Raw genomic sequence first — 144,179 nt, 5'->3', positions numbered from 1 at the left:
TTACCATATTTTCTAGGTCAGAATTCCAGATGCGTGACAAATACAGTTGTGCTAATGGCAATCAGGAACAGCATGTTGTGAAGCCCTGGAAAATTCTAGAGTATGCAGTTGCCACAGTAAGAGTACATCATTTAAGAGACTGATTCCACAAATACTTATTTGGCACCTACTAGATGCCAGACACCATTTTAAGCACTGCTGGCATATAGTAGTGATCAAAGAATGGTGTTTATTAATGGGAATGGACACTCATTTGGGGCAATGCACTGGATTTGGGATCTGGTCCAGTAAGTTAAAGATATCCAAAAAGAACATTGTTATAGGGCAGGGAGAGGGGCAGCCCAAGCCCCGCAAACCTGCCTATTCTAAATGGATTCTGCCATCCGCCGCATCAGCACAAAACATATAAGACTTTAATGGGAAGGAACTTTAATAAAACTAGGAAACAATACAGGTAAGGCAAAGAGTCTAGTTTCTAAATGAAGCACCCAAAGTTACCCGTCCCCTCGTGGGTAAAAGTCCATCCAAATGGGATTGGCCCAGAGCAAAGCCCCAAAGCCTGCCACAAGTCTAAAGCATCTTCCAGTGGGGACCCACAGCAAAGGGTCAGAAATAACCAGACAAGCCCGGAAGGAAAAGAGCAAAATCAACATCAAGATAAAAACTGCCATTGTCACCTCCCCTCCCTGCCTGACTTATCAGCGATGTAGTCTCTAGCCCCACATGGGAAATCATCTCTTCCTTCTCTGAGCTCTGATCATCTGAGGGCCATGGATCCATTCTTTAAGTGTTGCGATTATTGATGTATTTGACTTAGTAGCTTTTGTAGATGCCTTCAAAGCAGATTGCTTTTACTTATCCCTCCAGATCCCTCTGCTCACACTGTCCTCATTCCCCTCTGTTGTGTAACCATCCCAGGCCAGGTAGGTTCGTTGTCATTTCTCACAGACGAAAAGAGAATTTTGGAGTCTTTAGTGGATTTTGCAGTCCTTTAATGCTGAGACAGGGAACCACACACACAGGCAGGCAGGCAGACAGAGCAGGGGCCACCCCAACACTGAGAGAGGCAGAACAGCAATCCTCCTGCTTAGCCACACAACTGATATATTATTGCAAGTGCAAGGCCTTTCTGTTGTTTGCTAGATGTCCAAATGGTTGAAAACATAGCTTTTCAAGGTATGGACTGTCCGTTGTATGGAAGGCAAAAAATAGCCTGATTTTAACTCATTTTCCTTACACCCTCCTTCTCTCCCCCATTCACCACAGAATTCTTTGCTCCTGTGTATGTGCCAGGCTCCTCAGTTCTATGCCTTTGCACAGAGTTCCTGCAGATGGAACACCCTTCCCCTTCTTTGTTTGGAGAAGTATGACTATTTAGGGAAGAATCAGTTCAGAAGCTATTTCCACATTTAAGCCCTCCATGACTTTTCTGGTTACTGACTGGTCACGCCCTCCAGCTCTCAGAGCACCCTAAGCATATTGGTGAGCTCACTTAATCAGGCTCCCATCCTCCACCCTCCACTGTTAGTTCACTGGCTCTAGGTACTCCTTTAATCTATTTAGATGCTGGGAACTTGTACCTCTGCCTGGAAGAGGCTTTCAAAAGTGAAAGTATGTTGAAAAATTTACTTGCCTTCTGAATTATCAGGGTGACAGCAACATGACTCCAAGTCCCTCCTGTCTCTAAAAAAAAAAAAAACAAACCTTATTTGTCCTTGCTATAAATATCCCCCAGTGCTCACTCCTTGGCACGGGGACTTCTGCTGGAATGCAAATGTTATGTAGTGGATAGAGCACTGCACAAACAATCTAGAGACTTATAATACAGTGTTCTAGTTCTGGCTTACCCTGCAATTAGTTCTGTGATCTTGGACAAAATCATATCCTCTCTTCAAGTCTGGATTCTTCATTTATAAGGTGAAACTTTAACTCTATCCAGAATATATATGTGAAAACATGTTATATATATGTAAATATATATATATATATATATATATAACTTTTTTTTTTCTCCTGGGATAATTTCAGTTGAATGGTAGTAGCTTCCCAGGGAGCATTGTTGGAGATTGTGAAGCTTAGTCAAGAAGATACCCAGATGACCATGTAGTGCAGAAGTGGGAAGCAGGAAGTCTTTCTGACATTCAACTGGGTAGGTCTTTGCATTCCTTTTAGCTTAAACATTTCATATTTCATTATCCTTGCAAGATTACATGTAAAGTCATGTTTGACATGTGTCAAACATCTGCTATATTATATGTATTATAATATATGTACTATAATACATATAATAATATAATATGGTAATATAATAATAATTATATGGTAATATAATAATAATTATATGCTATATTATATGTACTATATTATATGAGCAGTGTGAGATAAAAAGAATTAATGCATGATTCCAGCTTGGAAGGGACGCTGAGTTGTTTAGTAGAGTTAGGTGATAAGTATTATCTCCACTTAGCAGGTCATAGAAACTGAGTCTCCACCAATGAATGGAGGAATTTGGTCTCAGGCTAACTTGATTCTAAGAGCTTTATCCTTTCCCACCATAGCGCATTATTCATTTAAAACAGAAAGGGAAAGGAGATAATGAACTGAAAGTCCAAGTGTTTCCCCCTCTGGTGTGTCATAGCAGAGGCCCAGAATAATCTGGGGACCATGTTAGAAACTTGGGGAAGGGAGTAAAAAGTGAACAGAAGAATCCAGAAAACAAATTTCAGCCATTGCATGAGGACTGGTCTTGTCTTCCTTGGCAGGAAGCTTTCATGGGGCAACATTGACAGGCGAGCACATTTCCCTGTGTCACATGTATCTCAATTCAGAGTTTCCGTCCACTTTATAATGATGGCAGTGGGAAGAGACGATGACCCATCTGCAAGGAAACAGTGCATGAGGATGGTTTAAAAACACTGTTAACACATCAGTCCCTAACCTTGTAACATTATGCCACACTCACCAGACACCTCCTGAGGGTATGGTGCTATGAGGTCTGGAGGAGGGCTTTTATATCCATTTGGTTTGAAAATGCCATGATTTCTCACATAGTAAGTTTTCTAAGTAAGGGCAGGGAGCTGTTTGCTGGGCTTATCATGAAAGTGCACCTTGATGATGAAGGAGTGGCCATAAGCCCAGACTGTGTTCCCTAGAAACTACACATTCAGATTTTTAAAAATATATATATTTATATATATTTTATAGCATTGTTCATTTTTGTACGATGTTTGCTTTCCTTTCTCAGGTGTAGTCCTGGGAATCTTCCCAAAGGACACAAAAACATTAATTCAAAAGGACACCTGCATCCCTATGTTTATGGCAACATTCAGATTCTTTTTTTTTTTTAAAGGTTTATTTATTTATACAAGCACTGGGTACAGTCAGAAGCATGGGAGGGTGAGAGAATTCACCAGAGCCAGAGCTGGGAACAGAACAGACAGACTGACAAAGTACACTGCTGAGGGGAGCAGCGGGCGGCAGGAGAGGTCTGCGCGCCATGTGGGACCCTCTCCTGGAGGCCGGGGATCGAATCGGCGCTGCAGAGGCTGCAGGCAGCTTCACAACCCAGCGCTCAACCATTGTGCCACCAGGGAGGCCCCCCATTCAGATTCTTTATAGTGACCTGACCTGGGAAAAAGTACATGTCACTAGATCTGCACAAGCCAGGCAAACATGAAGAAAGTTGATTTTTAATATGTTTTCATACTACATGCAATACATGCACCATATACACTAAAATATCCCCCAGTAGGGTTATCTAGTGAGGGCATCCCCTGCATGATACTGAAAACCTGGGGAGCCAACTAGTAGTTAGAAGGTCACTAAGGGAGAACTCAAAGTTGGAGACAAGAAGAGTCAATGAATTGAACATGACATTTATTTCTGGCTACACTCACCTTAATATAGAGAATGTTTGTTACCTTAGATAACTCTCATTAGAAACTGAGGCACCCAGAGAGGAACTGACTTGCCCAAGCCCACACCACCAATAACCCCTTTCATCTTACAAATACTTACAGAGTTACCTGTGTCATCTAAGAAAAGTGGAGTCTTTCATAAGGTCAAAAGTCTTGGAAGATGGACAGGAATAGAAATCACTCATACAGTGTGACCAGTGCTTGAAGACAGGGCTTGTGAATGATTTTCTGTTAAGCCTACAAGAACAGGTGGCCAGATGAATTTAGCCTACAAGTAGTGGTCTGCTGACCCTTAGATGTAAGGAGTTTCAAATGATTTTTCACTGCCCATGAAGGTGTGATCTAGTTGTTGGTCACATTTCCTCCCAAGAATAAAAGGGTACGGCATGCTAGTATCACTCAGGAAAGATAGGGTCATGGAGGTGAGTTCTTGTGAGGGGCAGGAAGGGCACAGGGCAGGTTTTCTATGATTCTAGCAGACGGGGTAAAGGAAGAGAGTCCTGGAGCCCTCGATAGCTTTTGCAGGATTTTATTGGGATTGACCATGTAGATGGCAGGCAGGCGGCTGGGAGGCGGGCAGGCCTCTAGACCCCAGCAAGTCTTCAGTCTTTCTGGGCTCTCTGGCATTCTCTCGTGGCCTTTGCTTCTCTTCTTATCTCTCCCTCCGGGTAGTTCTGTTCCACTGGTGTCCCCGTGATGCCGCCCCTAGAAGCCCAGTCTCTCAGCCCAGGTGTACCCACCTATGTATCATGCCCACACCCCACGCCAGGTGCCCGCCATCAGGCATGCATTCAGGACCACAGGGATCCGTCACCATCCTAATGGCGAGAGGGTAGAAAAGCCTGATGATTTTCACCTCACCCTACAGTGCCAATCATAAAGAATAGCAATGCCAGGGGAAGAAGAGACCATAGTTCATCCCCTCCCCACCACTATTTCCGAGTAACCAATGCTGCCATCATCTCGAGTAAACTTTAATTTATCTACTTTTAACAGGACAGAGCCTCAATTTTGTGCAGTTTAAAATCCAGATTCCTCTGCAGAAGAGCTAGCCTTTCTGCAGTTTCTACATAGCCACAGGCAGGGTAAGGCAAAAAGTATCAGGCTTTTCTGCCCTCCCACCATCAGGATAGATGATGGATCCTTGGGGTCCTGAATGCATGCCTGATGGCGGCACCTGGAGTAGGGTGTGGGCATAGGTAGATGGGATTCACCTGGGCTGAGACTGGGCTTTTAAGGGTGGCGTCACAGGGACGCCAGCAGAAGCAGAAAAGCGGAAGCAGAACCGAGAGAGCAGAGCAGCAGAGGCCACCAGAGAAGGCCAGAGAGGCCAGAAAAAGTGAAGACTTGCAGGCCTCCCAGCCCCCAGGCACCCCTGCCTGCCGTGTGCCTGGTGAATCCCAATAAAAGCCTGAAAACCCACCCAGGGCTCCAAGACTCTCTCCTCCTTTACCCGGGTTGCTGGATCATAGAAACCCTGCTCAGTGGCTGTCATGCCGCTACACCATCCCTACAACATTCAGCCAGGCTGCTTTATCTTTCTGGGCCTTATTTTCTTTATCTCAAAAGCCAGTAGGGTGAATTCAATGCCTCTAGGGCCCCTTTCAATTTTACCACCCTGGCCCTTTTCCATGCTGGGAAAGGAGGTTTGCACTGTATTGTGGGCAGTTGTGCATGCTACTGGAAGTGAAGGGAGGGGACGCAGAGGCCAGACATGGACAAAAACCCAAAAAAGAGGAGACTAGAAGGTCTTCGGGAGTAATCTAAGTGCCTTCCTCATCCCATCTCCAGGATAAACTGCTTTCTTGAAAAGAAAAATTGCCAAACATTCTTTGAAATGCATCTTAGTCTAGATTTGCTTTACAAGTGGAATGCTGAGTTTGAGAATCTCATCAACCTTTTTCTCCTTATCAGAATCAATCAGGGCTTGAAACTGTTGCAGAGATTTTCCATTCAGCAATTTTTAATAAGGGACTCACTGCCCAGATATTTCCACGTGGAATATACAGTTATATCATTTTTTTAAAAAGCTCTTTTGGGGAGTGCTTTCTTCAAGCAGACTTAAGTCGTCCCATAATGCTAGGATCCTGCACAGATTTTTCCTTCTCTCATTTTCTGCTTTCATAGAGAAATGTGTAAATCCATTTCCTCTCTGAGGAACATGACCTTGTTTTTAAGGAGCAAGTGTAGGATGGGAATGGGCAAGAGCTGGGCTAGCAAATGAAGGACAGGTGAGGCAAGTGGGGAGATTAGAGAAACCTGTTTCTCACCCTCCTCCACACTCCTGGCTTGAATTAAAGGAGGGTCAGTGGGGATCCAAACCCAGGGCCTATCTCATGACTAAAGGTTGTTTTCTACCAGGAATGGATCATGGTAGGGTTGTTGGGTATTCTAGACCTCTCTGGTCTCTAAGTTGGGCCTAGGCCTTTAACAAGATGCAAACTGGAAGCCCTTCTGAATTCACTTGTGACCTACATATTATTGGCCCACAGAGACAAATTTACAAAAGAATGTATAATACACATCATTTCCTGTAACTCTAGGGGCCCAAGAACCACTTTTCATGACATCTGCACATTCAGTTTGTATAATAAAACCTAGGAATGTCTCAACTAAATGTCTGCTTTAGCCTTAATTATCTCTGAAATGAATAGCTTATGGTCCTTTGGATATACCCCAGACTTTCCCATCCCCATGCATTTCTTCCAACTATTCACTCTATCTAAAAGAACTTTCCCTATCAAATATTCTTCTAACCAAAAGCACTGCTGGCCCAAATCCTGCAAAGGCTTGAGTATTATTTCAAGAACTGATTTGAGGCTTGTTATAGTTACTTTTTTATGAGTTTGTGTTTTGCCTCCTCAATGACAGTATATGTTTCTTAAGGATTCAAACTAGCCTTTGTATTTCCTATGTTCAAAATGATAGCTGCTCCGATCCTTTGACAAAGTAGGCTTTACAAAAATATGTTGATCACATATTTAATTAGAATACAAGATCTAAAAGCCTCATCTAGTCAGGTAATGTTTGCACTATTTAGAAGTCTGAACCACACAGAAATTGTTAACAAGGATTTCAACTCAAAACCACAAACTTCTAGATTTCCTGAATTCAGCATGTCCCAACTGTGTTTTGTACCTTCTGCATATTTATCTACGCAATTGAATGAATTTGAATTCATGTTCTGAATAATAAGCCTAAGGCATGGCAAGGTCTTCAATCATCAAGGAAGATTCAATTATAGTCAGAGTGTGTACTTCCAAAAGAGGAATATGACTAATATTTTGAAAAGGTCTTCAAAAGAGGAATTGAACTAAAATGTTTTCCTGGTTTTCTTATACAGAAAATAAAAAATTTTCTGTAAAAATTTCTGTAAAAATAAGCCACCACAAGTCTCATTCTCAACCTGATTCGATTCATGAGCTCTTTGCTGTAATAGTTTATCTTCCCAGATAATAAAGGGAGAGGGAGATGTGAAATGTGAAATAGAATGTGTTACAGACTGAATGTTTGTGTTTTCCACAAATGCATATGTTGAAATCTTAACCGTCAATCTATATTAGGAGGTGAGGTCTTTGAGCTGTAATCAGATAATGACGGTGGAGTCTTCACAAATGGGATTAGTTCTTCTAAGACCAGGTGAAGAGCTAGGAAGTCCCTTTTCTGCCATCTGTAAACAAGGAAGTGATTCCTCACCAAACACAGGACTGCTGGTCCCTTGATCTTGGACTTCTCAGCCTCCAGATCTGTGAGAAATAAATTTCTATTATTTTAGTCACCTGGTTATAAATATTCTGTTATAAAAGCTGAAATGGATGAAGGTAGAATTTCTGTACCTTCTATAGCCATGATGTTTTATTGACACAATCTTAATCTGATAAGCAACCCCACCAGGTGGGGATATATACCCCTCTTTTAAAGATGATGAAACTGAGACTGGAAAGGAGATTAAGTAACTGCTCCAAGCTCACAGAGCTGAGTACATCCAGATCCAAACCAAGCTCTTCTTGGTTTTAAACTTTATATGTTTGTCACTGCACTATATTGCCTTCTTGCAGTATTTCCATAGCAATTTTAACAGATGAGATAAATGGGTTGAAATGAAAAAATAAAAAAAATGTTTTAGTGGAAGTATGGTGTGGTGTAATGAAGCAAAGTGAAGCACCAGACCTGGTGATAGACGTGGTTTCACTTGACCACAGGCCATAAAAGTGGATTATAAATGCTGAAAGAAATGCCTCTTGAAAATCATTTATCTCTACCCAGTATTCTCCCTTTCCAGAAGAGAACTGATGGCCCAAATAAAGTCACCTGCCTATAGTCACGTGAGAGCAGAATTCAGGTTTATTAAACTTGTCTGGAGCTCCTACCACTGGGTCATGTTTCTCCTCTCTGGACTTGTCTCCTCATTTTTTAAAAATATATATTAATTTTTCATTTTTTACATCATTGTTAATTTTTAAACAATATTTGCTTCCCCCCACCCACTCAGGTGCAGTCCCCATAGAGTTTCCTTCCCCAAGGCACCCTTGCACCATCACCTCAGTCCCCTGTGCTCCTCCCTCCCTCCCTCCAATCCCTCTCCCTCCTCCTCCCCTGCAGGATGTCTCTGGTTTATAATTGTTCATTTTTGCTTTGTTGTGATTTGTACTGTTATTATTTTTTTACACTGATGTCTTATTTGGTTCCCCTATATTCCTGCTATAAGTGAAACCATCTGATATTTTTCTTTTTCCTCCTTGCTTATTTCACTGAGCATAATTCCTTCTAGCTCCATCCACTTTGCTGCGAATGGCATGAGTTTATCTTTTTTTGATTGCTGAATAGTATTCCATTGTGTATATGTGCCACATCTTCTTGATCCAGTCATCTATTTTTGGGCATTTGGGTTGTTTCCAGGTTTTACCTATTGTAACTAGTGCTGCAATAAACATAGGGGTACAGGTGCTCTTTTGAATCAATGTTTTTGTGTCCTTTGGGTAGATCCCTAGGAGTGGAATTGTCGGGTCATATGGTAGCTCCATTTTTAGTAGACTGAGGAGCCTCCAGATAGCCTTCCATAATGGTTGGATCAGTTTGCACTCCCACCAGCAATGCAGGAGAGTTCCTTTTCACCACGTTCTCACCAACATCTGTTGCTGTTGTCTCCTCATTAAAAAAAGGAAGCCTCTAAGATGTAACTGTGTGTCTTAATCAGGTTGGGCTGTTATAGCAGAATGTTATGAACCATGTAGTTTCATTTACATTTACTTCTTACTGTTTTGGAGGCTAAGAAGTATAAGATCAAGACCCCAGCAGATCTGGTGTCTAGCGAGAGCCCTCTTTCTAGTTTGTGAATGGCTCTTTTCTCTTTTATCCTCACATGGCTGAGAGAGTGGCAGAGACAGAGAGGCAGGGGTGGGGGAGTAGAAAGAGAGAGAGTGAAAAATGTATCCTAGAGAGAAGCCTGTCCTCTCTGAGCGAACTTCTGTTCCCTATAACAAAACAAATGCAAACTAACTAGAAAATAGAGAAAAAAATACCTTTATTTACATTAACTTTTTCCAAAGCATCAAACAATACTTTGATATAGTAGATATAGGTAGAAACGCCCAAATGCTAGTTTCCTAAAAAGGAGTTACATACTTCACAGTCTGGGCTTCCCTTCAGACTTTTAATCTCACACCTCTGCCAAAATAGCTATTATTAATGCAAAAATGCTAAAACTGCCAGCATGTGAGGTTTGGCTCAGTGAGCGTGGTAGAGTAGCCCTTCTTTCCTTCTTACTGCACTTGGCACATGTGACTTCCTGCAGACAGATTTGATTCATCAGGGCAGTATATTGTTTAGCAACCAATGGCTTTTACCGAAACACCTCTCTGCTTAGAGGCGGGAGGCTTGTTTATGTGACCTGAGATGCAAATATATCATGCCATGATGGAGCACTTCGGGGGTATAAACAGTATTTCCCAAAATGTTTCCCTTGGAACCCTAGCATTAAAATCTGTGAAACCCGTAAGATCTGTGAGACCCATGAGATCTGTGAGATCTGTGAGACCTGTGAGACCCATGAGATCTGTGAGACCCGTGAGATCTGTGAGACCCGTGAGATCTGTGAGGTCTGTGAGGTCTGTGAGACCTGTGAGAGGTCACCACTGTCTTCTTTCTGTTCCTTATTTTCCACATTAGCCCATCAGGAAACCCTGTTGTCTCTACTCAAATACATGCTGTGGTTCCACGTTTATTTCAATATTAGTTGCATTTCTTTGAAGAATGCCATTGAGATTTTCATTGGACTTGCATAAAGAAATGAAACAAAAGGTCAAGAAAAAAGTCAAAACCAGCAAGTGAACCACAGACCAAAGGCATACAGCCTGGCAGGGGGAAGGAGGGAGTCAACACAGGGGACGGAACAACACAGGGGAGCACGGTCATGGCTACAGGTGATGTGGTGGCAGGGAACTGTGGGAACTACAACAATGTAAAAATAATTAAGGAACTCAGCTATTGTTTATGTGAAAAACACAAACAAAAAACCCCAAGTATATGCTGAAGCCCCGTCCCCTTCCCTGTCCCCACTCCACAGGCAGGTCCAGAGGCTGTTTAGTCTTTCATGCTATCTCTAAGGTCTCTCACTTTTTACAGCTAATGCACTAAAATAATTATCAAAAATTTCTCCATATCTACATACCACAGTCTAAGTGGATACACTTGCTATGGACTGAATGTTTGTGTCACTGTAAACTTCCTAAGTTGAAATCCTAACCCTCAATGTGTTGGCAGGAGGAGGTGGGCTCTGTGCAAGGTAACTAGGCCATGAAGGTGGAGTCATGATGAATGAATTAGTACCCTTAAGAGAAGAGGCCAAGAGCTAGCTGGTGCTTTGATCTGTCTATAGCTGAACTAGTAAGAGCATGCTACCTGGTTTTCCACATGTAATCTTAACCTCTCACTCCATTCTCTATAGCCAAGGATATTACTTTTCAAATTGTAGATTAAAATTAAAATCATGCCAACACTTAAAAATTTTCAAATCACTTTCCTTTGCACCAGCAAAAAATCTTACTCTTTCCCATGCCCTCTAAGCCTAGACCTCCTCAGATGCTTTTCCCTGCTAAGTTACTCAGCTCCAGTTCTTTCCTCTTCCTGCAATTTGCCAAGTTTTCTCCTGCTAGGTCTTTGAACTCCCTGTTTACTCTGATAGATTTCTCCACGTTCTGTTCCTCCCTAACATGTCACCCCTTAAGGTCTTTACCATTATTTTATATCTTGCTTGCTTGTTTACTTATTGGGTGATTCCCCACCTAGAAAGTGAATTCTGTAAGAGCAGGGCAGGGATCTTGACCATCCTGTCTACTCTTTACAAGGGACTTCTCAGTATCAGAGCAGCACCTGGTACATAACAGGGGCTCAAAAAATATTTTTTGACTGATGTGAGAAATTACGTAGTGAAGAAAATTGTGAAACTTAATTTAATCTAACATTTCTTAAACTGATTTAACCACAGAGACTTATCTGCCATTGTAAATAATATTCATTATCCCAGGAATCACTTTCTAGAATATATTTTTGGTTTATTCTCATTTAACATCAGTTTTGGGAAGAGCTAAAGTTTAAGACCCAGAAGAGCTTAAACATTCACTTGAAAAACTTGAAAATACCTTGCAAATAGGCATTTTGCAGGTCTTTGAGAGTTCAGGATATTTTTATTAGGAGAATGATAGTTTTAAAAGTAAGTTATTGGTTATTTTTTCATTGAAATGTGGGTTAAGAGGATCAAAATAGCAACTCAAGATTACAGGACACAGAGATAGATGAGGTGCTGGAGGTGGGAGAGAAGGCGTCCAGACAGGATGTAGCAAAATTGAGGGATATGCTGACGAGGGTAAAGGCTGTTGAGGCCCAGCAAAGCTCTCCTACTTCTGAAGAAATTTTTAGAACAGAAACCTTCAGTTGGAAACTTTTCTATTTTTATACTGTGTATGTTTTCTGTAATTATTTCTTTTCTGTTTTCCCTCATGTTTAGTAAAGCTGTTCTTGAAAATACCAGCCTGTCTCAGTTATGTCAAGGGAAAACATTTTTGTCCACACTGATATTTTTAAAGGGAACCATAAAGCTTCAGGTGAGGCATGAACAGGTGATGTGGATATAACGAATTTGAAAAACAGAAATCCAAGGTAAAGATGAAACTCAAGCCACAGAGTCAGAGGGAGTGGTTTAACCCCTTCAAAACTAGAGACTGATTTGATTCAGATCTGATCTGTTGAAACCTTGGAAGGTTTAGTGCTGAATCCTAATTTAACAAAGTGAATTCTTTACAAAGTCACACATATACAATATTAAGCTATAAAAGACAGTTAATAAAGGAATTGTCTAAAGATGAAATGAGGTGAGTGCTTGAGAAAGTTCTCAATGACTTAAAATGTATGCAAAGAATATGTAGGTTTTGTGCTCATAAGAGTGATCTGAGTTTGGTCTTCAGCTTTCTCAATTCTGATTGCACCAAGAATGGTGATTACTTTTTGCTTGGGGTACAAGCTTTTGCTTCATCTTGGAGGGACCAATGGAGAACTATTTTTAGTCATAAAGATGTCTGAAACCCAGGGGAATAACCTGTAGACAAAGACTTCAGAGAGTTGGATATTGTATTTAGTAAAAGGCTGACTCTGTAGCAGATAGATTGCAATCCTGAAGGGATAACTAGGTTGTTTGTGATTTTTTTTTAAACTAACAGTGAAGTGCCTCCCCGGTGGCACAGGGATTAAAGTCTCTAGTGCTATCAAGCTGTCACCAGCCAGTGCAGCATGATTTTGATCCCCTGTCAGGGAGCTAACACACATTTGACACAACAGACCTCTCGTGTCTTGCTGCTGCTCCCCACAGCAGTGTATTTCAGTAGATATGCCTGTTCTGCTCCCCACTCTGTCTCACCCCCTGCACCTCTGGCCTACACCCCCGTTCTTGGATGCATAAATAAATAAATTAAAAAAAAAAAACTAACAGTGACTATTTTTATCTTGAAATTCTGGCTTTATTAATGACATACTTTGCTGTCTTGATTTCCTACAATCCGAAGACAGTCCCATAACCAACCTCCTCTAATCCAACTGGCCAAATTCAAAGCAACACTCTTGGTGGGAGGTTATACCCACATTGAGTGATGTGCCTAGTAGAGTCTGCTCTTTTTTAAAAAAATTATTAATTATGAATGCTTTTTTTAAGCAGAGCTTTGTCTTATGGAGAGCATTAGTCAGGGTTCTCCAGAGGTGCTGTAGCACAGAGATGAATTGTTGTCCCAGTTTGAGGGTTATTAGGCAGGAGAATTCTCTCTTACTCAAGGGAGTGTTAACTTTGAATTCTATTCAGGCCTTCAACTGATTGGATGAAACTGAGCCACATTATAAAGCTCAATCTACTTTGCTTAATCTACTGATCTGAACATTAATCTCATCCCGAAACATCCTCCTGGAAACACAAAGAATATTTGACAAATATTTTACTACCTTGTGGTCCCATAAATTTGACACATAAAATTAGCCACAGGAAGCAAGAGGTTTGCATAATCGGATTTCCATCCGGTGTTGAGCTGGCTCCAGAAGCAGGTTAGACAGAAGGAGGAAGAGAATCAGCCCCTGTATCAGGCATGGTCAGCAGACTCCATGACAATGACAATAATGTGAGATTTAGTTTAAATTTTTCTTTTCAATACTACATTTCCCAAACATTATCTTTAAGCATTTGTGTCATGGCTTGATTTGTGTTCCTCTAAAAGAGACATGTTGGAGTCCTAACATCTAGTACTTGAAAATGTCATCATATTTGGATGTAAGGGCTTTACAGAGGTAATCAATTAAATGAGATCACTAGAATGGGCCATAATCCAAAGATTGGTGTTCATAAAAGAGGGGCCATTTGGACACAGAGACATGCATAAAGAGAAGACAACTTTAAGACACATGGGAAGACTACAGCCATTTACAAATCAAAGAGAAAGGTCTGGAACAGATCCTCACATATCCTAGAAGTAACTACCCTAGTTTCTAGTTTCCAAAACTTTGAGAAATAAATTTCTGTGTTTCAGCCTCTCAATTTGTGGTACTTTGTTATGAAAGTTCCAGGAAACTAATATACTTAGAATAGTCAATTTCACGTAGTTACCTAGGTTAGCTCTACCTGCAAGAATGGACAAAGGAGCTGCTGCAGATCTCTAGAATGAAGTTCCCTGGGTAGGGGAACAGCTGCGTGGAGACATGTCGGGAGATGGCAGAAGCAGTGGGAAAGAAGCCTACAGCAGTCTTTCCTAGGAGAGGGCAAATGAGGTATCGAGGATGATAGTACTTTGTGTTCCAAAAAGGACTATGAGTGAGGACAGATAGCATCGTGATGGTTGGCCATATCCCTGCAGGGTACTTGTTGGAAAAAGCACTGACACAATTAGTTCTTAATGTTCATCCCTGTGTCGATCAGGTGAAAAGCATTAATGGGTTTTACATTAACTTTTTAAATGTTAAAAATTAAAAGGTCTGTATTAACATTGACAATGGTGAAAAATAAAGGATATATATTAACTTCACTGCTGTTAAAAATTAAAGGGAAAATGATTACATCTGCATCAATAATTGAGACACATCTTGATAGAATATGCATGGCAGTTGCAACGACTATAACATCACACCTTGCACACACATCTCTGTCTGAATACTGCTACACCAACATTGTCTCCCAAGGACCCCTTGCACAGAAACAATCAGGAGCACCATAAAGACATAAGAATGTGAAAAAGAAGAGTGAGTAGAAAAAAAGAAAGGAAGACAGGACAAGAGAGGGAGAGATGGACCAAGAGAGGGATGCAGGACCTTTTCTTAACCCAGAGTTAAGTTCCAATCCATTTGCAATCATCAGATTTGGTGTCCGATAATACTGGATATTTCTAAGGTGGATTTTTTACAAACATTGCAATTAAATTATCAATATGGATAATGATGTTGTTTAATACTTAATCTGCAAAAAGTAATGTGTTTTTAGTGTGAAGTAAACATTTCATGGTTTATTTCTAAAAATTTTTAAACAGCATCTGATTTCAGAAAATGGAATGGAGGTTCTTTGGCATCTAGGACCTAGGTAGAGGGGAAAGACATTTTATATCAGTATCATGACATCTTTAATACTCAGTAATACTAATATGATAACAGCCATTCCTTTAGTCTCAAGATTTCCATTTTAAAGACTTACTGTTTATTTTCCTTGCCTAGCTCCTTGTTCATTTTAATTTTTCAGGGCTTTGTGCATGACTTGAATTCTATTAAGTACCAAATGATTTCCCACATATCTAAGTTTGGAATCAATGTTTTTTAATGGCCAGAAATTACTCTTCCCCAGAAAAGCGATATAGTAGCAAGGTCCACACAAATGAACTCCATTGTCTTTTTTCCTTGTTGATGACTAACTGTGGCTGCTCTTAGTCCCCAGGTACAACTAGGGGTGGGGGTTGGTGGAGGGATTATAATGCATGACTGGCAATAGCTTTCCTGTGTGCAGCTCAGAAAGTGGTAGTGGATTGAGTGTCCTGTCTTAAGGATCTGTCAGTATATGTGTGAGAGCACTACTTAATGTAGTTTCCAAAAAAATGTTTGATAGATTTTTCCTGGCTTGAGATGGTTGATATTTAGGATATATTTATTGTCTTTATGTCTCTAACTACTCTGCCAAACAGACTGTATTCACCGTACTCTGTGAAGTTACTTTGTAAAGAAGCTCCTAAATGAAATAAGTGAACTGGTCTGAACCAGTTCTGATGTAATGCCCCTTCCAAGAAGATTCTAGGACTTTGGGGGTGGTGATGGTGCTTGTTTCTGGTTCCATTGCAAAACATGACACACTTGGGTAGACTTAATACAAGTGGACATGATTATGCAGCTCTGTTCCACATCATTAGTGAGAGTAGATGCCTCTGCCAGAATTCTGCCAACACTGTTTCTAGCCAGACATCCATTAGTAAACACTGCACTCTTAAAATATTGGTTGGCTTCTGTGGCTGGCTTGTGTGTATAATAGAAATGAGGTCCAGATTTTTAAAAGTATCAGTCAACATGGATAAGCATAGAAGTGCTGTTTTCCAAGAGAGGTAGTTAAAAATTTGGGACATCCAGAACAGAAATTTGGCACAGGTCTGTTTAATTTCTTATATTAATTTGAAGTGTTCTTAATTAAAAATATACAAACATTTCTTTTTCTGTGTAATGATAATTAAGAAGCTAATTCCCTAGTTCTAACTCTGCCTTTTCCAGTAGTGCTCAATTTGCTTTCTTCATAGAGTTCAGCACAAATTGAAACATCTTACCTGAGTAGTTGATTTTTCCAAGTGGGTATTTCCACCAAATTGAGAGGACTAAGTTGAAATGCACAATATAAATAAGTGTAGTATTTCCCGTCTTCTTAAAAATAACAATTCTTTTAGTTAGTATACACTTCTCAGTTTTAGAAACATGCCACCTCGTGTTCTGTCTTTGATCCTAATGGCCCAATGAGGTAGAAAGGGAAGATGACATCTATTCTTTACAAGTGAGAAAGTAAGTTCAGGAATTAAGAACTTGGCCAAGGTCACAAATAAATTAGACTGCCTTTAAGAAGCAGTCTGAAAGTCTATGTTAGTATTTTCTTAGAATTCCTCGTAGATGCAAGAGAAACTGCCAGTTAGGTGGAAGGGTTCCAGACTCTGTAATCTGGACACAGGCTGTTTAATCTCAGCTGGCTCTGAGTTCTCCAGGCTTGTTGGACCTCAGTAGTGAGAGTTGCCTCTTCAACTTACGGAAGGAAAGGATTTTAACCTTAAAAGATTCACTTTTCCTTTGCAAGCAGTAAGAAATCACAAAGTCTTATCAGAAAGTCAATGAGATAAGAAATTGTTGAGACTATTTCATAAACCAGTTGTACTTGATGTGGTTGCAAAAGTAAAATGCATTGCCCTCTAAAATGAGGAACAAATACACAGGGTGGAAATTGCAGTGATCAGCTTAAGCAATGACACATTTGGCAGGCATTTGTAAATAATAAGATATAAAACTTGCTGAGTCTCTTTCCCTAGAAAACCCCCGTGAACCTCCCTATGTTTTTTTTTTTGTTTGTTTTGTTTTGTTTTGTTTGTGTTACAGTCATCACAACAGTCCAACTGAGCGCCTCAATAGGAATTATCAGACCATTTTACCTAGGGAAGTGCTGGGGATGCAGAGATCGCTGGGTGGTCCACTGTCACATCGAGAGCCATGAGAAGAGTCTAACTTCAGGACTAATTTCTCCTCAATGATTTGGTTGTCACGAGTAAGTGGCTTGCTTGAGGAAAGAAAAATATTCGGATAATGACAGTTATTTATGACATTCTTATCAAATATGCAGCTGTTGAAGACAAAGTGCTGGTCCAAACTTTATCCCTGACTCCACATGTCTCTGCATGTCTCTCCTCCAAGTCTCCTTCCCAGCAGTACCAGAGGGCAAGTCAGGCTGCAGAAGCAAGAGAGGTAGGTGTACCTGCCTTCCATGTTATATCGGGGATGCTTAACTCTGTCACTAGATCTCATTAGCTCCCCAGGTCAGGAAGTCTGGTTCATGGTATACGAAGGTGCTGCATGTATGTAGGGGCAGGGAAAATGGTGTCTGTTCAGTAGTCTGCAATGCTCATGCCCTTTTCACAAAAATGCCTGTACACATAAGTAGTCTGAGAGTTGTACAAGTTACTTAGACAGACTGGGCCTCAATATCCTTGGAGATATGAAACAGTTCAAGTAGATCAGTAGCTCAGGAGTTTTCTCTTTTTTGAAGGCAAGTCTTAATGTTTTAAACATGTTTTAGGTATATTTTAATGATTTAATTGATAAAGTTGGGCTGCATACAATCCCACCTCCTACTTGACTCTTCCTTACTGCCTGCTGGATTTCCCGGAAAAAGTCTAAAAAGTACAGTATTAGAAAATTTGAAAGCTCCTTCCCATTCAAGCAACTGCCTTTTTAATCTGCTATTTGCTCAAAACCCTTACACAACTTGGTGGTATAAAAGAGCCCCAGACTTAGAGTCAGAAGAGGCATGTGTGGATCCCTGCCCTACCCACCATCTATGTCACCTTCATCAAGTTCCTTCACTTCTCTCTGTCTCTATTTTCTCATCTGAAAAATGAAGCTAGTAACCTTTCCTGGATAAAAGTACTTTGTAAACTCAAAGTCATTGGATAAATGTACAGTGACATAGTACTATCTTTGGTGCACAATACCCTTCTGCAGGGAGATGTCTTTCTCCTCAAAATGATTGGCGTATCAGCACAGGACGAGTTGCTTGTTAACAAGTGTGTCAAGAGGTAGAGTATCTATCATATTTGGTCTTCATCTTTCTTGAGAGACAAAGGTCAAGTAAGTAGAGAAGTTGTGAGATCTCAGGAAAGCAAATATTTAAGCCAAGAAGGCCACCTTGTTGAGTTTAAAAGCAAGACATATCCCCACCATTTGACCTTATAATGACCCAGTCGTACTTCCCCCTCCACACAAATCCATGGCCCAATAATAATGTCATTCATCTAGTGTTTACTACGCTAGGTAGTATCTTTCCATGAGTAGCTCATTTAAATTTCACAAGAACATTTTGTAATGGTGTCATCTTTTTTTTTTTTTTAACGAGAACAAGTGTATAATAGGGTATAGTTCCTATTTTGTAGCTTAGAAAGACTAATTTTCTCAGGTTCATATAATTAGCAACTGGCAGAGACTAGACTCTGGATCTGTGGTGGAGGACTGTGGGTACCTCGGTGGGGGTTGTGTGACAGAGACTAACGTGAAGGGGAAGACCCCATACTTCCAGAATTCTAACAATGACGTAAATCAGTGGTCCTTCAATTTAAAAAAAGTATTAAAAAAAAAACCTCTTAACTGCATGGATTTGCATCTTCCAGTTGGAAAAATTTCTTTTTGTCACTCAACATAGGGGTCCAAAGAGCCCACTCCTCTCCTCTGCAGTGCTTGAATCAGCTCTATCTTTTCATTTTTTATCATTTTTTAACTTCTTCCTCCATTCAAACGTGCTTCATTCATCTTCACAAAACTCAGAGGTCAAAAGCACCTATGAGTCCTTGACGTCCCCCTTTGTCCTCTGTTACCTGTTTTTTGCTCGAGAGATAGCGATGGAGTCACCACTCTTACCTCAGGGAGTTGGTCCCATAACTAATTCATCTCTGTCAGGGAGATTTTTCTCTTACTCATCCTACCCTCCTCTTCAGTTTTGTGTCTTACCCACTTCTTTCTCTTGGTGTGGGCTGCACACTTGAGCTCCTCAGCTCACATTGCCTAGGCCTGCCTGGGGGGGGGGGCGGTCTTAGCAGTGATTTTGCTGATCTGCCCTTTGCCCTCTCACCACAACCAGAGTAACTTTATTATTGGCACCTGGGAGGTGTTTCCCCAGTGGACGCAGTGGTGAGCTTCAGGTGATGCTGAGAAAGCAATTGAGGAGGAGGAGGCGTGAGCATGAGGTATGGAACCTGCAGAGTTGGCAAACTTGCAGCCAGCTCAGTTTTGGACATTTCTTTTAGGTGACCCCTTCATGGGCAGAAGAATCATTTTGTCTAACTGGGCATAATGCCATGGGGTGCTACTCCAGGGCACTTAACTTGGGGTCGGGAATTGCAGGAATAAATGGAGCGCATCCTCACAAGGAAGACAGTGTGATGTATGGAAAGTGTATCAGCTCTGGAATTGGAAAAATCTAGTTTAAGTCATTGCTCCACTTTTTATACAGCTGTGTGGCTTTCGCCAGTCATTTTATCGCCTGAGCTTGTTTACTCCTTTGTAAAATAGGGACACAATGCCTATATCTATCATTTCTATAGGGATTATAGACACACTCAATTAGTGAAGACTCTTATTTTTCAAAGCCCTAATTCACAATTATTTGCCTTACCCACTTCCTCATTGCCTTGTATCCTATTTGGAATCTCCAGGCAACTCTTCTCCTCTCTTCTTCCATTTTCTCTGTGCTGTAAACAAGCCCAGGGCAGTCTCGGAATCTTGTTTCATGTCTAGCATCAGCAATTCCATGCAATTCACCAGTGTCTGGAAAGCAGAACTCAGATGTTAGCTGTCAGGTCCAAATCAGCATTACGTTTGCTTTTCAGTTTTTCCATTGATCCTTTTCATTGCCTTGCCAAGTGGACGGAGGGCCTATTTGCCATCTTCGATATAAGCTTTATACATGTGTTGACAATTTCTCATTTCTATCCAGGAGCCATTCCATGAGCATGAGTATGGACAGTAGTACTTCAATATACAAATAGAACTAAACTTGAACAAAATATTTCATTAAAACACTCTTTTCAAATGAAAGCATGTGACCATTTTCAGTCAAAAGGAAACATCTTTCTTCTCGTTGGCTGACATCTACTATTTAACGAATATTTTAAAAGAGTTTGCAAAGTACAGAAGACCTTGTAGCTGTTAGGATACTCTGATGTGGTGGTGGGGGTCATTGAAACAAATAACACAATAAACAAATAAAAATACAAAGAAAATTAATTTTTAAAAATGATGCTTGCAATGAAGGAAAAAGTGAAATAATAGTGACTAGAGAGGTTATTTTATTTATATTTTTACCTTAATTATGTATTTATTTTTACCTTAATTAAAACATGAAAATAATTGATGCATGTAATTTTAAAAATCAAATACCCCCCCCCAAAGTCTAATGAATAGGTCGAGTGGGGGGAAGGCTTCTCTGAGGAGCAGATAACCAAAATGAGCCCTAAACTCTGAGTAGATAGCTCTAAGAAGGCCTAGGGAAAAATATACCAGGCAGAGGAAATGTCCATTCAAAGGCACTAAATCCACAGAAGCTTCATGAATAGGTGTATTGAACAAAGGGGTGGGAGGGAGGTGAGAAGGTTGTAGAGGCAGGCAAGAGGTCAAATCTTGTGGGATCTTACCAGGTATGGTAAGACTACTGACTCTATTCCAGTTACAAAAATAGAGGCCATATCCAGGTTTGGATTACTCAAGAAGAGATATGTACTGATTTCTATGTTCAAAAGCTGATTCTATCTTCTGGATAGAAGATGGAGTACAGAGGAGCAACATTGAAACAGTTAGGTAGCTTTTGTAATAATCCAGATGATTAGTGATGGTGGCTTGGAATGTGATGACAATAGCAAAGATGGTGAAATTCAAGATTTATTTTAGAAGATTTTATTCAAAATTCCCAGAACTTGCTGAATAGGATTTGAGGAGTGAGGTAAAACAAGAATTAAAATCAGTGGGTTTCAGCTTAAATTCCTGGGCATATGGTAGTGACACTTATTGAGACAGAGAGATTGGAAGTAGAAAATGTGTTGGAGATTTGGTTTTTATTTGGATATGTTCAGTGTGATAGACCTATGAGATAGTCATGTGGAGATGAAAGACCAACTTGCTTGACTATTACATGATGCTTCCACTCTCCCATCTCACAAAGCACAAGAAACTGGTTGACGGGGTTAGAGATCTGCAAGAAAAGGGATCATACACTCATGCCAGTTCTAAGTGCCTTTGGAATTAATTTGCAATTTTTCCCAGGAGTTGATTCAAGGGCTGGTGAGGGGGGCGAGGAGGGAAGATGGAGGGGATGATGGGCATTCCTTGGACACCTATATATTACAAGTTCTTATATTCTAAACGTGTTTGGATAGCTGTGGTCAGTAGAAGAGGTAGTTACCCAGAACAGGGAACCTGCATCCCCATTTGGCATGTAGATAAATTATGGCATGACATAAAGAAATAGTAACTTATTTGGAAAATGCTTCTTAGATATATACTAAAGAGAAAAGGCTTTATTTTTTCTTTCCCTTTAGATTGTGATTCATAGATTCATAACTCTCAAAATTGGGAGACTCTCAAAGAACAGTGGGGTTAGCCCCTGATCTCAGGTATGCCAGGTGTCAAGGTAGCAAACATCTAGAATAATCACACCACTTTTTGTGATAAAGTTTTCTGCCCTTGAGAACTGGGCCTTTCTTAACTTTCTTATTTTACACACAGGTCCTTAAAATCTGTTTCCAGCTTTAAAAAAAATGGGTCTAAGTAATATGAATTTAATATAGACAAACATTAAAGCAATTTATGATCTACAAATAATTATATTTGTTAACATAGACAGTATATTTATATAACAAAGCACCATCAAATAGGAGTCCTTAGACAAGTCTATTCATTTTGTTAAATATGTATTTTTAAATTGTGGTTAAAAAATAAATTCATAGACTATCAAATATTACGCCTTTATTAGGAAATGTTTTGTTAATTAAGATACATTGGCCTACATAAATAAAAATCCTCTCAGAAGAAAAAGTAATAATTTGGTTGAAGAAATTTTCTTTCTTTAAAAAACACACGGCCTAGGGCCTCCCCGGTGGTGCAGCGGGTTGAGCACAACGCTGTGAAGCTGTTCACAGCCTCTGCAGCACAAATTCGATCCCCGGCTGGCCAGGGAGCAACCCACATGGCAAAGCAGACCTCTCCTGTCTTGCCCACTGCTCCCCTCAGTAGTGTGTTTCAGTCAGTCTGACTTCTGTTCCCCGCTCTGTCTCTGGTGAATCCTCTCACCCTCCCACACCTCTGGCCTATACCCCAGCTCTTGTATAAAAATAAATAAATCTTTAAAAAAAACAACACAGCACTTTATTATTCTCATCAGCAATGAGTTCTGAAGATGAGAGAGGAGGTCCTTACTTGCCAGCAGTGAGGCGGCTGCACTAAGAGGACGGAGGCCTAGCATAGGAACATTATTTTGACTGGTTTGAATTTCTTCTTGCCCCTGCTGCTCTTGGGGACCTCACCACCTTTCCTTCACATTCCACAGCACCATGTTGCAATGCCTGTAGAAGACCTCCCCACCGCCCAGGGGCTTCTACTTGGCCCCTGGCCAAGAAGTTGATGTGTTCTAGTTTGACTGACTCTGTGACTGTGACGAATGGACCTGTGGTAAACTCTTCCACATCCTGCTTTTGTAGCTCTACAGTTTCTCAAGGATGCACTCACTCCTGGGCGAGTGGTGTGGGGCTGAGCTCTCAGGTCTCTCCCATCTCCACCACCTTGCTTCTGCACAAATTTTCTTATAAGAAAGACATAAAATTATATGACTTTAAAATGGAGAATTTTAAGAACAATAACTTGAAAAGATATGTGCACCCTTATATTTATAGCATTATTGCAATAGCCAAGACATGGAGCTCAACTTAAATGTCCATCAATGGATAACTGGATAAAGAAGATGTGGAATACTCAACTTATAAAAAGGAAGAAATCTTGCCTTTGGCAACAACTGGATGGAAATTGAGGTAATTATGCTGAGTGAAATAAGTTAGAAAGTGAAAAGACAATTACCAGATGGTTTCACTTATATTGGAATATAAATAAAGCAAATGAAGTAACAAGACACAGCAAAAATAACTCCTAGACTGTGAGAAAAATATGGTGGTTATCCAAGGGGAAGCGGGGGAGGAGGGATGTTTTGGCAGGGTCAAGTTGATATTGTAAATGGCTCTAACACTTTGGTGGTGGGTGAAGTGAGGTATATATACATATCAAGCTGTGAAGTGGCAGGCCTGAAACTTATTTGGTGTTGTAAACTGATGGTATATTAATAAAACTTATTTCTAAAAATGAAGAATTACAAGCATAAAATTATAATCTATAAGTATAAATAGCTAAAATATGCTATATTTCATTTTTATTATATGCTTGATTTCAAGAATGGAAGTGAGGTGGCAGTGGTAGAGGAGAGAAGAGATAAAAGGAAGTCAAAGAAAGAGACAAAAGGGGAAGAGCAAAGAACAAGTGATGACAGAGGAGAAAAAGACTGAAGGAAAAGAGAAGAGAGCGAAAGACACATGCAAAGAAACAGAAAACTAGGCAGGGAAAATAGAAGAGAAAGGGTGGTACGCACAAGACACTGAGGGTAATCAGGGAAATCATTCTTCACACACCAGCAGTTCACTGTGGGCTTCAAGTCTTGTTTTTTCTCATAGTGTCCTTGGAAATATGAAGTAGCTGTTGAACTACTTCTTATAGCCCTTTGATTGGTTTCTCTTGCCCCTCAGCCTTTCTTCCAAAGCACGGATAGTCAAATCAACCTGTCAGAGTAAACGTGTTCTTTGGGCTACTGCAATAGTGACTGCAATGATATTATCTTGGGACCAGAAAGAATCAAGCTAAAGGTCAAGTAGCCCAGAGACCAAATCTTGCCCTGCACCTTTCAGGCTAACAAAGTAATGGCATATTTCAGTGCTTTAGGACCTAGGGCGATTTGTGGTCTCTAGGATGCTTCCTCATATGCAAATTGTGCTTTAAGGTGAAGGCCTTCACCATCCTTTGTCCCCCGCCCCCAACACACACACCCTCATTACATTGGGACCAGTATATAACTCTACTTTTACTGGTTGATGGATATGTTAATTTTTCGGAAGTTCCCTTGAGCCAAGTTTACTACCAAACTGTAATATCACCAGTTATAAATCCCACCCACAATCTCCCCAACATACATTAACCTATTTCCATGACCATCTTCCTTGATGTACAGTTGTAATATATATAATATATTGTGTACGCTGTCGTAGTAGAAATATTATGACATGTTGATTGAAATAAACCAAGGAAGTAGAAATTTTCTAAGTTAAGGAAACAGCCACATCTAATAATAAAACTGAAAAATAATCATCATTGTCTACATCCAGACCTACACCACAAACTAACTGCAGGGAGTATTAATTTCAATCAACTTGCTTACATATCCCATGCTTTTGTGGACTACCTGTCCCATTCCTGAATCAAGAGCTTGAAGGTTTTGTTTGCTGGACCTTTCAAATTCACAGTAAAGCTTTTTTTTTTTTTGTGCACAAAAACTGGCTCAACTCAGCTTGCGTTCTCTGAAAAAATTAGTTCAACTCACGTCAATGATTTCTTGCATTTGCACAAGACAACCTGACTCTTATAACTAGACTTGCTTATCAAGAGTTTTTGGAGAATCTCCTTTGTCAGCATTGTTAATGCAGAACAAAGTTGGTGGTAACAGACTGTGCATTGCCTTTGTTTTAGTTCCTTTAGTCAAGATTAAGAACTGCACCGCATAGAAAAGAATGCACTCCTTGTAGTTTAAATAGCCAACTTCAGAGAAACGACACAACAGAAGCCCTCAAGAATTGTAACCTATCTACTCTTCCTTCTATTTCCACCAAAATAGGCTCTGTACTTCATAACCAAATAACATCTACCCCAACACTAATGTAGAAATCAACTATAATTAACCTGTTTTATGACCATCTACTCCCTTTAATCTTACTCTATAACTTCTACATGATTCTTTTAAACAATTTTATATTTCAACTGGAAAAGTTTAAGGTGGACTTCACTTTTTAAATTATTGTGTATATTCAATAATACCTTGAAATGCTGAAGTGCATGAAGGTAGGAGTGAAGTCACTGGAATTCTGCTTCCTTCTGAGATGTAAGATTTGAAAATCAGAAATTACAAACTGATACCCTTTGGAATCAGGTAGACTTGTCTTTGTGATGTTGGTCTAGTTATTCAACTTTTGTGTTGGTATCCTTTCAGAGTTTGATTCCTGGAGATGTTAATACTGTCTGTCTTATGGAATGTTGTAAAATACAAAGAAATGTGGCAAGTCTTGAGTCCAGCACCTGACAGATTATATATTTCAAGTTCTTGTGGGGTCTGCATGTTAGATACTAGGTCACAGAAAATATTGTTTCCCAAATCTCTGAGAATAAGAATTTCTTGTGGTTTTGGTTAAAAATACAATTTTCCTGGCCTCATCCCAGATCTGATGAACCAAAAACTCCAAGGATTGGGAGCTAAGGAACTGTATTTTTAACAAACATTCCTTGTGATTCATATCATTAGAAGAGTTATGGGAGTGCCTGACAAAGATTCAGTAGTTGTATGTTCTAAACTTATAAGCAGATTTCAAAATAAAATAACATAATTTTTTTAAAGATTTATTTTATTTATATAAGAACCAGGGTACAGGCCAGATGCGTGGGAGGGTGAGCAGATTCACCAGAGACAGAGCGGGGAACAGAAGTTAGACTGACTGAAACACACTGCTGAGGGGAGCAGCGGGCAAGACAGGAGAGGTCTGCCGTGCCATGTGGGATCCTCGCCTGTTGACTGGGATCGACCCGGTGCTGCAGAGGCTGCAGACAGCTCCACAGCTCTGGGCTCAACCGCCTGCGCCACCAGGGAGGCCCTAAAATAACATCATTGTAATAATTTGATTTTTAAAAGTGTGGAGCCTCATTATGCCCTTATTTAAATTATATAGGTCTGTATTTCAACTAATTTACTCCAAATATTTAAACTTTTAGTCTGTTTCTTTTTCTCTCTAGGTACCACAAAAATGTGAAACTTTATTCTGTTCAGTGAATAAAGATGACACTGCTTTTGGCTTTAGTTGATTTAGTATCAGCAAGCCAAAAACTAAGAATCTTGCAAAGCACTTTGGTAATGTACAACACAGCATAAATGTTTATTATAATAATTATTAACTATTACATTATAGTAACAATGGTCTATACCCACAAGACTTGACTTGTGAGTTAATCAACTAGCTACATTTTAATGTGCTTTTAATAAATCTCTCTAAACTTCACAGAGACAAAAACTTGAAATATTATGCATAAAAAGAGCATAAACATCCCTTTTTGCTTAGATGCAAATTACTGTTTATTCATTATTCCTCTTTTTCAGATGAGCCTCTAGTTAAGTGCACAATTTAGGTTATGTTTTGCATGTGTTCAGATACCTTTGTATTTGGCATCCAGATAGACAATTAACATCTTGGTCAGAGATGATACCGTGGATGGTGATTATTCTCTCCTTATGTTGTATAGGTAGGGACCCAGAGGAAAGAGAAAAATAAGAGAAAAATGATGGGTAGGTGGAGGAATAGATCAACATAGCAGTAGCAGCTCCCTCAAATGATTTACTATTGAATAAGGACTATTTACTGAGCTCCTGCTAAGGAGTCCGCTGCCTTCTTAATTGCCTGAGCATATTTACTAACTGCTCTGTTTCACTGTTCTATGTGATCAGCTAGAAGCATGGCAATTATTGGTGACTGCTAGATACTTTTCTATTAAAAAGAAAAAGGCTGTTGTTGGTTGCGCTGGCCACAGCTACCATACCGGGGTTGATTCTCTATTTCAGAACTCCCTCTAAGTCTTCTGTTTTGTCTATGATTATCTCACATTAATACGACATGCAAAAAAGCTGATGTTTATTTTGCTCTCACCCACTGTAGCTATTTTGAGATGACCAGGCTTTAAGGTTATTAAATCAACTATTAGACACTATCTAGAATCTAGACTTATACTGTCATGTATTTGTTTATAATTTCCTTTCACATTATTCTTTAGTTGTTCCTATTAAAATTTTCTTTTTGCTTTAGCTAATGCCTTTCTAAATGTTCTTCCTATTAATAAACTAAACATGAAGAGGGTAGTCAAATGTTGGACAATTTCTCTTAATTTGAGATTCAGAAAAGTGCCATTGATGAAAACTTGTATAATTTTAAAAATTTTGTCAGAACTTGATTTGGGAAAATCTGAAACTGCCAGCCATGTGAAAGTCTGAATATGGTTACTAACAATGATCAATTTATCCTCCCAATGAGTTGAATTAGTATGTATTATTTCAGAGAAATTAGAAAATATAGAGAGTATGCACAGAGTTTGAAATAAAGGATTTTACTTATATTACACATATATTCTATATTATTGTCATGTGTTTTTTAAATATTATCCTTGGGATGATTCTTTCTTTTTCATTGTTTGCGTTTTGATTAGTAGTTCTCCAAACTAGATTTTATGCATCTGTATATTTTTCCATAAAAATATGAGTGAACATTTATATTTATTATGATTGGCTGCAAATATAAACTGTTTATACAAGGATTAAATAGATGGTTGATGCGGGCAAGAGGTGGATACAGGGAGGCAATGTCTTGGGGAGCCAATAGCTAATCAGGACCGCGGAATTATCCTTCAATTTCATAAGTAAGATGTCTCTGCTTTCCACTTTGATTTTAGTCTATTCTAGGGTATAGATCATATCCTTTACATCAGTATTTCTCAGACTTTAGAATACTTTAGGTTTATCTTGAGAAGCTTGTTTTTAAAATGTAGAATCCCCCCAGCCTAATCCTCAGAGACTCTGACTTAATACATAACCAGCCATCTGTCAGTTTTCACTAACCAACATTTAATTCCAGTTCTCATTTTAATCCTAGTTACCGTTTTTGAGGAACCTCCCTTTGTGCACAGTCTTCAGATGAGTGCCCTGGCCTGGACCTTAAGCACTATCATTTAAAGGCTCTTTTTGTAGAACTTTAAAATCTGAAGCGGTGACACATAACAGAACTAGGGATGGTGACAGTTGTCAGCAGGCAGTCCACACTGCTCCTGCAGGGTGAGTTTTGTTGCAGTTCCAGTCTCTGTTTAATTCAGTGAACCCCTGACATCCTTCCTGTCAGTTCCTTCTTTGTCTAAGGTGGCCTAGGCTTGGTTTCTGTTGTTTGCAATAGAGAAGTATAACCAATACAAAAGATCTATGCTAGCTGCATCTAAGAAGTTATATTTTTAGCAAGTTCTCCAGGTGATTCTGATCCAGGCGGGTCCACACACTACCTCTTGAGAAACACTATTCTGTCTTCAGTGTTTATTTAACTCCCGGTATTGTGGTATTCATGCAGAAGACACTTAATACATGCTTACTAGGTGAATTAAAGGGTAACTGGATGGATAAGTGATGAATTCCCTGTAAAATAAGCTAACCTCATGTCTACTAATGCTAGATTTTAAATGTAATATATTGATGTCCCCTGAAGCTTTCTTATTAGGTAGATATGCTGGGTTTATTTCATTATAGTTGGAAAATCACAATGCAGATTAGAAAAGACACAATAAGCAGGAACTAATAAAGAGAAAAAAGAAAGAATTCTATGTTAGAATCTTACCAGTATGAAGAATGAGATTTTATCAGGGTGACCATAGGGGTTTTGTTTTGTTTTTGGATGATGGTATAAATCTTAGAAAACATTTCTATTTCTTTAGTATTTTACATACTAAAGAAAAACAGTAAATCTATGAGGACAGTTAATTAGAATCTCTTTTTTGTGCTTAAGTAGGTTGAAAAGTGCCAATAGCTAAGGGAATTTTTCATTGCTTGGACTTTGGGGGTGATTTCTTCAAACGTTGTAAGAAAGGCCATGCTGAATATTTGTTTAGTAGGACTTTTTTTATTTATGATTTCCTCAGTGTTCTAAGTAGTCCTTATAAATGTCAGTGAAATATTTTTGTAAGATTTTTTTCACATAAGGGTGGAATGTGCTCTATTACTTATAGGTTCCCAAGAGAAATATGGATAAGTACTTGTGAACCCCCAAATGTTTTAGGTTAGTTGACATTAATATATCTTTGGTTTAGTTTGAACATGGCTCCCCCAAACTGATTTTTCAAATGTTTTAATTTGAGAAACAGTGCAGGTGGTTGGACAGGCACTGGCTTAAGAACTTGGACAAAGTTTGAGTCCTGGTTCTTCAACAAAGTTACTGCATTTATTGATTTATAAATTTGCTGAATGAAATGTGAATTATTCCTAATCTTAGAAGCTCATAGTCTTTCCGGACTTCAAATTTGTCACTTGTAATGTAGACTCAGTTGTTATCTAGCTTTATTTCTGGTTCAGACAGTCTGTGATTGTATGATCTGTGTATCCTAAAGCCACCTTCCCTAAACAACCTTTCGTATTTGGGGTCATTGAAAAATGGCATTACTGTAATCGCTTTGTTGTAAGTAGCTTTTTCATTTCTGAGTCATTCTTAATGGAAACAGTTTCAGAGAGTATGCAGTATTGCTGTATATTTAATGGAGAACAACTTGGAGGGTTGCCTATTCAAGTCTTACTTTTTGAGTTTCTGGCAGAATTCTCTGCTCTGTGAGGATTGCTGAGGTATTTTATGTAGCTTCTTAAAGACATCTTCCATTTCAAGAAGTTTGGTACTTATCTGTTTAGGTTGACTTGGTTAATCTAACCAATTTGTTGGTCAGCTGACCAGTGTTCAGAACGATTCAGGTGATGAAGTGTTGTTCTAGCTGATATTTAAAGTCATTGTGTAGGCCAGGGCATCTCTCCATCCATAATGAGCTACTTACAACATTTCTTTACCCCTTTATAGTAGCAGAGAGTTTTGCTTGAAGAATCATAGAACCGTAAGGGCTGGCATCATAATGTCCACATTCTAGATAGTTTAGTAGGAAGAATTTGAAGTTTGTTGAGGGAGAACTCAGTGGCTGCCCAAATGTATGAGGTGGGAAGAGAAGTTTAATTAGGCCAGACCTCGAGTTCTTCTCATTCTAGATTCAACCATTTCAACCAAAAGCAAACCTGCTTTTGTCCATTTTACACATTAATTTTAATAAGTTATTAAAAGCTTTTTCTTCTCTTAATAAAATTTTGACCTACCAATCTAATCCAACTCACCACTGACAGATAAAGAGTTTGAAGAGGTTGAGTGATTTCCTCTTCAGAGAGGTCACTGAAAGAATTCTAGATTGACTCCTAATAAATTTTCAGGAAAAGAGAAATAACATAAGTAGGCCCGGAAATATAGGTAGAAAAGCCTGCAGGTGTACAATGTTTACCTTTCATAATTTACAAATTTACATATTATTTGATCTTTCCAACAGTCTTGTGAAGCAAATAATGCAACCCCAACTGTAGATGAGAAAACTGACACTGGGTAAAGTCAAGTAGCATGTACCAGGCACTAAGTGTTAGAGCCTGGAATCGAGATCTAGTCTTCTGACCTTGAACCTAGTGATTTTTGTGTTACACCACACACTGCAGACTAAAGAAAGGAACATGACAAATTAATGTGTCAACATGCTTTAGAAACTTAAGTCTACAGTGGATAAAACTCATACACTTTTTGGTACCAGACGGTGTGATTTGGCAATGGTATGCATTTCCCCAAAGTCATCATGAACTGCCATTGCTCATGGTATGAATCATGCACATTGTTCCTGTTGGGGGAACAGTTGAACATACTTTTCCATGTGCTATTTCCAACACCAATTTGCTAATTATGTAGACAAAATTGTTTTATTAGGTCATAAGGAAACCTGCCACTCAGTTTTGCCAAGTTTTTGCTCTGCTGATTAAAAATCTTTTGGTATTCTTTATACAAATCTTTTTAGATAAAATGTTTAATGTGCACTTGAAAAAGTTTTTCTGTGTTGAAGTCTAAGTTTTCTTTCATTTTTTTTCTCTTCATGCCCTCAATGTTTATCTACCTCACTAATAATTATTCATTATTAAAAATGTAAACTGTATCCCAAGGTAAAAATAAAACTTAAAGAGAAATGAATGTATACGTTTAGAACTTGGGACTCAATAAATAATAACAAATAGGAACATTTTCAATGAGATTCTGAAAATGAGGAGTTACTTGAAAAGAAAATCTGGGATTTCTAGGGAAAGACTGTGTGGTACTTTTTGATGTAATGTAATATAACAGTAGTTTGAGGTTGCGGTTAAAAATCACATTTGGGGCCCCCCTGGTGGCGCTGCGGTTGAGTGCTGGGCTGCGAAGCTGCCCGCAGCCTCTGCAGTGCCGGTTTGATCCCCGGCCACCAGAGAAGGGTTCCACATGTCGCGCAGACCTCTCCTGCCGCCCACTGCTCCCCTCAGCAGTGTATTTCGTCAGTCTGCCTGTTCTGTTCCCCGCTCTGGCTCTGGTGAATGCTCTCACCCTCCCGCGCTTCTGATTGTACCCAGTGCTTGCATAAATAAATAAATAAATCTTTAAAAAAAAAATCACATTTGTCTAGGGCTTCCCCTGGTGGCGCAGGCTGTTGAACATGGTGCTATGAGACTGTTCGCAGCCTCTGCAGTGCAGGTTTGATCCCGGCCGGCCAGCAAGGGTCCCACATGGCGCGGCAGACCTCTCCTGTCTCGCCTGCTGCTCGTTCCCTCAGCAGTGTACTTCGTCAGTCTGCCTTTTCTGCTCCCCACTCTGGCTGTGGTGAATCCTCTCACCCTTCCACAAATCTGGCCTGTACCCTGGTTCTTGTATAAATAAATAAATAAATCTTTTTAAAAAATCACATTTGTCTAGTTCACCTTTCTTGTCACTCTGGGAAAAGGTTGTGTGGCACTGAAAGGTATTCAGATAATGAGCCATGTAAAGTGCAAGGAAACAGTTTAGACTTATATCGTAGAACAAAATCCAGAAACTTAATTAAGTTATCATGGGAAAATATAAGCACATTATTTGCAAAATTGTTACTCTACTTATTAACTAGGGCTAATTGACAAGTTCCCTCTTCTTAAAGAAGTCATTTAGTTATCTTTGGCTTCTAAGGTCCAGATATAAATACATAATGTTAGGGTGAGGAGTAGAAAATGCAGATCTTAGAGATAAAGTCAGATCCTTTTCTTGACACTTCCTAAGAGTGGGCAATATATGATTACCTTAATAGATCCTCTGTCTCTTAGGATTAGGTACAGATAAGAAAGATTGAGAGCCGTGATCAACAATGACTTAAACAAGATATAAATTCATTTCTCCTTTATATAAATGGAGTCTGGAAGTAAACAGCCCCGTGTTGGTGAGGCAAATCCACAGTCATCAAGGATGTGGAATCTTTTCCCTGTTGCTTTTCCACCCTCAGCACATGGTTTTAGGCTAATGGCCCAGAGTCATTGCTGGAGCTCCAGTTTTCATGTTATATTTTCAGTCCAAATGAAGCAGATTGAGATGGAGAAATCTACATGATCTCTTTAAGACATCATCCAGGAAACTTCAAAGGACAATTCTGTTAATGTCTCCCTGATTAAAATTTAGTCATATGGACATATCTAACGACAAGAAAAGCTTTTCTTTTTTGAGTGGCTGTAACTCCAGCTAAAGTCAAATTGCCATCACCAAGTAAGAACGGGGTTTGGATTGCGTCTGACATGCAGGGTTCTCTCTTCACCACCACGTTGGTTAGCACATGCCATCCACTTAAGTTTATGCTGACTTCACTTTCCTTTATTTTCCTAATCTGGACTCAAGTATTAAAAAAAAATAGCTGTTGCTTTTGTTCCAGTAAAGAGAGGTGTACTTGGGGGTTCATTCCCTCCCCTAAATTTTTGAGAAATGTCTTAAAATGCTCAGTACTAATTGCAGGTGTTCCTTGTGGAGCTCCAAAAGAAATGAAACTCAGAATAAACTCTGTCACCATCCCTAGACCCCTAAATATGCAAAACTAAATTGGCATATGGGCCAAATAACCATATTCTAATCTGGCACGAACCTAATCTGGCATGAACAAGGAAAGCATCTCCAAATATCCTGCAACTTGTTTTCTAGCACAGATCATGGGAATAATAGTGGTGGAAGTCAGAAAGAATTTAAATAAACTCAGTTTTCATTTCAAAAAGTTCATGGGGGAGTCAACATCAATATGCCATAGTTTAAAATGCTGGAGCAAGGGCTCAGGGTATAAAGATAACTGTATTTTAAAATTTGTTTAATCATGTAAAAATGTGTTACATGAATCAGAGAGTATTGCAATTATCTCAATGAATTTATTTAGACTATCAACACTTTAGAATACTAATAAATTACCAGGTAATTTCCCTGGTCTATTGTTAGTTCCAGAGTAATCATCATTTTTAGCCAAATATTTATTCTGCCTCTACTGTGTTCCAGGCACTGTGCAAATTGCTGAATAAAACAATCTTTGCCCTCAAGGAGCTCCAAGTTTGGTAATGACAGGCTGCTTATAGGTTTTGGCTTTATGAAAAATAGTACTATCATTCTCTGTAATTTCAGAGCCGGGAAAAAGGGATTGAGAGACATGGTTGGTTCGCCATGGACAAAGTGAAAAGGACACAAGCGTCGGACTCAAAACATCCATTTGAAGCTCACCCTATCGCTACCCGCGTCCTTAAGCAGATGAATCGTGATCAGATTGCTTCATTTCACTTCCCTAGTTTGAAAATTATTCCTCTTAAAGTAATGCCTGTCAGGACTGTTCTGAGGATTAAATATGATGTAAATTTTGGGCTTGGCATTTAGAAGTCATTCAAAAACTTGTTGTAATTGTTATAATGATTATTAATTAATGAACTTTTTCCGGAGAGAGGTGGTTCTACAAAATGCTTTGGAGGGTGCGTATGAAATTATTTATATGTTCATATATGTATAAATACATTTATATATGCATACATACATTTGCAGATGTATACATGTACAAAAACACACATATATCTTGTTACAGTTCACATATTCTTCTCAGCACTTTATTCAATAACACAGATGTTTTCAAGCACTGCAACCATTGTTCAAGGTGGTTATCATTTTACAGATGAGGAAACCGAAGCAAAGAAAGTGTAAGTAACTTGGCAAAGTTATACAAATAAATAGAAAAGTTGGGCTATGAACCCAACCGCTAAGTCTCCAGAGTCTGTGCTTTCGCTATTACATCGTAGCACAACAAATAGCTTAATTCTTTAATCCATGAATCAGTCCCTGTGTTTGAGAAGGCCCCACATTTCACAAACACAAGAAATAAATTTATTAAAAAGTACATGGGGGCCTCCCCGGTGGCGCAGTGGTTGAGCGCTGGGTTGCGAGGCTGCCTGCGGCCTCTGCGGCACCGGTTCGATCCCCGGCTGCTCCCTGGCCACCGGAGGAGGGTCCCACGTGGTGCGCGGACCTCTCCTGCCGCCCGCTGCTCCCCTCAGCAGTGTGCTTCGGTCCTTCTGCCCGCTCTGGCTCTGGTGAGTTCTCTCACCCTCCCGCGCTTCTGACTGTACCCAGTGCATGTATAAACAAACAAACAAACTAAATAAATAAAGCATGCCTCTATTTAAAAAAAAAAAAAAAAAAAAAAAAAAGCACATGGACCCTTTTGTCACACTCAGTCTGGTGCTCAGCATTACTACAATGTGTCTTTAAACATTCATTTTCAAGCTTAATAACATTCAGTTCCCAGAGAAATGCTGTTTTATATCGCTTGTCCTCTATTTTTTTGCATCTTTTAAATGAAAAGGCAGTAGTGTCTAAATGCTGTGAATTCTCACTCCACCAAATTTGGAGATGAAGACCAGCAATTTGGGTGAATTTAAAGAGTAGAAACATCAATGTAGGAGAAAAACCTAACTTTTTAGATCCTTCCTCACAGACAATATGACTATGAGTTTTTTTTGCATAGTGCAGTGTCATTTTCCAGTGAATAGTGTTTGATTTTCTTGTTTTTCTTTATATTTTAATGTGTGTTTCCAGAAGTACTCATGAACTACTACATTTTTGCAAAATGTCAATTGAACAGGGTGGCTGAGAGACATTTTGCAATATAAGACAATTCATAATTCTTGAATGTGTGTATATGTAGGCTAGACAAAGCATACATGAAACATGATATCAATTCTTCACTTTGCTCACTAAGTGGCCAATGGCAGAACTGGGAATAGTTTTATTTTTAATAAAATATTTAAATAGATGCAAATAAATTTTCAAAATTTTTGATAAAGCTTATTTACAATCCTGATATTCAACAATTGCAAGATTTTTCATTTTCAGTTTTAAGAAAGATAATTTTGAATGCTTTAGAAAAATCATTTTAAACACAAAATAATTGTAATTTTCCAATTTTTTGCTATGTAATTGACATAACTTGTGTTAGTGTAATATGTACAAAATAATGATTTGGTACATGTATATACTGCAAAATGATTAGCTCAATAAATTTAGTTAACATCAATCATCTCACAGTTACAAATTGTTTTACTTGTGATGAGAACTTTTAAAATCTATTCTCTTTCAACTTTCAAATGTGCAAAATAGTACTGTTAACTATAGTCACCACTGTATATTACACACATCTTATAACTGGAAATTTGTAATTTTTGACCACCTTCACCCAAAGATGATTGCAACTTTTCAGGTTTTTTTTTTTTATATATTTACTCTGCATTTTTTATGGGATATATACCCCAATTCTGAACACTTGGAATATAATTGCATTTTTTTTTATCTTTTAGAGAATTGAGAATGAGTGGAAGTTAAGGCCTAAAGGGAAATAGAAAATATAAAAGTGAAATTCAGAAAAGAAAAAGGCATCGAGGTGAAAGGACAGAAGCTATTTTTTTTCTAGAAGTCTGACATGTAATTTTTAAATATTTAGGCATACGATATGTAAGCCTCTATCCCACCTCCACAAATGTTAGGTGTGTACCTTATAGCACGGTCCAAAACAAGCACGTTGTAACCTAATTGGTATTGGCCTGTCTAAAATAATAGAATTATATCATTAACAGCACAAATAAAGAAGAGTCACAAATAAGGAAAATGAAAAATCAAAATATTCAACACAATGTAAGTAACGTGGGCAGGATTACATGATAGAGAAGGTGTTTTAAGTACTATATGGTTTTCTTGGAGAAAATCTCTACACTGTGTTCTGAAATGATTTCTAAGAAAAAAAATGATCTTCAAGTAGAAAAAGCTTGTTAAGTGGGTGGTTTTTTAAAAAAATATTTATTTATTTATACAAGAACCAAGGTACAGGCCAGATGTGAGAGGATTCACCAGAGACAAAGCGGGGAACAGAATAAGCAGACTGATGAAATACACTGCTGAGGGGAGCAGCGGGCAAGACAGGAGAGGTCTGCTGTGCCATGTGGGACTCTCCCAGGCCAGTCAGGGATCGAATCCGCGCTGCAGAGGGTGGGGACAGCTTCACAGCTCTGCGCTCAACAGCCTGTGCCACCAGGGAGGCCCGAAGTGGGTTTTCTTGAAGAAATGTTTCTATTCATTTGATCAATCAATAAATGTGTAATGGTGCTCATGTAATGTGCCGCAACACAGCCAACAATGGGGGTGGGCAGTTGACAATCTAACTGAAGAAATAAACCTTGGGACAACTAGAAACTAGATGCTAAGAGAATCATAATATGTGAAGTCCAAACAAGTGTAATGGAGGGTCAAAGTAGAGAAATATTGGTATGATCCTGAATTGAGCCATCAGGAGGGCTTCACCAAGGAGTATAAGAATGAGACTACTAATTCAAGTCAATGGAGTTAGAAGGTTCATGTATATCCAGGGAAATCACATGAACTGTGGGCTCTATTTTAAGACAAAAAAAAATTGCCATCCTTCTGTCTTACTCCTCTCCTGTAGTAGTTCTATAAATGTTCCTAGTGTTATCTAGTACTTTTTTTAATCACTGAGGGACCTATGTTGTATGTGTGGGGTGTGTGTGGGTGTATGTGAGTGTGTGTGTGTGTGTGAATATGTTAAATAGCAGTCTTTTTTTTTCTACCTGACTTTGGAATCAGCTGAGAGACAGAGGAGACATACAAAGATTAAAATATTAATAACAGCTTTATTGGTGGTAAAAAATAAAACAACTAAATTTGAAGATATGGCTTTAATTTGAAGTACAATTTCACCCCAGATTGAATACACTTACACATCTAGACACAGGTTCACCAGATACCCCCAGGCCTTCCAAGGCAAGCACAGGCAAGCACACAACCAGAGAGCAGACTACACATTGGTCTCTGCAGGCAAGCAGATCCAGCCACAAAAAGGTTATGCATAGGGCTAGAACTAGAATGAGGTAAGTGCAAATTTCAAGGAGGCCCTCATTTCAGGCTCATGAACACATCTGTTTCCAGACTCTCAGAGTGAGGACTTCCTTAAGTTTTGTGCCCCAGGTGCCTCACTGTTTACACACTAGTCCAGACATGTCTTCCTTTTTTCTGAATTCACCATCAGGAAAATCCCTTCTCTGCCTCCTCTAGGAAGAGTGAGTATGGGGGTAAAGAAAAGCTAGGTGTGTTACTCTAATGGATGTCGCTGCCTTTGGAAAGAGGCTAGGGCAAAAGACCTTCCCCTTAAAAGGGTCATAGAACGAAGTTTTTTTGCCAAAGCCATACAATGAGTGGAGGCTAGACCCTAGGATTCCTGATTCTTCCTCATTAAAAAATATGATATGATATAGCTTTGAGTAATTTAACCCATTTTCTAGAGCACTCAATTTTAACTTAACCAGATCTATTGTTATTGTCATTTATTACTATTTTGTGTCCTTGACATCTTTAGGTGGCAAGTGTATACATAAACTCATGGAGCATACTGGGTTGATAGTGGTCCCCTAAAAAAATAGGCCCATACTCTGGAACCTGACAATGTGAACTTACTTGGAACAAATGTCTTTGCAGTTGTAATTAAATTAAAGATCTGGATGTGAAGTCATCATGAATTATCTGGGTGGTCTCTAAATCCAGATAAGTGTCCTATGAGAGACACACAAAATATTTCAAATAACCAGAGAGTTTAAAGAATAGTTTGGTCTAGTTCATTTTAAATGGTATTTATCGCATGATTTGCAAGAAAAGGGTTTTTAGTATTTATGATTTCTTAAAAATTATCTAAAGTATCATAGCTCATAGTCCCACCTTTATAAATAGTAGATTGAGGGCCTCCCTGGTGGGTGGCGAAGCAGTTGAGCGCTGGGCTGCGAAGCTGCCCACAGTCTCTGCAGTGCCAGTTCAATCCCCAGCTGCCAGGCAAGGGTCCCTCATGCCCTTGCATGACTGTTAAATGGGGGGCAGACTGTTAAATGGGGGGCAGAAACTAGAGGGATGGAGTCACAAACCAAACCAGGAACCACCAAAAGCTGGAAGAGGCAAGGACGGCTTCTCCCCGAAACCTTCTAAAGGAGTATGTGCAGCCCTCTGGCTTGATTTTGGATTTCTGGCCTCTGGAACCATGAGAGAATAAATTTCCATTGTTCACAGAATGTTTGTAGAGTAGGAATTTGGGAACAGCTTAGCCTGGTGATTCTGGCACAGGATCTCTTTTGAGTAGTCAAGGTTGTAGTCAAGATATTCCCCGGGGCTTCTGAAGGCTTAGCTATGTTTGCTTCCAAGATGGCCCACTCACAAGTTGGCAAGTTAATGCAGGCTGGTGCAGGAAGCTTGAGTTTTTTGAAGGGGAACATCTCCATTGGACTGTTGGAATCTTCTCATAACAGGGTGCTTGACTTTTGTCAGAGTCAGTGAGCAAAAAGAGAACAGAGTGGAAATTGTGATTTTTTTAAAAGATCTAGCCTGAGAAGTCACATCATCATGTTCTCAATATTCTATTGGTTAGATGGGTCATTTCTATTCATTGTAAGAGAGGACTGTACAAGGTTATGAATACTAAGAGGTGAGGGTCATTGAAGTCCATCTTGGAGTCAAATTAGCACAAATTCTGAAAATTCAGAGCAGTTATGAAGCCAGAATATTTTCTGCATAATCACTTGAATTGTAATGCTAACCTTTATTAAATACTATTTAGAATGATGAACTTGGGTTACTACAAGTTACTCCACTATTCAGTTCAATTTATTTTCACATTTTCATTTGGACATATAAAATATGCTATTTTTGTAGATAAAAAAAAATCCAATATTAGAAAGCTGATGTTTTCAATCTACTATTTATTTATTTATTTTCTAAAGATTTATTTATTTATTTATACAAGCACTGGGTATAGTCAGAAGTGTGGGAGGGTGAGCGAATTCACCAGAGCCAGAGCAGAGAACAGAACAGGCAGACTGATGAAGTACACTGCTGAGGGGAGCAGCGGGCGCAGCAGGAGAGGTCTTTCGTGGCATGAGGGACCCTTGCCTGGCAGCTGGGGATTGAACTGGCACTGCAGAGACTGTGGGCAGCTTCGCAGCCCAGCGCTCAACTGCTTCGCCACCCACCAGGGAGGCCCTCAATCTACTATTTATAAAGGTGGGACTATGAGCTATGATACTTTAGATAATTTTTAAGAAATCATAAATACTAAAAACCCTTTTCTTGCAAATCATGCGATAAATACCATTTAAAATGAACTAGACCAAACTATTCTTTAAACTCTCTGGTTATTTGAAATATTAGTATAGTTTTGATATTCCCATAAAGTTTTCAGTTCATGAGCCAAAGGATCTGTGAAGACTATGTATCAGTGTGACTTTAGGGAAGTTCAGCATTCCTGGTAACAATTTGTCCTATCTGTAAATGAAGGAATTGGACTAGATGACATCTAGGCAGACTTTCTGGCAAGAAATTCTTAAGTAGTCTGTATATGTATGTGTATGTGTATATATGTATGAGACGCCACCAGTTCCTTCCTTAAATTCATAGTGTGAAGTACATATTTTTTAAAAAAAGTACATATTTAATTGAATAGTAAGAAAATGTCTTTAATTCAATATGTCTGCTTATTAAGATTAAACATTAATAGTTAAATTTTACATTAAAAGTTAAATTCAAGATCCCTAATGTTTTGTTTGTTTGTTTGTTGTAACTAATCTGGAGAACTTTTTTTCTCTCGAAAGCATAGACTACCCGCCAGTAAATCAACTTACTTAATTTGACTTCCTATATTTGACAACATTTTTGGGGTTTACATATTTTTTTCTTGTGCCAAGTACTGCATTTTTCATTTCCCACAGAATCAGGACAAACCGTACATCCCCTGCTGTGTCCAGGGCAGATCTGGCTAAATGTCAACTATGTTAATTGGTATAGAGAAAACAGCAGCCCTATTTTTATCTGATTAAAAATCCCCACAAACATTCTTCTCTAAACTAAAGCTATGTCAGTATGAAGTGATTTAATTATAATATAAAGTTTGGCAGATGTGTTCCTTCTGCCTTCGTATTACTGTAGCATGAAGAAATGCTGCTGTTTCCTGGAGTCTTTTAGCATCTAAAATTTTACTCCTACATTTGTGGGTTTAGAATTTGGTACTTAAAACTTTCTCCTGGCTGCCAGTTGAAATCAAACATCTTTGCTTTACAGTGATATGTTTAAACTGAAGATTTACAGGAGAATCTGTAGAACCTTATTTTAAAAAGCAGTTTGAAAAATGTAGTTTGAAATATTTTATTATACTTTTAAAAAAGTCTCCATGTTAAAAATTGCCCCAGGATGAGCAGATTATGTAATATAATTACTTTAGTTAATTGAGGTGTGGGAGGTGTGGGTGTAAAGAATAAAAGGTAATGAACTTTGATAAATTTATATGAGCAATAACAAGGTACCAGGGAAAACTTAATTTTATCAGAGAGTGACTGTATTTTTAGTGCTCGTTCAATATTATATGCTACCTCTTTAATGTTGGAATTCCCCAGGACTTTTGTCTCACTCCTGGGAGCTCATTCCCAGGTTAACCTTATATACTCCATGTTTTCACCAACAACTCGTGCAGTCATTGTTTGGGGCTGTACTTCCAGCTTACTGAAAATCACATTAATATACTTTGGTATACTGGACAGCAACATTAGGGTATCTCATGAGCATCTCAAAATCATGTGTCCAGTCTTCAGATTTCTGGTCCCACATGTACACAATTTAGAAATCACCACTCAGTTGTAACAAGTAAAAGGCTGGAAGAAACTGAAAAATCAACTCTTCTTAGATCCATTAGAGAAGTGAGGTCACAGGACAAGCCACTGCTCCCCAAACTGGAAGACAGAAGCAGACACAGATTCATAACTTACTGAAACAGATACCCATAAGCAAAAACTTCCATAGGAACAAGTTCCAGATTAGGGAAGTCTAAACTATAATTGACAAATTGATGGAGGTAGAGTATGGGCGACTTTGAGTTAAAAACTCAAGGGGACTAGGTATGAGGGGAGGGACACGCTTTTGTGAGTTTTACCTCCAGAAGCTCTACCAGGCACTCACAATAAATACCGGAGAAAATCTCCCTAATGCTTCCAGGAGTATGGGAAAAAGAACCATTTAGAAAAATACCAGAGTATTTTGTTCTTCTTAATAAGATTTACCCTTTGGATAAACTATTTTACCAGAGTCTAACCTGCTAGGGTTTTCTGAGAGCCTCACCTACCTGGGGAAGGAAAATATACAACTTCAACCCCTACTGGTCATCCTTCCCAGCTAAGGGGTAGGAAGTAGGACTGAGAAGCATTAGTAACATCCACAATTCATGGGCACAGACTCACCAAAAGACTGAGCCCTAATCATGAGATTATAGAACACTTTACCTCTCCCAATACCTCACCACATCATCCAAGGCCTCCTTACTGGAGTTCCTTTCACCCAGTACATCATATCTGGATTTCAATGAGAAATTCCAAAGAGCACTAACAGGCAAAAACACACTTTGAAAAGTCTAAACAAACATCTGATTAGAGTCAGATATGGTAGGTATGTTGCAATTACCAGGCTGGGGGTGGGAAAAGATTCCACTGAATAGTGAAGGAAAAGAACAAAATTGGAAAACTGATACTACTCAAAGTCAAGACTTATTATAAAGCTACAGTAATTAAGATGGCATGCTACTAGAAAAAGAATATACAAATAGATCAACGGAACAGAATGGAAAACCCAAAAATAGAGTCACATAAATACAGTTAACTGATATATGACAAAGGAGCAAAGACAATACAATGAAGCAAAGATAGACTTTTCTATATATGGTGCTGACATACCTGGTCATCCACATGCAAAAAATAAATAAATTTACATATAGACCTTATACCCTTCACGAAATTAACTCTAAATGGTTCATAGACACAAATGTAAGTTGCAAAATTATAAAACTCCTGGAAGCTAACAGGAGACTATCTAGATGGCTGTGGGTATGGAAATGATTTTTTAGATATAACACCAAAGGCATGATCCGTGAAGGAACAAATTGATAAGCTGGACTTAATTAAAACTTCTGCTCTGTTAAAAACAATGTCAAGGAAAAAAGAAGACAAGACAGATTGAGAGAAAAATTATTTCAAAGAGACACCTGACAAAGGACTCATCCAATGCGTGTAAAGAACTCTTAAAAGTAACAATAAGAAAATGAACAATTCAACTTAAAAACATGGGCAAAAGACCTGAACAAGAGATATATGGATGGCAAGTAAACATATGAAAAGATGTTCAACATCATACGTCTTTAGGGAATTGCAAATGAAAACAACCATGATCTACCTCTACATGCATGTTATAACACGCCAAATCCAGAACACTGAGAACACCAAAAGCTGGTGAGGATGTCAACCATAAGGAACTCTCATTGCTTGTTGGTAGAATGCATGTGGATGACCAGGTATGTCAGCACCATATATAGAAAAGTCTATCTTTGCTTTATGGTATTGTCTTTTCTCCTTTGTCATATGTCAGCCATTTTGGAACACAGTTTGGCAGTTTCATACAAAATTAAACATACTTTTATCATAATCTTCAGTAATCATGCTTCTTGGTGTGTACTCAAGGAACTGAAAATGTCTACACAAAAACGTGCACATGAAAGTTTATAGCAGATTTATTCATAATTGCCAAAACATGGAAGCAACCAAGATGTCCTTTGTTAGGTAAATGGATAAATACGCTGGTACATCCAGACAATTGGTTATTATTTTGCTCTGAAAAGAAATAAGCTATCAAGCCATGAAGAGAGGAGCAAACTTAAATGTACATTAGTAAGTGAAAGAAACCAATCTGAAAAAGTTCCATATGGTGTGATTCCAACTATGTGACATTCTGGAAAAGGCAAAACTCTGAAAAGACAGTAATAAGATCTGTGGTTACCAGTGGTAGGAGTTAGGGGAGGGAGAGATGCACAGAGAATGGACAGAGCACAGAAGATGGTAGATGCATGCCATTCTATATTTGTTCAAACCTTTATAATGAGCAATACCTAAGGTGAATTCTCCTGTAAACTACACTTTGGTGATCATGTCATCTGTCCATGTAGGTTCATGGATTATAACAAATATATTACTGTGGATGTTGATAGTGGGGGAGGTTATACATGTGTGGAGACAGAGGCTTATGGTAACTACCCATACTTTCCACTTAATTTTGCTGTGAACCTAAAATTGTTCTTAAAATATACATTTTATTGATGAAAAAAAATCAACACAATGAGCTGAATGCATCTTTCTCTCCCTGCCACCTTCCCTACTTCTTCTCCTACCTGTATTTTCCTTTCTAGTGAATAGAATCATGAAATATACAGGTAATCCAGATTAGAAATCCCAAAATCAACCTAGACATGGTGTTCTCCCTTATCCATTATATGCAATATTTTTAGCAAGCCCTATGCATTTTACCTCCTATCTCTAGAACCTATACCTTTCACCCCCTCTCTAATGCCGCTGCCACAGTGCCCTCTACCCACCAGTCAATTTTCCCTTGGCCAGTATTATGAACAAGTTCAACTATTTTTATGAGCCCTTTGTTTCTGAATCTTCTATAAGACAACTGTTAATTGCCCAGTGCAGATATAAGATACAAAACTTAGCTCTCTGGAATTTCTTGATAGCTTATCTCATAATAAGACTGTAATTAAATTTTAAAAACAAAGCATTACATAGGTAGAGAAATGAGGGAAGTGCTGGGATAAAGGTTTATGGTTCAGGGATATCTTTTATTTTTTTTAATTAAAAAACTGAAACGGGTCATAAAGTTCAACTTGTTCTCTATGATGTTCCTGTACTTACAATCTTTTGATGTATTCTCATCACCTTCAGGACAATGTCCAGACTCCTTAACATGGTATTCATGACTCACACATTATCTTCTTTCCAACATCAGCTGCCCCTATTCTGCATTCAAAAGTTGTTAAGACCAAAGTCCTAGTAATCACCCTTTATGGTCTCTTCTTTAGTCACCATCCCCAGGTTTTACTCCCCACTACTCAATCCACCAGCAAAATAGGTTGATTCTGCACTAAAAATATATCTAAATCTCTACTTTACATTTCTAAGCCTTCCACTATAATCCAAGTCACTGTTGCTGCTGCTCTCCTGATCCATAGCAATTCCTTCTTACCTGGTTTCCTTGTTTCTGATCTTGCTTTAAATTCCATTCTACTTACAGCAACAAGAATGTACATACATTTTTTTTGAGATCATGGTCTTCCTCTTTTTAAAAAAAATGATTTCTCATCTCAGAATAAAACTCAAATCCCCACCAAAACTTTCTGTATTAGTTTCCTACTGCTGATGTAACAAAACCACCACAAATTTGTGACTGAACAAAACAGAAATTTGTTTTATGTAGATCCTAATATCAACCCTTATGGAACTAAAATTAAGGTGTCAATGGGCTTGGCTACATATTAGTAGCTCCAGGGGAATCTGTTCCTTGCTTCTCCAGTTTCAAGAGGATGTTGGCCTCCTTATCTTGTGGGAACATCACTCCAATTTCTGTTTCTGTTGTCACATGGCCTTCTCCTTCGGAGGTCCTGTTTCATCTATGAGGACCCCGTGATTATATCAGCCCCACCCCGAATAATCCAGACACATCTCCCCATGCTTAATAATATCTGCAATTTCCTCTTTACCATGTAAGACAACATGTTCTTAAGTCCTGGAGGTTAGGACATGGACATCTTTGGGCAGGTGAGGGGTCATAATTCAGTCTAGCATTCTTCATACAAACATCATGAGAAAACATGTTGATCATAAAATCTGAATTTGTTAAAGTTGCTCATAAGGGAAATGTCACAGTAACAGAATATGAAAAATGTCTCAAGAGGGAGTAATGAGGGAAAGATATTTAAAAGATTTAGGAAGGGGCTGGTGTTAATCATGGGGTGACTTGTGGGAGATACTATAAACGTACAAGCCTACAAGGTAGGGGTTGGTTAGAATTTGCAAATTAGTGCATTACTACAACATGAATCTGTGCAGTTACAGTCATATCAGTTTATTTATGGTCATATCTTGTAATATATGGGTCTAAACATGCTGAAGCAATAAGAGTTTAGATAGCTTGTATTGTATGTCATGGAATGGTACATTTGATCATTTCAGTTTTTGATTCATATCATTTTGCAAATCATTACTTCTCAGTTCTCCTTCCTTTGGTCAATGTTCAACCTAATTGAAAGAAAGATCATTATTTTTCTGGGCCCATGATCAATGCAGACCTGCATTGCAATTTAGTAAGTCATAATTATATATTGAGTTTTTCATGGTAGTCATATTGACCTCTGGAAGTAGCAGGCCTTTTTTTTAGCTTGTAAGTCATTTAGTGTTGCAGAGGTTTTGCAGCAATATTTAAAACTCAGATCATACATCTGTTAATTGTAATGCAGACAGATACTAAGAAATTATTAGAGTTTGCAAGGCACTTCAAGACCAAATCCCTAGATTTTAGAAATTGTACAATGAAACCATGACATATCTGTTTTGATCTTCTTTATGTAATCAAGTGCCTTTTCCTTTTAATATGGGTAGCATTTGTTCGACTTTACCAGTGCATGAAGAATTAGTTTTTTATGTGGTAATTCTCAAGATATACATCTTGTATATTCCATGAATAAAGGACAGGGTGTCTATGAATAATCTAGCACCCCAGTCTAGGAGAGGGGAAAGTAAATAGCAAGGAGGATAAAGATATAAAGCCAAAGGGATAAGCATGCAAGAACATGGCAATGGGTTCCGAGTAGTTGCAAACAACCTACTTCATATAATCAGTGCTGTTCCAGTGACCTGGGGCTAGCTGTCTATTCTCATTAGACAAATACTTCTGGCTATTTTCTATGCTCCTCAACATGCCTTATAAAACCCTTCATGAACTGGCCATATCTCTGAGATCAACTCCTAAATTTCTTCAGCCTTCCCCTGGACTCATAGGCTTTGCTGTTCTGCAAGCAAGTTAATCTTGTTCCTGCCTAAGAGCTATTATATTTATCGTTTGCCTTATGCAAAACTATCTCAAACATTTGTGTTGCTGACACACCATAAGGCACTCAAGTCAAATACTACCTCCTTAGAAAGATTTTTCCTTGTCTTGCAATTTAAAATTCTCTTCCTCTTTTATTCTTGATTGTTTTACTTTGCTTCATTTTCTTCATAGCACTCTCCACTACCTGCACTTCTTCTTTTTATGTGCTATATGCTCTGCTTGAAAAGGCACCCATTCAAGAAGGCGGAAAACTTTTCTGTTTTGTTCTCCAGTGTGCTTTCAGGACCCAGAATACTGTCCAACACATATAGGTACTCAATATCTGCTTGCTGACTGGATGAATAGAAACCTCCCACAAGGTCTCAGTCATAAAACTATATGCAGTCCCACATGGCTCTTTCTTTTGCATAAGTGGTTTTCTTCTTCCTGTAATGATTACTCTTAGATTCCTTCACAGTTCCTAATCATCCTTGAGGACTCAGTTTGTATCACTGCCCCTTAGCAAATTTTGAGTCTTCCATGAAGAAAGGGGTGTCCTTTTACTCTATCCTAATAGTACTTTATGCATAGTTCTATGATATTACTTGTTACATTGTATTAATATTTGGTCTAATTGATCTTTGTATTCTGAGAGTGTAGCAGTGTGCGCTTCATCCATAATAAATTAAGAGTAAATGTTGACTGATTTTTTTTTTATTGAGTGACAACTGTGTATCAAACGTTGTACTATTTTTTTTATGTATGTTATTTTAATCCTGGAAAGAAATCTGTGAGCTGGGTACTATTATCCTTGATTTATATATGAGGAAATTGGAATAATTTGCCTGGAGTTTTGAAGTGTGTCTGACTCCAAATCCAATACTTCTGTTGCCTTAAATAAGTTACTAAATCGTTCATTTTACCAAAATTTACTCTTTAAAATTCAATATACTAATTTTAACATTAACAATAAAGCTGTAATCTTTCTTTAGCTCAATGTTGCTCATTCTAATACATTTAAACTTTATTCAACCTCTCTAGGTTATAGGGAAGAAAGAACCCCAGGTAACTAAATGGCGTAGGTATCTCACTTTTCATTCTGCTTCAAAATGAGAGTTTTTGATAAAAGAATTGGATTTAACAACTTTACATCATCTTTCAATAGACATAAAGGATCAAAATATGTTGTAAGTCATATTGGAATTGTAAAATTAATACATCTGAAAGAAAGGAAAGTATTATAGGAGTGAGTTAAAGAGAGTAAGGGAGCCTCATATATGAAGGGCACCCTGATAATGCTTTTCAGCATGCTAGGTAAAGAAGTATGTGTTTAAGATGACATGGAACTTTTATGAAGTTTTTAGAATTACATGAAAAAGTATAAGAAACTCAAGCAGTAAGGGCTAAGGATCTAAAGTCAGACAAAATTGATATCTAATCTTAGTCCCTCTACCTAACAACTAAGCATATTTAATAAGCAAGTTATTGTAACATACAGCAAAATTTCAGAGGAACTATTGAAAGTGGTGTGAAGATTCCTTTAAAGATTAAGAAGAGGGCCTCCCTGGTGGCGCAAGGGATTAAGACCTAATCTATGAAGCTATTAACAGCCACTGTAGCACAAGTTTGATCCCTGGCCAGGGAGCTCCCCACATGGCATGGCAGACCTCTCCTGACTCGCCCACTGCTCCCCTCAGCAGTGTGTTTCAGTCAATCTGTCTGTTCTGTTCCCCACTCAGTGTCTGGTGAATCCTCTTATCCCCCACACCTATGCCCTAATGCCCTATATCGCGGTTCTTGTATGCATAAATAAATAAATCTTTCAAAAAAAGATTAAAAATAGAAATAACGTATGACCCAGCATACCACCCCTAGGTATTTACCCAAAGAATATGAAAACATCAATTTAAATAGGTATAAATACCTCTATGTTGCTAGCAGCATTAGTCACAATAGCCATGAAATGGAGTTAACCTAAATGCCCATTGACAGATGACTGGATAAAGAAATAGTAGTATTTATACTCAATGGACTACTACTCAGCTATTAAGAAATATTGACTTTTGAGACAACATGAATGGAACTTGAAGTGATTATGTTAAGCAAAATAAGTGAAAGTGCTTTCACAAATACTGAATGGTCTCACAAGAACAGTTTTTAGACTCCGAACAAAACATGGTGGTTACCAGAGGTGGAGAGGAAAAGGGTTGGAGGAAGAAGTAGAGGGGGTCAATCTGCCAGTGGAAATGGTACTTTAGAAATGTGAAGGGGCCTCCTTGGTGGTGCAGGTGGTTGAGTGCAGCACTGTGAAGCTGTCCGCAACCTCTGCAGAGTGGGTTCGATCCCTGCCATCCTCAGAGCAATCCGCATGGCGCAGCAGACCTCTCCTGTCTGGCCTGCTGCTCCCCTCAGCAGTGTATCGCGTCAGTCTGCCTGTTCTGTCCCCTGCTCTGTCTCTGGGGGTGAATCCTCTCACCCTCCCACGCATCTGACCTGTACCCTGGTTCTTGTATAAATAAAAGAAAATCTTTTAAAAAAAAGAAAAAAGAAATGTGAAGCTGTACTCTGAAATTTATATGGAATTGCGAAACAAAGGTAAATCAATAAAACTCTACTAAAATTTTTAAAGGCATAATTGTGTATAACTGGGGAGTACCCAGGGACCCCAAACTGCTAAGGGGTACATGCTTTAAAAGGAATTTGGTCGTCTGTATGTACAAAGGCAAAGGAAACAGACTTTTAGAGTAATAGGTTTTGAATAGAATTGGTGTGCATAGAATGAAGAAAAAGAAAATATTTCAGTTAATAGTTTCCCAATAAAATTCCAAAAATTTTCCATCTTCCTATAGATAAATGCCCAAAGAAGATAGGCCCAAAGTGGGGCCACTGAGGCCAAAATCTTGCCACAAGTCTACAGGATCTCCTGGTGGGGAACCACAAGGAAGAGAGTAGGCAGGTTCCAGAGAGCTGTGTCAGGAGAAACTGAAAATTCACAATAAACCTCATCAAGATAATGGCCGCCATTATCTATGCCAAGGACCTGGAACAGCCTTTTGTAGTGTCTCTCACCCTAGTATTTCTTCCAACTATATCCCCATGCTTTCTTCTAAATACCAGGGTGCAAGTCACAGTAGGAACAGCAAGAGAACAAGAGCATGCATACGTTCAGTTATAATTCAAGCATGGCTGCTTCATTCTGCCCCTAGTTCCCAGCAGTCCCCCATTCAGGTTCATAGAATGCTGAAAGTTGTAACCCTCATCACCTGCAATCTCTTCTTTTTTAAAAATTTATTTATATATTTTACATCATTGGTTATTTTTGTGGAAGTTTTATTTCCCCCCTCAGGTATAATCCCTATAAAATTACACCATAGTCTCTTGTGCTCTTCCCTCCCCACCCCTCCCCTGTTGAATATCTCTGATTTTTTGTTTCCTGCTAGTTTTATCTTTTCTTCACCCCATCCCTTGTCAGGTCCCCCTATATTCCTCCTACAAGTGAAACCATCTGACATTTTTCTTATTCCTGTAGATTTTATTTTACTGGCTCCATCCATCTTGCTGCAAATGGCGTGCATTTATCTTTTTTGATTCTAAGTAGCATTCCATCACATCTATATACATCTTCTTGATCCCATTATGTTTTGGAGTGTTTAGGTTGTTTAGGTTGTTCCCATATCTTAGCTATTGTAAATAGTGCTGCAATAAACATAAGTGCAGGTTTTCTTTTGAATTAATGTTTATGTGAACTTTGGGCATACTCCTGGGAGTGGAATTGCTAGGTCACATGGTAGCTCCATTTCTAGTAGTTTGAGGGTCTTCCACACACCTTTCCATAGTGGTTGTGTTGTAGAACAACCCCGATACAAAACGGGGTGCCTGACTATGGGTCCTCACCCGCGCACTTAAAAGGACTTATCAATGCTCTACTGCAGGCACACGCGAAAGGTTAATAAAAGGTTTATTTACAAGGGAAGGGGAAATGAGGAAATGTACAGCTCAGGGAGAAAAGTGGGAGACAAAGTTTTAAATGGGTCCGATCCGATCCGCCGATCAGGAATCCCAAAATGGCACTCTGAGAGCTGGCCGCCAGCCAGGAGCCGTGAAGCCAGGAGGTGAGCGATAGCAAGAGCCCCCCAAGGCCCACGTGTTTGGTTTTTATATCCAACCTGGCTGCCCAACTCCACCCTCAGGTCCCAGCCACCTTCCCTTTGGTGGTGATGGGATTTGTCTTTCCCAATGTCTTGATGGCTTTAGTCTGGAGTGGGGGTGGGGTCCACAAAGCCTGTATGGGATTAACTCAGGACATCATTTCCCCCTAACAGTTGCACCATTTACCCACAACCTCTTCTACATGGAGATAAAGGTGGAGGTTGTGAAAACATCAGGGGGTGGAGTTTGTTCAAGATTTCCTGGTGGGGAACCATTCATGGCCTGAGAGTTTGCTCTTTATTGTTCCTTAAACATAATGTAATAAAAAAGTAAAACCCAATATATTATCTTGGATATGCAGTTCTCCTGGGGTGTATTCTACTAATGAGATTAATTCAGATTTCTTCCATTTTGTGGTTCTCACCTTTTCTAAATTCTTTGAAGTCACACAGCCTCAGCTAATTGCAAAGGTATCTGGGAAATGCAGTCTGTGCTCTCAGGAGAAAAGGAAACAGTTCATGGGACACAAAGCTGTCACTGAAGGTCATGAGATCATTTTAGGGTTTAACTGAGATTAGGCATGTAGTATGCCTAGCACATGGTAAGTATATTAATACCATCACAAGTATGTACACTCAAAGCCTGAATAAAGGTTCCACAGTTGGAAGTGGTGTACTTGTATGCAGGTTCCAGCAAGAGAACCCAGCTACAATCAAAGAAAAGTCCTTAACTTTTTGAAGGGTTTATAAGATTATGATCTTTAAATGATCTGGCAGTATCAGGAAGTGTAAACATTGGAAGGTAAAAGAGAAAAGGGCTGCCAGGTATTCACATCAGCTTAGCTAACAGAATGTGAAAGATTATAATTCAGATAGCTGTAATGTCTAAGAAGAGTGGGAACAAGGAACTAGAAGCCTCCTTTGGGTTTGGGAATCTTGTACATAGAAGGCATAAAAAAAAAAAAAAAAAAAAAAAAAAACCATGTTGCTCCCCCTCCTCTCCCTAAACCCTACACTTTTGTGCAACATACTTTTAAATCTGGGAACCTAGGGAATAATGCATACTAGTGAAGTTTTGCCTTCTGTTTCTGGTTCAGTTCATTTGTAATTAGAGCCTTCAAGTTGGTGATCAAAGCTAAGAGCTGACTAGTTCTTAAAAGGAATGACGGGTTCACTGTTAGAACAGTATCCAGCACCTAGCACAGGGCCTCACATGGTAGATGTGCGGTCCAGGTTTTTTGAAAGAGTGAAATAAAGGGGAAAGTCTAGATAATTATGGGATGGAATACTGTAAGTGTGAAAAAGTGGGGGGGGGGAGAAGGATTTATCAAATGAGAAGTTTATGTTTTGAAATGAGTAACTTCAAAGCGCTCTCATTTATTCAGTCAGCAGTTTATTATATGCCTACTATACTAGCAAGGAGATATCTCTGCTCCCTATGCTTGTGCAATAAAACAATTTTACAAAAATAATTAGATAGCAGAAGGATATATCAGATACTACCTGATTAACAAAAGAAAGTCACTAACTGCCTATGGGGGGTGGGGGGAGATCAGGAAGGGCCTTGTATGCTAGGCTGAAAATTTCAAATTGTGTACTCTAGAGTAGCAGTGGGGATGCTATGGAAGGCTTTAATGCAAAGAAAACACTGTCATATTTTTGGTTCCCAAAGACCTACGGCATTTAAGAGTTGAGGTAAGAGAAACAGAAATCAGCTAAGACGTTATTGGAATAGCCTACGTGGGAAAGCGCTCATAAAGACCAGAACTATGGCAAAGAAGTGGTGGTAGAAGGTGGGTCTGAGAGACATGGAAGAATGAATCACATTTTTCTCATATCGACTTTTGGGCAGGTGAGAGGCCATTAAAGGCAGGTGTTTCCCATTAAGGGCAGGCGTTTCCCATTAAGGGAAACAAGGAACAAAGACGATGAAGATGGATTACAGATATGGAGCTGACAAGGACAAGAGAAGTTTGGTTTGGGTCATAGTGAGTTTGAGTTACCTGTGGAAACTGAGGTAAAGGCATTTCTTGACTAAACCAAGGAAAGTGAAAGACAGAGAAACAACCATATACTACAGAGAGAACAGTAATTCCTACCCTTAAAACAAATCCTTATCAACTTGTAAATTTCTTCATATCTTTTAATTCACAACTATACATAAACCTTTAGAATGATGACTAATGTTTGCATATTTAGGAACTTCTAAAATGTACCCTTTAAAAAAGTATGGTGGGGGCCTCCCTGGTGGCTCAGCGGGTTGAGCACAGCGCTGTGAAGCTGTCCACAGCCTCTGCTGCACTGGTTCGATTCCCAGCCAGCCAGGGAGCTACCCAGATGGTGCTGCAGACCTCTCCTGTCTGGCTCACTGCTCCCCTCAGCAGTGTCTTCTGTCCATCTGCCTGTTCTGCTCCCCGCTCTGTCTCTGGTTCCCATACCCTCCCCTGTTCCTGGTTTGTACCCCAGTTCTTCTATAAATAAATCTTTAAAAAAAAGTATGGTGGAATTTCTGAGAGAAGCTAGTTTATTAAGGCAAACAGGGCCACAGTTACTGGAATAAATGTGTTTTGTAAGAACGTCTTTGGTGGAAGTTAACAAGGAAATACTTCCCTAGAATGTCATTCATAGTAGTATAAAAAATACAACTTTGCTGCTGTGTGTTTAGGAATAACTTTTACGTTTTCTCTAATGATGAAGTGCTTAGCTATTGATAGCCGAATAATATGCTCATGTTGACCTCACTGGGACTGGGGTGGGGGTAGGTGGGGTGTCCTGTTTATCAGTACAGAGGTTCTGGCCACCCCGTGAGTGACTCCAGCGTCCACAGACAGGTTCTAAGGATGGCTTTACAATGTGACTTGAGAGTCTGGCTGCCTAGTGGACACGGGGAAGCAACCTGGGCCCTGAGATGCAGGAGGATTGCAGAGGCATTACAGTTTTGTGAAACTTGGGGCTGCCTTGACAGAGACGAAGCCTGCTGGTTTAATAACTATGTTCTTGGCAGAAGCAAGGGGCTGCAGAATTTCAGCAGCCATAGTGGGGAACAAAAGGGAGGAGGGGAGGGACGAGACTACAAAATACGAGATCCCATACATAAAATGTGAGCTATTAGCTTTGCGTCTTTTGAGAGTCACCAGATTGACGCCCTGTATTTCGGATCTGGCTGGCAGATGGTGCGCACAGCCTCTGTGAGTATGTTGGCATTTCATCTGCAACTAGCAGGACTACAGAGGACTGCCATGGCAGTTTAACATTCACGGAGGTTTGGAATTTGTCCCCAAACCCGTGTTAAATGTAGGGTCCTGGAAACATGCAAAGACTTTGTTAATAGGCTACATCTCAGGGACGGTCGCAGAACATAGGAATTCCTCCAAACGTCCACAGGGCAGTGGCAGCGTCGTCTTCTTTTTGAAAACCTGGAACACCCCAGAGAACAGAGCACAAGGGGGGCAAGCTGCGGCGTCCGGGTTCCCCAAGGGCCTCCTCCATTCACCAGCCGGCTTCCTTCCCTGGTCAAGGCCTCTCCCCCGCGCAGTGGGCGTTGCGGGGTCAGGCACTGCAAGACGGCGCTGACCCCGGCCGCTCCCCACTCCGCAGACTCCAGGGGGCCGCTACCCGTCCCGGCTGGCCCGGGGGTCCGGCTGGCCCGGGAGGGTCCGGTTGGCCCGGGGGAGGTTCGGCTGGCCTGGGGGGGGGGGGTCCGGCTGGGCCGAGGCCCGGCGAGGGGCTCGTTCTCGGGGGTAAACACGAACAGCGGCGTTTCCAAGTCGCAGGGGAGGGGGTGCCAGCCCGGCCCTCCCGGGGCGCAGGAGCAGGGGGGCTTAGCAGCTCCGTTCTCGATTCGGAGCCGGGGCGCTGCTGCCTCAGGGCAGGGGACGGCTTTGGGGGCGTCGCCGCCTCAACGTCTCCCGGGCCGGGACCGCCCGGCCGTCGCCGACGCCCCCTCCTCGGGGGGAGCCGCGAGGGTACCTGCTGCGCCTACTCTTTGTCGACGCTGGTTTCGACGGGAAGCGCCGGGACACCCCGCGACCGCGGGGCGAACGGGAGAAGCGGGGGTCCTTCCGGGCCTTCCCCGGCGCCCCGCCCCCCCTCTGTGACCCCGGCCCGGCCCGCGGCGGCCTCCGGGCGGGGCGTCACGTGACCTGCCGCGCTGCCCACCCCCCCCCCCTGCCCCACGGCGGCTCCTGTTGCGCCCGCGGCGGGTTCGACGCGTCACGGCGGGCGCCGCCCGTTCTCCCCGCGCTGAGCGCGGCCGGGCGCGGACGAGGAAGGGCAGGGCCGGGCGGGCGGCGGCGCGGGAGGCGGGAGGCGGGGCGGCGCCCGCGTCACGTGACCGGGGCAGCCCGGAAAGCTCCGAGGAGGAGCCTGGCGCCGCCATTTTCCCGCGGCCGCCGGCGCCTCAGCCCCGGCCCGGCCCCGCTGAGCAGGAGGGAGCGCCGCGCCGAGGCGGGGGTCGGAGCGCCCGACGCCGGCCCTGACCCCGCGGTGACGCGAGCCGCTGCCCCCGGGCCGGCCGGCGGGGCGGGAGGCGGGGGGGTGGGGGTGCGGTGGGGGGCGGGGGGCCTCCGGCGCTCGGGGTCCGGGTCCCCGCCGGCCGCCGATCGGGGGGCGGCGGAGGGGCCGCCGCGATGTCGGGCCAGAGCCTGACGGACCGCATCACCGCCGCCCAGCACAGCGTCACCGGCTCCGCCGTGTCCAAGACCGTGTGCAAGGCCACGACCCACGAGATCATGGGGCCCAAGAAGAAGCACCTGGACTGTGAGTGCCCCCCGCGCCCCCCGCGCCCGTCCCCGCCGGCCGCTCCCGCTCCACCTGCCGCCGCGGCCTGCGTCCCCGACAGCCCCCCCGGCTCGGGGACCCCCGCTGCCCGCCCCGGCGGCGCGACGCCCCGTCACACTCCCCAGCCCCCCGGCGCCCCCCGCCCGCGCAGCCGCCGCGGCGCCCCAGCACACCCCCCGGCCCGGCGCCCCATTGTTCCCGCGGCTCTTTTCGGGGACCGCGGCGCCTCTGCCTCCGCAGCTCGAGGGGCCGCCTCCCGTGGGGTCCCCACGCCCCTGCGCCCCGCGGGCCCGGCTCCCGGCGCCCCTGGGGTCGTGCCTGCGCCTTGGCTCCGGCAGTCCTGGGCGGAAAGTGCGGGCGCGCGGGCGCGGGGAGGCTTTGTGGGCGCGCGGGGCTGTAGTGGCCTCTGCTGGAAGGGAGCCTGCGCGCCTGCTCCCCTTCGGGGGTGAGCGGAGCGTCGGCCGCCGCCCCCCGCGCCTCCTGGGTGTGGCGGGGTCGCGGGCCGAGCCCCGGCCGTGGCAGGTGGGGCGCGGCTGGAGCCCGGCGGTCAGCCTCGCGCACGGCCCCCCGGGGCCGTGTCCAGGCCCCCGGCGTGGGGTCCCCCGCCCGCCCCGGCCCGGGAGCTCCGGCCTGCAAGTTTCCAGGGAGAAGCAGGGAGGAGGCGCGACGGCGAGTTCCTTTCCCCGCGGGCGCGGGCGCGGCCGGCTGGGGTCCGGCGTGGAAGCTGCCGCCGGGCTACGGGCCGGGCGCGTCCCCAGGGGCCTCCCGTGCGCTCGGGCCACGATGTTGGCATTTAAAAAAAAGTGGGTTCTTCCTAGACCCTGCCCTCCTGAGTGCTGTTCGAGCAGGTCCGTGCTGCGGACAAACCCTTTATTCCCTGGGACTTTCTGCTCCTCTCTGGAAACGTGTTTTTTTCTTTCTTCCAATCATTCCTCGTGGCGCTCTCGTGTGCAGATCGTGCTGCCGCTGCTTACACTGTCAGCCCTCGCCTGGAGAGAGAAGACTATGTTGAAAGGGTGGCCCTCTCTCCTATAAACAGAAAATACATCGTGAAGCCAGAAGTGACCTTTCTGGTGCGGGGAATAGACTCCTTCCCCGCGAGGGACGAGCTGGCCTGCGGGACCCGGTCCTGTGGCTGCTCTGACTCTGCTCGTCCTGGTCATAGTTCCTCCCCCATCCTCACCTTTTTTGATGGGGGAGGGGGCGCAGGCAAAGAAACTTTTTGGGTCTGTGAACTAGTTTCCTCTTCCCTTAAAATGATAAGTTATTAAAAGAAGATAGAACTTTTTAAAGACCTTTCAAAGTTTTTTGCCTTCTTGCAAACGTAGCAGTGGTTGTTGTAATACATTGCACAACTAGGGTAGATAAGGTGAGGAGGGAGATATATACTTGTGGTTTCATAAATGCTCGCCTTTTCTCGTGATGGCCCCTGCAGGTGCTAACTGGGGTTAGGCTGGGAGATAACCTCGCGTTTGCAGTTCATTTCTCTCTCACTGCTGTTTATAAACTCCCACTTCTCCACATTGGAATGTTCCTGCTCCTATTATTTTTTGTAAATTTGTTTTAAGGTACCACTCTACCTCTTTTCATTTAGATTTTGAAATACGGTGATGTTGTTTTCCCTGTATTACTGCTTAAAATGCCTGTCTAGCCAGTCCTCACGAATGTGAAATCAGCGTATGTTAAGTCTGACCAGTGAGTGGTTCTTCTAAACCCCTTTCTCCAAAATACACTTTAACATGCTTGGAGAAAATTGAAAGGCTCTTACATACAGTTCTGGGTCTTTGAACATCATGAACTTTAGAGTTTCATTTAGACATAATTTTTCTCTATTTTAGGGATTTTTCTTTATAGTGAAAGCTTGGATCTCTTGCACCTTTATAACCCTGAAAGATTAATGTCTAATTAGGTGATTAGTTAATGAAAACAATTTCACTTTTAAAATGTTAGTATTTAACAAAATTATGCTTGGGACTATTGTTTTCCTGTAGACCTTTAGAATGTGGAGGTGGTTTGTGTGTACTTTGCCAGTGTCTTTCCATATTAGGAAGTGATTATTATCCATGAATTTTGGCTTAATTCATACTACATTATATACTTGCTTAAGAAAGATCTTTTGGTTTGCTGGTGGTGGTTACTGGATAATGATGTTAACTAGTATCCTTCGTGTGAAGGGAGTTGTCAAAATGGAAATGTTTGTAGAAATAAATATGATTTGCATTTAATTTCAGGCCTCTAATCAAGGTAGAAGAATAGCAGCCCTTAATATTTGAAGGATTTCAATATGCCAGGCACCTATTAACCATTATTTAATGTAATCCTCTCTGGTAGCTATGCAAGCCATTTGCACAGACAATAACTTCCCATGCCATATAGAGTATATAGAATATTTAAAATATCCACAATGACTGAAGTCTACACTAAACACAATTTTTAAGTGTTTAAATTCTTAAAAAACTTCCTCATTTCACAACCTTTAGTCTTTTCTTGTTATGTACTTGTTTAATTATTGTTCTCTAGGATATTTACATTGTGACATGTTTTACTGAAGTATATATATGTAATGACTATAATGGCTTCACTGTTATCCATATTTTCCTCTTATTTTCCAAGGGCACTTCATTCCAGTCACATGCTTTACAACAAAATCAAGATCATGTTCTCATTAAGCATCCATTTATAAGCATATCTCTGTGGTAGCTACAGCATATAGCATGGACCTTTGTGTGTAGAATACTAGATCTAACAATTTTTTAAAAAGTAAGAATTTGTGAATGTGCAATTTCTGTTTGTGTTTCAAATGACCTTTGAAAATTATGTGAAATATTAGTGTACCCAAAATAATTCCCTATTTGAGTAAGTGTGTTGATTTTAAATGTTGATTTTAATGTCTTAGTGCGATTCTTTGAGGGCTTTGTTTGCAGATTGTCATATAGGTAATGGGCTCTCATTGGCAGGAAGATGCATGTGAGGAAGAGAGTAAGGAAGATCTGCCCCAAGATGTCTCTTGTTGAGAAATAGAATAACTTGGACTTTCCACATGGGTCTTAAAGAGGCAGTTCTCTGGCAGTGTATGTGTGGGCTTACTGTTATTATTCCCATAAGAATTAATCATTTGATTGATATTTTTATTTTCCCTCTCCCATACTGCTGAAATATACAAAATGTCAGTGGAGTCATCAAAATGTTGTGATATTTGACTAGATAGGTCACGTATCTGAAGTATATGGCAGAACTCCACAAGTATAAGTTTTTTCCTTCCTCGATCTAGTTATGTTTGTGAATAGTATGTGTTTTTAAAAGTGAAGCTCTGAAGAGAATTTGTCATATGGTCTGGAAGATGCCTTATTAACTAGCAAATTAAATTTTAAAATTTATTTGTAAAGCAATTAGTCTTCACTGGTAGACTGATTTTAAAAAATACTTAGGCTTTATGCATGTAGCTTTTATTCTTACAGCGATGTTTTTTCTTTAGTATATAGTATATATATAAATGATTTTAAGATATCTATTTAGATTGGCAGGTGAGAAATGAAAACTTCAAATGAAATGATTTGACTTTTTTTCCTCATTTGATTTGTGAAACACTTACATGAAATATTTAATTAGATGTCTTAAAATGCATTGTTAAAAATAATCAATTTTAATCATTAGAATTGCTTTAATTTAAATGTAATTGTTTGACTCCAGTTGTCATTTGGAATATCATGTGAAAGCTTAACCATAATGCATTAACGTCTGTTTTCTTCAGTTTCATTTTATGATTTTCCCCTTAAAGTTAAAGAAGTAAGAAAAATAAACATTTCAAGACTTCTTGGCATGATGGTATAGCCCTATCAAGAAGTAGAGTTACATTTTCAAAGTATAGGCTTAGTATTCGCTCTTCCTGTTCTTTTGGTGGCAGAAGTGGCGTTTCCGTTACTTTGTCTTGTGGCTCAGTATGTTCCTAAACTGCTTTATGCATTTCTCTAGAGAGTTGAAATTTTTGGATTTGACCTTTCAGTTTTGTACCTTCATTGTGTATATGGCTATTTTTATAGAGAATTGTTCCTGGGCAGTTGGATTTTACTAATGATTTTTTTTTAATATATATTTTTTAAGATTTATTTATTTATGCATACATGAGCTGTGTGTGTGTGTGAGGGGGGGGGTGGGGATTCACCAGAGACAGAGCGGGGGAACAGAACTGGCAGACTGACTGAAATACACTGTTGAGGGGAGCAGCGGGTGAGACGGGCGAGGTCTGTTTTGCCATGTGAGTAGCTCCCTGGCTGGCCAGGGATGGAACTGGTGCTGCAGTGGCTTCTGATAGCTTCATAGGTTGTGTCCTAATCCCTTGTGCCACCAGGGAGGCCCTAATGATACCTTTTTTCAAGTGAATTTTGATGAGTACAGAACTTTTTATTAAAAATGACATTCAGAGTTGGATTTGGCAGGTTATCAGAATATTAAGGATTTCTCAAGTAATATTAAAATACAGTGGTGATACAGCTAGGCATATTCTTTGTGCTTATGCGTACACTGATTTTATATTTATTAAGCAAATATTTATTTGTGATTATTTATGCTGGGTGCTCACCCTACAAAGCACTTTACTTTAAGTAACTTGTTTGCTCATCTTAACAACTTTGTCAGAGAGTTTTGTTACCACCATTTTACTGAAGAGAAAACTAATGTGCTGAGAAGTCGAGTAATTTGCTCAAGGTCACTCAACCAGGTAAAGACTGGGATTTGAACCCAGGCAGTGTTGGCATTCAGCCTGTGTCTTAGTGTGACTTTTTGCATAATGCTTTTTTATTCAGGGAAATAATAAACCACAGTCATTTATTTATGGCATTGGTTCTTAAAGTGTCCTCCTGGCATTTTGGGAATCCCCAAGACTCTTTCAGTATGGCCTTGAGGTAAAAACTGTATTTACTAAGAAATTATCTACCTTTTCCATTTTCGTTCTTTCATCACCGTACAGTGGACTTTTCCAGAAGCTGTGTGATTTATGGCATTGCAACAGATTGGATGTAGTAGCAGAAGTTGAAGAAACTAAGTGTTTTCTATTAAGATAGTAAAGACTTTTGTAAAAATGCCATTCTAAGTTCTGGTTTTGGAAAGTACAGTATTTTTCACATTGAAAATATTAACAGCTGAGTTTTATTATTTTAAAATTAAGTTTTTCAGTTTTAATTTCTTAGCACAGTAAAGATCAATAGAGAAAACCCACATAACTAAAGCTCTTTAGGGTTTGCAGTTAAGATTGTAAAGGTTCTGAGAGGATTAGAAGTGAGAAAAGGATACTGTACTTACAAAGTCCTTTAAACTGAGGAGTAATTTTGGGTTTTACTTGGGTAACAGTGAGCCCAACAGTGGAGGATTTTGAGCAAGAGATATGGCATAATCCTTTGATTATGTCATATTTTTAAGTAGATTGGAAGGAATGTGCTGTGTGACCTGGAAAGGAGACTGCTGGGGGATACAATGTAATGGTAATGTCTAATTTTTCCCCAAAAGATCTTATTAATAAAGTGTCATTAATTGGTACTCGTCCATTTTTCATCACTTTTTTTTTTTTTAATTATCCTGTGCCTTTTTTCAGCTAAGCGAGTTTTGTCCCAAATTGTGCCAAAATGAGTTCTTGGCTTCCAAAGTATTAACCTTTGCACATACCATTCTTTGGGCACAAAGTATCTTAATTTCTCTGTCAAAACAGCTGCTTCCTTTCAAACCTTCTTTGAACTAACTTAGTTGCATATAACCATTTTTCATAAAGACTTTAACAAATAGCTCCTCCTCCTGGTCCTGTCATTTCAACATCATTTAAAGTTTAAAATTCAGTAAAACTATAGTTAGTATCTTGCTTTTATATATATTTTGGGTTCATGTTTGTTTTCTGATAGAATAGCCGAAGGATTAGGGTCAAAATAGGGGGTTGCAGTTGTATGGGGAATATAACCAAAATGAAAATGCATACATTGTGCAACAATGAAAAATGATGTAAGAATTATATAAAATAAAATATTAAAAAAGAAAACCTAATCAGTGACCCTGTGAGTACTCAGTAAATATTGAATGATTGCACAGCTCAGAGTATTCCATGAACAATTTATGGACACAGGATAGTGCTATATTTCAGTAGACATTTGATATTACTTTTTATGGTGTTTATCTTAGTTGTAATGAATGGTGATTATGCAGTTACAAAATTATACATTAAGTTAATCAGTAGCATTAATGAAAACATTGCAACAAATTGCTATGTATTTCATGGAACCCATGAGGCATAGAGAAGTTTTGTTTAGAGAGTACATGTTGTTTTCCAAAATATTGTTAGATCAAAATTTTTTTTTGACTGTGGCTGCTCAGTTTGAAAAGCAAGTTAAAATGTTTATGTTGAGGGATGTGTTCTTGAAAGTAGCAATATAATTCTAAGAATTAAGTGGGACCAGAAGTGGATTTGAAATACTTCTTACACAATTCCAAGAGGTAGTGATCACATTGTAGTCCCTCCAGAATGTAGACTATATGGCAGACTCATTTGAGATGAAAGGAAGGATAAAATACACTTATAGATAATGTCAAAACATACAAAAAAAGAAATGACAGTTTTAGAATGAATCATTATGAGAGGCAAGGATTGAAGTAGGTATTGGGGTAGTGATAGTCATGATAGCAGAACCAATAAATCTAGACCATCAGTTGATTCCAGGGGCTAGAGTTTTGCTGAAAGGTTTTTTCTGAACACTAGGAATTTCAGCAGTGATTTCTGAAATGGTATTGGTGTTTATAGTCATAAGTTTATTACCTGAAAGCATCTTAAGGGCCCAAACATTACTCAGGGTCATTTCTTTGAAGTAGTGGTTAAGGAAGCTGGCATGTTTTCTAGATTCTTCACTAAATATTACAAGGACATTTGGTATACTCAGTTGCTGTATTTTAGTGTACATGTTTCTGTGGAAGTATAGGTTTCCTCATGTGACTGTAAACTGAGAAAAAAAATTGTGTATGTTTAAAATTTTGTGTGCTGGTGATAAAGACAAATTACCTTGTGAATGCTTAAGAAGTACAGATGTACAATATTTTAAATATCTAATATGTGAGACTTATTGAAATTGCAGTCTAGACCAAAAAAGTAAAAAGCAAGGCTGTATTCACATTGGAGGAGATTGGAAAAACTCTCTGTACTCGAAACAATTGTTTGAAAAATTGGATTCTTGCTTTGATGGTATTAAATAATTTGAAATATTATCAGTTAACTAATCCAAACGTAATGCAAAAAAGGGGATTGTAAGGCAAGGTGTTTTTTTTTTTTCATTTTTTAAAATAGAGATGTAATTCATATAGCAAAATTCACCATTTATAAGTGTATAATTTTGTTGGTTTTAGTAGATTCACAAAGTTGTGTGCAACCATCACTATTACCTAATTACAGAACATTTTCCTTCTCCCCACAAAGAAACCACATATCTATTATCAGTCATTCCCAATCACTCCATCCCTATTTCCTGTCAGCCATCTGTGGATTTTCCTATTATGGACATTTCATATAAATGGAATCATAAGCTATGTGACTTTTTATGTCTGATTTCTTTTGCTTAGCGTACTTTCAAATTTCACCAATGTAGTGTGCAACAGTACTTCATTATTTTTTTATAACTGAATAATATTCCCTTGTATGGATATGCCACATTTTGTTATCCATTCATCTGCTGATGGACATTTGGGTTGTTTACCTGTTCTGACTGTTTAAGAATAATCCTGTTGTGTACAAGTCTCTGTGTATGTTTTCAACTTTGTAGTGGAATTGCCGGGTCATATGGTGATTATATGTTTAATGTCTTGGGTAACCACTAGACTTTGCCACAGCAGCTGCCCCATTTTACATTCCCAACAGCAATGCATGAAGGTTCCAGTTTCTCCACATTCTTACTAACCCTTGTTATTTTCAGTGTTTTTTTAAATGGAATTTGTCTTAGTGGGTGTGAAAGTGGTCTCTTGTGGTTTTGATTCCAATTTCCCTAATGTCTAATGTTTTGTGTTGGGCTCCTTTAATGTGCTTAGTAACTGTATAGCTTTGAAAAAAACTTTTCCGATCCTTTGCCCATTTTTAAATTTGTTTTTTTCCATATGTTTGGGATAGTAAAGGAGTTCTTTACATATTCTGGATATTAGATCCTTATATGATTTGCAAATTTTTTTACTGTCCCAGTGTCTTGTCTTCACTTTTTGCTAATGTCCTTTGATGCATAAAGCCTTTAATTTTGTGGAAGTTTATTTTTCTTTTTTTTTTCTTTGTGCTTTTGGTATGATTTATAAAGAAACCATTGGCTATCCAAGGTTGTGCAGACTGACACCTGAACTGCTCCTAAGAGGTGTTTAGTTTTTTAGCTTTAATTTTTAGTTTTGATCAGTTTTGAATTTAATTTTGTATATTACAGCTTTTGTGTGTGTATATGTATAATTTTTGTATATGAGTTAATTTTTCTTAAGGTGGTTTAAAGGAAAATTGAGGATATTTGAATTATTTCCCTTCTTTTACAGTTGTCATGGAGTTCAGCTCTACTACCTCTGTGTAAAGTGGAAATAGAGATTAGTGAGAGAAAAAAAATTTCCTGCATGGTAGTCTCCATTACTGGATATGGTTCATTGATAAGTGGAAATCTGAATCAACCCATTCAGCTGGATGGACCACTTAATCTAATCCAACGTACATACATTTTGTTTTAAGCTCTCAGTATAGTCTTTTAAATATGTGATGAGATCATCTGTAGTTGCAAGAGTATCAGTATGTATTTTGGTCTATACAGAAGAGTGTGTTTCCATAGTATCTTGTACTTCACCACAATGACACTTTTTTTTCCTTAAAGATTTATTTATTTATTTATACAAGCACTGGGTACAGTCAGAAGCATGGGAGGGTGAGAGAACTCAACCAGAGTCAGAGCGGAGAACAGAGCAGGCAGACTGACGAAAAACATTGCTGAGGGGAGCAGTGGGCAGCACGAGAGGTCTGCAGGCCATGTGGGACCCTCACCTGGTAGCCGGGGATCTAACCGGTGCTGCAAAGGCTACAGGCAGCTTTGCAACCCAGCGCTCAACCCCTGCACCACCGGGGAGACCTGACAATGACACTTTTAATATGTTATAAATTCTCTATATAACTTCTATAATTATAGTTGCTTACAGAGAGTTCTTGTGTGCCATCTTAGTACATTAAGTATGGCATGTAGCAAGTATGCAGTAAAATTGTTGAACGAATGAAGGTGGGATGAAATTGTCATGAGGGGTTTCTAATAGTATTATCGAACAATGTTTTGGGAACTTTTACTGAAAAGAGGAAGATTGTAGAATTAATAGTTTTTGCTAGGAGCAGTGATCTTTTTAAAACTTCCTTCTGTTTCCATGAAGTAAGTTTCTGTCCTTTATTGTTTGAAATGTGAGGAATTATAAAAGGTGAGAAATAGTTTTATAAAAAGTTAGGGCAGTTTATCATAATAAAAAATTATTTATTCCAAAACCTAAACATTATTGGTATATTTGACTTCAAACAAATTTTCATTAAATCTTGGGTTTTCTTCTGCTTTGCTTTTCATTATTACCATGAGTGTTATTTGCTTTGTGTGTGATAGCTGAAAGTGAATTCCAGACAGACCTGATTTTAGATTTTACATTGTCTGTGATAGTCCACACCTGATAGCAGAATGTTGTAAGGTCTTGTTTGCTAAGCACTTGTGGGTGTTGGTAATGGACATTGGCAAAATACTTAAAGTAAAAATATAGTCAAACATGAAATATGTCTTTAATATTGAATGAGTTTGATTGGCTTTTTCCTACTACCCACTTTTGGTATGATTGTTCTCTGTTGGACTTAGTACTCTGGCGAATTGTCTGTGGAAATCCAAGTTAATTTTTTTTTGAAGGGGAATTGCAATTAATCTTAATTTCTGTGTAACTGGATACCTGAGAGTTTATCATCTTACTTACTTTATTTTTCTTGGCAAAGTCTAGGAAAAGGAAAATTCTAAGCAAATATTTTTAAATTTTGTGTTATTTTTGTAAAAAACTTGTATTAAATTTTGTTTTTTTGCTTGCTGTATAAGCAAGAATATGGGGCAAAATGTGTAAGATAAAGTTTTGTTCAATATTGAGCAATACTGGTAAAAACCCTAGTCAGAAGTATTAAGTGCAATGCAGGGAAAAATAATTACAGTCTATAAAAGAATGCAAAGATGAATGACATGTAGGTCATATGCTGAGATAAAGGCATAATACTCCTTATATAAAGTACCAAAGTAGGACTTAGAATTAGTAATTTTTTTAATGAACAATAAATTATTTTTTTAATTTTATTTTTATATTCCCCATACAATTGCATCCCCCTTATTTTGACCCCATTCCTTCCTTTCCCCGCCCCTCATAGTGTGTCTCTGGTTCATAGTTGTTTGTTGATTTTGATTTTTTCTTTGTTATAGTTATTCTTTTTCATGGTCCCATATTTAAGTTTTCTAGATTCCTGCTATGAGGGAGACCATCCAGTATTTTTCTTTTTCTTTCTGGCTTATTTCGCTGAGCATGATCCCTTCCAGTTCCATCCATGTTGCTGCAAATTGCATGAGTTTATCTTTTTTGATTGCTGAGGAATATTCCATTGTGTATTTGTACTATGTCTTCTTGATCCAGTCATCTATTTTTGGGCATTTGGGTTGTTTCCAAAGCTTAGCTATTGTAAATAGTGCTGCTATAAACATAGGGGTGCAGGTGCTCTTTGGAATTGATGTTTCTGTGTCCTTTGGGTAAATACCTAGGAGTGGAATTGCTGGGTTGTATGGAAGCTCTATCTTTAGCAGGTTGATGAATCTCCACACAGCTTTCCATAGTGGTTGGACCAGTTTGCACTCCCACCAGCAGTGCAGGAGAGTTCCTTTCTCTCCACATCCTCGCCAACATTTCTTGTTGCTAGTTTTTTTAATGTGTGCCATTCTCACTGGTGTGAGATGGTATCTCATTGTAGTTTTGATTTGCGTTTTCCTGATTGCAAGTGATGTTGAACATTTTTTTGTATGCCTGTTGGCCATTTGTATTTCCTGTTTTGAGAAGCTTCTTTTTTTAGCTCTTCTGCCCATTTTTTGACAAAGGAGCAAAGAATATCCACTGAAGCAAAGAAAGTTTGTTCAATAAATGGTGCTGGGAAAACTGGGTCACTGCATGCAAAAGAATGAAGCTTGACCACTACCTCACACCATGCACAAAAACCAACTCAAAATGGATTAAAGAACTAGACATAAGACCTGAAACTATAAAATATATAGTAGAAGGAAATAGAGGCGAAACACTACATGACATGCACCTCAAAGACATCTTTACAGACACATCACCCAAAGCAGTGATTGTGAAGGCAAAGATAAACAGCTGGGATTACATCAAATTAAAGAGCTTCTGCACAGCAAAAGAGACAATAACCAAAACAAAGAGAAACCCCACCAACTGGGAGAACATTTTTGCACACAACACTAATAATAAAGGACTGATCACAAAAATCTACAAAGAGCTGACGAGACTCTAGAAAAACAAAGAAATAATCCAGTTAGAATTAGTAATTTTGAAGGAGGAGGTGACAAGAATTTTAAGGATTAATAGTAGTTTGCCAGATGGATAAAAGGCTAATCCTAAGATTAGCACATGCAGTGACATAGAAGCGAGAAAGTATATTGTGATATGTATGTAGAAAAATTCAAGTTGTTCTGTTTGGTGGAATGTAAAGTGTTAGTGAAAAGGGTTCCGGAAATGAAGCTGAAGGAACCCTTATGGCAAGGGGTTATTAATCTTCCTGGACTTTGGTCTTTTCCACCATTCTCTCCAAACCCTCAGGTTAGGTCCCCTTTCTTCCTGTTCATCAGCTGTTTTCCTCGCTGCAGATGTGGGTGCTAGGTATCACAGGGGTGGTTTTCTTCCTTTCCCAGATAGACTGTAGTTGGGAAAGAAGGAATGCACTATCTAGTTGCCTTTGGTGCAGGAGACTGCATAAACTTTGGCACCTGAAATTGGACCTCTGAATAGTTTGGGGGTTTAATGCAAAATAAGTTATATCAGGTACACTGTGCTCGCAATTTTTGTGAGCTTCTTTGGAAGTTGAGTTTGAGTTCGCAATTTATGAATGAACCTAAATGCAAACTCTTATCTGATGAAGCCCAGTGTGACTAGAAAGAGCTTGATAATTAGTAAGATTCTTGGGGGCATGCTTGACTTACATAATTTTTTCTTTTAAAGATTTATTTATTTATTTATTTATATAAGCACTGGGTACAATCAGAAGTGCGGGAGGGTGAGAGAATTCACCAGAGCCAGAGCAGGGAGAAGAACAGGCAGACTGACGAAGTACACTGCTGAGGGGAGCAGCGGGCCTCAGGAGAGGTCTGTGCGCCATGTGGGACCCTCTCTGGTGGCCGGGATGGCCGGGGATCTAACCTGTGCTGCAGAGGCCGCGGCAGCTTCACAGTCCAGCGCTCAACCGCTGCGCCACCAGGGGAGGCCCTGACTTACATAATTTAACTATGTCTGCAAATAATACATTAATTTTTAGTCATTCTTAGGTTTTTGAAGATGAATCTTTACCAAACTAGTCTTAGCTGCTTAGCCTTGTACATATCAAATGTCCTACTGTGAATCCAGTTATTGTATTGAGAATCGAAAAGTAAAATTGCTGATCACGTTCTCAGTCTAGCAGGGAAGATGACATATACAGAGAACTGTATTTCCAGGCCATGTGAGTCAAGTACACCTTAAATGCCATTGAAAAATAAAGGACACCGGTAACTATCTTAAATTGATGAGTAATGAGAAGCAGTCAACATTTTAGGTGGCATGAAGAGCATGAGCAAACACCTTTTGATAGGAAGACTGCAACTGTGTTTGGGGAGCAGAAGAATCTGTTTAACTCTGGAGGGTAAATGGGGTGCTTCAGGCCTGGGGGAGGGACAGATTGAGTAAAAGGAGAAATACAGTCAGAGCAGTTATCTGAGGTTAGATTGTAGGGGAGTATGGGTTTAAGGAATAGCTAAAATTTAAGGTATTCTTTCTGTCTTGAACATAACATGATTTAGCACAATTAATCTTTATAAAAACCTGTTGAATAGGTAGTTATATTAGCTCTGTTTACAGATACATAAACTGAGACACCACTAGTAAAAGAATGAGAATAAATTTAGCATTTAAATAACAAGAATAATTTTTGATTGGAAGGCAAACTGGGAGATCTCTTAGGTCACAGAATTTTTAGGGAATGGGATATATGTAGGAGAAAGCCTTTCTTTGAGAACTATAATTTTGATAAATATGTTAACATTTCATTTTGAAAAATCAACTTTCTATATGTTTTAGAGTAAATTGTTAATATGCTTCAAGAGGAATAATCCCTGAGTTGGAATATGGGGTGTGGCCCCCAGTTCTCTGCAACCTTAGGAAATTCCCATATTCACTAAAATTGATTATTTTCTAAATTGCCTACCTGCTGTACCATTCTGTGATTCTTATTGCCAAGGATAGGCGGCATTGTTTTAGGTTATTTTAAGAGAAAATGACCAATAAAAATGTGAAATTTCTTCCACCTTTATTAAAAATATGTGAATAACGTAAGATCTAAAAATACTTGATAATAGAAGTCTTTCTTTCCAATCTCACATACTTGTTTTTCTGAATTTTTCACTTCAGTCAGTCATGAAACAGACTATATTTATCTCCTTTTTGGATTGCTGCCTTCTGCATGTGTGACCCTACCCATTTTGGGCTGGATGTCCTTAGTGGGTAAGGGAGGGAAGCCCTTCCCGACAGCCCCCCCAACACACACACACATTGACCATCCCTGGCGAGTTACTAATGCAGGTATCCTGAGACTGCTAGTGGCAGGTGTCCTGAGACTGCTTCCCTTGCCTCTGCAGAGGCTTTTTCTTTTTGTTATCCCCGTTACCCAGAATGCAGTGCTTGGTGCGTAATGGTGTCCTGATAAATACTTTGCAGATCTTTGATAGTAAATTTAGTGTATGGGATTAGAGAACTATTTAGTCATCAGCTTTTTGTTGTTCTTGGATAAAATTAATCTTTATATTGAAGATACTCAGCTATGAGCTTGGGCTTGAGCTAGTTAGTTCATGTGATCATGTCATAGTGATCGACAGCGCATTTATTGTGCAGTTGTTGACCATTAGTGGCCATAATGGGAAAGCAATTGAGGGTCTGTAATAGAGCATCACTACTCCACTGCAATAAGCTCATATGCACACCAACATCTTAAAATTATTTGGTTAAGTAATGAACTTACGAATTTTTGCTGAAATCTTTTATTTCATAGAACCATAGATATCTAGGCATTATCATTTCAAAGATCCTTTATTATTAGAAGGACTATGTTGGAGTTTCCATACATACTGTGAATGGGGTTGGGTGTATCTACTACTTATTAATGCTAGACTAGCTCTATAGCTGTTCATTTACTTTTGACTTGCAACCTTTTGTGTTCCTGTGACAATCTTTAAGAGAAGACTGGGGTGGAAAGGGGTGTGAGGGAAAAGCTTTTATTTGCAGTACTTGGCTAGATAGCTAGTTTTGAATTAATTTGTCAAATACAGTATAAGCTGTTTTCCTCTTTGGCCATTTTTAACCTTTTCTGACTTGAAATTACATGAACATCTTATTGGTGTAATTTAGAAATCCTTCATTGTATTCTATCATGTAATTATACGAAGGATACATGTTTTAATAGTTGTTGGTACTTTTTCTACTGCTAAGTTTGTCATCCTTACTATCTTTGGAAAGGGAGGGGCAAGATTTTGGAAAGATGTAGCATTTATATTAGGTGAATAGGCCTTGATTTATAAGTCCAATATGAAGAATTGCTGGTAAATTGAAATTGAGTGGATTACTGTGCAATAAATTTGTTTTAAAACTGCATATTCAAGAGAGTTATTAATATAGCTATATTTGATATTATAGTTAAAAAAGTGGAGGAGAAATCTGGTTTATTCTTTACCTATTATTGTGTCTTCTGTTTTCAGATCTAGGCGATGTAACCACATCCTATTTGTCCATTTCCTTTTAAAAGTAAAATCAGCTGTTTAGTGACTGAGAAGTTAAGGTATAACATGTAATAATTCCTCCTGTTTTACTCCCCACCATCTTTGTAACTTTTTCATTCTTTTTTTTTTTTTTTAAATTGAGGTAACACTGGTTGACAACGCTGTATATGATTTAGAGGTACGGGGTCATAAATTTCAGGTTCTTATAACTTCTTTACAGAGCTTTGTGAATCTGTATTAATTAGTAGGTTTGGAACTTAGTATTAATTCAGTGTTAAGATTTTAGATTTGGTATAGTATAAACCTTCATTTAGTTTTGTTCTTCAGTATTCTTATAAAATACTGATGACCTAAAATCAGCCAAGGCTTTGTTTTCAGGCGATTTCCGTCACACACCCCAGGCATACTGCGTAATATAGCTGAGAGGCAATTACGAAGAATGATAGATATTGACTTAAAAATTAATTAATGAAGAGTTACATTGGGCAGCTAAGTTAGACAGCTACTTACAAAATAGTTAAGGAGGCAGACACTCCTTGAGCAGCTACCATAGGTGTGTAGGAACAGAAGCATTTCTTCAGGAAATGAAAACCTTTTAAGTGAAATCTTTTCTGTCTTTAGGCTTGTAGACTTGTCCTTAAAAGTGCTTTTCCTTTGACTTTCTTCATTCAAGTTAATGTTTAACTAGTGATAAAACAAAGTATTGCAGCTTTTGAGGCCCTTTTTTAGCTTATTTTCTCTCTCCTGTTAGAAATGGGAATGATTGCATTATTGGCCCAGAGGGGCAGATGGAAAACTATGTGTATGTTTCTCCATAAAATCGTGTAAGTTCTACTCACCTAAAATTTGGTGAGTTGATTTTGTTTTATATCATTCTTTTGATTATTTTAAAGCTTGCAGTTTCTGAGGCACTAGAGGTGGGGATGCTCAGAACTCTTAAATCTGTTCCTTGTGAACTTGAGTTGAAGTATGTGATTGTCTTCCCCATAGCCCATCAACCTCAGTTTATTTTAGCCAAATGAAGATGATGATGCCAATGAGCAGAATGTATTGAACCGGACAAGGGGTGGGGGGTTACTGTCTTTTCTGAGAATTATATTTGTAAGGACTAAAAAATAGAATGTGAACTTCAGAATAATCAGTTATTGATGACAAGACTCAAACCCTTTGGAATGAAGAGAATTGGGAGGAAAAAAACGTCTACAAATATCTCCACCCATCCCTCTAGTAGATTTGTTTTAAAGAATATAGTTCCAGCACAGCCATTTATGTTACTTTATTTAGGTAGGCTGTTTGTTTTCTTGTTGGTAGGCAAGTGTTCAAATCTTTACAGTGGTGCTAAAATAGAGCATTCCCTGCTTGTTCCAAGGCTATTACATGAGAAGAATGAGGATATGAAAGAATTGTGTAAAGTATGAAGAAATATGCAGGTATAAAGATTTTGCCACTCGTACGATCAAGTGTGAGTTAACTATTGTCATACTTTCCAGTTGAAGAAATGGGACTTTATAAATCTGCTAAGTAATAGGTTTTGTGGAAATAGAGTTTGAGAAGGAAGTTACTGAGTTTGAGGAAAAGGAATGAAACAATAATTTAAAGTGAGGGGAAATCACTAATATATGATGCTAAGTAAAACTAATATTTGTAATGCTGCTTTAAAGCTTACAAAGTACTTTTAAGTCTATTTAATCTTGTAATATATTTTGAAAATTGTTAATATTCCCATTTTTCAAATGGAGAAACTGAAACTGATTGGCTAATTAACATACCTAAAACCATAATTGTAAATGGTGAATCTGGAATTTGATTCTAGATCCTTCGTTCATTCTGGTACTACTTAATCCTGTTGTGTAGTACAATCCTGGCACACAGAAGTGGATGGGATCCTGCATAGAAGCTAGCATTCTCATCTTTACTATTTGAAGCAGAGATTGGGAAGGATTAGAATTTAGGGCACTCTAGTAAGTAAGGGTTAAAGAAGAGCTCTAATAAGGAGAAACTAACTTGAAAGGAATAGAAAGTGCTAAAAATAGAAAGAGTAGTATCCAAAATAATTTGTTGTTAGCTGACCAGAAGCTTAATTTGGGGAGCTTTTGTCACCATAGCAAAAATGAAATTGGTGAAAGATTAGTATTGTAGAATGAAGGAAGAAAGGTGGGTTTTTTTTTTTTTAAATGCCTCGATCATTTAAGATTTATCGTCTCATAACAAACCAGGAGAAAGATACGTTCTCTCAGAAATTTAAGACAGTATCTACAGATGGATCAGATAATATCCACAGATGGAATGTGCATTTTGAAAATATATGTGATCTTTTATTATGTGTTACTGTTATTATTGTGTTACATAGAAACAGGACTAAATAAAAATCCAGTTAAGTACCATTTGTGTGTTAAATGCATTTTTCTAAATTCTCTAACAGCAGGTCTGTTTATCAAAATGCCTTGTATTGAAATATACTTAAAGCTTATCTTTTGGAAAAATAATTATAACTCTGGTGTGCAAAATAATTTGGGATCATTTTAACTTCTAATAGAAGAGATTCTCTTAAATTATTTGCTGTAATATACTTAGATTGATAACTTTTGACTATAGACTGAATCAAATAATACCTTTACTTTGGAATGTAAATAGACCGTGCCACATATCCTACACTTGTGCATAATTTTGAAAGTTTTTCCCTCCCAGATTAGCAAACACTTTGATGACCAGAATTTGAATTCCTAGGTTTAAACAAATTATCTTTCCACGTTAACATTGAGGCATAATTTACATGCATTCTTTGTGAAAAAGTAGCATCTTCACTTTAATTTGGCAGTTTATGAAGTATATGTAATTACGTTTTTTTTTTCCTTTTTGAATTAACTGAGAAATAGGCAAACATGGGTCATATGGAATTTTATAACAGTTGAATACTAGGAAATATTAGCAAAAATCTTTGGTTTTATTTAAGGTTATTATTACTATGTTAATAATTGCTCACATTTTTCACTTGTAGAATATTCTTTCAAAACTTTGAGCCTTAGAGATATAGAGTATTATTTGGTGCTTGCTATTTCTGGCTATCTCTCTACTGTTTGTAGTAGTTTTCAGAAATGGCTTTCATTTGTTACTCAGTAGCTTGGGGTGGGGGAGGCTCTCTTAATGCCTACCTACCTACCACAGTGTGATACTTCCTGAACTGTAGTAACGACTGGTATGACTTTTGATTCACGTAAGGTGAATAGATTATTTTGATTCAATTGCAGAGTGTGTGAAAGAATAGATGAGGTTCCCACTGTCTCTACTTACAGTCTACATAAAACTAGAGACTTAGCAGAATCATCAAGAGAATATCCTGTTCATTGTGACTTTGGTTTGGCAAGAATAGAGCAGACATGTGAACTGTGGAATGAATGGAATGCCTCCCTGCTTCCCCAGCATGTGGAAGATCATCAGTTCCGTAGACTGCCAGGCTACTGTACTACATTGTGTAATATGCAGTACCAGTGTTACTATAGTTTTCAAAAATCATCTTTATGTGAGATTTTTGATTATCATATATGAATAGCAGCCTCCCCTAAACGCATGCCCCATTTTTTTTTAAAGGAAAGTCTTTTTTTTTTTTTTAAGATTTATTTTATTTGTACAAGAACCGGGATACAGGCCAGATGCCCGGGAGAGGATCCACCAGAGACAGAGCGGGAAACAGAACAGGCAGACTGACGAAGTACACTGCTGAGGGGAGCAGCGGGCGTGGCAGGAGAGGTCTGCTCCCTATGTGGATTGCTCCGAGGCTGGTGGGGATCGAACCTGCACTGCAGAGGCTGCCGACAGCTTCACAGTGCTGCGCTCAACCGTCTGCACCACCAGGAAGGCCAAGGCCCCACACATGCCCCCATTCTTAAGTGCAAAGAAATCTCTTAGCATTTATCACCATCTGACAGATACTCTCTTTTTTGGCTGATTGTCTCTCCCCACTAGTTTATAAGCTTCATTGTGGAACGAACTTCTTCCAGTGTTAGATATTTCTAACTCCTAAGACAATTTGACATTATGTAATAAGGGGGATTTTTGCTCATAGTGAGGCACAGGAAGACGGAATTTAAAGATTCTGTTGTTCCACTTGCATTGGGGACATAGAATTTGTACTTTTCTGGGTAAGGGAGACTAGCAGAGAGGCTAATGGCACTTTATTTTCTCTGACTTGGCAGAATTTAAGAAAAGACACATATTCTTTTGGATGCCTATAACTTTTTAGATATGACTTGGCTATTATAGAATAACAATAGCTTAGCTATGGGGAAGACTTTTCACCTGGTTTCTTCCGCTTTTCTCCCCTTGGATCTTGGGAGAATTGAGCTTTTATTTCACCTACAAAAACACAAATATTTATACCATCATATCAACACATGTATGGGGCATTGTGGCACACATTGTAGGAGATACGAGAAAATGGCACATTCTTGAACTTATTTTAATGAAGTGAAAATGAATCTTCATTCCTTAAAACAAAAATCGGACAGTTAGGTTACAGTTAGGATTATGTTCTTGTTTTTTTAAGTGTGAGATATTTAGTGTGGGATAACAGGTAAAAAATTCTAATATAGTATTTCAGCTCCCCAAAGACCTTAGACTGATTTTCAGAGAAAAAATTTCAGAATCATTTGCATAGATTTTCCTTGACATTCAAAAATTAGATGGTTTTCTCAGGGTAGAACAAAATAGAACCAGAGATAAATGTTAAAAATTGTTCACAAGTTGGGAGTGGAAGGAGAAGAGAAAATGGATAGAATAAGAGCATGTTTGTGTTTTATAAGACTGGGGAAGGACCGGAACATAACTCTCATAAAAAGAAAAATGTCAGAACACCAGGAGTAGATGGTGGTGGTGTGTTGATTCTTTAGCTACATATAGGTTTCGATGAGGTGATTTTTATAACTAGAATGATGTGTAATTTGTATTCCAAACTGGGTCACTTCTGAGAATTAAGGGGTATGCTTGTCTGCATGTGACACTGAGGCCATAGATTTAACCAGTACTGTTCAGGAAAACCAGGACACTTGATCAGTCCTGCTAATAACATTCTTTTAGTAGTTCCTTGAACCTTTTCAGATAATCTTTTTTTCCTTTAGAATACTGTGATCAGTATTTGCAGCCTCTCACACTTTGATAACTTTTTCTTGGTATTTTTGGAGTAAAAGAATTCTTTACATTTTTTCTGCTCCCACCCTGGACTATTGTGATTTATAGCCTTGGTGGAGGTAAGTACAGTAGTCATAGTTATTGTCAGTTGATCTTTATTTTGCTAAGGAAATAGGGTTTTGTGTGTTTCTGATCCAGCATTTGGTTATTTTTGAGACTTCTTGGTTATTTCTCTTTTAATTAGCCTAATGAATTATTAGTCAGTTCTTAGAATGTAATAGAAAAATAAAGAATTTATAACTTTGGCATTTACTCTTATATTACTTGACACTTAATAGGGTCCCATCCCCTCCCCATGGGATTGTAATTCTGACATTTAAGATTTTCAAAGATGGGAAAGAGAACACCTTGTGTTTGTTTTATAACATGGACATTTTTTCCCCCCAGTTTGAGCATTGAAATGCTTTCATTTTGTTGCCCTATTCAGTTTATTTATTTATTTTAAGGATTCATTCATTCATTCATTCATTCATTCATTTATACAAGCACTGGGCACAGTCAGAAGTGTGGGAGGGTGAGAGAATTCACCAGAGCCAGAGCAGGGAGCAGAACAGGTAGACTGACGAAATACACTGCTGAGGGGTGTGGCAGGAGAGGTCTGTGCACGTCAAACCTGCGCTGCAGAGGCTGCGGGCAGCTTCGCAGCCCAGCACTCAACCGCTGCGCCACCAGGGGAGGCCCTGTCCTGTTCAGTTTAAATAATTTATTCTTATATTAAGTGATGTGTTTTTATTCAAATAAACAATTTTTTTATTCTACATTTTCTGGTACATTAGCAGTATCCGAATATAGAGTATAACAGTTACCTTTGAGACGATGCTTACCAAAATATGGTTCTCCTCATTCCTAAGGCTCTTATTTGGATTCTGGCATGGAATGAACGTGTCTAGGTTTGAAAATCACCACTTTGGAGTACTGGATGAAAACTTAATCTTAAAATTAAGGAGTTTGTTTATAGATGAGCCTAAACCCAGCTGGTTCCAGTGTTTCTCTGTGCAGTCCGCCATCTAGTGTTTTGAATGCAGAATACAGCAGACCACTAAGGAGAATCTCTGGGTTTTCAGACTTTTATTAAGAATGTGAACATAGTACGCGAAAACATTTTGATTTGGGGGAGAAAAAACAGCCCTTTCACTTGAAAATATGTCCGTGTCAGTGAATTTTGGGAGTTTTCCAAGGAAATATTTTTTTTTCTGTAGGGATATTCATGACAAACTTTTTTGCTCTTACAAGATTTTATATATTTATGACAAATTTGTAGATGAAGAGGCAAATGCTTAAGTAGTGATAGGAAATATTAAGAAACAGTAGGTTGGACTGATTTGCAAAGGATACTTTGTATATTGATTAAAATTTTAGGACAGTTACATAATGATTCCATTAATTAGAACAATTTATTTTGTGCTTAAAATTACACCATGGGCAATTCTGCAAACTTGGCTTATGTTCAGCTGTGACTTAAGAGGCTAAATTTCAGCCAGATATTAATGTAGTGTGTCTTAGGATTGGCTTTGTTTACCTACCACCATCTGGATTCTTTTCCTTTTAGGTTCCACTTAGTTCCACTTTTTTCACCCTTTTTAGTCCCTCTTCTTTCTTCTGCTACAAATATAAAGGAGGTCAGTCCTTTTTCTCTTGCTGCCTTTTTTTCCTGAAGATGCTCTCAGTACGCTTGACAGTTTGTGTAGTTATGTCCTCAGAAATACTTACCTAAATCTATGTCAAATTTTTATTTTTCTAAAGAAATTGAATGTTCAGTTGTTTAAAATAAACAGCCAGATAATGAGAGAATTTCTGAACACTTACAGTAACTTTTCATTGAATAGTTTTTAAGAGGTACAAAAACTCTCCTTTTACGTGGTGATTTAAAAAATTGTATATAAAGAAAGAAAATTTATTACTCAAGAACCAGGTTAACTTACTGTGCCTACTAAATTGTAGTTGTTTTTCTATTAGTTTTCACATGTGTGAATCTTTAGTCTAATTTTGCAGAGAACATATGGTGATGGCTATATAGTACATTTAATTATGCTGACATTGGTTTTCCTACAGCTGCAGTCCCCCCCCCCCCCTACAATTGGACTTTTCCTTACTTCTTTTTGCATTCTAGGGATGTCTTAAGTCTCATCTACCCTGGTGAGAGATTGAATTTGTATTCAAAATACAGTTTATCCTGGAATAACACTAGTTTAAACTATGGGTCCACTTAAATATTGTTGTTTTTTTTTTTTTTTCCCCAATGAATAGGACAGCCCACCATGCCTGAGGGGGTGGTGTGGGAGTGCATTCATGTTTTCAGCCAACAGTGTATGTCATCGGTTGACTCTGTGGACACTAAACAGCAGATTATGGTCATCTCTAAGGAATTTGAATATCAACAGATTTCGTTGTCCAAGAATATTCCTGAAACTATTCCTGTAAATACTAAAGAATATCTATAATTAAGTTTTTTGGGAGAATCAGAAGTTACACAGGAGTTTTCAAATGTGTGGGACTCGGCACCCCAGCCCACCTTTATTGACCTATTTATGCAACAGTATCTAACAAATTTACATCTGTTAAACCATGCAACTTTTGTGCTTGTATCATCTCTTCCTCATGCCCTTGAAGAAGTAAGCAGCGTATCATAACTGTACTTTCTGTAATTTATCATGATGCTCTGAAGGGTCTGGAATCAAATTTAGTTCAGAATCAGTGCTTTTATGAGCTAAGAAGTACTTACTGATATTTGTAAGTTTATGGAAATAACAGCAATATAGTTTCATAAGATAATAATGGTATTTTAGTTGCTGAATAATTTTGAGTGTTTACTTTTTTTCCCCATTACCATGTATTTGGACAAATGTAGTCTATATTAAAAAATATTACATATTTATTTTTTAAAAAATGGCATCTTAGTCTATATTGTTCTTTAACATGGCTTTCATTTAATGTACTATATTATTCCTGTTAGCTTCCCCCCTCCCCTGTGCATTTATTGGCCTTATGGTAGTCCTTGTCAGATTGTGCTGTTATTTTTTTTTTAATTTTATTTTTTTAAAGAGGCATGTATTTTTATTTATTTATTTATTTGGGTTTTTTGTTTGTTTGTTTGTTTATACATGCACTGGGTATAGTCAGAAGCTTGGGAGGGTGAGAGAATTCTCCAGAGCAGAGCGGGGAGCAGAGCAGGCAGAAGGACCGAAGTACACTGCTGAGGGGAGCAGCGGGCAGCAGGAGAGGCCTGCGCGCCATGTGGGACCCTCCTCTGGTGGCTGGGGAGCAGCCGGGGATGGAACCGGCGCCGCAGAGGCCGCAGGCAGCTTCGCAACCCAGCGCTCAACCGCTGTGCCACCGGGGAGGCCCTGTGCTGTTATTTTTAAACAGCGAATGATGTCCTCCATTATTGGACATTATCTTAGATTGTGACGTTCTCTTCGTTGCCTTGGTTCACGGTACCACCATCAAAATCATTTCACCTTTGCCATTTCTTTTTAATAAAAACTTGAATTGAGAATTTGATATTCTGTGATTCTTTCCTTGGTTTTTAGTTGATATGTTGATTACATTATTTTTTAAGGTATAAGTGTGAAAACCCTGTTTTTGAGTTAGTTATAATGAAAATTATGGGCAAGTGTAACATTGTGTTTTTCATAGAGAACCTCTCACAAAATTAAAAGATAAAATTTTAACAGTTACATCTTAATTGGACTGTCCCTTCTTAATCCTAACACAAAACCCAAATAGAGTAAGATAAAAGATTTTATTACATTTCCCAGACATTTCACACTCATGACAAGGGCAGATTTGTCTCTATGTGTAATTTCTTCTGACTTAAGTCTGATTTCAACTTGCATGTTCTCTGAATATTTTCAAATTTTTGCTAAATGAAAAAGGCTCCTATTTTGTATCAAAAATCCAGAAATTATTTTTTTACCCTGTAGTTACTATCTTGGTTAATATTTGCTCTTTTTATTTGTGCACCCACCCAGGAAAATTTCAAAGATCTAATCAGTGGAGCAAATTTTGATGGACTACTTAATTTGTTTTCCAAATTGAGTGTATCTGATTTTTTAGGTGATTGAAGAAATCAATCTTTTGTTACTAAAATTGATTCTGAAGGCAGTTGTAAAAGATTATCTTTTTAGTGGCCCTCCTGAAAGAGAGACTATTTGGCTGATTATGATATGATGCATTTTAACGAATGTATTTGGCCAACCTTATTTATTAGAAATTTTTTTTAGGGGTCAGCATAATTTTGATGCTGTTTAGGTAGGAACTCAAGGTCTCTACATTCTGCTAATGGTGCATGCCATCATGGTGCACTGGTTGGGTTGCTTCTCTTACTGTGCAAGTGAACCTTAAGTGCTCCATTTCTAGAATTGGGAGTGCTGCCTGGTGAGATCTTCGCAGGCTTCTGGTCTGTAAGGAATATGTCTATATTAAAATTAGATTAGAAACCATCTGATAACTTACAAATTTTGTGCTTTCTTGACATTTCCCCCTGAATATAAAAATACTTTTTTTTTGCATTTTACTGTTTTGTTTTTAAATTGATTAGAAATTTGGACTTGTAGTAAAACAGCTAATTGCCCATTCATTCAGTATATATATTCAAAGTACTCTTACCATAAACCTGCCATTTAGTAATGAGCTTCTGTGACCTATGGGACAAAGTCCTTATTTGTCTTAATGTAATTCACATCTGGTTAACTACTCCAGGCATTGTTTGTTGGAAGGGCATATAATAAAGTAAAAGTGAGAACTTTTTGTGTGCATAGTAGGGATTGGTTCCTTCCACTGTCTGTCTGGAAAACAATGTTCTTCACTTCCAGGATATGTCTGTTTTCTTCCTATCCCTAAATACTAGGTAGAGCCCCTGATAAATTCTCACCTATATCTAAAACAAAGGACATATATGCCATGAGTAAAGTTTTTTTTTTTTTTTTTGAGTCTGAGGTTTAGGACTTGTTAAATATTTGTATTCAAAAAGATATTACAGTTTTTATATTTCTAAGATAAAGGAAAATATGTATCTACCTTGGAACTCTTTTGACTGATGAGACAAGTTTATGTTTCTTAATAACTACTCCTGAATTGAGAAAGGGAGGGAAAGCAGTAGCTATCGCTGTTCCCATTATGCCTTCAGTTTTTATTTGGATTAGAGTTGGAAGCATTTTCAGGTTACTTCTATAGTGCAAGCGTTGTGCAGAAGAAAAGAAAATGACTGGTTGAGTTAAATGTCATGGGAAAGTATATTCTGCAGAGTTTATGAAACTACTCAGTAATATTTTTCCAACATTATTAATATAACTTTGGTTTTAAATTTGGTTTAGCTTGAATTTATAACCTCCACATTAATTCTTATTTCACTTTTCCTGTTATATGTGCAATGTTAGTTTAGCTTCTGGAGTTAGTCTGCAATATGTCGTCATTTCTAAAACATACTGTATTTTTCACAATAAAGTCCTTTATTTGTTAGATCCTCCTTATCTTTTACCTTGAAATGTTTTCACATATAATATGGGCTCAGGCTTATTTTTCAATATTTAGGGACTAGCAGGTTGTGCATATAGTTGTAGATTGTTGAGTAGTCTGTGTAAAAAAATACATTTTGGATCCCCCTTTTAAGAAAAATCATCTTAGGACTATTCTGGAGATACTTTAATGAATATTTAAAAAGTGTGAGTGTCGAACCATGAATGCATGGTACTGTAGTAGGCCTTTGGGTAGGATACAGTAGAGGACAAAACAGTCTTTCCTACATGGGGCTTGTATTTTAATTGGGAGAGAAAGGTATTAAATAAATATAGATGAACTAGGGATAAGTGCTTTAGAAAGAAATAGAAGAGTAAGGTGGGAATAGTGAGGGTTTGGAGGTAGAGTTGTGTCCTAAGGCATTGTTATTCTGTATAATATAAATATTCAGAAAAGTCTGTCTGTTAGGATAACATTTGAGCAAAGATCTCTGGAATCTGTAGGAATAAAGTGAGGGAGCAAGAAGCATAGATAACTGAGAGATGAGAACGGCTAGTGCTGAGTACCAGAGGTCGCAGTTGGGCTGGTGGAAGGCATTGAAAAGAAGCCATCAGTGTAACTGAAGCAAGGTCATTACAGAGAGAATGTAGGGTAGATAGAATATCTATATTCTGATAAAATCCGATTGTTGAAATTGAATTCTCTATTTTCATTGAACATCAAATCCTGGCAATTTACTTAGCAACCGTGATGAAGGGGACAGGTCTGCTTCTGACATTGTAGGTTTGGTTCCAGACCACTGCAATAAAACGAATCTGACGAAGTGAGTCACACAAATTTGGGGGTTTTCTAGTTGGTATAAACTTATGTTTCCACTATATTGTGGCCTGTTAAATGTGCAGTAGCATGTTTCTTTAGAGAAATGTACAATCCTTAATTTAAAACTACTGTACTGCTAAGACATGCTAACCATCTTCTGAGCCCTCAATGAGTTGTAATCTTTGCTGGTGGAGGGTCTTGCCTCTATGTTGATGGCTGCTGAAGTTTGGGATGACTGTGGTAAGTTCCTAAAATAGGACAATAATGAAGTTTGCCTCATCAGTTCACGCTCAAGAAAGGTATCTCTGTAGCATGTTATGCTGATTTAGAGCATTTTACTCGAGTGAACTTTCAAAATTGGGAGCCTGTCCTCTCAAAACACTGCTGCTGTTCTAGCCACTAAGTTTATATAATATTTTAAACCTTTTGTTGTCATTTCAATAATGCTCACAGCATCTTCACCAGTAGTAGATTCTACCTCTAAGAAACTGCTCTATTTGCACATTCATAGGAAGCAACTTCTCATTATGAGATTGCAACCATTCAGTTATGTCTTTAGGTGCCACTTCTAATTGTTTCTCTTGTTAGATCAACCTCATTTGCAGTTACTTCCTTTACAAAATCTTGAATCCCACGAAGTCATACATAAGAATCGGAGTCAACTTCTTCCAAGCTTCTGTTCACATTTGGGAACATCTGTTAATATATGTTCTTAATGACATCTAGAAGTGGTAAATCCTTTCCAGAAGGTTTTTAATTCACGTGCCCACAATCCATCTTTTCTCAGGCAGCTATAGCCTAATGAAATTTGTTTATTCAGTGGTAAGACTTGAAACTTGAAATTACTCTTTTGAGGGAGCTGCAGAATTGATGGTGGTAAGCAGTCGTGAAAGCACTGTGAATCTCCTGGGACAGCTCCATCAGCACTGTTGGGTAACCGGGTGCATTGTCAATGGGCAGTTATAAAATTCTGAAAGAAATCTTTTTTTTCTGAGCAGATCTCAACACTAGACTTGAGGTTTTCAGTAAACTGTGTTGTAAACATGTGCTGTCATGCATGCTTTGCTCCTTTTACAAAATGTAATTAGATATACCATGATTCTCAAGTATACTAGGATTTTGAGATGGTAAATGACCATTGGCCGCAACTTAAAGTCACTTGGTATATTAGCCCCTAACTCGAGAATCTTGTCTATTGAAGCTTTGAAGCTAAGTATTGATTAACTTCTCTCTAGTCATGAAAGTCTCAGATGGCATCTTCTGGTAGAAGGCTCTTTTTTGTTTACATTGAAAATCTTTAGTGTAGCCACCTTCCATGATTTTAATTTGCTCTGGATAACTTGCTACAGCCTCTTAAGTTATCTCTTGCTGCTTCACCTTGCACTTTTGTTGTATGGATACAGCTTCTTAAACGTCATGAACGAACTTCTATCAATAGCTTCAAACATTTCTTACGCAGCCTCCTTATCGCTCAGCCTTCATAGAATTGGGGCCTTGCTCTGGATTTGGTGCAAGGGAATGTTGTGGTTGGTTTGATATTCTAGCTAGACCACTAAAAGCATGCTCCTTATCAGCAGTAAGACTTTTCCTTATTATTTGTGTGTTCACTGGAGCAAAACTTAGTTTCCTTCAAAAACTTTTCCTTTGCATTCACAACTTGGCTGATAGATGCAAGAGGCCTAACTTTTGGCTTCAACAAGCTTTCCTTACTAAATCATGTCTTGTTTTCCATGGAAAGTAAGGGATGTGCCAGTGAATAATTAGAGGGCATCATAAGATTGTTAACTGATGGAGCAGTCAGAACACACACATATACTGATTATATGGATGAGGTTCATGATGTCCCCAAAACAGGTAAAATAGTAATAGCAAAGATCGCTGACCATAGATCACCATAACAGATAATAATAATGAAGTTTGAAATATTTTGAGAATTGCCAAAATGTGACAGACATGAAGTGAGCACATTCTGTTGAAAAAAATGTCATAGACTTGCTTCATACAGAGTTGCCACAAACATCAACTTGTGAAAGGATTGTCTGCGAAGCACTGCAAAGCTAAGTGTAATGAAGCGAGGTATGCCTGTAGAGAATTTCTAACAAAAATGATTTTAGGCTCTTTTTTAAGGTCTAGTAGAAGATGATTTGGAAATAAATTATGATCATGTAGAATAGTTCTTCAGTATATAATTATGAGCCAGCTTTAGTGAATGTTTGGAGGGAACTTTAGTTTGTGGAGGGGAAGACTTCATGGATGGAAAATTTTTGTTTTGAAGAATGAACAAGAGTGGAAGGCTTGAATGTGGGAGCAGCAAGACAGATCAGAAAACCAGAAAGTGAGTCTCTGTTGGAAGCTAAGATTCAAGGAGATACTGACAAGGATGAAATGTATGCCATCCCCTAAGCAGTAGGGACATCATTGACTTTAAACAGTGAGAGTTTTGGTTGTGAATCTTTCTGTGGTCAATTTAGGAAATGTTTGGGGATTTGGGTGGGGGAGACCCCAAGTAGATTATCAGATGCAGAGAGGCCAGTCAGTGCACTGTTTCTCAATACAGACAATTTTGCTTGGAGCAGTTTTAAGTTGTGGAGTGCTTTGTATTATAGGACTATTAGTCTCTCTCAACCTTGATGTTACAGGCTGCTAACACCCCTCAGAAAGCATAATAATTTCCTACCCAGTTTCCATATACTCCTGGGAGAGATGGTACCCCTTAGTTAAGAAATAAATAAGGTCTGGCTCTTGCTTTGGTGGTAATAGTGGATGGAGAGATAGTGGAATTGCGGGAGGTACAGGAGACTCAGTTATGGATGGACTGTAGGAGAGTATGTAAACACACAGAAATAGGAGCGCCTTTGTGCAGTATCGTGACAAGAAATTTCATGACAGGTCAATTCTGAAAACTAAGATTCTGAGGAGTGAAGTGACTATTAATGTCATCATGAGGAAGTAGCTATTTAAGCATTGAATTAACTTATCAAGAAAGTTTCTGGAAAGATATAAAATGACACGTTGTATATAAACAAAAATCGAGGAATGTAACTTTACAATTAAGTTTAGGACTGGACCACTGTGTTTAAAGTTCTGATAGATTCAAAATGAGTAAGACAGGGTCATGCCCTCAATAGACTATTTGAGAAGGAGAGAAAGATTAACCTTGGGAATAAGGAAATACAATATATTCAGTGCCGTAGGAGAGAAAAGACAGGTCAAATTCTGTTTTTTACTTTAGGAAACAACCGTACACCCAAGTTGAACATACTATTTAAATTTTGTTGCAAGTAGTCTGAATTGTGAAGTCCTTGTGTCATGATCCTGTTTATAGGCATTCCTGACTGTTTTTTGCTTTCTTCAAGCTGTGTTGGATAGGGTAACTGCTTGTCTAAGATGCATTTGCCTATTAAATAATACTTTGTGTAATAATTGGGCCTTTAGAATAATGTTTTTAATGTGTTAACGGTGGCTTACAACACTATATATGATTTTTAAAAGAGTAAGCAAATAAGTGGTCATAGTTATAATGATGTTTCTTGCTAGCAACTGAGGCTAAGTGACATCCACTGAATTCATAATTTAATCACTGTGCCCTGAAGATTAAACTGGAAAAATTGCTAATGATAGTTATAACAGATGATAGTTATAACAGGTATTTTTATATGCTTATAGTATATATTTTAGAGGTAAAACAAGTCATTGTTTTCTCTGTTCTTTAAATTGCATCATGTTTTGTATTTTCTTTGAATTTGTCAATAATAATCTCTTCAGCCACTGGAGGGAAATCTGAGGTCTGTTGAGCTTTTTTCATTTTTGGTGTTGAAATGATTGTGTGTATTAGACTATAAGTAATGCTTTCTAGTTTGAAATACAGAATTTTAGCTTAGATTGTTTCCCCTTTTTTACAGTAACATTGCGTAGAGCTTCCGGATCATTTCCTTCTTTCTTTCTTTTTTTTTATTTTAAAGGATTTATTTATTTATTTATACAAGCACTGGGTACAGTCAGAAGCGCGGGAGGGTGAGAGAATTCCCCAGAGCCAGAGCGGGGAGCAGAGCAGGCAGAAGGACCAAAGTACACTGCTGAGGGGAGCAGCGGGCGGCAGGAGAGGTCTGCGCGCCATGTGGGACCCTCCTCTGGTGGCCGGGGAGCAGCCGGGGATCGAACGGGCGCTGCAGAGGCTGCGGGCAGCTTCGCAACCCAGCGCTCAACCACTGCGCCACCGGGGAGGCCCTGGATCATTTCTTTTTTTTTTGGTAATCATTTAATACCTTTATTTTTTAATTTTTTAACTTATAATGGATCACTTTTTATTTGTCTCATTTCCTACCACCTAAACATTAACTGGTAATCTGTCCTCTCCAATATTTTTTTTTTAAATAATAGATTTTATTTTTATATTCCCCATACAATTGCAACCCCCCCATTTTGAAAAAATATGGAACGCTTCACGAATTTGCTTGTCATCCTTGCGCAGGGGCCATGCTAATCTTCTCTGTATCGTTCCAATTTTAGTATATGTGCTGCCGAAGCGAGCACCCTGGATCATTTCTTAATTGGAAATTTATGCAGTAATAACTTTCAGGTCATTTTCAGTTTTTTTTTTGGTGGGTTTTTGTTGTTGTAGGTCAGTGTTAAAACTAGTTATAGGGGCTGACCAAGTGGAACTGAGTGGAGAAAGGACAAAGTAACAGATTGTACGCCCATGTGGGTTCTCTTACCTTCCTGTAAATGTGAAGGCTGCTTTCTAAGAAGGATATTAGTAAAAATAGTTTGACCCTCAACTTGCTCATGCTTTCATATCTGATTTCTGAACTTTTTTGTTTAAGGTAGGGGTGAATAATATTAGTATTGTATTTCTGAAGACTTGCAAATAGTAAAAGAATTGAAAATTCCTTAAGGCCTTGAAATACTTTTGAGATAAAATACTTCAGGTTGAATTACTCCTCAAGGGAGTTTATTTTCTCATTTTTGATCATTTATGCAACTCTAATCAATACCTTGTTTACCTTGCAGGCTGATTATAGTGGTCTTAATTGTTCTGAGAGATTTTTAACAACTTACTCAAATTACCTATGTCTGTTCCTCTTTTATGATGTATGGTTGTTAGATCTTTTATGATCTATGGTTGTTAGATGCACTTGTTACTATGCAAATCTGGCAATAACAAGTTATAATCAGAGAGTAAATTAATTTTTTTTTTATTGCAGACTTAATTCAGTGCACAAATGAGATGAATGTGAACATCCCACAGTTGGCGGACAGTTTATTTGAAAGAACTACTAACAGTAGTTGGGTGGTGGTCTTCAAATCTCTCATTACTACTCATCATTTGATGGTGTATGGAAATGAGGTAAGCAGAATTTCTAGTTAACAAGCATAATGTGTTGATTGATTATTCAGCTTTCTTTTCCCACTGAAATTTTAGGAATGGCTTCAGCAAATTAACTGAAAGATAGATTAAAAAGTGCAAGTTTCCTAGGTAGCAAATAAGAATGTGGGCCCCACAGTTTGAGGAAAGATTGTTTGTAAGTTAAATGACAAAAAGTGGTGCAGAGCAACAGGACTTCAGTAATGGAATCATGAAGCAAGATTCATACCATAGAGGTAGGCTCTGTCACCAGCACTGATCTCTGTAGGCCTTGTATGTAGTGTATCCTTTGCTTTTTATTATAGTATTACAGTTTTTAGATAAATCATACAATTTGTATGATTTCATATAATTAATTGTTTGTGGAAGCACTTTGCCTAGCTCAGGTTTGTGATACTGAGCAATAATGGTATTTTCCTGGGAGAGACTGATTGAAGAATGCTCCCGTCAACAGAAAGTCGTGTTTGAAGTATCCGTTGCCCAAAATAGCAACAAATAAGATGCTTAAATTTTTGAAATTTAATGTTTGGAGAAATTTAGATTACTTTACATGATAATCTAGCAACTGATTTTGAGTACTTTTCTCAACCAAGTATACTTATTTAAAAAATTGTTTCTAAAAAAGTTAAATTAATGTATTTACTTTGCTTTCTGTACTTTAGAAAAAGTAGCCCACTGGTTGTTGGAAAATACCTCCCATATTTATGGGGAATAACTTCAGTCATTATTTTTTAGACTTCTGAGCATAATGTTATCCACCACTTTGTGTTCAGTATTTGGGCTTTTCAGTCATGAGACTCTAGTTTGACAAATACCAATGGAACAGAATTAAAGCAAGAATTTACCCAAACTATATCACCACAGCAGATCTGACTCTACATTGTGGTGTTCTCTTCTAGTCCTTACCCAAAAATATATTTTATAGCTGTAGATAAAATGTTATATTTAACACTTTTATATCATACCTTAAGTTCCATATTCTTCTTATCTTTGATTACTATGTAGTTGACCATATATCCCATATTTTATTCACTGTCATAACACATTTTTTTATTTGTATGATTTTATTTGTAGTTTTTAAAGTTATTTTCAGAAGTGTTATCTGGAATATTACTAAGTCAACAGACATGACCATTTTCAGGACATATATTACTCTAACTTTTTTTTAATTGCTTTTTTTAATTCCTTATAACCAGTATACAGAGGAAATAGAAATGTTTGACTCTAGCGTCAATGTAACTTGAATCATTTAAATTTTAACTAGGTGATAATTTTTACTTTTATTAGCAATATGTCTAAGGTTATAATTTCACGTTCATGTATTTCTCATTTTTTTAAGATGTGGTTTCTTCTTTAAAAAGAAAAGCTCATGAATAAACTAATGGCAGGTAAACTTCGAGTTTGCCTACTTGCATTATTTACTCATTTTTAAAGAAGCAAAACCTTAATAAAGGCAAAGAAATAGAAAGTTAAATGTTAATCCTTACAGTTGACTGACAAAAGGAGGAAGATAGCATTTCAAAATGCATGGTTTTTAGATAAACTCATGTTTAATTTCCTTTAGTCTGTGAGAGAACATGCGTAGGATTTCACTATACTGTGGTCATGGGGAGGCCATAGAATTCTCAAATTTTCAAATAGCCCAGAAAAGTACAGTAATTTTTTTCCTTTTAGGGAACATTTGTTACAATCGGAGAGAACGCAGTGGAACCTGTTTGTAGAGGCCAGGGATGCTCCTAAGCATTTCACAATGCTTAGAGTTGACAATTTCTGTGAAAACCAGAGCTCGATACTGTTTTAGCATATTTTAACATCTTTTTTGAAATGAAGTTGTTTTAGGATAAATAGTGAAATGTAAGTCCTTGGTTTATAAGGTCTTTTTCACAGCCCTGGTGTTTAGTTTGGGATGCTCTCATGAGCCGGGGTAAACATCCTCATTGATGGGCACCCTGTGCGCACATTAAAGAAAAGAGAGCTCCTAAAAGAAAGGAAGTTGAAAGGAGTTTTTTTTAACATGAGAGCTTGCATGTAAAGGGAAGTAAGGAAATGTTTGCCGGTAAGCACTCTGAAGAACATATTGACAGTGTTTAGAGAAGAACTACTACTTAGATGGTTAAGGAACAGTTCATTTCTGTGTGTATATCCTGAGAAACTGCACATGGAGACCAAGTAAGACATGTCAATGAAACATTGTTAATTATAGTGAAATTGGAAGAAGTACATGTTCATATATATAACAACATTATAGTTAATTGCAATACTGGACTATCTTTTGAAATGAATGAACTAGATCTTCATATAGTAAATGGATAATTCTTGGGAAAAGGTTGTTTAAAAGTGTACTGCAAAAAATAAAATGCATTTTTGTAAATTTAAAGTAGAAACAAAATTATATATGCTTTGTAGATACTTATAAATGTAGTAAAATTATGAAAACAGGTGTGGAAGTGATATATGCCTATTTCAGAGAAGTGATTTCTCTAAAGGAGAGAGAAGGGGAGACAGGTTTGAAGGTATAAGTATTAATAAAGCCTATAATGTTTGAGTCTATAAGAGGATCTAGAGTGAATATGGTAATGTGCTTAATATGGATAGTGAGTAAAAGGATGTCTGTAATATTCTTGTTTGATTATAAGTATTTTGCTTTTTAAAAAAGTCATAAAAATTTACACCGCTAGGTAGCTATTCAAACTAAAGATGCTACATAAGTATGATTAGCTGGGGCCTCCAGCATGCCACAGTAAAGCAAAAATTACTGGTTAAAAGTACCCATTTACTTTTATTTTGACTTTAGTGTCATTTTTATGAGCATTAGGCTTTAATAAGCTCCTGTATGGTAGTGAATATTATGTTTTATGTCTATAGGGTTGGTAACTAGAAGGGGAGGGGGGAATAAAAAATTGAAACTAGACAGGTCTAATAGAATGTGTTAGCCACACCTTAGAGCACTAATTTTTAAATTTGAGTTTGTTAGATGGCAGTGGTTTAACAATTATTTGTGTGTGTGTGTGTTTTTTCCCCAGCGTTTTATCCAGTATTTGGCTTCAAGAAACACATTGTTTAACTTAAGCAATTTTTTGGATAAAAGTGGATTGCAAGGTAAAGATAACTTACTCATTATAGAAATCAGAAGTGACCCTTAAGTGGCGATTACTGCAGAGTTTAACTCTGTCCTTTATGCATGTATTAGTGGAACGTCCATTAACATCCACATTTCAGTGAAGGCCGTAAGAAAGAATAAACTGTCTTTTAGTGTTTGGATTGACTTTACTACCTGACACCCAGAACTCTTCGAGAGCAGTTCAGGGCAGTGACTAGAGAGTACTGTTCCTTGAACTGAGCTATATAGATTTGAATTCATCTCTGTTACTTTGCAGCTGGGTGAACTTGAGTAGGTTACTTCCCTCTCTGCATCAATAAAATCAGGAATATTGATCACACGTATCCTTTTTGGTTGTTATGAGGTTTAACATAAATGTAAAGAGCTTATGACAGTGTGGGTCAAACAGGAAATGCTATGCATCTACTTTCAAAGCTAAGTATAATGAGTTACTCAGATGCATTGTTGTATGCACACCTGTTATTTTGTATTAATTCAGTAACTTGAAATTGCTGTTGTAACCTTCCATGAACATTGTCTAAACATTTTTGTACTGTTGTACTTAGTTTCAGAACCAGATTGCATATAGAATATCAGCATTAGACATACAGAAGAACCTTATAAAAGGCTTACCAAATGGTTTGAGAATAGTCAACAGTAAGGCTCAATTTGAGAAGTGTCTTTAGAGAAGGTAATATTTTATGCTAAACTTTGAAAGATGAAGACATGAGTTGGCAGCTGGCTTACGCAGAGGTACATAGATGAGAAAGAAAATGGGGTATCAGGTTTATAGAGCAAATGAGAGTGAATAAAATATATGATGTTTTGGAGAATACGTAGTGGCAAACAGCCCTCAAGAAGCTGTGCAGGGCCGAACTCAGGCATAGAATATTTTGAGTTGGGATTTTATGATGCAGGGAGAAACCACCGAAGTTTAGAGAGTTTGGGGAGATGGAGCATGTTATAAAGCATCATAATTCACTGCAGGCTGGATTGGAGTGAGTAGTGTTAAAGACATTGAAATCATTCAGTTCATCTCTTGGAGAGTTAATGAAGACCTGAATTGTGGTTCTTGGGGATATAAAATTGAAATTTAGTGACTAGCTGTCTTTGGGTTTGGGGCTCTCCACTTTAATTTTGGCAGATGGAAGTAGTAAGTAGAAATAATTGAATACCCTATCTTTCAAGAGACTCTGGAAGACAAGTAAGTACCTTATACAGAGGACCAAGTGTCATCAGATTAGTTTTACTTTAACAAGAGATTTAATGCTCTAAGGGGGAAAAGTAAGCAGTGGAACCCCTTTTCAAATAAAATCTTAATAGCCAGAGTTATATAACTGGGACTGTTCTGGTTTTGGTAACATGAAGAAACTGCCTGCTTGTCTTTTTAATTCTGTTACCCTCCTTTATAGTTCATTTACTTTAAGAGTCCATGGAAAACAATATGCAAACTATTACTCTAGAGCAGAGTAATTGCAATGTGTCCAAGTGGGTTTTTGGTGTCTTCTTAGCAACTAATTTTCCATTTTCTTCTGATGGAAATTAAGCATGTCTGGGGATAAGATTTTAAGACTTTGATTCCTGTTATGTAGGAAATAGTTTTTAGGATACATATTTAGAGCTTGTATTTTAAAGAAATTATAAAGACTAAAACAGTACTTAAAAGCAATAATTCAGCAGTGCTTTTGAAAAGTATTTTGATTCTAATATATTTTGCTGGGTAGAATTCTGGTATGTTTTATTAAATTCATACTGGATGTTTTCCTGGGTTCATATAGATACAAATTTCTGGTCTAGTGAGTTGAGTAGACACTATGTACACCTAACTAATAAACTACAAGCTGTAGTTGGAGTCACATAAATGGGCAGAATTCAGGGGCAGTTTCAAAGATTCAACTTTGAAGGATGAGGGGTATTTACCATATCAGAGAGGATGAGCTAGAGTAAATAAAAGGGATCAATGGGACCAAAAAAAATCTGATGAATGTGTTTGCTAGCTACTAGAGTATTTTTTTTAAAGTGTTACAAAGACTATATCTATCTAAATATATCTGTTCAAGTGGGTTTTTGGTGTTTTCTTAGCTACTAATTTTCCATTTTCTTCTGATGGAAATTAAGCGCGCACGCGCGCGCACACGCTCTCTCTCGCTTTCTCTCTCTCTATATAAATAGATAGATAGTCTCTGCTATTTTATTTTCCATTTTGTTCACTGATTTTTCTCCAGTGCACTTAGTAGGCATTTAAGAAATATTTGGTGAATAAAATGAATTGGTTATGATGTTAAATCCAGTTACTTTTTTGTTGTTGTATAGGTATTGTCTTTTTAAAGTAGCAGAGATCGTCAGGTCATATCAAATTTGTTGGGTGAAGATGAGATATAAAATAAAATGGATCTACTTTTCCATGCAGAATAAAAACAGGTTTCCTTAGCCAGGCAATAACTAAATTGCAATTTAAAAAAAATACCATTGATTGAATTCTGTCTTCTGATGTTTTCAAATCTCATGATTGTGATAAAACAAAATCTTAGAGCAATTTAGATGTTCCTTTAGAAAGGTTTATTGAGAATATTCATATAATTTTTTTATGCTGTAAATTTGTACAGCACCATTTTTTTTTTTCCAGCAAACTATGCAGTTTTGTTTTGTTTTGGTTTTTTTAGTTGAAGTACTATTGTTTTATCTCCTTGTTAGTGTTGAGGATTACCTCCTTGTTAATGTTTAGGCAGGATTCGATTTATGCCCTCAGGGGTAATTACCATAGCACTCTCACCACTAAAGCATCTGTAGTCCTCTACCATTCTCCATTGTGCTTTTCCCCCATCAGGATGGCTCAGACCTACAGTCAGTTTTTAAGATTTGGTTTTAAAGTTTGTCTTTGTCTGACTTTTTGTTTCGTTTCTCTATATCCCACATAAAAGTGACACCTTCCAGTATTTTTCTCCTTCTGGCTTATTTTGCTTAGCTTACTCCCTTCCAGCTCCATCTGTGTTGTATACAGTAATTTTTTTGTACTTTTAATAAAGCACACATAATTATGGTTCTAAATAAATGTAACTAAACATTTCATAATTATAAACATTACACATTGCTTAGTGATTTGATGAGTGCACTTGTAGTTCTACTGGATGTTAAATTTTAGGTATGAGGTAGGTTTTCAAATAGTGTAAAAGAACATGTTTTTTCATGTCCTGATAAATGAGAGATGAGTAAAGTTGATCAGAAGTAAAACATTATTTTAGTGAATTATGAGGGGAAAGTTTTTCAAAGCCACATGAGTTGTTAAAAAATATGGCGTGTTAGAGAATTTAATGTGATACTATTTATTTGTTACTTTTGTAAAGTTCACAACACTTTATTGAGTTGGGCTATCAAGGCATTATAGCCATTGCTTGACATTAGTTGATTTTCTGAGTAAATTGGAATTTTTAATTTATGAAAAGTTTTTCTTTTCTTACAGGATATGACATGTCTACGTTCATTAGGCGGTATAGTAGATATCTAAATGAGAAAGCAGTTTCGTACAGACAAGTTGCATTTGATTTCACAAAAGTGAAAAGAGGGTAAGTTGAGTATTTTATAATGTAAGCCACAGGAATTGTTAAATTTTGAATTATGTGATACTGGGATGTTTTAAAAGATGAACTACAGTTTTCTTTGAAAAAGTACATCAGATTTTTTTTGCTTTAGGATTTTTTAAGTTCTTTCAAATTTTATACCACCTTTATTGAGAAGCAATTCATACAACAAAATTCACCTTTTTGAATTGAATTATTCAATGCTTTTAGTAGTATATTTGTAAAGTTGTAATATCACTACTATCTAATTCCAAAATATTTTCATCTCTCCAAAAAGAAAACCTATTTCCACTTCCCATTTCCTTCATACAGACCCTGGCAACCACAAGTCTGCTTTTTGTCTCTATGGAATTTTCTGTTCTGGACATTTTATATAAATTGGCTCATATGATGTATGGCCTTGTGTGTCTCTTTTCTTTCAGTCAGCATAATGTATTCTAATTGTAGAATGTATCATTATTTAATTTCTTTATATTTTCTGTTGTGTGAGTTCTATACATTTAGTTCATCACCTGATTGGTATTTGTTTCTGTCTTTTGGCTATTAGAAATAATGCTCTGAACATTAGTTTATAAGATTTTGTATGGGATTATCTTTTGAGTATGTACTTAGGAATAGAATTGCTGCTTCATAATATAACTTAGGTTTAGCCTTTCAAGGGACTGCCAAATCCGTTTTCAAAGTAGTTGAACCATTGTACATTCCCACCAGCAGTTTGTACAGGTTTCATTATCTCCACATTCTTGTTAATACTCGTTATTTTCTGACTAGATTATAGCCCTCTAGTTGGTATGAACTGTGCATATCATTTTGATTTTAGTTTGTATTTCCCAGATGGCTAATGATGTTGAGTGTCTTTTAATGTACCTGATTGGCCATTCATGTATCTTTGGAAAAACATTTATTCAAATCCTTTGCTTGTTTTTAATTGGGTTACATGTCTTTTTAATGTGTTACAGAGTTTTGGTGGTTTTTTTTCTTTTTTTCTTTCTGTATACTGGCCTATTATATATGTGATTTACAAATATTTTCTCCTCTCTTGTGGCTTCCTTTTTATATCATGTCTAAGAAAACTTACTGCTTAATACAAGGTCACAAAGATTTACTCTCTAGATTTTTTTTTCCCTAAGAGTTTTGTAGTGTTAGCACTTGCATTTAGGTTTTTGATCCATTTTGAATTGTTATATGTGGTATGAGGTGTAGGTCCAAATTTACTCGTTCATATAGGGATATCCAGTTGTCTCAGCACCATTTGTTGAAAAGATTATTCTTTCTTTACTGAATGGTTTTGGCATCCTTGTTAAAAATAAACTAACCACAGTGTAAAAAGGTATATTTTTGTACTGTAATTCTGTTCTATTGATATATATCTATCTTCATGCCAGTATCACACATACTGTCTCAGTTACTGTTGCTTTGTAGTCATTTTTGAAATTGAGAAGTGTGATTTCTTCATCTCTTTTACTGTTCAAAATTGTTTCTGGCTATTCTGTGTCCCTTTGCATTTCCAGATGAATGTTAGGATCATCTTGTCAGTTTCTGCAGAAAAAACAGCCGAGATTTTGGTGAGAGTGCATGGAATCTGTTGATCAATTTGGAGAATATTGCCATATTTACACATTCCATTCCTAATTCAGAAACACGGGATCTCTTTCTGTTTATTTTCTTCAATTCCTTTTAACATTGTTGGATAATTAAGGTTCTTTTAGCTTTTGAATGCAGAAGATAAATTTTTTGTTTTGCCATGCCTTACCTGGCAGTCTTCGTGGCATGTGAACAAATCACTCTAACGCTACATCAGTGCTTTTATACTGGATATGGAGATTTTTCCTAGGATACATGATGAGACCTTAGGAAAGAGCCAGTATAACTGTTCCTAAGAGGTTTATAGCTATCACAGCATGCCATCTGCAGGGAATCTAGCTTCAGAAATATTTTGGTGAGTTCCTTTCTGGACCTACCTGTTCAGAGATCCTGAAGATCTGTGCAGTTTATGTTTCTTGAAATTGAAATGTTTTATTACTGGAGTGGAATGGAAAATTTAATAACCTCTTAGTCAAGAAATTATTAAGTTGAACTTAAGTGATTAGTTTGGTACTTATCAAAGCCTCATTCTATAGATTTTTTTTTCATATATTCAGGTTCTTTATAGAAAATTATAGTAGAGGAGTTCATCTCAGAAGTCTAATTTTTTTCTCTTTTATTTTTAATTTTTAAAGGAAAATAGCAAACAAAACACCTATCATCCATATACCCCTTTCATCCTTGCTCATGTGTACCTCTAGTAACCGCAGTTCAGTTTTCATTGTTAGAAATTTGATACTTAACCCCAGTATCTTGTCTAAAAATCATTTTCCAGTAGGGCTTATATTAATACTTGACTATAAAGTGTCTTCAGTAAAACTGATTTTCAGGATATTTGTAGATTTCAGATTAATGTTTTTTTGTTTTTTTTTTTTTAAATAGTAACTTTTTCTAGTTTGAGGGCCAATCTAGAAATGACAAATGCTGAAAGTTATATTAATTGGTTGACAGTAATCCATGATTATGCACAATATATTGGGTATTGATTTAAAGGAAATTTAATGGTAATGGTACTTTTACTTAATAGTAATGAAAAGGAACAAGGGAATCATAATTGAGTGGAGCCAAGAAGAAACAAGATCTTGACATTATGAGCACACGTATTCTTACACGTGTATCAGATAGCATAGCTGTAAGATAGAGGATATAAGTTGAGTACCTGTAAGTAATAAAAATTTCTTATATTGGTGAAGAAATCTCAGTAGACTATCAATTTTGGAGTGGACTTGTGTAGTAAAGACTAAAGTTTTACTTACTAGGGTAATTATTTTTTATTTTACACAAGTAATGCACTTTTTAAAAATTCAGGTAATATGGTGAACTGGTCTTGCTGAAAATGTTGATATTTTGGTGTGTCCTGTTTTTTGTATATAAATAGAAATAAATAAGTGTATGGAGACACATAGAAAATTACATAAAAATTGGATCACATTATTTGAAGACAGCTTCCTTCCCCACTGTGTATTTTAGGCATTTTCAGTGTGCACGCAGATCCATTTCCTTCTTGTGAATGACTGTAGAATTATTTTCTAGGTGTACATTTGACTTATTCCCATTTTTCCTCATATTAAAGCAATACTTTAACTGTCCATTTACATAAGGTTGCATTCTTAAGTGAAATTTTATGTAGAATAAATTCTTAGAATTGACTGTCAAGGGATGTATATGTTAACATTTTAATAGAAAGCATCAAATTGCCCTTTATAGGCGTTACACCGAATTAAGTATTTATTTTCTGTTATGTTAAATAGTGTTAAGAGCTCATAGGCTGTTTGTTTAGTCAGATAAATCTAGGTCTGGATTCTAACTTTGCTCTAGTTAGATGAGGGATTTGAGAGAGATACTTCAGCCAGCTTACTAACTTCTAAAAAATAACTTTTATTTTGAAATAATTTCCAGAAGAGCTGCAAGGATAATATAGATAACTGTATATTTTACTCACATTCACTAGTTTTTAATATTTTATCACATTCGTAAATTCTGTATGTGTATATGCTTTTCTTTGGAGACTGAACGGCATGCATACCTCGTGCCTATTTGTAATTTATATCCTTTAATACATCAGTGTATTTTTTTACTAAGAACAAGGATCTTTCATTACACATCCATCAGCTTGCCAGGTTTTTTCAAATTGTGGCACATGAAGTGGTACTATTTGTATAATGCTATGGGTTAAGTGATTTTTTTTTTTTTATTTGTAATTTTTCTTGTCTGTAAAACTGCCCTTTGTAGATGTGAATGGTAAGAGGATTATATGATTTCTTCATGTGAAAAGTATACTACAAACCTAGCTATGTAGTGTCAGCTTTTATTTTTATAGCTCCTGTTTTCATATCTTCTTGTTTTCTGTTATTGTCAAATGAGTATCTTTATGTTAGACATACAGTGTTCCAGGTTAGCTGTTTTCTGTATGATTTCTGCTTACAGTTTCAGGCTCAGGAATGACTTAAAAATATCTAACATTTTGTAACAATTTGTTCTCTGTTTCAATAGAAAGCCAGATGGGAATTCAGAGGGTAGATTTAATAACCAACTCACTTTTGTTTTTTCAAACAGGGCTGATGGAGTTATGAGAACGATGAACACAGAAAAACTCCTAAAAACTGTACCAATTATTCAAAATCAAATGGATGCCCTCCTTGATTTTAATGTAAGCTGACAACACAGTCTGTGTGTGTGTGTCTATTAGATAATGTCTATATTTACATTAGATCTACACAGTTATAAGCCATAAGCCTGTCTCTGTAGGCTGTCTCGTTAAGAACCGAATTGGGTGTTCAAGGGATGCAGACACTTAAATTTTTGATAAATATTGGTGACTTAAACTCCAAAAAGATTGAGCCACTCACTTGTCAACAGGTTCCTTCTTTTCTTCATCTTTATCAGCACTGAATAATGCCTTGATTTTGATAACGTATTGGCCTGGTGCTTCAAGAAATGACCTAATCTGATCATATTTTAATTTCCTGATAAATGAAATTAAACCTCTTTTCACATATTTTTAATTATATGTGTTTTTATTCTGTGAGCTGTTTTGTTGTTTGCATTATTATTTGGATTCTCTCAATGTAATGAGAATTGGCCTTGTTAGATATTCTGCAAATATATGTCAATTTGTTGCTTGCATCATTTACCTTTGTGCTTATGTTTTTCTATACCTAACAACAGGCTAATATTCATGTCTTAGATATTAATGTTACTTACAAAAGAACTTAGTTAATTTGGTTTATCTTTTTGATTTAGTCCATGAGATAAAACTAAAGATATATCCAGTATTCTTGTTTAATAGACACTATTCTTTTTACATTGTAATTTAATAACAACAAATAATGATTATTTCTGTTAGGTACTACTGCAATCTAGGCTATTTTCAATCACTCTGTCACTTAATTCTCCCAGTAACTATGTATGAAGTAGAAATAATATATTCATAACTATTTTGAAGGTGAGTTTGTTTGTAATACAGTCAATCCCTACATTTCAGTAGTTCAGCTTAATTTTTTTGGCTTTATAGTGGTGTGAAAGGGATATGCTTTTAGTAATACTGTACATTAAATTTTGATTTTTGATCTTTTCCTGACCTAACAATAAGTGGTACTGTAATTTTGTATGGTGGCAGTGGCAGTCCTAGCTCCTCATTACCCCTTCACCTCATCAAGAGGATAAACAACCCATACTTTCCTAAGTTTTTTGTTGCCAGTGTTTTTGAATATTGTGTTTTGTTATTTTCATATCCTCTCAAGTCTACAAAATGCCCATCTGTGTTTGAGAAAATTCAGCACTTTATAATAAAATAGACTTTGGGATAAATTATTTTGCTTAACTGTAGCTATTATAAGTGTTCTTAGCAGATTTAAAGTAGGTTAGAGTAAGTTATGATGTTAAGGAGGTTAGGTGTATTAAATGCATTTTGACTTAATGATGTTTTCAACTTACAGTGGGTTTATGCAGATGTAACCCCATTGTAAATTGAGGAAGATTTGTATTGGGAAAAAGAAAAACTGATATATCATCTATTTAATTAAGCTCAGTGCCTTGCTGATTGTAGTAACCATTTAATAAATACTTTGTAATTTAAACATGTTGAGTGAATCCTTCATGATTTGAAGTGAATTTCTACCTAGGAATTGACTTTATTTTGCAATTAGAAGTATTTGAAGTTGAAATGAACTTAAAATTAATTTCAGCTAGCCTAAGAATATTAAGAGTTAAAGTAGATAACATTTGTTCTAATTTCTCATTTGTGAACTAAATTAACTGTTGTAGGATATTTGTTTGCTTTTGACTTCATTGTGAATCTGAACTCTGGTTTATACTAACTGTAACTGATGCAGGAAATGTCTTTTTCCCTAATACATCCAAGTATTTTACTTCACTGCATTTAATTTGATGGAAGTAATTGTTACTTGAAACATAAGATTAGCTAATATTTTCTCTTAATTTTTCCCCAGGTTAATAGCAACGAACTTACAAATGGAGTAATAAATGCTGCCTTCATGCTCCTGTTCAAAGATGCTATTAGACTGTTTGCAGCATACAATGAAGGAATTATTAACCTCTTGGGTAAATATTGGTTCAGCTTAATCTTTTTTATTTCTTGTCTTTTGTCTTGTGGGTAAATAATAATTGACTTTTTACTTAAAATTGGCTGAAATTTAGTGAAATATATTCGTTCATTGTAATAATTTGAGATTTTTTTGTCTGATTATATGTATCTATAAAATGAGCTGTATATTTTCAAGATACAGCTGTTTTTTCTGTCAGATTTATTATTTTTTGAAATACAAAATCCCTTAATAATTAAGTTGTAATTTTTCTGTCCCAGCAAAACCTTATTTTCTCACAGGTTACTACTCTAAATAAACTAAGTATAAATTGGTGTTTTCTTCTATGCTTAATTTTTATATTGTTTTAAGTGCATTAATATTTTTAAGCATGCTAAAAAGCATTTTGAGGCATTTTTGGAATGTGTGGTACTCTGTTGTGTATTCACTGTACATAAGGAATAGAATTAATTTTACCTAGAAATGCTAATTTTTTTTCCAGTGGGATTTGGATGGAGTAACAGGTAGCTCTCTGCAAAGGGCATTGGAGTGTCAAGTATCAGATATGTTTACTCCAATGTTTTTTTCTCCGTTACCCATTTTTTTTTTTTCTTAAGAATTTATTTAAGGCGCAGCGAACCTTTCCTGACTCACCCGCTGCTCCTCTCAGCAGTGTATTTCAGTCAATCTGCCTATTCTGCTCTCCACTCTGTCTCTGGTGAATCCTCTCACCCCTGATACCTCTGGCCTGTACCTCAGTTCTTACATGCATAAATAAATAAATCTTTTTTTAAAAAAAAGAATTTATTTAAGTTTGATTTTTTTTGGGGGGGAGGGGGGTGGGCTAGATTAACAAAACCTATACAGAAATACTTTTATCATTCCATGGAGATAAGGAAATTAAATTGGGACTTACTTTTTTTTACAAGTAAAAAATGAAGAGATTTCCTTTCTACAGAGTTTTGGGGAGGCATAGTCATCCACTCCATGATTAGTATCAAGTTGGCTTCTTACCGCTTTTTATATATTAACATTAAGTAAGCTTTTCAAGTGACATTTGGATAAGATAAAGGTGCCTTTTTTATTACTATATCAAGAAAAATTGAATATAGAAATTACTGCTTTTTAAAATGTATTAGAAGGTACGATATGTGTTGTACCTTTGTATTGCAAAGATGCAATATGTATTGATATGCAATTATATATTTAGGTAATTGTGAGGGAAGAAATATATACTATGAGTAAGATCAACTGGCTTTTCTATTTTTAATATAATAGCACCTCTAATTTGCTTTATATATCTAAGCTAATTTGACATTGATTTTTTTCTCTAAGATGAGTGTTCTTTGAGATAAATATATGATCTCTCTGGAATTATTAATCATTTTCCTTGGGTGTTATATTTTAATGTGAATAAAAGTGTTTTACATCTACTTTTGATAGAAAAATATTTTGATATGAAAAAGAACCAGTGCAAAGAAGGTCTTGACATCTATAAGAAGTTCCTGACTAGGATGACAAGAATCTCAGAGTTTCTCAAAGTTGCAGAGGTAAACTATCTTTAAGTGATTAGGTTTCTTAACTTGCTTTTTAGGCTTTAGGTGTGGATTTTAATGAAATCAGTGATTATCCCAGTGAAAGAAATGTCTTAAATATAGTAAGACATAAATTCAATCATATCCTTACATTGAATTCTATCTTGTGCATTGAATATGATATAGTATTGAATAAAATATCTCCGGGATATTTAATTCAATATTAAATATTGAACGTTTATCTATTTTTAAATTATTTCTCTATAAAAGTAAGTAGGTACACACATTGGTGGCAATGTTTTTTTATATTTGAATTAGGCATATTTTAGAAAATTCATTTTGTTAAATATGAATGTGAATATTCAGTATGAGTGAAAGTCTCATTTTTCCAGTTAGTCTTGCAACTGAGCCATGGTTTAAAATGTTTTTCTTCCCCCATAGAAGTCAATTTAATGTATTTTTGCTTATCTTTGGTTATGTAAGCCATGAAATATAAGTTATAGGGTAATGTAAATTTACAAATGTGTTCAAAAAATGATTTTCTAAATTTGGTCATAGAGGAATTTGTAATGCTTGTAGGTATTATCTTGCACAAAGGGCATTCTAAGAGTGTTTTTGTTTTGTTTTCCCTTTGTCTACTCTCTACCCATCTTACTAGGATAATTTGAAGTTGTCTTGCTTATGATGTATCAATTACATCAAAGTAGTAATCTGAAACTAGCAAGTTGGTGATTTTAAACTCTATTACCACTATGTTATTCTGTAAACGATGGAGAAGGATAGAATAGAATGACGACTTCAAAGAAAATAGCATCGTGTTATTAATCAACTGTTGTATGAAGTTTACTGATAGTAAATTTACTTTGGATTTAAAGTGTCTTTCAAGAAGTCAATGGTTTTCTCCATTTCTTTAGCATCAGTCACATACTACAAACAAAAGAAGGTAGTATTTATTCTGTGATACCAGTAAATCCTTTAAATTAACTTATAATTTGTTGACTTTTACCTTTGCATTTACTAGCTGTAATTACTGATTTAAGTTTTAAACCCTATTTACTTCCATATGTTCTGGTCTTACTCCAAGAAGGAATAGATCATCTGCTCATATGTTCTGAGAAATTGGATCCCTGCTCTAAAATAATATTTTAGGAGATTGTCTTGCAATTTCATTATGAAACTTTAGTTCTTGGAGTAAAGGTGCAAGTAAACTTTTCAAATGTGTTTGAATAGGACAAATGTATCAGTTATTAACAGTTAAGATCTTCGTATGAATAAGCTTGTCAAGTTTTCTACTGATACTGGCCCTTAAGTTGTGAAAAAGAAGAGTGATTAGAAAGTGAAGTATAGCCATTGGGAGGGAAAACAGTTTTTTAATTGGGATGGTAGAATAAGTAGCAACAGTTTTGATCTTTTTTTTTTTTTTTTTTCCTGGAAATTGACTCTCCCCTGAACAATATTGATGAAAATGTATTAGTATTACTTTGTGGAGACAGTTATATCCTAGTTAGACATCACTTGACTGGTGTATAACCTACTTTAAGAAACATAGGTTTTAAAAAATATTATCTGTGGTGATTGCCCAGGAAAGTTTATTTTATGGAGAAAGACATTCATTTTCATGAGGTGTGTTCCTTAACCGTTTTTTATGCCCAGGGGAACTTGTTCATGGTCATTCTTTCTCATTCTTATAATAGTAATTTTATCATTTGACATGGAAGTGATGGAGTCTTCAGATTGTGATGATAGCTTATATAAGTTCTCAAAAGTTGTGGCCAATTGGTAATTTAATAGTCCTGTTGAATTTCCAACTCCACCCTTCCTCTCACAATTTTTAGAGCCATCAAAGAACATTTAATCCCTTGAAAATGTTTTGAACAATATCTTTGGAGATTAAATATTCCTTTGACTTTAAACTTTAGAGAAGTTTCTCTAAAATATTGTTCATTGTACCAGCCATAAATATTTTCTAAATTTTATTTATAAAGCATCTTTAATTTTATCTATTAAATGCAATGTTCCTTCTTCTTAACAGCAAGTTGGAATTGATAGAGGTGACATACCAGATCTTTCACAGGTAAGTATATTGTTATACTATCAGTTCACTGCTATGTATTTCTAGGTGAGGAGGTCACAAGGTAAATAATACACAGTTTCTGCTGTTAAGGGAATCAGCGTAATTTTTCTTGACAAATTTGAACATTTTTGGCATATTGCTGATAGTTGTTTTACCATTAAGACCACATAAACTGATCTATCTACTCATTATATTTGTGAAGCTAGGTACTACTAGACCAGTTTCATACCTTTAATATCTCTCTTTCCCATCATCTTTTGTCTATAATAGGAAAAAATTTTAAAGATTTATTTATTTTTATTTATGCATGCACTGGGTACAGTCAGAGGTGTGGGAGGGTGAGAGAATTCACCAGAGCCAGAGCGGGGAGCAGAGCAGGCAGAAGGACCGAAGTACACTGCTGAGGGGAGGACCGAAGTACACTGACTGAAGTACACTGCTGAGGGGCGGCAGGAGAGGTCTGCGCACCATGTGGGGCCCTCCTCCAGTGTCCGGGGAGCAGCCGGGGATTGAACCCGGCGCTGCAGAGGCTGCGGGCAGCTTCGCAACCCAGCGCTCAACCGCTGCGCCACCGGGGAGGCCCGAAAAAAATTTTAGAAGTGAACTTACAGAAGATATTTTACAAATTTTTCACTTATAATATTGGTACATAGAATTATTTATGCAGGATTTATTTTTCCTACTTTAAACCTTTTACTTTGACTCTTTGGGTCAGGTAGGAGCCAAAGAGCTTATACCTTTAAATCAATATAAGCCTCAAACCATGATACTAAATTAAGAGAGCAGATTTTTTTTTTAAATCTAAGTTTAAGTCCTGCCTGTACCACTAACTAGTCCTGCAATTTGGAGAAGTATGGAGAAGTAACTCTCTATAATTTAGTTTGATCATTTCTAAAATGGAGATAGAGACATCTTACAGTAGCCGTGGTGGGGGAGGAGGGGCGTTTAAATATTTTGATACCTAAAAAGCACTCAGAACATTACACTCTCAATCAATGTTAGCTATTTATTATTGTTTTTTATCATCAAAAAAATTCTAGGAAAGAAACTTTATACCTATAGTTTTTCCTAGCTTTTCCTGTGCTTGTGTGTGTGTGTGTGTGTGTGGTTTTTGTTTTGTTTTTTTTTTTTTTAATTATGTCCCCTTCTAGTCATTGTCTTCCCTTCTGCACAAAAATCACTGTTTTAATGTCTGATAACATAAATGGAATCTTGCAGGTATTTATCTTTGTTTCTGGCTTTTTTTACTCCTCATAGTGTTTTGCAATCTTTCCACATTGTTGGTGATTTTTTATTGCTAAGTAGTTTTCCATGGTGTGAATTTACCAGTTTTCTTTATCCATTTTCAGAATGATGTACTTTTGGGTTGTTCTCAATTTTTTACTATTGTTAAGAAAGCTACTTAGAACATTATTGAACACTACTTTGCATGGGGAGAAAAGTTTTTGTCTTTTGAACTTCTTGACAATTAGGATTGGAATTGGGTAATGGTATATATAGTTAACTTTATGAAAAACATTCTGATCCTATTTCAAGGTAGACATGCTCCCATCAGCATTGTATGAGAATTCAGGTGTTCCATCAGATGTTAGTACTTAACTTTAGTCATTCTAGTGGTAAGAAGTTGTATCTTACTGTGACTTAAGTTTTTGCTTCTTTGGTGCCAGTCTTAATTTTCACTTAACAGTAACTATTCAAAAACAATGTTTGGATATTTTCTGTTGCTCAACAAGTATTTATTAAGTATTGATACATACTGAACAATATCTGTCAACTTTTAGGGTAGGATTTATTTAAAATTCAAAATAAGTTAAACATAAAATATTTTTAGGATCCTTTTAATGTTTCTTATTTTACATAGTCTCAGTGTTTATATTTTTGATAGTTTATTTTTATAACAAATTTTCTTGAAGTAACATCACATTATAACATGTAAGTTTCAGGTGTGTTTCGTTGAGAACATGTAAATATACTATGTTAATTTCACATTTCTCAATATCCCTTACTAAGTGATACTTATGTAATAAAAATCATACTGCCATTCTTAACACCATTGTTAATTAGTTCATAAGGAATATACCTATTTATTTTTGCTACTCTCTCATGTTACATGATAATGGATTTGTTTTGACTAATGGCCTGGTTATCCTGAAAGACTTAATATTTACAATTTCAGGCCCCTAGCAGTCTTCTTGATGCTTTGGAACAACATTTGGCTTCCTTGGAAGGGAAGAAAATCAAAGATTCTACAGCTGCAAGCAGGTAAAATATTTGTTGGGCAAAGAGCATGAGCTATGTTTCTGAGAGGATAAATAAATCTGGCTCAAATTTCCAAGTTATTTCACTTCTCTTTATCTTGACTTAATCACTTACAAAATGGGTTTAGTAACGATAGCAGTGTCATAATAGAACTGCTGTCAAGTATTAAAATGTGTTAATACGTGTGAATTTTTGGAATAGTTCCTCATCCTCAGTAAATGGAATTGTGTTCACAGTGTCAATATTTTTGTGGTATTGATTCATAAGGAATTTTGTCATTACAAGTACAAACTTGATAAAATTCATAATAGCTCTCTAAAGTGTGTAGTAGTAATTCTGGCACTCAAGCTTAGGATCAAATTTCATTAATTTTCTCTAATGCCAGTTCATGGAGGTGATTATTGGACATATTAGATTTTGATAAGTCTCATAGACTTTGAGGTGATTTCTATGACAAAGATCAGTTAGTCCAGCAAATTGAAAATAACACTTATCTTCTGTCAACCTTGTAACGTGATTTTAAGTAGTAACTTTAGCAATTTTTATATTTTCTTATGAAGATTTCCTTTTCACAGTAAGAAATATATGTGTGAACCTTCCTGCATTTTAGAATTTTTAATTGTTGTTTTAGAACTTATTTAGCAATAAAATTTAATTTGTAAAGGAAATACTTTTTAATTTCAATTTCATTCTTTGAATTTTCTAGTAGGTTTTTAAAAGTATAAGTAAAAATTATAATGCTCATTATCATTTGAGGAAGTCGTAAAAAATATAGCCAAGTAGGGCCTCCCCTGGTGGCGCAGGCGGTTGAGCACAGTGCTGTGAAGCTGTCCACAGCTTCTGCAGTACTGGTTCTATCCCGGCTGGCTGGCGAGGGTCCCACATGGCGCGGCAGACCTCTCCTGTCTCACCCGCTGCTCCCCTCAGCAGTGTATTTCATCAGTCTGCCTGTTCTGTTCCCCACTCCGTCTCTGGTGAATCCTCTCACCGTCCCGCACATCTGGCCTGTACCCTGGTTCTTGTATAAATAAATAAATCTTAAAAAAAAAAAAAAGAAATATATATATATAGAGAGAGCGCGTGCGCCAAGTAATTCAGACATATCAGTTTACCTCAAATATTTTTAGTATAAAATTTCTTGCATGTCTTACATTTTACACAATCTATTTTCTGAGTTACAGTGACTCATTTATAAACTTGAATTTACAGAAAATTTAAAAAGTGTTTTTGTCACGTGATTAGAGCAGAAATTAATGACATTTAGTGTATGATAAAAGGAAAATGAGTAAAGTCATTGAGGAGTAGTTTTCTAGCTTAATATTATTTACCACTTGTGCTTGTTTTGTCTAGAATGAACATTGGGTATTTAACATTGGGGTTTATAGTATGGATAAGGTTTTTATATTAATGGGAAGGAAGTGACTTGCTGTGAATCTGCCAGTGAAAGGTGATGCATTGTCATATATGTTTGGAAAGGGAATTCTAGTTTGTCAAAAGGTGGCAGAAGAAAGGAAGTGTCAGATGGGCCTGGTGACAGGAATGGACTTGATCTTGCTTTGAAGGAACCTGTGGTTCTCTGAGAATAACATCTTTGGGGGTTACTACAGGGGAAATAGACCTAGAAACAAAATTACCTCTACTCACGATTTAGTGTTTGGTAGTGCTGCCAGAACCCAGCCTGTAAATTAGTAGATTCATTTCATGTGAGAAGCATTGGTTCTGTACCTTGGGACTTGGAAGAGGCAGTGCCTGTCCCTCCCCTTTATTGTGAACCTTTCCAAAGTCTTGACACTTTTTCACAAACAAGGTATTGTGTGTGTAAATCCGCTAATTGCATAAATCCTCTAGGTCACTGAGTGAAGTATTTCATCTGAAGTACTAGGTTTGAGTCTATAAGTTAGACTCATAATTTATAGTGCCTATCCATGATAATGTTGACAGACCATTTCATGACTGGGTTGTAATATAAAATGTTTCTTAAAAAGCCAAATTATGTCTGTCGAAATTATTCTAGGGCTACAACACTCTCCAATGCAGTTTCTTCCCTGGCAAGCACCGGCCTGTCACTAACCAAAGTGGATGAAAGGGAAAAGCAGGCAGCATTAGAGGAAGAACAGGCTCGTTTAAAAGCTTTAAAGGTAGGTGTGTGCATTCCCTTTTCTTGGAAAAACAAGTACAGGTGTTCAACAAGTAAATGAACCCCTATTTAGACTAACTGTATTTAGTGCATAGTTATTCGTGTGAGTTGAATCTCAGTAGTCCTAATATTTAGCCTACTTTTGAATACTAATAAGACAGAGAATACCTTTCTACTCCCAAAACAAAATTGGAAAATACGTTTTTCAGAGGCCATACACACTCTGGGTTTCTGGATATCTCGTGGTCATTCCCTTTCTCCACAGGAGCAGCGTCTAAAAGAACTTGCAAAGAAACCTCATACCTCTTTAACAACTGCAGCCTCTCCTGTATCCACCTCAGCAGGAGGTATAATGACTGCACCAGCTATTGATATATTTTCTACACCTAGTTCTTCTAACAGGTAGGTGAAAAGGGTAAAGATCACCTTTGAATACGTAATACGTAGGTTTAAAAATGATGTATTTCAGATTTAGGTTACTACACTTGATATAGCCAAAAGGCCAAGAAGTGATAGATTTAGGTTAATTTATAATTTGTTAATCATAAATGTACGTAAGTAAGTGTTGGTAGTGGTATAATAACTAAATATAAAATGATAAGTTTATATTTTGCATATCTAGGAAACGGAAGATGATTAAATTACAAATTCATACTAATTGAAATGTTTGAGCAAATGATTCATCATATAAAAATTAATTATAATAAAACATTTTTGAAGTATCTTATGGTTCAAATCCCTTTTAGCTTGTGTGTGTGTACCATTGGGTATTAAGTGTTTTTAAAATGTCTGTTCCTTGATGTTAGCTCAGTAATCTGCAAAACAGTAAATTTAAATTGCCAGATTTCTGTGGTATTGAAGCCTACTAGACATCTGTAACTCCAGTAATCTGGTTGGCTAATTTAAACTTCTTAACAATGGAAATTTAATGTTACCAGGCAAATTAGAATAATGGACTTTTTGTAATCCTATCTTTTATTTATGGCTTTTCAAAGTAGAAGTTTGAGAGTCAGATCTGATTGACTCTTCATTCTGTTATTTTCTTAATTTGTTTTTTTGAACCTCAGTTTCCAAATGAGATAAGAGAAGATATGCTATAGGTTAGTGGTTCTGAATCCTTAGAAAGTATTAGAATCACCTGGAGGATTTATTAAACCACAGATTTCTGAACATTACTCTAGTTTCTGAATCAGTATTTATGGGTAAGGTCCAGTAACTTTCTGTAACAGGCTCTTCCTGGCTGACTTACTTAATTAGCACAGTGCTTAGCACATGGTAAATACTCCATAGAGAATGATGATTTCTTTGATTTTGTTGTAGTTACTGTTTATTTTACCTCATTTTTCAAAGATACTCCCTCCCATATGACTCCTGTCAAAGCTCAGTGTAACTTAACTCAGTTGCTGCCTGTTCTTTCAAGTCTTAATGAACAGATTTTTGTTGCATTTAGTTTTATGGACTTTTTGGAGCTTTATTGTTTTTGCTTTGTTTTTTTGTATCTTGTCTTCTTCAACCCCAGTAAAAGAACATGAACCTGTTAAGTTTCAAATTCTTCACTAGGTGATGCTGGAAAGAAGTCTGTCTTACGGAAGTTAGATTAAGAGGAAAGAAAAAGAAAAATACCAGATGGTCTCACTCATAGCAGGAATCTAGAAAAACTAAATAAGGGACCAGGAAAAAGAATAACTATAAGAAAGAAAAAATCAAAATCAACAAACAGCTATAAACCAGAGACACACTATGGGGAGGCGGGGAGCAGGGAAAGGAGGGTTGGGGACAAAATAAAGGGCGTGCAAATGTATGGGGAATAAAAAAATTTTAAAAAAATTAAAAAATAAAAAAGGTAGGCTTAGGAAATTAGTCAAACTTAAAAAAAAATAAAGGGAAAGAATAGTGAATGTTTGAGCATAAAATTGATTAAATGATTTGTTTGACCTTTTCACTTATACATATTAGTAGTAATAAAAGGCAAATATTATATTCTTTTATAGAATGCTTACTGTATATTTTTGTTCCCCCAAGCACTAAATTCATTTGCATCTTTATTTATAAAACTTTTTTAACATCTAAACGATGTGTCTTTGAAACTTGTTTTTGACTAAATGAAAGTTAAAGATTATGCTTTACATAAATGCTTCAATTTGTGGTAACTCTGGGATCTTTTTGTAAGTTTTTATTCTTTATCCTATAAAAAGTAGGGTGTAAGAAATATGTCCTATAAGTAATGTTACATAACTGGAGTTATATAATATGTGGTTTATTATAAATTTATATCATATCTTTTTAATTTTGTCCCAATATTTGTTGGTTTGTTTCAGATAATAAGCAATAAATGTGAGGTTAATGGGTGTTGGCAGGGTTATTGATAACTGCAATGTAATTGATGTTCTTTGTAGATTAAAAGTAAGAAGACAGATTTCCTTAAAAAAATTAAACCTACCAGGATGTTTTGTGTTTCGCAGTCATGTTTAGGATATTCCCATAAGGATTTCAGTATTTTCCCGGGGAAATCCTTTCTGAGGGGCTATTATTTGAATCCTTTGTAAACTGAAGATAGGTACTTGAACATTTATCCAGACCTCAGATAATACACTGTTGTGTGAGAGGTATGCAGTTGTTACCTTGCTGAAATTGTTCTTCCTTTGAGGTTTACATTTTTGGCACTTTTTCTCACTGGTGTTCGTAATGTTTTTATGTACTGAAGCAGAGGAGGGGAGTGGCTAGTAGCAAAATTTGCCTACTAAATAAACTACCTTTTCAAAATACTTTTCTAGCACATCAAAGCTACCAAGTGATCTGCTTGATTTGCAACAGCCAAGTTTTCACCCATCTGTACATCCTATGTCAAGTGTTTCTCAGGTAGCAAGTACATGGGGAGGTAAGCATTAATGAATTCTACTTTTGATGTTGTATTGGCATCTCGCGCCTCTTCCTGTGTTGTTTTACTTATTTGTGTAGTTTTGGTCACATTTATACATAAGAACTTTTAAAAAATGGCGGCAAAAGTAATTTTTTCCCTTGATATTTTTGTTTGTTTATAAACTTAATTTTGGAATTTGTGTTTGAGGTTTAATGAAGATAAAGAATCAAATGTATGTTTATGTGTGAAATTATACTTTCAGTGTTGAATTACCATTTTGTAATTAGAAAATACATGAGTTATTTTACTTTGGTTTAGGAAAAAGAGTTTATTTGTTGGTGGGGGGAACTCATATATGACAAATTTCTAATAAGACTCAAATGGTTTTATTAGACAATGAACTATTCTGCTTGTAACAACAAACTTTATACTACTTATATTTAAAGTGTTGATTTAATTCAGACCTACAATATTTTAGTATTCAGAAAATTTTCTGTTAATACCAAAGGGAATGTTTGCTACATTAAGTAGTATTTTATTATGAACATGACCTGGCATTTGGGAGGAATGAGCCTACTCCATTTCAGCTTTCGAGCAATTTCATTTAGTCATTTAATATACTTTCAATTCATTTCCTTTGGTTGATTTCGGTGCCTCTGTTTATATATAAGCATGATCTTAAAAGCACTGAAATTGTTTGGAATGGAAAGGAGATACTCTATATATTTGTATTGGCACACATGTAAAATCTGAATTGATCAGCTTACCTCCCATAGCAGAATAATTTATTGTTCTAGTGAGTTTTTATGTAGTACATGAATTAGATTTTTTTCATCTTTATTTTAATGATTTAGCAACTATTATTTTTTTATACTTAATTTCTTAAGGCTCTATTTTGTGCACTGAAGTGCAATCTCTATGAAGTCAGGGGTTATGCAGTATTTTGTTCAGTGCTCTGTCTTTGATGCCTGGAATACTTCTTGAAATACAATGCTTTATAATGTTTGCAAATGTGTTTTGTAAATGTTTGTGAAAGAGTAGACATTTTAATTTTTTTGGACAGATTATTTCTGGTTCAAGAGAGGACAGAGGAGGAATAGTGAAATATGGAAACTAGAATTTTAGTCTAATTTTGTGAGTTATAACTTGATTTTAAAAACCAGTTGATTTTCAAGGCTAGTATAAATTTAGCTAAATCTTAAAATCTGGTAGCAAATTCTAAAAATAAAAGCTAGTTTAAAGTCAGTAATTTTTCAAATTAATATTTTATTAATTTTTTGAATGAACTAAGGTTAAGAAAGGAGTTTCTTCAGATCCTAATGATAGAAATCCTGATTTAAATTTTTTTTAATTTGACAAAACTTCAGTGCTTGTTTTCTCCTGATTGTGAATTGTCTTAGAAAAGGTTAGTAGAATTAAGACAAATATTAAGCAGTTTTAGCTTGCTTCTCTTTTTAAGAGAAAATTAAGACTGAAAGTTGTTTTTCTAAATAGATAAAATTTTTTAGAAGGCTTAATGGGAATTAATGTAACGTTTCAAAGAAACTGAACTGTGAAATTGTTTGAGTACCTTGTTTAATTCTACAGGTGACAAGTTAAAGTTTATGCTTGGAATTGTTGAGCTTATATATGAAAGCAGATAGACTACTACTATGAGAATAATTTTAAATACTTTAGCATTTAAGAATTGTCCTATGTCCTGTTAAGAGAAAGTATTCTATGCCAGTCTAAATGTGAATACAATATGTAGCAATACATTTAATCAAATTTTATTTTTCCATTTTAGGTTATTTTGCTTTATGTATTATTTCCATCGAAATTTCCCTCATTTTAACATTATTGCTGTTATTGATGCTGTTAAAAGCATTAAAAGTACAAATCAAGTATAGTGGAAGCAGAGACAATAGCAATTTTTGTTTTTTCTGAAAGCTTCTTAGTCTATAAATGGAAAGGACAATGATCTTTACCATAAATCTCTTAATTTAAGAAGAATTAAGTCTTATTTTGACTTTTCATATGAAGATATTGGGTATTCGAGTTAGGCGATAATTTCAGAGTTTTGACTTCTTCAGCACTGACAGCTGAGGAGTGTTTTAAACCAAGAATTTTCAACACTTCCTAATTCAATATGACTCATATCCATGTCATTCAGATTAAGATTTTTTACTTTATTTTTAAGGTTAGACTAAGATAAATCAATAAAACTTATGTAGCAGAAGCTTTGATTATAAGTCAATTCTTAAAGATTTTTTTAAATTAACCATTTACCTGAATATTGGAAATATATAACATTTTTATCATACAGCTTTTATAGCATGTGACAAAACAGGTGTATTTTTTGTTATTCTAATACCTTGTTTTCTGGTCTCTTGCTTTCATCTTCTAAAAATGTTACTTCATTTAGTTGTTATATAAGACAGACTTAGATAAGAAATGAAGTGTCAGTAAGCAGCACACGAATAATGAATAATCCCAGTCATAGATAGACCTACAGACTGGATATAAGCCTTGCATGTTCATTGGAAAGATGTTCAAGATTCCATCTGAAAATGAACATGAATGAGAAATGGAACGCAAGCACTCCTGTTCCTCTCATTGCATTTTTAATGAGTCTTTGATTTTTCAAGAAATAATCTGGAGTCTATAAACAAGCACCTGGTATTGAATGCTAATATCTGAGAAAATTTTTAAATGTTTTCATTATTTTGAAAATTTTGACTTACAACAGATGCAGTAATATACAGTCTTACTCAGCTTAGTAGTACACTGTTGTATATTTTAAGCAAGATTTCAAAATTTAATTCAGGCAAAAAGTTACCCATTTTGAGTTTAATTTGCAGTTTTCTCAGCTAACATGAAACATACAACACTTTATGATAACAATTTTCATTGTGTAAATACAAGTTCAAGTACTTAGGATCTTTAAGCTATAATATGGTGGTAATGCTGATGTTTAATCCTTATTTTAATGCTTTGGATTCTATTTCTGTGACTCAAGTATAACAAATTTTCAAATGAATAATGATAAAAATAATGTAAAAGACTGTTTTATTATCTGTAATAGTGTCCACTAGTAGATTAACATCATCTTGATTATCCTGTAGTGTTTTGGTTTTTTTTCCCAAATAGATTAAGAGCTGGTTTTAGTTACTGTCCAACCTCAATACCATTGCATGTGTATACATTCCTGCACATTCTTCCTAGGCTGTCTCATATAATAGGAAATAATTGATACTCAGTTTTTAGGTGGAGCCAGTGACAACAGAGCAGTAGATGGCTGGGTGGTCTTTTCTGAGCATGTCTTTTCTTACAAGCCAGTTGATCTGTTACAGAAACGTGTGTCCATTTTTTAATACAGCATCCCTCATGGTTGCATTTGAATGGAAAACTACATTTTGTGTTCCTTGTCCATGAAAGTATAATGTATTTTGAAAACTCCATGCCTCTATCAAGAAATAAAACTTTAAACTGAACGACTGACACTAAACTTACTGCAATTTCTTTCTTATGCAAGGAGTTATGGCAGGAGTTATTTTATACTTTCATTTTAGTCCAAGAAACTTTCTTGGACTTTTAATATCTGCTTTTTTACTTCTGAATTATTTTTTCTGATTCCTTTTCCCCATTATTTCGTTCATTGAGGAGTGGAGAAGTAGGAAAGATGATTATTTGAGTTTGGATTGCACATCAGTGAATTTTGGTATAGTTGTAGGGCTTTATTTTTCAGTGTGAATTGTTGCTGTATAATTTCCTAGAAAGTATTCTTACACAAAATTAAAGTTTTCAAAAAGATTTATTACATTTAAGCCAGTGACCTCAGTATTTTCCACCTTAAAACAGAGTGGGGTTTATGGATTACCTTGAGTTTATTGACTTTAATGGTAGTGTGCTTATGTTATGGTAAATGAGCTGGTCCTTAGGCCATGGCTGCCTTCTTTAAGTTCTATCATATATTCTTAGAGTAAAATACAGTGCTTAATATTGAGAGATTACCACGGTATTCTTCAGTAAGGGTCACAAACTAGACAAGAACAGGCTTCTAGTTGGAAGCACAGGAGTATCTTCTCATTTTTAATTATGTTATAGGAGAAAAAAATTGTGACACTTGGTACTGCTCCTTTATTTTTTTTCTTTCATTTAAGTTAGGGTGAATGACTTTCAGTCACTAGAATGTGGTATATAGATATAATAAATTTCTGACTCTAAAATGACTTTGGATATAGGATTTGATCATAGTATGTATCTGGTACCATTTAGTAAATTATTTATTTAAAGTCTAAATGATTTGGCTTTAAAGCTCTTAGCTCAGTCTTCCAATCTGTTCCCAGTCCACTAAATGACCTATCTTTCTTCTTTGTTCTTATTTTTCTTAATATCCTTTCCCTATCCTGTGTGTAAGTTACCCGCACAAGTTAGAGACAGCTTTTTACCCCAATCCTCTTTGATTTTTGAAAATTTACATATGCTATACACGTACATCAATTGTATCTATAAATTGAATAAATACAGTTATGCCACGAAAACCAGTATCCTCCCACCTATTGTGGAGAGTATGGTTCAGGGTTATTAACTCTTACAGGAACATTTTGGCTATTCTCTTTTTCAACTGCCTGACCATTGGCTTCTTGGTATTGGAGAGTAGTTCTATGCTTAGTATACTGCATTTGTTAATGGACACAAAAGTTTTTTTTTTCATTTTCATTTCAAAATATGTTAAGTGCAACTCTTCCATCTTGGTGGTTAGGTATTTTTGCATTAAAGCTTAATAATAATAAAGCTACTACTTTTCACTTTGCATCTTTTGACTAATTACTATACTAATTAATTTACTTCCTTTCTTCATTTTGCTGTAATGCACTTGGACTGCACAGATCCTTTCTCTGCTACTGTAGATGCTGTTGATGATGCCATTCCAAGCTTAAATCCTTTCCTCACAAAAAGTAGTGGTGATGTTCACCTTCCCATTTCTTCAGATGTATCCACTTTTACTACTAGGACACCTACTCATGAAATGTTTGTTGGTAAAGTACCATTTAACCTTTCTTTCCAATTAATGTTTATACTGCCTAAGTATTTTTTGTATATCCATTATTTTTAAAGCACTGCACTGATTACTTTGGATTTGAACATCAAATTTTAAAATAGACTAAATAGAAAAAAACATAGTAAAGGTTTTTAAATTGATGTTAGTATTCCTAATTATATTTAACTCAAGTTTTTAGGAAAGAATATTTCCTTTGAAATAAGATTTTTTTGTAGTGTTTTGTTTCTCTATCGTGTTACAGCGCAATAATATTCAAGCTGTTTAAAATCACATACACGCCCTGTTTGTTTGTTTGGACAGTTGATCAAAGAGTAGCATCTCTTCAACCTATGTGTTTATATGTGCTTATATTTTTCTCTCTGTGCTTGGGAGAAAGGGTGGTTATCACCCTAAATAGGTAACTTAATGTTTTTTTCCCTTTTATACTGTGAGTAGTATAACTTTAAATCATCTAAAATCCATATATATTGTTCCATTCTTAGCTATCTTATTTCATTGTTAGCTTGGAGATAAAGAGTAGGACATGAAAAACATCTGGATTGAATAACCTTTAATTTCAATATTAAAAATACATTACAAAACAAAATTTGACATCAGATTTACACAAGAATAAGTTTTTAAGTATATACTAAGCTGAAATATTTTTGATTCCTGCTAGAAATATGTCTCCTCCCCCCACACCCCCACCAAAAAAAGGGCATGACTTTACTGCTTTTATTCAAAGCAAGGTGATACAGATTAAATCTTTGATTAAAGCAACACAATTTTGGTTAATCAAAAACTCATTTATGTACGATATATAGATCACTTGACATATTTTCTTAAGAGATATCTGAGAGGGAGGAAGGATGGTGGCTAGAAAACAGTAGTAGAAGATTGAGAAAGTTCAAAGGCGGGTGCTCTAGTTATATGTAACTACTTTAGCAGCTCCATAGAGTAATAATTGATTGCAGTAATCCCTTCATGACATTGTAATACATTAAAAAGTATATAAAATGTGATTGAAATTAAAGTTCATATTTTGTTACTTTTTAGAGTATTTGTCAAATGGACAAATACTTATTTGCTAGGTAATGAAGGGTCATTGGAGGTATCCTTGGAGTATTGTGGTTTTAGGTTTTTTAATAAATTTATGCTTTTTATATTTACTGACTTCAAACCTAGTATGTGTTTAGCAAATATGGCTTCTTGTTTCTTTTTAAACCAGTTGCAGTTGCCTTAATTTGGGAATGTGAAAATGATGTCTTTGGGACTGTGTGTTATTTCCATCTTGCAGGTCACAGCAGTGCATGGTCTTTAGGTTGTTACATCTGTCTTGACTGAAGAGGGACAGAACAGAGCAGTAACATACCTTTAAAAGTGGAAGCTATTTCACATACAAAAAAAGCACAGTAGAAATATTTAAAAGCCATTGTGAGGGGGTTACTTACTTTTTGGCTTTTTAAAGGAACATGTGCATTACAAGGAATACACTAGAAATGTCATTTTCATAAGTTTAGATCTGGGGCAAGGAGAAGACCAGGAAAAAAAGCAAATTAGTAAAGTTCACGGCCATACAAGAAGTAAATAGGTCCATTTGGACATTGAACTCATAGAAATGGTGATTTAGAGTTTGCAAAGACCACCAGATAATGTTTGGTCCAGCTTTCTACTTTTATTGGTGTAAGAATATTATTTCCGTTTTATGAATGAATCACCTGATTCCTGGAAAAGTTAAATGCATCATGTTTGAGATTAGAACCCAAAGTTTGGGTTCCCTTACGAAAATCCAGATTTTCGTTTTAAACCATTATATCCTCTTTCTGAGGGCAGTATTAACAAATTAAAATATGAAGTATGCTTTTATCAACTTTGGCATTGGTCTAGAACAAGGATCAGCAGACTTTTTCTTAAAGGGTCACATTGTTTAGGCTTGTGAGTCACATGATCTCTGTTGCATCTACTCAACTTGGACATTATAGAGTGAAGACAGCTGTAGACAATACATAAACATATGAGCATGGCTGTATTTCAGTAAAATTTTATTTACAATAATATGCAGCTGTTTGTTGATCCCTAGCCTAGAAGAGACTTTTAAATAAGAGGTTTTTCAAATCAAGTTAAAAGTTCCTAAGAAGTAGCGTTGTGTAATAAAAATTCCAACAGTATCTGACTCAGTAGAAAAAGCATGAAAGAACCATCCAAGTTATGTCATTCCTAGAGCTACATTATCTGATTAGTCACAAACCTTCTGTCATTTAAACTATTAATTAAAATTAAATGTCAATAAAATAAAAATTTTACTCCCTTATTGTATTAACCACATTTCCACTGCTCAGTGGCACATATGACTAGCAACTGACATATTCGAAAAGGTGGATTTCTATAACATTTGTGATTAGAAAGTTCTGTTGGGGGCCTCCCCGGTGGCGCAGCGGTTGAGCGCTGGGTTGCGAAGCTGCCCACGGCCTCTGCGGCGCCGGTTCGATCCCCGGCTGCTCCCCGGCCACCGGAGGAGGGTCCCACATGGCGCTCAGACCTCTCCTGCCGCCCGCTGCTCCCCTCAGCAGTGTACTTCGCTCCTTCTGCTGCTCTGTTCTCCGCTCTGGCTCTGGTGAATTCTCTCACCCTCCCGCGCTTCTGACTGTACCCAGTGCATGTATAAAAACAAAAACAAACAAATAAAAAAAGAAAGAAAGAAAACATGCCTCTATATAAAAAAAAAAAGAAAGTTCTGTTGGACAGTCTTGCTGTAGAACAGTAGTCAGCAAACTTTTCATGGAGAGTGCCAGATAAGTATTTTAGGCTTTATAGGATACCTAAAATCATTATCATTCTTTCTTTCATTTTTTAAAAATGTTTAAAATGTAAAAGTCATTTTTGACTTATGACTATGTAAAAATAAACCACAGATTGTAGTTTGCCAACCCCTCTTCTGAAAGATAAGAATGACCCAGAAAAATCAGATAGCTGTGTAACTTTTTAACCCTTGCAGAGGAGGACATTCACCTGATAACGGTACTCAGAGTACTAAGTACCTTGTCCTCATTAAAGCTGTAAGAACACTGAATTGGGCCTCCCTGGTGGTGCAAAGGGTTAAGTCTCAGCACTGTGAAGCAATCATCTGCAGCACAAGTTCAATCACTTGCTAAGGAGCTAACCCACATGGTGCAGCAGACCTCCCCTGTCATGCCCACTGCTCCCCTCCCCTCGTGTATTTCAGTCAATCTGCTTGTTCTGCTCCCCACTCTGTCTCTGGTGAATCCTCTCACCTTCCCCCCACCACCCACACCTCCTCCCCCTCACCTTTGGCCTACACCCCAGCTCTTATATGCATAAATTAATAAAATCTTTACCAAAAAAAAAAAAAAAGCCCCACTGAATTGTAAGTCAAGGCAAGTGGGTTTGTAGTCCCGGTAACCTAGCTATGCCATGTGAGTGTCTGTGACCTTGTCTGGGCCTTCTTCCTCATCTGTAAAGGAAGACAGGTTAGTATTGGCTTCATATTTCTTATCTAAAGATACAGTGTTAGTTACATTTTAAAATTTTGTAAACATATATAATATATATATTTAAATACTCATAATGGAGTATTACTCATAATGGAGTATTAATCATACTCATAAAGGAGGCATTTTTGCTTTTATTTTTTTTAGTAAGTTGTAATTTGAAGAATGCCAAGTTCTTGGACTCCCCTGTTTTTGTTTGTTTTTAATTACCCCATTTCATTCTTAACTGTTCTTCCTCATCTTTCTTTTTCTTTGTTTCTCTCCTTTCCCCTCTGCTCGTATGCCTTGTCAGATTCTTTTTGTGGCATTCAAGCTTATCCTAGTACTACCTTTTTGTGCCATGAGCCTTCCACTGTAGCTGGTTTATTTGGAGATAGGTAAAGGTATCTCTAAAATTTTATCAATTTATTTATCCCAGAGGGATTTCTTTTGTTGTCATTTTCCTCATAAGGGGCTTTCAAAAATTTGGGAAGAAAAAATAATTAGCTTTTGAAGAACAAATTTGCCAAATTTTGTTTGCCTTTTTAAATAAACACATAGTTATTTGCAAATGGATGCCTGGCACCTTTCTATATCAGTCTATACTCAAAACTAAAATTTTCAGAAGACTTTATAAGATTTTAATATTACCAGTTTATAGAATTTAAAGATCTTTGTGTAGATGTTAGTGGTGAACAGTGGAAAATTTTGACTTGAGCAGTGTGGCACAGGTGTGGCATTTCTTCTGGAAAGAAGCCTACGTTTCTAGCACCTTGGAAAGTACGTGGGAAGTTGTTTGCAGGGAGGCAGAGGCAATTTGATCCTCATTTATATCTTTCCAAGTATATTCTAAGCCAGAATCCAGAAGATTTGTGTTGATTACCTTACTTAAGTTGACACTATAAGTAGGCTTGATGATACAACTTAAAATTGAGATTCTTGACTGCCAGCAAGAATTAGACATAGTTAAAAATACTTAAAAATGGAATTTATGAGAGCATTTGATGGAAAGGATATGTTTGGAATCCAGTGAAGTTGGGTTTAAATTCCAGTTCTTCCTTGACTGTGTGACTTTTAAACACATATTTGACCTTTATAAGCCTATAAAGATTGGTGTAATAATAATCTTGCAGGGTTGCATGGAGTTTACACATATGACTAACATCTAGTACTGTTCTTGGCACATAAAATCATTAAAAATTGTGCAGATCATTTCATACTTGAAGTGCACTTCTTACCTAAATTATAAGTTAATCACCAGACGCAATCTTGAACACTGGTTATTTTTGCATTGCTTCTCAATTTTATTATTTTGGCCTGGGATTTCCTTTAGTCCGTTCAATCTGTAAAATGAGGATAATAATAACTATTCCATAGGATTATTGTGAGCTGTAAATAATAATGTTTATAAAGCCCTTGTAGTGTTGATATTAAATTATAGCAATAACTTTCATCAAAAATATGAGGCCTGGGTCTCCCCCGTGGCGCGGTGGTTGAGCACTGGGTTGCGAAGCTGCCCACAGCCTCTGCAGCACCGGTTTGATCCCTGGCCACCGGAGAGGGTCCCACAAGGCGCGCAGACCTCTCCTGCCGTCCATTGCTCCCCTCAGCAGTGTACTTAGACGCTCTGCCTGTTCTCTTCTCCACTCTGGCTCTGGTGAATTCTCTCACCCTCCCGTGCTTCTGACTGTACCCAGTGCTTGTACGTATAAATAAATAAATAAATCTTTAAAAAATTTTTTTTCTTAAAAAAAAAAAAATATGAGGCCTAATTCAATAGGGAACGACTCAAAAATCTGTCAACAACCCAGCTAATTTTCTTAAAATTGTTTGGAATTACTATTAGTTCCCAAAGCTTGCTCATCTTGGATTTGCTCTTCAGAACAGTGGCTTGTAAATGAACTGGTGCTGGTGAGCAATGAAAGTTTTCACTGGGTCTTGGTGAAAGGAAAAAGTAGGCAGGATAATGTAGTGATTATTTCTAAAATTAATCTTAATTTGAAGAGCCTGTTCCCAAAAACTCCCTCTTGAAAATGTGATAGTAGTTTTGAGGTACTAGCCCTGGATTACTTTATATCCTTTCTAACCTTTTATACTCTAAAGGTAGTAATTGTGCTTCACAGACTTAGGACCCTAGGGTCCTGGAGATGACTATGGAAACTAATAAAATTATTTTTGTATGACTATAAGAATAGAATTATCTCTGATAGCAACCAAATTCTAGAAGGCTGGGGTAAAACAGCAATTTTCTATACTGTCCTATTGGTAAATTATTGTTCCATGCATTTTCTAAAGTTTAGTGAAATTATAGCCAAGATACTATTTCCAGAATGATTTGAAGAACAATATGTATTCTTAGACTGTTACGATGGCATGGACACATAATTAAGCTTATAAATTTCCCTCTTTCTTGAGTAAATATATTGGGTTTTTTTGGTAAGGACTTATAAAAAGAACCAGTAAGCCCATGGTATAATTTTTAAGCTGTTTGGTACACTTTAAAATGCTGTTGAATTGCTTAGTCTGTTGAAATCTAGGAACCTATTGATGAATGGTGTTATTTGTATACTAAATTATTTTCTATTTGATAGTGACTGTGTTCTCAAAATATGAGCAGTAAGTCTTTGAGTTAGAAGTATTTGAAGGGTTTAAGTAATTTTGGAGTGAGATCAAACTTGTACATTCTTAAAAATTTGTGCCCTATAAAATATTTATGCTGTGATATGTTTCTTTTACACTGATATGTAACAGTTTGTACAAGCTATTGTTGATAATAAATTGTTGCTTCTGTCTTCTCTATCTTTGAGGACCTTGTTGGACTGCTCACCAAATCTTGTCTTTTTATAGATCAGTCTTGTACAGATTGTACATTATATCCTAGTGGTATGTAGTAAAATTCAAAAGTGCTGAAGGACAAGATGTCTTTGAGCAGAAAGTTGAGAGAGGAAGAGAGAGCCTATGTTTAGGACTCAAAGGTTTAAACTCTTAATGATAAAGTTTTTAATCTTACAATAATCAGATTTTTTTTTAAAGCAATCTGACTTTATAGGATTTAGAGATGGAAGAGAATTTAGGCTTTCCTCCTTTGTGATCCTTGCTAGACTGTTCTCTACTTGAATATATACTCAATGATCGAAATTTCCCTGTCAAGTGACAGCCCTGATCTTTTTAGATAAATTAATTCTTTTCAGTCCCTAGAAATTCAGAACCTGATCTCACAAATACATAACTTTACACAGTTGAAAATTTTACATTTTGTTACCTCAGCATAGGCTGGTTTCAGAAGACTTGGAGACTATGGACTTAAGATCATTAGTGTCATTATAACAGTGACAGAGTGAAATTTCCTATTTATGTTCTGATATTTCAATGTAGAGTCAGTTAAATTAGCATGTTTAATTGTGTGCATATCAGACCTACTGTTGGAAGTAGTAAGCTGAAGATAGAAGACGACGATTGGGAGTTGGAAATAGTTCGTTTCTTCTTTGAAACTGTTAAAGTACCGACACAGTGTGGGGCAGAGGGCACATGGATTAGTGGACTTTAATTTTCAGAATCTGTCACTTCTTAAATGAACTGAAGCCATATAACTTTTGATTAACCATTGAAAGAGGGAGAAGTTTGGAATATAGGGAAAGACTCCTGGGGCTACTGAGTGAATTCTTATTTTAGACAATTTCATGACCAAATGATACTTTACAATGTATGTATTTTTTGCTTCATACAAAATCCAGAATTTTAGATGTGTTTATTAGTTTTTAAAAGATCACCAGTATGAAAAATTAAGGTAAAAAATAAGAAAGGATTTTATTTCTTCAATTTGACTCCAGTTGATTTTCTTTTCAGTGGAATGATTTTGTTATGAAAAATGTAATTACCACAAAATGATGTGGTAGTGTAGAAAATTTTTTGCTTTAAGGGTTGGCTTTGTTTTTTGTTATGGGATTTATTGCTTTTTCCATTCTATTGTCTTCAATATTAAAGAACTATAAATGTGGAATTATTAAAGAATTAAGCTTTTTTCCATTTTGGTTTTTCTTAGGATTCACTCCTTCTCCAGTTGCACAGTCACATCCGTCAGCTGGCCTTAATGTTGACTTTGAATCTGTGTTTGGAAATAAATCTACCAATGTTATTGTAGATTCTGGGGGTAAGGAAAAAAAATGTTTCATTAACATTACTGTAATGTTCTAATTTAGATTTTGTGTAAGGACAGATAATGTTCTTTTTAACATGTGTAAGTAGACTAAATTGGTTTTACCAAAGAAGTTTTTTCCTCCCTCAATGACTAGATGAGAACTTCAAGGGACTATTGACCATCACCACTTACTGTCAGTTTTGACTTTAGGATGGTCATTTCTCTCAGGTGTATAGGAGAATACAAAAGGTATTTTGCTCAGATTAGACTGCTAAGTTGTTGCTTGTGATTGTGTGTAGAGTGTTGTGCCTTTAAGGCATTTACAGTTTTTATTTTTGCTGAAATTTGTACCTTTACTGAAATGAAATATGCTCTTTGAAAGCTAAAGAAATAAAACCTGTGGTATTTTTACTATTGAGTTATAGCCCATGTCTAAAGGGCTATTAAATATCAGAAGTGTGAGTGCAGGGGCTTATTTGAATTTTAAGGTAAAAAATACTTAGTACTTTAAGTTACAGTATACTTACATGTCCACAAGGAACTTTTGGTTGAGGTTACATTGGTTTATCTCTTTGCACTTTAGAGGTATAGGAGCTCCGCCTGCAGGTGCTGTTATTGCCCCCACCCCCAGTCCATCCCCACAGAGCATTGTGCTCCCTCACTACTTTTGCACCCCTTCCCTTGCCCCCCCCCCCCCAAGCCTCAGTTCTAGAGTCAGCTTTCTAAGTTTTGTGGTTAATTTCATTTTATCTAACCCCTTGTTTTGTTCCTGTATTCCATATATAAGTGATACCATCAGTATTTTTCTTATTCCTTCTGACTTATTTCACTTAGAAAAATCTCCAGTTCCTTCCATGTTGTTGCAAATGGCAAGAGTTTATATTTTTTGATAGTTGAATAGTGTATTATACCACATCTTACTGATTTTGTGTACTTGGGTTGTTTCCATAGCTTGACTATTGGAAATAGTGCTATAATGAACACAGGAGTGCATGTTTCCCTTTGAAGTAGTGTTTTTGTATTGTTTGGGTAGATATATGGGAGTAGAATTGCTGGGTCCATATAGTAGATTCATTTTTAATATTTTGTGAAACCTCTGTACCATTTTCCATAGGGACTGGATTCAACCCAGTATACATTACCACCAACAGTGTAAAAGGGTTCCTTTTCCTCCACATCCTCACCGGCACTTAAATTTCCTTCACAGTTTCTTTCTCTGTGCAGAACTTTTTAGTTTGATGTAGTCCCAATTCTTGATACTCTGTTTTGTTTCCCTTGCTATTCGAGATGCATCCACAAAGACATCTCTGAAGCCTGTGTTGTGGAATATTTATAATTATTTATAATTGATGCATTTTATTCTTTCATTTGAGTTTGCCTTGCTGGCAAAAGATACAGGAATAGAGACCAATTGTGCATATTTTTATTAGCCATTCTTTTTAGTAACTTCTTTTTCAAATAATCTAGTATTACTAGATCATGCTATTGAGTCTTTTAGTGAGTTGGTTTGCTTCAGTTTCTATTATCTTCTACCCTTTGGTAGAGAACCTTAGGGGATTTTACTTTATTTTCATTTCCAAGCACTGTCCTAATTTACTTAAGGTTTTTGTGCAATTGGAGTATAGTTTATCAACTTCAAGGGTATAATTTAGGTTAGCTGTTTTTACACAGAAGCGATAATCTAATTGTTATTTTTCACTTGATTCTAATAAACTGTTTACATACCTCACATTCTTCTCTTGGAAGAATTTAAAATAGTAAACTTTATAATATAAAATATTTCTTAATAAGAACTTTTTAAAGTTGTAGAGATACATTTTTCAGCTATGTTGTTTCAGGTCTGAGTGGGTCTTCAGAAAATTTAACAATTTTGGAATTAGAATAGTTTACTTGAATGCCTTTCTTTTTATCCCCTTTAACCTTTCATTATTTTGTAATTTTGTCTGAAATAAGACAGATGATTTCTCCCAAAGCAAATATACTGCCCTCTCAGTCAACTCACTTTGCAAAGGTGACTTTTTCCTTTTTCCACTTAAGTTTATGTATTAGTGCCCATTCTGTGGGGCATACTTTTCCAATAAGCAAAAACAAAAGCAGCAGCAGAGACCTTCTTTAGAAAGCTACAGCTCTGTAAAAGTTCTTACAAATCCTATTTCATCTGTTTGTAACTTTAAGGCTTTGATGAACTAGGTGGACTTCTCAAACCAACAGTGGCCTCTCAGAACCAGAGTCTTCCTGTTGCCAAACTCCCACCTAACAAGTTGGTATCTGATGACTTGGATTCGTCCTTGGCCAACCTTGTGGGCAGTAAGTAGTCTTTGAATTTAATCTTCTTTGAAATAAGTTGTTTCATAAAAATGAGTCTGGTTTTCAAATGCTTTCTTTTGCTCTTGTCCTAGATCTTGGCATTGGAAATGGAACCACTAAGAAGTAAGTGTTTTGTTTTCTTTCCTGAGGTGCCATTTAAGAGATTGACTTGGCTTCTTTTGAAAATATGTGCAGAGATGTCAAATTTGCATCTTAGTTCTTCTCAGTGTAAATATACAGTAAATGTCATAATTAAAGACTTTAATGTGCTCACTTATGTTTATTCAAAGTGACGTAAATTGGAGCCAGCCAGGTGAAAAGAAGCTCACTGGAGGGTCTAACTGGCAGCCAAAGGTGGCGCCCACAACGGCCTGGAATGCTGCGACAGTGGTGAGTTGGAAAATATGTAGTGGGATGATTGTTACAGAGTTTTAAAAATATAAGTAATTTGTATTTCTTTTAAAGGATGCTGGTTGACTGTTTGCCAGGAACATTTTAGTAGTTAACATACATGTAAAGGTTATTTTGTGCCAGGGATAATCCTAACAAATGATACAGTTTTATTTATGTAAACCTGAAACTAATTTTATGTGTTATACTTATTGGTGTTCCTATATTGCAACTGAGGAAAATGGAGATTAAGTCATTTGCCAGGATCACAGAATTCTTTAGAATCCAGGCGGCCTAACTGCAGAGCATGGATTCTTAATCACTGGTCTTACATTTATTATTTATTTATCTAGACTAATAAAATCTTCAGTTTTCATCTGATGATCTCATCACTGGTAAACTGCTTGCTGGGTTTCTTGTTCATGTTTTCATATAAATCATACAGCTGATTCTCCTTGTTTCTGTAGTTACGTTCTTAAAAATCACCTGAACATTGAACTGTTGCTAGCTTCGTACACAAACATGTATTTCCCCTAGCAGAGGTTCAGTATTCACTAATTCAGCGTTTGGGTAATTTTAAGAATACATATAGTAAAGGAGTATCTCTGTGTGTGTGTTTATGCGTGCATGTGTGCACAGATAGACACACATAATTTCACATAGCCTACGATTTTAAATTCTAAAAAATTCTAAAAGAAATTCATTGCAGTAGACTTTTTTTTTTTAATTTTACGAAAGAGAAAAAATGAGGTCCAAAAGTGTTAAGTGACTTGCTGAGGCCTCCTACTAACAGATACTGGAATTGAGATTCCTGCCTAATCCACCTGGCCTCAGAATCAGAGCTTCTTGCAGTATATTGTTCCCTATTAGCTGAAACAAGGCAGAGCCTTGCCTTGTTTTTCCTCAGTTGGGAATGAGTATATTGTCCCCAAATTTTAGCCGCTTCATGCAGTTCTGTGAATTACCTTGAAACCACCACAATATTGATTTGGATATTACAAGTAAGTTTTTGTGAGTAGGTGAATTTGCAAATACAGAGTCATGAATGATGAAGATTAATTATATTTGCTAATTAATTAAGTTGCATTTCACATTGAAATTACATTTTTAATTACTTACATTTGTATCTTTGTGACTATACCTCTATCCTTGGTCAACTGCAATTTTACCTATAAGAATCACTTTGCAGTAAGTCTCCCTGGGTCAGAGAAAAGCAGTTCCTCTTGTAGAAATTGAGACATGCTGTCTTATAACCTTTACTAATTACTATTAGTAATTACACAGGCTACACATTGCAGCTTTCCTGTTGTTGTAAGAGCCCTACCCCATTGTTGTTCTAGGCACTTTTTTTGTTATTAAATCCCTTTCAGAGCATTGCCATTTTCCTTGGGTAGGTCATACATTAAAATTGGTAGGGCTGAGCTGAAAATACTGGACTGATAAAATTTTGTATTATGGTCTATAAGGAGTTTTGTTAATTTTAGTCTTTATAAGTGGAAAATAATACTGAAATTTAGTTACATTTTTTAATGCAATAGTTTTTCAGTGATGATGGTTATTACCATCAAAAATAAAACGTTGCATTTGAATAGTTTTATTTTTACATTCTCTCTATAGAGTATTTAAACAGTGTATTCTTGAAAAAGTTGGAACATACGTCTTTCTAGTTGTAAGGGGAAAGCTGTGTAATTTCAAAATGTGAAACAAATAGAACCCATATTTAAATTGAAATCCATCCTTTTGATCCAAGTCCATTGTTTTTCCCCACTGTAACAGACCTCACTCTCTAGTGTATGGCAGGATTTAGGTTACTGGATTGTTTTTATAGCTTCAGGTATGAATTATGATTGATGAGACATGAAAAATACTATAAATCCAAATGCCGACATGAAAATATGAATATGTGCCCATTTTGCATATATAATCTATATAAAATACTATAATCAGTATAATCTATATAAAATACTATACATTTGTAGATAGCACTTAAGATTGACTACTAGAATCTAGCCTTCTAGAATTTGTGTGTCATTTGATAAAATACTGATATTTATGGTAATGTGTATCATCTCTTGAGGATTTTTGTCAAAATATTTGTATATATATATGTTTTATAGAGGTTCTTTCTAATGACCAGTATTTAGGACTGGTGATGTAATTCACTACTTAAACTTCTTATGACATTTCTTTACATGTCTAACCTTTTTATTAATCCTTAAGCACTGTCAAGGTTTTTAAATACATTTTTTTATTTAAGACAAATTCATTGGTACCTTATTAAAATATTTAATGATGCCATGCTACAAATTCTTTTAATTACTACTTGATTTTTTTCCTGTGATGTGATCGACATTGTGTGATGCAACCCTATTTTATGGGATGCATTGAAATTTGCACCGTTGATATTACTGATAGATTTTCTATTTAATGGCATCGTAATCAAAGTATTATGTGTGTAAGGGTATGATGTTAAAGACTTAATTTCCCTTGTCAACCTTGATAGTGTTTTAGAATAGATGTTCTTTCACTAGATACTGGAAATACAGGGATTTTTAGGCAGTTAGTGAATGTACATGTGGACTAAAATGCTCTCTGTGTATATTCTGTTGTGTAAGTATTTGTTCTAATCCAGTGTTATTGCATTATGTAATTGTTCTCCCTGGAAAAAACAGAATGGCATGCATTTTCCACAATACGTAAGTGACCAAAAACTAGCCTTTTTGCAATAAATTGGCATGCTATTAACCACTGCTGTAGCAGAATCTCATAACCCTCCAGCTATTACTTGTTTTCACATTCAGATTTTCAATGTGCCAGAAATTCTTCCTAGCATCTACTGATTTTATGGGTTTGTTGCAGAATTGAATCTGATGGTAGCATGGAAAATATAAATTTTTTTTTTTTCTTGCTTAATATTCTGCCATTGCTGCCAGATGGCTGGGTGTCTGTGTGTGTAACTGTGCTGCCACTGTGCACTTGATGACTTCTGAATGAAGGGAAATGTTGACTGTGGCAATGTTGAAAATAACAATTGCATGAAATCTTACAGGCTTCTGCTGTACTTGGCAGTTTGTCTACTACTCTTGCAGCTCTTGGTCTTTAATTAGGGAGAGACCAATAAGTTCTACATGCTCACCCAAATATGAAATTTTTAACTATTCACTTTAGTTACGCTTCATTTAACTTCTCCATGCATATGTTCAAATTGCCATAAAATTTCAGTTGTGTTTTTTTTTTTAATGTTTCAGCAGTGTTATTGGTCTTTCACCTGTATTCAGTTTCAGTGTTTGTTTTAAGATAACAGAATGTTGTTAAGACAGCAGATATATCTAAAACGATTCTGTGCTCAGATTATATATTTAGAAAACTTGAGTTAAAAGGAAGAGGGGAATTCAGACATCTTAGTCATAGGTGACTCTTAAGTACTAAAGCATAAACAAATAAAAAATTATTGCTCCTCTTTCAAATTGTTGCCTTGCAGTAGATAGTTTAAATAAATTGTAGAATAAAATAAGAAAGAATACTAATACATGTATATAAGAACTGTGTACTTCATGAAAATAGACATTCAATAGTGGTTTGAAGTCTTTGGAGGATCTTTGAACAGAGTGATTAGGGTTCTTAGAAGCTAATTTTCTGGAACATCAAATTATTAATTTGTTTGGGAACTTTAAATTTTATTCTTTGCTCAAAAAAAAAATGAAGTACCTAGGAATACATTAATTAATACTGCTTATATTGTGTAAACAACTCGTATGCTAAGGAGAAACAAAAACTATTCTTAAAAATCTGAGGGTTTTTCAAGCTGTCAAAAGCACATAAAGATCTTAAGGCCATTGTTGTATCTAAATTTAAATGCTATTTTTTTTTCTTATTCTGCTTTTCTGCTTATTTCAAGATACTTTTTTTCATTAAACACTAATTGACACCGTTATTAACGATCACAAGTATCACATTTAATCACAGCTGTCTTAGCAATTCTTTTTAGTGGAACCGCAGCTATTAATTCCTTGAACTCAGTTGTCATATGTGAGTTATACTTCCTTCTTTGTTTTTCCTTTCACCATATCAGGCACCCCCTGTAATGGCCTATCCTGCAACTACACCAACGGGCATGATAGGATATGGAATTGTAAGTATTTTTCTGGACACTTTTTAAAAATGGAATTGATTCATATTTAACATGCTTATATTACACACCTAACTGGAAAAAAGAACTTAGTGCCACATATACCCTTATTTCCTATCAGAACCTTTAACTATAGTTACTGGTTTTATAAATATTTCTCGAATAGTCATTATGCAACAGCTGTCATTTATTTATGTCTATAGTATCACTTGGTTTATTTTTCCCCTTATGACTTTCCTATATTTCATTAAAAACTCATTTAAACATTAAGGTTAATGTCAAGGCTTTATTGTTGTGACCTTACATTTATACCAATGAGGTATTCTAACTTTATACTGTCGGGAAAGGGAGAAATTCACATTTCTTGAATTGTAAAGGGTAAATTATTCTAGTAAAGTCCAGAGGAATTTTCATGTGACTGTGTTACCTATAAAAGAGACAACTAACCTTTAAGTTGCCTACAATCTTACTGCCCTTATTTCCTTCCCAACTCTTACTATATAGACTGATTTAGACAAGAAATGGAGGTGGTAGCTTCAACCCACTGTACATGTTTGAGGAATCGTTGCCAGAAGGTAGCAGTATTCATGCCTTGGTGATATCATTGTGGCTGCTTTGCAGCTACTTTATTTACATCTTTTGGATGTAGCTTTTTCCAATATGAGATTACACAACTTGTGGATTGATGGTCATTACAAAAGAAAGGGGTCTGCATAAAAAACTCAGACCATAAGGTTAAAATGAGGTTTTTTGTTTTTTAAGATTTATTTATTTATACAAGCACTGGGTACAGTCAGAAGCGTGGGAGGGTGAGAGAATTCACCAGAGCCATAGCGGGGAACAGAACAGTCAGAGTAATGAAATACACTGCTGAGGGGAGCAGCGGGCGTGGCAGGAGAGGTCTGTCGCACCATGTGGGACCCTCGCCAACAGCTGGGGATCGAACCGGCGCTGCAGAGGTTGCGGGCAGCTTCGCAGCCTAGCGCTCAACTGCTGCGCCACCGGGGAGCCCTAAAATGAGGTTCTTGATGCAAGTGGAGTCTACTTGAAACAAATAGAAATTGTAGAAAGATAAGAGTTGAGAGTACTGCATTTTTAACCAAAATAATATAGTGGTCTTTGTATTCTCTGTTCCTTTTGTACTAAATAATAAGTGTTATAATAACATTTATAGTAAATGTTCATTGTATCACCTGGAGTGGTGATTTAAAGACAAATATAGTTGGTTGAGATTATAATTCTAATTACTCAAGAATGAACTGACTGCATAATTTATTTTTTTTCTTGGTTCTCCTTAAAAATATCTAAAATAAAATGAAGGAACCATAGAATAAACCCTTTCAAAGGACGAACTGTCTTCACTTGTGATCACTTGCATGATGGCTTAAGAACTTGATTTGTTATACACAGTTTACTTTTGAAATGTCTTAGCTTTTTATAATCTTAAATTTCTATACGATTAAAGTTGTTAAATTTGGAAATTCTGGAAGCTTTTTGGTCTGAATTATTTCACATCTTGTACTGTAATAATTAAATTTTACAACTCATTCTACAGAAAAAGGTAAACTTCTAAAAAAACAAGTTCATTATAGACTTTCCATTCAAAAAATACTCTTAGCATTTTATAACTCTCCATCTTACTTGCATTTACAGGATTTTCCCCTTGAGTCAAAGCAAAATTACTTGAATTTCTATTCCTTCATCCTTATTTATTTACTCATAATGAGGAAGATGTGAGTCTGTTCTTTAATTTGATGTTTTTCTTTTTTTAGCCTCCTCAAATGGGAAGTGTGCCTGTAATGACACAACCAACATTAATATATAGCCAGCCTGTCATGAGACCACCAAACCCTTTTGGCCCTGTATCAGGAGCACAGGTAATTAACATGCTACATGTAGCTGTTTTAATATGCTTGATGTAGAAGGGCTATAATAATTAAAAGTTCTTTTATGCAATTTGAAAAAAAATTTCAAATTATTTAGCATTTTTCCCCTTCGTGGTGCATGTTATTTGCTTTTTGCTCATCCAAGACCTTTGAGGAATATTGATTATTTGGGCAGAAATGGCAAGCAGCTTACAGACACTAAAGTTGGAAAACTTCTTGATTTGTGCAAGAAGTGCACAAATTCATTCTCTGGTGCATCCAGAGAATGTTTTTTCTGAGGTTAAGGAACCTACTTGCTTGCTGCTCGTGATTCTGTCATGCTCTACTTTGTGAAGCTTAGAAATCTTAATCCAGAGGTCCTGCCTTGGCAAGTGGCTTAAACAGTGCTTGTAAGAAAGGGGTTGCCCTTGAGAGCTTTATAAACTTGACAAGTCTTTAAAGAGCTGTGAATGTTATTTTTTCATTAGATGATTTCCTGCCACTGAGGATTTTATTTAAAAACAAACCCAGAAAGGGGTAAAAAACCTTGAAATGCCAAGCTAACCTAATTTCTTTAAAGGACTTTCTTCTCAGATGTTTCTAAGCAACCTGTTAGTTCAGAGGAAACTGTCAGTAAAATTCATCCTGATAGTCAATCTGTTATTTTCATTATTGTTAGCATTAGAGGAAAGTGGATTTTTTTTTTCCTTTAAGTTTCTGTCCATTATGATTAGAAGAGAAGAAATTTTTTTGTTAATTGACTTCTCTGGTGTCACACTATGTGATGAGAGCTTTGTGAAGTGATAGGTGGGTTTATCCTTCTATGTCTGTGGCTCTGCTTGAATCATTTAACAGTTAGGAATAATTAAATGTAATTGTTAAAGCACTCCTCCTTTTCTTATTTTGCTTCCAAATGATAGTTTAATTGTAAAATAAAATTTCATTAAAATAGAGATCACATCCCAGTTCTGTAACTATTGCCAGGAGTCTTTCCCTCTTCCTTGAAATGCGTTTCTTTTGGGAGCCATTTCTCGGGGTATGCATACTTTCAAAGCTCTGGTCTCTTACCTGCTTATTAAGTGGGTTTACTATCTTGAGAGTACCTCAACCCTTCCAGATACATTGATCTTATTGTCATTTAATGAAGCGTTCCAAGCAATTGTGTGTTCTACATTGTGTCAAGGTATATTAAGTGCCTGCTAATAGGAAAATACTATTATCTTCCAGATGGTATTAACTCAGACCTCTTTCTGTTCTTTAGGTAATTGTCTTCATTATAGCTTTAATAGGCTGCACTTCAGTATTAAAGTTATGCCTTTCTATACACTTCATATACCTACCCTCTTCTCTTCCTATTTTTTGTGCTGGCTCATTGTTTTGTATTTTTAAGATATTTTTATGTGACTATTATTAGTTGCTTAAAGATATGAGCATTATGTTTTTCTCTCTCATGCCTAATGTTGCACTTTTTTCTTTTCTACCTGAATGCATCTTCCTAGGTGTTTTGAACTACATGGAAAATACCACAGGAAATTCCCTGTAGTTGATGCTATTTTTCTCTCCTGTGCTTCTTCACAGTTTGGCTCACTCTTTGATTACTTGATATAGGTTAAACTATTGTGTATGTTTGTTAACTTGGGGAAATTAGAACTCATTTCTTCTCTTATTACTAGCCACATAAGTCTTACTGGTACTTACTGGTACCTTGCTGACCAACAGTTTGTAAGCCCATTCTGCTTTGCAGTATGTAGTTAATGCTTTACAAAACATGAAGAAAGAACATGGTTAGTTAGTTTTAGTTAGTTAGAAAGAAAATAGTTCATTTCAGGGTTTTTTGTTTTTTGAAAGAAATACGAGGTAATAGGCAGCAACACTTGTTTTTTAAAGGCAGTTTAAATACTGAAGATTTTTGGTGGAAAGGGTTGTTGTGTTCATTATTTATTCTTACCGATCCTTCACGAGAAGCTCACATTAATTCCATGTCAGTCTATTTTTACAAAAGCTATATGAAAACTACAGAACTTTACCTTGGGCATTTAATTTAAGAAAATAAATATATTAAAAATTTTGTTGCTTTGTTTATTGATACTGAGTTTGGTTTGGTTTGGTTTATTAATGGAGGGCTTCCTTTATGGAGGGTATGGCCAAAGATACAAAATGGCTTCTATGTTTTTGTTTCCAGTGGCCAATATTAAGTAAATCTGACATCAATGTCTGAAAGGAAACAATGGCTTGTTGTGAGTGCTTTTTAACCTTCTAAATGGGAGCACTGTTTGCTTTAGATGTTGGAATAATTCAAACCATACAAAAATGTCTTTTTTAATGACTTTCTTGTGTCTAAGAACTAATGACTGTCTTTGCTTTTATTTGTGTGTATTTTAACTTTCTTGGTGGGTTCATGTGAGTATTGACAGTGCTACCTTCTGTCAGCTGATCTCCCCAGAAGGAGATCTGTGAAGGCCTTTTGCCTTGTCACAGGGTATTATGCTCATTCATTCTTGCCTCAAAAAAGATTCCATGAATATGCTTTGGAAGAATATGCTTTGGGAATTGGAATTCCATGGTGAGAAGGGAATGCCTGAATCATCAGAACAAAACTTTGAGCCATTCCACCTGCTGACCACTGTTATTAATAAAATAATTTGCACAATAAGATCTTTTTACTGAGCCTTCGTTCCTAAAATGTGGAAATCTAATTTCTTAAGACCAGAACATTTTTAAAATCTTGGGTGACTCTGAAGTTCTACAAAATCACGATGAACATCAGTGACCGTGAATGTACTGTGACCGTACTGTGACCGTACTGTGAATATAGAAAGTACAAAATGTTCATCAGCTAACATTTATTAGAAAAGTCCCTTTTAAAACAAATTACATCACATTAAAATTTTTCTGTGTATTAAAAAGTCATAAATTCTAGCTGAGTTGAAATTAATTGGGATAGAAGATTTTAGAGCGCAAACATCACCAGCTTTGGTGTAAACGATCTGTGTTAGAATCTATTATAAGTGTCTTAGAGCTGTCATAACAGAGTACCACGGATTTTATGGCTTAAAACAACAAATTTATTCTCTCACAGTTCTGGAGGTCAGAAGTCTGATATCAGGGTGTCGTGGCAGGCCCATGCTCTTTGAATCCTCTAGAAAAAGATACTTCCTTGACTTTTCCATTATTTGGTAGCCCCAGTCATTCCTTCATTTACAGGTGTAGCACCTCATGTTCTACTTCTGTCGCAGGGCATTCTGCCTCTCTCTTCACAGGATATTTCCCTCTTATAAACACACCAGTCATTGGAGTAGGACTCATACTATTGACCTCTCCTTAGCTTGATTAAATCTACAAAGGCCAAATAAAGTGACACTCATAAATACTAGTGGTTAGGACTTGTATGTATCTTTCGGGGCCACCCAGTTCAATAGAATCTCAGTTCTGGTCCCTGCGAATCAGGTGTTTGGGAGAAAGTTGCCTATATAATTTTGAAGAGCCTCATTTTCCTTGTGTGAAATGATAATTTTGCCTGTGTTTTTCATAGGTTTATTGTAAGCATTGAATGAAAATGCTTGAAATTGACTGAGGAATTAAGTTTGTTGTGTTTTTTAAATGAATGATTATAAGTTCGTTGCATTTTAAAAGGAAATTTTACAAGATTGTTCTTTTCAGAAATTGTTCATATTCCCTAATTGTCCCCATTTCCAAATTCCAATTTATTATAATTTCTTTCCATGTGTTATAAATTATCTTGATTATAAATAACTTAGAGTTCATTATTTTGAAACTTTAATTATGACTTATCTAATGACATCATCCTTTAAAATCATGGAATCCTCAGACTCTTTTTTTAAATTTGTCAGTTGTTTATGTGTCTGTATAACTTTAGGGTTACATTTTACTCCACATATGCACATGCTTTATTCACCCTTCACCAAACCTTCCTGCCAATGCCCTATCACTTTCCCCATCCCCTTTTATGTGTGCGCACGTGCATACACGCACATACGTACACACACTGTTCCCTCTTGTAATCAGTTTATTTTTCACTAAGTCTATAGATTATTTTTACTGTGCTTTGCCAGTATATATTTTTTGGTTACTTATGTTCCACAGATACATGAAACTGAGAATGCTGTCTTTTTTTCGCTCTCTGACTTACTTCACTTAGCATAATCCTCAGGCATTTTCAGTGGAAGCCCATTATACGTAAGCATAAGCTCATACATGGAACACAGTTTAGAATTTTTTTTTATGCGAATAAGAGTGCTGTTTCTAATAAGCGACAAATAGTGTACTACGGACACATTTAATTTATTATATTGTTTTGTTATAGTGCCAATTGATGTAAATCTTTGCTTTTCATTTCTTTGGTTTTTTGAGGAGTAAGAAATTGAAATCTAATATGAATCAGTAGTGAACACTTCATTCAGCTGTGATCATTTTCCTAATTTTTATACAAGTAGAACTTTAAAAGGACTTCTCTTACCCTTGGAAGCACTTCTGATCTATGAAGCTGTTTATTTTCAACATAGGTCATTCAATGATATTTCTTCCCATGAGTTTAGAAACTGTTGGGATTTTTTTCCCTCTTTCCAATTTGGTTTTCTTTAACTCTTTTTTCCATTCTAATGAGGTGATTTAAGGTACCAGTTTGGAATAACATATGGCATCTCTGTTAAGAGACTTCCAGTAGATGTTTTCAGTTTCAGATAAGGTTAGATACAATATGCCTTCAGAGAAGAATGTCACATGGATTATTTGATGTCTGGTGCTCCCTAAAACAAAATGAGTAGTGCTTTAATGGTGATGGGATAGTCCTGACATGAATGTGTCTAGTTACTGATGGGCAGAAGCCCAAGATGGCATTATTTTGAACACAAACCCAAAACGCAGTAAACAAATGTACTACAGGGCAGGCTGTCTACATTACACAGTAGAGAGATTCTCTTTTTAAAACCACACTACAGAAAGAGAACCGAGGAGTAGCTTTATCTTAAATATAAAACAGTAGAAAGAAACACTATATGATTTTTGTCTCTATGCAGCTGAATTCAAATGCATCACTAGAGACTGGCCATGTTATAAACATTATCCAAAAACAACTTTTCTGGCTCAGTTTTGTAGCCAGTATCTCTTTGGAATCCTGTTTAATTGGATTTAATATAATTAGACTGTGGTCTCTAAATATTTTTACCGCACCACAATATCAGGAAAATATTTTTTAAGTGTGTACCCTCATTGTGTGTATATTTATGAATTTAATTTGTATATTCCTATAATAGGTACGTTAAAAATGTGTGAAAATGAACATTTAAAAAGGATGCAAATCAAGAAAAATTCTAATATTTTTGTCTACTTTCTCACTTTGGAGACCATTTTCATTTTTATAAAGAACTTGTCATCAAAAAGCTTTTTAATTTAATATTTTGAGAATGTGTACTAGATGTGAATCACGTTAGTCGCTGAGCAAGAGATAGGAAAAATAAGGTTTTTTCCTTAACCTAAAGGTCAGTATAATATGGAAGCATAAATGACGAACACTTCTAAGAGAAATGAAAGGTTGAGAACACAGTAGAAAAATTAAGAGCAACACAGATTGGATGACATTTGAGCTGTGCCACTTATATAAGAACAGATGAGCATTTGATTGCAGGTGGCAGGGAAGGTTAAACTAATATTTAAGCTACTAATAACAAGCCAGGCAACATGCTGGGTGCTTTATGTATACATTTCCTTTAATGCCCTAGACAGCCATAAAAGAATCTCCATTTTATAAAACAGCCAGGATTAAGTTCAGTTCCATCTTCCTACAAAACTGCTGTTACCTCGGCAAAAGCATGCCCATTTTTCTCTTTTGACTATGACTTTGCTTCTCTAACAAAGACAAAATGAGTCTTTACCACTGCTGTTGGCAATCTGCTGTCCAGGCTCTTGGGTGACTAATAAATTCAAATGTAAAGCAGACATAGTGAAAGTTGCTTCTCCTGTAAGATTTTTGAGCACAGCTAATGATAATATCAAAGGTTTATCCTTACAGATCCAATCTTTTATTCTCCAATAAGACTTCATTTGTGTTAGCCTCACTTTTTGAGACTGCTATTTTTTGTTCTTACCTGAAATATTCTGTCTTTGATGTTGGAGTATAATGAAAGAGTAGCCACATTTGTTTCATGATGTTTAGTATCAGTAGAATACTTTTTAAAAAATTCCTTTACTCTAGTTATATTTGTTCTTAATTAAAGTTAAGATTTTTGTACTCTGTCCTTATTATATTAATATATATTAAATATACCCTATAACCAGGAAATCTTTAGGGGTAAAATAAAAGCAAAGTTTTTTTGGTAACTTAGAATTTTACTTTTTAATTGCACCATTTCCCTTTTTTTTTTTAAGCATTCCATTAAAGTGGAATGAAGGGGAGGAGGAGTTTCAGTTAAGAGTTGCCATCATTATTTGTAAATTTTTAGTACTTTTATTTCTATGCTGCTTCTCCCTTACTGTTTCTTAATTTCATTTTCCCACAAGATGAGAAAAGATGACTAAACATGTCTATAGCAGGCTAGTAAGAATGAGCGCTTTGTTTAGGAAAAAACCTGGTAACTCTAATTTCTTTTTAGAACTGATTTACAGAATATTATTTGAAATAAGTGTGTACAAGGCTGACTTTTTTGTGATAGCATATTTGTAGTGGGATTTTACTAGAATGGTCATTTGTAATTTTAACTTTTTACTGGCTTGTAAAATTTGGTGATTTTGTAATTGATGAGAGTTGGGTTTTTGTTTTAATTGTTTATTCTTCAGTACTTAGAAACTGCATGTTCTTTAATTTGGTCATAAGAATAAGTAAAGAAGGACCAATCTCGTCTATCATTTCAGGTCCCTTTCTGAGGTTAAATCATGCTCCTTTTTTACACACCATGGTCTGTTTCCACTTTGTGCTCTTTTGCTCTTTGTGTTTTCTTTGAGCATATGGAATGTAGCAGCATGTTGTTTTTCCTCTTTTTCTCATTTCCTCTCTGAACTGACTACTTTCTCACCAGTGCATGGTCCCACGGAAGCAGTGGGACCAGACAGTCAAGGGCTGCTGCAGTCAGCCAAACCAGTTTGGGCCATAGTTTCATCTGTTTGAGGTGGGTATTGATGATAAGAAATTTATGGCAGGGATACTAAGTCTTGTTTTCTCATGATTTAGTTTAGCTGCATATTTACAGATGTAAGACATATGTGTGTTTTCCCAGTAATTTAAAAGAATAGTAGAAGTATTTAGAAACCAGGGGAAATTGATGCCCTTTAACACTATTTGTAAGTTTCTAGGATGTCTCTTTTTTTAATCCTTGCATACTGAGAATTCTCTTCATAGGTCCTTTAGTCTGGGGCTGCATTGTCCTCAGAATGTTACCCTCATGAAAACATGATTAAGAAGATATTTTTGTTGGGGCTTTCATAGGAGACTTGTGATTTTTGAATGTAATCTGTCACAATAAGCAGGGTTTTTGTTTTTTGCTTTAACTTCAGTGAAAGAGGTAGTCTGTTCTGGAAAGAAACCCATTTAATCTTGGAGATACATTAAATTCCCTTCAGCTTGGTGATTAATGATCACTTAAAATCATTTTGCTTCTGAATGGTCATCCATGAACTGGAGGAGAAAAGATGTCTTTCCAACTAATTTCCACCATAATTTGTCTCGGCATGGATTTTTACCCTCTGCACTCATCTGTAGCAGTACATGTAATTCCACATTCCTCATTGTCACTGTACATTTACATCTGAGACTAAGGTATGAATTAAGAAAATGACTCAGCCACTGATACTTGAGGATGATTTCTAAACCTGTAAATTGATCCTGACATCAAAACAGCAAATTTACATACTTTTGCTATAATTACTGAAACTCACTGGCTATATAGTGCTTTCCCTAAAATAATAGGTAGAAATGAGATTACTTTGACCAGCAGTGACAGATTTTAAGGCAAAAAAATTCTTTGTAGTATTTGTTTTAAAAAAAAAACAAAACAAAAATCCTTTATAGGATTTGAATGTTGAAGGTATGAAACAATTTTCACTTGGCCAACTTTGATTTTATGTTCAGCTGAACAGCCCTGAAAGGACAGTTCTGTTTGATGATGTGCCTGTACTTGAGTGTCTGCAATACTCTGTAGGGCCAGGGCAAGAAATTGAAAGTTTATTCTAAACTAAGATGACTCATGTAAGAGGCTTGGTAAAGGTGCATATATGAAAACAAACACTTTAGTTCTTCAGGAGCTTTCTTTAAATAAAAATGTTATGGACTTCAGTAGTCTACTCGCCTTATAACTGTATATGCAATTTAAAGTAAAGGAACAAATTCCAAAGTCGAGCAAATACATTCCAGTGGGAAGCATTATCAGAGCTCTTGTGTATTCTCCCTACTCAGGCAGCACGTGGACAGTTGACCGCTAAGCTTACCTCATCTCCCGGATGATGCACATCCATTGCAGGTGTCCAGCTAGCCAGGCAGGAATAAAGTGTGACCAAGGATGGGATTTTCCATCTCATATGAGGGAGGAAACAATATCTCAGCTAGATGTGTTGGGGCTGGCCTGAGGTCAGAGATTGACAGCTTTTGACTGAGAGCTTCACTCAGGAAGCCATCTTTCCTCAAGTGAAAAATGATTATGTGTTCCATTCTCCTCCCACGTACACATATAGAATAAAAGTCTTGGCTGTGGGTAAGCCTGTATCAGTCTTTTCGGGTAAGACTTTATTCTTTTAGAAGTTCAGAAAGTAAAATTTGTGTTCTGAGAAATACACATGCCGCTCCATGCCCTTTAATTTGACATGTGACTGAAACTATTATTTTAGCATTTCCATTTTCTTCAGAGGCTGCCTTTATATTTATTAACGATGACAAAACAAAACCACTTCTTCTTTCATTACATTTTCTGCTTTCATGTTCTGTCATTCTGAGATCTTTTTTTCTTTCCCTCTCCTTGTCTTCTTTCCCCCAGCTGTCGGCAGCATCCAGCCCCTCCAGTCACAGTCCTCACAGAGCTTCAGGAAAGGACCCTTTTGCAGAGCTCTCTTTGGAGGATTTCTTATAAATCACTTTAGGTATTGCTGCTTGTTGGGGGAGAGGGGCACTTTCACACTCGAAAATATTACTCAACAGGAAGCGCAGTTCTTCTCCTGAGTTTCTCTCAAGGACTGGGCTCCTTGTCTTCCTCCTGCTCTGTTCTTTTGATGCAGAATAAAAACAGACCAAGATAGACTAGAAGGACGAACAACTTTGGAAAATATCTTTTAACATAATTTAGAAGGTGTAAAATCAAAGGAGCATCTCTCGTGTTTACATATAAGTATCTGCTGTTCACAACGATGGATGAGATGGGTACCACCCTTAACAGACTTTTAGAGTGAAAAGATTTATAGAGACCAGCGCAATTTTAAACTTTGTATCGGAGCTTAAATGGGTCCATCTTTGGTTTTAATATGAACCAGAGTTAGTTGTGAATTCATTTTACCAGTTTCTTAAAGGACTGTAGTATGTATTCCTTCTCAATAATAGTCACATTTAAGTGCCTTTTTTTTTTAGTTGAGCAAGTGAATGCTTTAACACCCTTTTTGATGAATGATGCTACATGTGATCCACACTGCCTCTTATGATGGATGACACTGTAATTTGTTGTTCTTGGTGTGCTGGCTCCAAGTGCAATACACCTTTTAGATCTTTGTGAGATTGTATGGTTCTGATTTGATAGCAGCTTTTTAAAGCACGTCTACTTCAGTAGTCTTTGGTTGAGCATTTCAAGGGATAGCATGTGTACACTCAGTGCACAATAACATGCTATTGAAAAGTATTCCTTTGTAGATCTTTAGATTTTGATTTGTAACGAGGTGATTTTTAAGTAAATTACTGTTCCCTTAATTATCTCTAATTTTACAATGACATTTGGAAATAATATTTCAAATTTTGCTTTTCTAAATTAGATTTTTATGTGAAATATTTGTGTTTATGAAGAAATTTTCTGAAATTGTTCATTCATCTTCCTTTTCTTAACCTTTTGTTTTCAGTAATTAGGTACTTTGGCCCTATATTATGTTTCAGAGAGTTCTGGCACAGTATGAGCTGTTAATTCTGGCTTTGTTTAATAGTCAGTGTTTGTGATACACATGCCATGAACACTTTTGGGCCATTTCAGTGGTCAAAGCCACAAGCCATTTTTATTTGTGAGAGGAGACCCTACAATGCAATGAATTAACTATGCTCTTTTCTCCCCCCAGATACAGTTTATGTAACTAGATGGAAGAAAAAGGGATTATTCCAAAAAAGACAAGTGCTCAAGCAGCAAGTACTTACTTCCAGCAAAATCCAAACTGCTGTCTCTTAAACTCTCTTCTTCCATTAGAATGCTACAGTAACCCAGTGAAGGCCCATGAAGGAAATTGGGACTAGTCTGTAGGAGAACGTATCAATACCATTTATAAAGCCAAGAATTGCCATGATTTCAGACTAAGATCTGTCTTTTTTTGGTGACTAACCCTTCAGTTCTTTCAACTCCTATTAATACCCATAATCAGTAACCTACCAAGAAAAGCCCTTATTTGGAGAGTGTGAAATTTGTATATGGAAAAGCTGCCTGGAAAGAAGAGCTATGTCCTTTACTGTAATGCAACAGGACTCTTTTGGGGGTATCAAAATCATAATTCTTAATTATATGGTATCTTTCCTTTCTCCAGTCCTCACCAATACAGAAACATAACTAAAATTAACTTTTCTTTTTAAAAAAATTATATATTCAGTTTGCAGTAGACATTCCTTAAGTGTTTGTATTTATTTATAATTATCATTTTTCATAACATTAATATTGTACCAAACCTAAGAAAATGAGTATGGATGTACACTGTATGTTTGATTTTTTTTTTTTTTATCCACAAGAATGATTATAATTCAGAATGCTTTTCAGCTGACATACAGAGCACTAAATATTTTGAGGCAAGTCCATAGGTCTGAATCGCTTAAGAATTCTCAGTCTCTATGGGATTTAGGAAAGCATTATAAATGCATTAATCCTTATAGTCAATTCTGTGCCTAGGATTTTGCAAGGGAACAGGTCACTGACTAGGAAAAGCACTACATTTTTAAATTCAGCATTAGTGCATTGGGAAGGAACTTTATTGCTTTGTGCTTGGCATGTCATTATTTTCCATTTGACATTAGGCCTTTTCCAAAATGAATGTGAGGAATTGCTTTCACTTCAAGACTTTCCTTCTTTTCAGTAAAACTCTAGGCGGTGTTATGGGGGGAGGGAAGGGGACAAAAATCCTTGAACCTTTTATTTGGCTCATGCCATGTTATGATCATGTACCTTTTAAATAAGGGGAAATAGTATCTTTAAAGTTAATATCTAGCCAAGAGTTTAGTTAATGAAGAATTAAACTGCACTGTTGATCGGTGCTTTATGTAAATACATCTTAAACGTTTGGGTTGAGAGGGGCCTTAAGAAGGACAGTTCATTGTAGGAAAGCAATTCTGTACATGAGTTTAAGCATACTTGTTGCATTGTCTCTGCAGATTCTATTTTTGTTTACAATATTAAAATGTATGTTAGCAAAATGGGTGGATTTTCAAATAAAATGCAGCTTCCACAAAACTTTTGTTATGGTATTCTGGTCTGAGGTGCATTTCTTTTTTTTTCTCCTTTTTCTTTATTGTCATTATCATTTTTTGCTAATAAAAGC

General features: G+C 36.8%; 1 protein-coding gene across 15 annotated transcripts; it reads left to right on the top strand.

Annotated features, from left to right (window-relative positions):
* Positions 1–55,427: 55,427 nt before the first annotated feature.
* On the top strand, positions 55,428–141,541 carry PICALM (phosphatidylinositol binding clathrin assembly protein; the record flags this gene model as incomplete). 15 transcript variants are annotated; one of them, XM_084254082.1, is made up of 22 exons in its annotated part: positions 55,428–55,557; positions 87,299–87,441; positions 90,483–90,558; positions 94,020–94,122; positions 98,278–98,371; positions 100,173–100,284; positions 101,709–101,815; positions 103,833–103,874; positions 106,051–106,136; positions 108,148–108,271; positions 108,536–108,672; positions 111,045–111,148; positions 116,002–116,151; positions 119,955–120,035; positions 123,684–123,791; positions 125,955–126,086; positions 126,179–126,209; positions 126,377–126,476; positions 129,149–129,172; positions 130,549–130,608; positions 132,378–132,482; positions 141,449–141,541. In XM_084254082.1, the coding sequence occupies 22 exons, from the start codon at positions 55,428–55,430 to the stop codon at positions 141,539–141,541; spliced, it is 2,142 nt and encodes a 713-aa protein (XP_084110208.1). The 15 variants fall into 15 exon arrangements, with proteins under 15 accessions (XP_084110208.1, XP_084110216.1, XP_084110215.1 ...); XM_084254090.1 differs by lacking the exon at positions 119,955–120,035 and having other exon boundaries at positions 125,970–126,086; XM_084254089.1 differs by lacking the exon at positions 119,955–120,035.
* Between the last annotated feature and the right edge of the window lie 2,638 nt (positions 141,542–144,179).

Source organism: Talpa europaea (genome assembly GCF_964194135.1).
Source record: "Talpa europaea genome assembly, chromosome: 1".
In the NCBI taxonomy this organism is placed as follows: Eukaryota; Metazoa; Chordata; class Mammalia; order Eulipotyphla; family Talpidae; genus Talpa; species Talpa europaea.
The sequence above is the reverse complement of the archived record's forward strand: the minus strand, read 5'-3'. Positions and strand labels throughout refer to the sequence as shown.